At 42.6% G+C, this 140,971-nt stretch overlaps 7 protein-coding genes and 16 non-coding genes across 28 annotated transcripts; 4 read left to right on the forward strand and 19 right to left on the reverse strand.

Moving 5' to 3' along the window:
- The first annotated feature begins 21,649 nt into the window (after window positions 1-21,649).
- grm3 (glutamate receptor, metabotropic 3) lies at window positions 21,650-39,258 on the forward strand. The gene is made up of 11 exons (XM_061283292.1): window positions 21,650-21,961; window positions 22,481-22,624; window positions 26,799-27,068; window positions 27,304-27,895; window positions 36,210-36,452; window positions 36,549-36,738; window positions 37,087-37,396; window positions 37,476-37,669; window positions 37,775-37,907; window positions 38,678-38,858; window positions 39,182-39,258. The coding sequence occupies exons 1-11, from the start codon at window positions 21,650-21,652 to the stop codon at window positions 39,256-39,258; spliced, it is 2,646 nt and encodes an 881-aa protein (XP_061139276.1).
- A 4,073-nt stretch (window positions 39,259-43,331) lies between these two features.
- Window positions 43,332-53,957, reverse strand: elapor2a (endosome-lysosome associated apoptosis and autophagy regulator family member 2a). Its single transcript, XM_061283302.1, has 22 exons — window positions 53,679-53,957; window positions 51,521-51,641; window positions 50,539-50,728; window positions 50,207-50,354; window positions 49,599-49,688; window positions 49,401-49,506; window positions 49,160-49,312; window positions 48,844-48,932; window positions 48,588-48,768; window positions 48,371-48,499; window positions 48,160-48,250; window positions 47,978-48,080; window positions 47,757-47,894; window positions 47,081-47,344; window positions 46,817-46,990; window positions 46,169-46,355; window positions 45,993-46,089; window positions 45,645-45,746; window positions 45,442-45,568; window positions 44,561-44,739; window positions 44,112-44,283; window positions 43,332-43,821 (listed from the first exon to the last, which is right to left on the reverse strand). Exons 1-22 carry the CDS (start codon window positions 53,811-53,813, stop codon window positions 43,753-43,755), a joined length of 3,045 nt encoding a protein of 1,014 aa, XP_061139286.1. The 5' UTR covers window positions 53,814-53,957; the 3' UTR covers window positions 43,332-43,752.
- An 11,391-nt stretch (window positions 53,958-65,348) lies between these two features.
- On the forward strand, window positions 65,349-81,345 carry fam107b (family with sequence similarity 107 member B). Of its 4 annotated transcripts, none has more exons than XM_061283217.1 (4): window positions 65,349-65,526; window positions 75,900-76,038; window positions 80,141-80,297; window positions 80,528-81,345. In XM_061283217.1, the coding sequence occupies exons 2-4, from the start codon at window positions 75,911-75,913 to the stop codon at window positions 80,645-80,647; spliced, it is 405 nt and encodes a 134-aa protein (XP_061139201.1). In that variant the 5' UTR covers window positions 65,349-65,526; window positions 75,900-75,910; the 3' UTR covers window positions 80,648-81,345. The 4 variants fall into 4 exon arrangements, with proteins under 4 accessions (XP_061139201.1, XP_061139200.1, XP_061139199.1 ...); XM_061283216.1 differs by having other exon boundaries at window positions 65,350-65,526; window positions 75,867-76,038; XM_061283215.1 differs by lacking the exon at window positions 65,349-65,526 and adding an exon at window positions 74,808-74,992.
- Window positions 81,346-81,914: 569 nt separating this feature from the next.
- Window positions 81,915-83,737, forward strand: LOC133157015 (glycine cleavage system H protein, mitochondrial-like). 2 transcript variants are annotated; one of them, XR_009714930.1, is made up of 6 exons: window positions 81,915-82,102; window positions 82,232-82,314; window positions 82,401-82,464; window positions 82,536-82,667; window positions 83,012-83,207; window positions 83,253-83,737. XR_009714930.1 is itself a non-coding variant. In XM_061283213.1 (5 exons), exons 1-5 carry the CDS (start codon window positions 81,949-81,951, stop codon window positions 83,107-83,109), a joined length of 531 nt encoding a protein of 176 aa, XP_061139197.1. In that variant the 5' UTR covers window positions 81,915-81,948; the 3' UTR covers window positions 83,110-83,737. The 2 variants fall into 2 exon arrangements, 1 of the variants encoding a protein (XP_061139197.1); XM_061283213.1 differs by having other exon boundaries at window positions 83,012-83,737.
- Window positions 83,234-88,035, reverse strand: si:ch1073-390k14.1 (deoxyribodipyrimidine photo-lyase). 2 transcript variants are annotated; one of them, XM_061283211.1, is made up of 9 exons: window positions 87,682-88,035; window positions 86,861-87,335; window positions 86,125-86,427; window positions 85,645-85,820; window positions 85,486-85,570; window positions 85,119-85,351; window positions 84,836-85,030; window positions 84,534-84,759; window positions 83,234-84,375 (listed from the first exon to the last, which is right to left on the reverse strand). In XM_061283211.1, exons 1-9 carry the CDS (start codon window positions 87,907-87,909, stop codon window positions 83,840-83,842), a joined length of 2,457 nt encoding a protein of 818 aa, XP_061139195.1. In that variant the 5' UTR covers window positions 87,910-88,035; the 3' UTR covers window positions 83,234-83,839. The 2 variants fall into 2 exon arrangements, with proteins under 2 accessions (XP_061139195.1, XP_061139196.1); XM_061283212.1 differs by lacking the exons at window positions 86,861-87,335; window positions 87,682-88,035 and adding an exon at window positions 86,516-86,773 and having other exon boundaries at window positions 83,772-84,375.
- A 9,116-nt stretch (window positions 88,036-97,151) lies between these two features.
- On the reverse strand, window positions 97,152-115,178 carry LOC133157253 (zinc finger homeobox protein 3-like). The gene is made up of 11 exons (XM_061283646.1): window positions 114,746-115,178; window positions 110,139-111,879; window positions 109,524-110,062; window positions 109,244-109,457; window positions 107,725-107,826; window positions 107,499-107,626; window positions 107,304-107,414; window positions 105,665-105,818; window positions 100,978-105,566; window positions 100,234-100,890; window positions 97,152-100,126 (listed from the first exon to the last, which is right to left on the reverse strand). The coding sequence occupies exons 2-11, from the start codon at window positions 111,841-111,843 to the stop codon at window positions 100,010-100,012; spliced, it is 8,316 nt and encodes a 2,771-aa protein (XP_061139630.1). The 5' UTR covers window positions 111,844-111,879; window positions 114,746-115,178; the 3' UTR covers window positions 97,152-100,009.
- A 7,221-nt stretch (window positions 115,179-122,399) lies between these two features.
- trnav-cac (transfer RNA valine (anticodon CAC)) lies at window positions 122,400-122,472 on the reverse strand. The gene has a single exon. It is a non-coding gene; the product is annotated as a tRNA-Val (tRNA).
- Window positions 122,473-122,572: 100 nt separating this feature from the next.
- On the reverse strand, window positions 122,573-122,645 carry trnav-aac (transfer RNA valine (anticodon AAC)). The gene has a single exon. It is a non-coding gene; the product is annotated as a tRNA-Val (tRNA).
- Window positions 122,646-122,746: 101 nt separating this feature from the next.
- Window positions 122,747-122,819, reverse strand: trnav-cac (transfer RNA valine (anticodon CAC)). The gene has a single exon. It is a non-coding gene; the product is annotated as a tRNA-Val (tRNA).
- Window positions 122,820-122,919: 100 nt separating this feature from the next.
- Window positions 122,920-122,992, reverse strand: trnav-aac (transfer RNA valine (anticodon AAC)). Its single transcript has one exon. It is a non-coding gene; the product is annotated as a tRNA-Val (tRNA).
- A 101-nt stretch (window positions 122,993-123,093) lies between these two features.
- trnav-cac (transfer RNA valine (anticodon CAC)) lies at window positions 123,094-123,166 on the reverse strand. The gene has a single exon. It is a non-coding gene; the product is annotated as a tRNA-Val (tRNA).
- A 100-nt stretch (window positions 123,167-123,266) lies between these two features.
- Window positions 123,267-123,339, reverse strand: trnav-aac (transfer RNA valine (anticodon AAC)). The gene has a single exon. It is a non-coding gene; the product is annotated as a tRNA-Val (tRNA).
- A 277-nt stretch (window positions 123,340-123,616) lies between these two features.
- Window positions 123,617-123,689, reverse strand: trnav-uac (transfer RNA valine (anticodon UAC)). The gene has a single exon. It is a non-coding gene; the product is annotated as a tRNA-Val (tRNA).
- A 100-nt stretch (window positions 123,690-123,789) lies between these two features.
- Window positions 123,790-123,862, reverse strand: trnav-aac (transfer RNA valine (anticodon AAC)). The gene has a single exon. It is a non-coding gene; the product is annotated as a tRNA-Val (tRNA).
- Window positions 123,863-123,963: 101 nt separating this feature from the next.
- On the reverse strand, window positions 123,964-124,036 carry trnav-uac (transfer RNA valine (anticodon UAC)). Its single transcript has one exon. It is a non-coding gene; the product is annotated as a tRNA-Val (tRNA).
- Window positions 124,037-124,313: 277 nt separating this feature from the next.
- On the reverse strand, window positions 124,314-124,386 carry trnav-uac (transfer RNA valine (anticodon UAC)). The gene has a single exon. It is a non-coding gene; the product is annotated as a tRNA-Val (tRNA).
- A 100-nt stretch (window positions 124,387-124,486) lies between these two features.
- Window positions 124,487-124,559, reverse strand: trnai-aau (transfer RNA isoleucine (anticodon AAU)). Its single transcript has one exon. It is a non-coding gene; the product is annotated as a tRNA-Ile (tRNA).
- A 101-nt stretch (window positions 124,560-124,660) lies between these two features.
- Window positions 124,661-124,733, reverse strand: trnav-cac (transfer RNA valine (anticodon CAC)). The gene has a single exon. It is a non-coding gene; the product is annotated as a tRNA-Val (tRNA).
- Window positions 124,734-124,833: 100 nt separating this feature from the next.
- Window positions 124,834-124,906, reverse strand: trnav-aac (transfer RNA valine (anticodon AAC)). Its single transcript has one exon. It is a non-coding gene; the product is annotated as a tRNA-Val (tRNA).
- A 100-nt stretch (window positions 124,907-125,006) lies between these two features.
- trnav-cac (transfer RNA valine (anticodon CAC)) lies at window positions 125,007-125,079 on the reverse strand. Its single transcript has one exon. It is a non-coding gene; the product is annotated as a tRNA-Val (tRNA).
- Window positions 125,080-125,743: 664 nt separating this feature from the next.
- On the forward strand, window positions 125,744-125,815 carry trnad-guc (transfer RNA aspartic acid (anticodon GUC)). The gene has a single exon. It is a non-coding gene; the product is annotated as a tRNA-Asp (tRNA).
- A 503-nt stretch (window positions 125,816-126,318) lies between these two features.
- trnad-guc (transfer RNA aspartic acid (anticodon GUC)) lies at window positions 126,319-126,390 on the reverse strand. The gene has a single exon. It is a non-coding gene; the product is annotated as a tRNA-Asp (tRNA).
- Window positions 126,391-126,631: 241 nt separating this feature from the next.
- ankrd34c (ankyrin repeat domain 34C) lies at window positions 126,632-129,581 on the reverse strand. Its single transcript, XM_061283445.1, has 2 exons — window positions 129,284-129,581; window positions 126,632-128,746 (listed from the first exon to the last, which is right to left on the reverse strand). Exon 2 carries the CDS (start codon window positions 128,703-128,705, stop codon window positions 127,125-127,127), a length of 1,581 nt encoding a protein of 526 aa, XP_061139429.1. The 5' UTR covers window positions 128,706-128,746; window positions 129,284-129,581; the 3' UTR covers window positions 126,632-127,124.
- Window positions 129,582-140,971: the final 11,390 nt, after the last annotated feature.

The following is a 140,971-nucleotide window of genomic DNA, read 5'->3' on the forward strand; positions in this document are numbered from 1 at the left end:
ATGCAGTCAGTGGAGATAATCATCAAGCTCAAAGAAACTTTTGTCGCTCAGCTCGGTGGCCGATTCTTTTTGAGTGTGTGTCAGAAACAGTCCGGAACTCTCGGCGGTGAATCGGTCGCTGAATATTGATGAGACTCGAGCAGATCTAAAATATGAATTTGCTAATCAGAGCTAATAAATATTTGACTTGTGGAGACGACGGCGCAGATGAATAGACATTTGAGCGTTGAATTGTTAATGCCAGGAATGCGATACAATACGGGGCACATTAGGAGGTCCAGTCATCTCTGTCACATGATGTCATGTCGTTTTGGAACTGTCACATTTTGTCGAGATTTTGAAGCTATTTTTAGCATTCAGCCAATTATGTGTGAGAACTTATTCATTGGTGAAAAGTTTCGTTCCTCTTGTCGAATTTTAACCCAGCAGTTTTAAGGTTGAACAAGTAGAAACTCCAGTGGTATGTGCCTTGACTTTATAATTTGTTCCGTGACCAAGCTCACAACTCAATTTATTCATATTTTCACCGTTCACCTTTTGCAAATGTAATAATTTTTAATCACTCCTCCGTTATTTGCTGGATAATTCAAACCATTGAAAGAATTACTATGACGCTTTCTTTTGGCAAATTCTTTCTATGTATGCTTTTCTATTTCCATAATTTCCAATTTGAAATATTTCCAAAATTGTGATTCTAATGGAAACTTACTGCTTCCCCCACTTTGTGTCTTTGTCACATAGCAAACAAATGTTTAACACCATGACCTTGTAGTTACTGCTGAAGGGGGAGCTTGGGAGCAAATGAACACAGTCTGTCGAAAATGAGCACAAGAACAAAAATATTTAGGTGTTGACAAGAATATATACGGTAAAATTAGACGTGCAAGGCGTTTGTGCGACTCCCCGAGCTCTGGAACGCGAATCAGTCAAATCAGCCCTCAATGGAAGGGATCAAGGTTATGATAAAAGAGACCCGCTGCGCTTTTAAAAGAGTGCGCTGCTGTGAGCGATGTAAATCAGATGAATGGAACCAGCCCCCCTCCATACTCCCACATCCCAAAATCCAGCCTTCACTGTCAAACAAACGCAGACGTGACTCACCAGGCAAAAAAATGCTGTCAACACAACGTGTAGAAATTGAAACGGTTAAGTCTACTCACATGATTGGAGCTACGTTAAGCTCCTCAAGTACAAATTCATGTCCTAATATTCAATGCCTAAGAAGCAACAAACTGCAATGGGCTTCAATTCTGTGCCTGGCTTTCTTTCCTCTTGTGGATGGGATTCCGATTTAAAATCAACCGCCGAGGCAGGAGCATACGCAAAAAGCAGTATCCTGTGTATGATTGACCAAAGTGTAAACAAGTCAGAGAGATTTGATTTCCAGTCCAATAATCTGGGAGTTTTAATCCATCTTTTTTCAAAAAGTCGAACACGGTCTGATGAAGGTGTTACACGTGCATTTTAAAAGTTTGCTTTCCATTGCCACCGATTGTTTTTTTTGTTTTTTTTAGTATGTGCCTACTTATCTACCTACCTAAGTCAGATAAATGCTGCTTCACTTTGTTTGGTTCTGGTTTTTGATATAGCTCTTTCCAAGATGACTTGAGGGGTCTGTATGCTTTGTCAGGTACGAGTAAAGACCATTCAGATATTCTATAGACCAGCAGTAAGATTTTAAAATGTATTCTTGTAATTTGTTTTTCTGTGTCTTGTTGAGGTGGAGAATCTTTCGGATGCTGAACTGCCATTGGCTCATGTCTATGACAAAGGACTGCTTTAACACTGCATTGACATCATGTCGTTGTCTCCAACTCCTGCAAAGAGCCCCTCACTAAGTGTTCCTTGCAGGAGGAGGACAGGAGGCTGACCTTCAACAGGCGGTTGGTATAGGTCCATATCAAGGACCGAACACTTCAATGATGTGTTGGGAATGGGTGCCCTCGAATGGGCCCTCCTCCACCAGGCTTGTTGGAAATACATCCGCAGTGCTACAAAATTGAACTTTACTGGTATCGGCTAAATTTGACAAAATGATATGAAGTCTTCGAGTTGTTGCTACTAAAATGCATTTTTTTTTTATTATATATTCCATACAGATCGCGAATGTTGAATGGACAGTATGTGTCACACCCAGTTCTTTACTTGCATGAACATAAGATGAATGATTTTTTAATTGCTTCTGGGGTTGATAGTTATTAATTACTTCAAAGCTACAAAAATCCCTGGTCATACTTTACCTTCCTAATAGCTACCTCGCCTTCCAATTTGACTCACTAATGTGTTTACCTACCTAGTTGACTGAAGACTCAAATGACAGTTGCATGTCAAATGTTCCGACGGAGAAGTAGTGAGGAAAGTGACAATCAGAAAAAGTTCAACTTTAAGTTAAATCCAAAGCGTCAGAGGGTACTTGTGTTTGGCTGTGGCTTCTGCTCTGAATCTCCCCACCCCGCCAACCACCCGCTTCTTCCTTCACGATGTTTCATGTGGCAACAAAGCCATCCGCCGGCAGCATGCAACACTTGGGTTGGCGCTGCTGCCACTGCCGCCGCCGCAGCAGCCGCACTTCAAACACATCACATCACCTGTTCCCTGAACTAGTGCACTGGAGAAATACACAAGTGCACAGCTGAATACACACACTCACACACATGCGCTATAGCAGGGGTGCCCAAACTTTTGCAGCTCGTGAGCTTGCGCAAAGGTTTCAACCAGGTGCAGGCGCATGACATAGCCGCGAACAAGACTGATGCTAGTTGTATTAGTCTGTCGATGGTGTTTTCCATAATGCGTTAGCATCAAGCTAACCAACCTTTGCATTCATTACATTTTCTACACATACTGTGTCAAATCTGTATCAAATCTTAATTGTGATCATCATTCATCCATTTTTATTATTCAGGTATTTTCAAATCAACTTAATATTGCATTTATTAATTTGCATTAAAATGACAGTGCACACACTATCGCAATGTCAAAAGTGTTCATTTAAGAAAAAGCCGCACGTTTTGTGAGGAAATCTTTCATAACGAGAATGATTTGAGTGAATTGATTTGAATGAATGATTGAGAAGAGATTTCAGTTCTGAAGGCTCCTTTTGTCCCAAGCAAACTGACAGCTGGTGGGGAGGGGGGATAAAAATTGGAACAGGAACTCTATAGAAAAGTCAACCCGCGAGAATTTGTGTCCCCCTCCCATTTTGAGAACAGTGAGTCCTGGACTTCAACTGTCTTCTTTTCTGTCTTCCTCGGGGTCTGTTCAGGTAGTGTGGCAAATTTGAACAGGTTGCCTCATCCCTCGCCCAAATTACAGGGGGGAATAAATCCTCAACTTTAAACCTGAATGAATGTATTTAGAAAGTGTGTCGGTCACAAAGATGTTACCCAAATTGTAAAGAAACACAGTGTGACAGTGACACACAATTAAAACAAACCAATGTAAGCAGCCAACTCAAACAAAAGTGATTACCTTATACTATTTGAACCACTGAGGTGGGTGTCACCTGAGCTTTTTCAAAATGAACCCGCAGATGGCATTGCGCCATCCATCTTATTCACTCACTCATTTGCTGTCGCCAGCAGCTTCACCGAGGCTCAGCGTTTATGCCTATGTTCTCATCTTAGTCCGTGCATTCTTTACGGCGCGTGGTTTTGGATTCCTAAGCACTCCGTGTTTATGCAAATGCTGATATGAGTATCTGTCACTCTGTGCAAAAATCATTGTGATTAATGTATGCTGCTCCAAATACTCCACTGGGTGCTGCAAAATCAAGTCTCCTATTCTAGAAGAATAAGTTGTAGTCCCTAAATTCTCTTTTTTTTTCATTAAAGGGGAAAGTATCCAAACCTATCTGGCCCTATGTGAAAAAGTAATTTCTCTGCGGTCGATCAGTCTTTCACGTCATTGTGTAACCATTTTGGCTCACATTTGTTTGCAGGATTGTTCTCACTGTCATATTTGAGTGTAGTTTTGGTTTGGCTGACCATTCCTGGAAAGGTTCATCCTTCTTCCCAGTATTCTACATTAGTGGGTTATGTCCATTTTTTGCTTGAGTCATACATTTTTGGAAACGGCTTTGTGACCAATTCTGGGCTGCTAGGTTTTGCTCAATTGTGACATGTTTCTTTTTTAGATCTTCCAGTCTGGTTCCTCTTGTCTGATTAAGTGATTTTTTTTTTTTTGATTGTCCAAATATAGTGGTATCTGTGTCTTCGTGTGGCTAGTGAAATTGAAATCAGCTTTCCAAATATTTTGGTTGATCACAGTCATCTCAATTTTGCAGTTACTTTTGAGGTCAGATTGGTTTGAATGTTTTTCTGTCTCTCTTCCAAAAATCTGTTTTAATGTAATGCTTTTGTACAAGCGCTACATAATTGATAATGAATCCTGTAGTTATATGGAGAACTGATGATCTTCACCCCAAAAACTTTATGTTGATTTAAATAAGAATAACGTAATTGTTGGTTTCCTGTTGCAAGTAACTGGGTCTCTGGATTGAAGACGTCATCTTCTTAAGTACTACATGTAACAGAACCTTGACAGAAAAATAAATAAAACCGTTCTTGGCAGTCCTTTACAGATATAAATATTTTCTTCCAAATTACTGTGGGAAGTGGTGGCTCGGTGACGCACTGGGTAGCCCGTCTGCCTCACAGTTAGGAGGGTGTGGGTTCGATTCCGGCCCTCCCTGTGTGGAGTTTGCATGTTCTCCCCGGGCCCGCGTGGGTTTTCCCCGGGCACTCCGGTTTCCTCCCATATCGTAGGCCGATTGAGCACTCCAAATTGTCCCTAGGTGTGAGTGTGAGTGCAAATGGTTGTTTGTCTCTGTGTGCCTATTGCCCGTTGACGGCTGGGATAGGCTCCAGCTCACCCGCGACCCTCGTGGGGACTAAGCGGTTCAGAAAATGGATGGATGGATTACTGTAGGAAGCAGAAAATACAAGCTACATTTTATCAGTTTTGGACTATCAAGATGTTGATGAAGCAATGTTTGTATGCATGCAACCCCCCCCCCCCCCCCACACACACACACACACACTTTAAAACCACTTGATGCCGTTTATCATTCATTCTACAGTTATATTGACCCGGTGCGTGTTCCTGGAAAATGAACAGCTAAGTGTGATAAATATGCCAGAGAAGAAAAAAAGAATAAGAACAAACTGAAGTCAGGAAGAGGGCAAATACTTTTTCACGACTCCATACAGTACGCCCGAAGTATGCAATTATCTGTGTGCATGTGACTAACTGGCGGCGGTGTCACCTTTTAGGATGATATTAGCAGCAGCAGGAGCATTTGACATCCCACGGGGCTGTCTAACAGTGCAGAAAATAAAGGCCGTGCAGTGCGCTGGCTGCTGCTCGGTGGTGTATTTTGGAGCCGGCTCTACCAACTGTGAGCCAGCATGCAAAGTGAATTTACGCTCCGGCCCAGCTTGCGTTGAAAATAGTCTCCTTGCTACTCGTGGAAGAAAAAGAATAGGAGGTGTGTAGTAAGACAAGCACCGTTTGTAAACCAGCACAATGACCTTCATTACTTTTTATTCTTGAGAAGAGTACACAGGATCAGATTCATATCTTCAGTGCACATCGCATATATTTTTTTCCCCAAGGAGAGCCACAGTTACTTTTAAAGGAGAAGTCAACCCCAAAATCTTCTTTATATGTTGAATCCCCACTAGTCTAAATATGGCATTGCGATTTATACTGTGTTTATGGAATATGAGTTCCGCTGCAAAATTCACCCGTTTTTCTATCCATTTCATTTTTCCACTTGCTGTCGACTGAAAATGATATCACAGTTCCCAGTGTCAACTGTGATGTCATTTTTAGTTGACAGCAAGCGGCAAAATGGCCGCCCCCTGAAACAGACAAAACAGGTGGATTTTGCCTGTTTACTGAATATTCCACAAATAAAACATAAAACCGTGTTTCAACTAGTCAGACAGCACCGAAAATATTATTACTAAGAAGATTAGGTGGTTGACGTCCCTTTTTAACTTGGATCATGTATTGATCGGAACAAAACAAGCAAAACTATTCAGTTCTTTGCATCATATCACACAGTACAACATTATACCGTAGCACTCTTTTTAGAGAAACACATTACAATGAATGTGCTGTTTCTTGGGGGGCTGGAGTGGATTAATGGCAGTTCTTTTCAATTCAATGCGTAAAATGATTTTTAGAAGTTGGTCTAAAGGTTCAGTTTGGAAAATCCAAAAGTTAGATGGAGCAGGAAATGACTATGCTTAAGGGCTTCAGACCATCCAACGCTTAAAAAGTTTATTTTCCCAAAATGGCTCCATTGCCTCTGTTTAACGTCGGCATAAAATCGCACAGGTAATTAAACACAGACACAAGCGGGCACATATGGTCTCTTCTAGAGGTTTAAAATCAGCAAGATCAACGAGGATGACTCACAAAAGCAGGTGGATTTTTAAATTGTAGAAGGGCTTTCTTTGTAAACAGGTAGCTTGAATATACATGCCCTAAGGCCCATATTAGCGATTCAAGTCCAACTTAAAGGTAAAATAGTAAATAGTTTTTCTTACAGACATCTTAGAAATACTTTAAAAAAATAGGCAGCTTGGACATTCATACCAAAAAACAGTAATTGAATTGCGTTTAAAAAATAAAAATAAATTGAGGATGAGGTTGAAAGGCCCTGCACAATGTTTTTTTAAAAAGGCAGCTTAGAAATGCATGCTAAATTTCACGAGACCTATTGACCTATTCTTGCAGTTCATTCATGTTTATTAGGATTCATGCAAAATTTTGAACTAAGAGAAATCTAATTTCCAAATTGAAATGTTTTTCTCAATTTTGAGCAGTTAGATGATGCACACAGAATTCCTAGCTGAATCACTTGTTACTCACCGCTGTCATTATGATTTATCCCTTTTTTAATTAGAAGTATTTTAAAAGGGGCCCTTTGTAGTATCCGTGGTGTTGTTTGTCAACATTTTTCTTTTCTCTATATTTGAAGAATTTCTAAATATCTTTTTTTTTTCATTTTATTGTGAACAAAGCTTGAAAATGTGTGCCAAATTTTGAGCCAAAATAATTGTTAGTTAGCTTTCTTTATCATATAGTGTTTTCAAACAGGAAGGTTAAAAGTTCCCACGAAATTTCAACACCAAGAATTGGTTTTATGCTGACTTTTTTTAACACTTAAATTTTTGACACACTAAGATTGATTTTTAGGCAGGCCTTGAAAATTCCTGCCACATTTCAAGCCAAAATGCATTTATGCTGCTTTTTTGTTTCATCCATCATACTCCACGTAACCAGGACACACACCATTTGTCAACACTTTCCCTTTCTTTGAGTTTGACTACAATAACGTTTGGGATTCCAGAGAGCAACTCCTGTCATCCTATAATTAATTTGGGAAGTTGATAGTGCCGCATGGAGTGTAGATAGTAGAAAAGCTGTTTCCTTGCCAAGTTCCCACCTGGGCATTTCCTCTTGCAATAGCGGCCAGTGCAGTGAGGCCGGAAATAGCGATTCCATACCCAGGGACACATGGCCAGCATCCACTCCTAAAAGCGTCTTTTGGCTTCATCCCATTCTAACTTTGTTTTTGTGTGCCACCTTGAGCACGACGACACAGAAATGCTGGGAGGGTGGGTGTACCTGAGCTCAATGCTTTGCAAATAGCAACTGTGATAATGAAGCAGATGGCAGATTAATGGACGGGGGATGATTTGGGCGCTGTTCAAGCATGCATGTCGCCAGAGATAACAGGATCTCATAGCAGATAATGACCAGATATGCTAAAAATGGGAGGATTATAGCGGGGTATAAGTATCAATCACACAAAAATAAATAAATCAGGTCAACATTTCTAATGAAACCTAATGTAATACTTGGTGATTGCTTAGTCAACACTTTTGAAGACAAAGTAAATGTTGTTAGAAAGATTTTAAATTCAGGTAAAATTCCAGACAAAAATATAGTTCTCCATTGTATCCCATTTTATGTTCATTTGTGTGTGCACGCATTTGATTTAAACAGGGGCAAAAAAAAAAAAATCAAACAAGTGATTTTAAAATGTCTGTCTAATGTAAACACAGCTACTCTATTCCACTTTTGCCTCACTTATTTGACCTGAGATTCAAAATTTCTGACAAATGTCAAGCCAAAATTTAGTTCCTCAGAAGGGTTTAGAAAATTCATGTTTTTGGTGTTGATTTTCAATGAAACATTAATTTGATATTGTAATTTTTAACAATCCAAAAAGACAGAACACACAAGCAACCCCCGCCCAACCACCACCACCACCACACACACAGATCATTAGTTAATATAAAGAGGTGAGTCCGCCACCTGTAACTGGTCTCAGTCCGTTTGATCAGCCCTGACAGTGGAAATGTCATCTCACTTTTGGTCTCTCTGCGAATAGCTTGCTCGTCCCTCAGTCTGACATTCAGCTCTCATCTTCCCTGCCATTAACATCATCATCATCATCAATCTCATCATGGTCAGTGTCATTAGCACAATTTTCACTCCCAGGACCAGCATTAACGACATGTAAATGGTAATGCTTGCGTACGCAAATTTGACTGTGTGAAGTCTGTCTCACTGGCTGGACTTAAATAGGGTAAATATTGCAAATCAAATGAAAAGTCACTTGAACATTTCAAAGTGATACCGAAATAAAATTCTGAAATTTTTCTTTTAGTGTAAAAATCACTGGTCATGACTTGCCCCATATGATAAACACTTTAGCTAGTTCATCAAAAGTCCAAAGTTCTGCAACACCCTCATCTACAGGGATCCATGTGTCATTACAGCGGTTTACAAACATGTATTTCACTGATAAGCTGGCCAATATTGTCTTGCACGCCTATGCATTGAAAATTATAGTTTACGAATATTTTCATCGGTGTCTCTAAATGGTTGGATTTCAATTTGACGATTATAAACATCCATGGAAGTAAATGATTGCATAAAAGTTGAAACAAAATGTTATGTAGATGATTATGGGCATATTCAAGACCAAATTTAAGCCAGCACATACTTTGTGTGCATGTACTTGCGTGCGTGCGTGCGTGCGTGTGTGGCCGCTGCTTTCCACTGCTGCTTTTATTGTCAGAATGGTGGTGGGTGCAGACAGCCTCATATTATTAATCAATTATTCACCACAAGTCTGTTAATGTTTCATGAGCGAGGCTGCTGTGGTCAATTACTAATGAATTGTGCTCTTCCTCAAAAAGCGCTGAGGAGACCACAAATCGCACACTGTACACTAGATTTTGGGGTGTGTGTTGGGGGGGGGTGTAATATATCTGGTTTTATCTCCAGAAATAACATTGGCTTTGTGACACTTGTGCAGTTTTGTGTTTATTTCCTGGAGTGAAAATGAATAAAATGAGCAGATGAACAGTAGACAGGCCATTGCATTTCCTATGAAGTGTGTTAGCCATGCTGGTGTGCACAAGTTAATTATATGACTGTGTTTGGAGGCCCACACAGCCCAAAATAATATGACGCACAGTACCACCATATAATACAATCAACTGAAATACAACATAAAAATATAAGATAGGAAGTCGCCGATTATTTGTTCAGCTTGCTCAGTATAATTGTCCAGTTAAGTTGCATTTGTTCAGTCTTTTAATGACTATTGAGAGAACTTTAGTCCACTCGGCCACATCAGAAGGTCTTAAACTTTCAAGTGTGTGTAGTGAATGTGTTTGTGTGGTGACTGTGTGTGTGTGTGTGTGTGTGTGTGTGTGTGTGTGTGCGTGTGCGTGTGCGTGTGCGTGTGTGCACGCCCGCGCGACATCCATCACAGAGGATGGAGATGAGGGGCGTGTGAAATGAAGCGCTGCTAATGCTATTAGCGCACGGACGCTATCCATCTGCAGGGAATAGGAGAAGGAAGCGTATGGACCCGGTGGACCTACTCCCTTCTGCATGAACTGGCGATGAGGCGAAACACAACATTCCCATACACACAAAGTCACACACACACACACACACACACACACACATTCACTCAGAGGTGCCATGTGGTCTACAAATGGTTCATTTTTATTGACTATCATCTATACAGCTTGCTGCATTATTGTCTTTCTTTCTTTTCTTTCCTTTCCATCTTTTTATTTTTTGCCTGTCTGTCTGTGGGGAAGTATCGGGCACAAAGCCCCCTTGCTGAGGGACCCTTATTGGACAAAGCTGGCTTTCTGGGGCTCACTCCATATATGGATGCCATGCAGACAATGGGGCCCTTATTAGAGCGGCCAGCATCTCGCTTGCTTGCTCTGGGATGTGGTTGGGGAAAAGCTGTGACTGACACTGTGCGAGTGTGAGATTGTCTGTGCATATGTGCCTGCACACATCTGAGTCACAGAAGTGTGTAGTAAATGCACATAGTCCTCCCCAGTCACTTAAGTGATCAATCACTGTCCGATCACATGCACATTTTCCCTGCACAATGTGGTAGCACAAAAGAGGCAAAGACAAAAAAATGGCATCATAAATCAATACTATACACGTAGGTATACTTATCAATAACTCCTCTGAGGTACTGAGACCTAGATTAGGCGAACTCAATTTTGGTCTCTTGCAGGAGAGAGTTTAAAGTTTTATGCCTACAATAAAATCTGAGGGCTTTGTATTTTATTTTTGGATGGATGGATGGATGGATGGATGGATGGATGGATGGATGGATGGATGGATGGATGGATGGATGGATGGATGGATGGATGGATGGATGGATGGATGGATGGATGGATGGATGGATGGATGGATGGATGGATGGATGCATGGATGCATGGATGGATGCATGGATGCATGGATGCATGGATGGATGGATGGATGGATGGATGCATGGATGGATGGATGGATGGATGGATGGATGGATGGATGGATGCATGGATGGATGGATGCATGGATGGATGGATGCATGGATGGATGGCAAGTGAATTGATTCGGCAGATAGAGAACAAATCATTTTGCTCTTTAATGCCACTCCCACTCGATGTTTACTGTCAAACTAAACATCAAACAAAAATCAATACATCTTGCGTTGTCTTATCGAAAGTTTCTGAACTTAATGCAGAATGAACGCCAAACATCGTCGACATGATCCCTGTTCCAAGGGGCCGCTTTAAGCAATGGATATTTGAACAAAAACTGTGAAGCGACACATGTAGACAGATATTTTAACACCCCTCAAAGGCAAATATTTTTCCGGGCTTACAAATAAGTAACTTGTGCCCATCTTCATGTATGGTATCCGTATGTCTGTATTTACTGGATCCAGGTGGCAAAGGTACGCACACTAGAAGGAGCAGCACAAGGTCACAATGAGGCCGCAATGATTTCAATCTTTACATTTTATGTAATTGTCATTACTGTGTTTTTATGACGTGCATTATAATAGAGTGGAAGTATTTTTATTAGCAAAAACACTTTACAAAAAAAGTTATTAATGGAGGCTGTAAGCTTCATTTATTTATATCCGAGCCCGTAACTCAATATATTCATTCATACAATGGTACATCAATTTATACAACAAATTCAATTTTTCTTTTTGAAATGAATTTAAATGCGATTAATGCATTTCATCTGGCCCTAAAACTGCCATTACTATGAAGAAGTATGTGTTTTAAAAAATATAGCAATATAAATATACAAATGAAATTAAGTGTTTCAAGCAGAGCAGTGTAATGTTACAAGAAAAGTCATAATATTACAGGCGTGATCTCTGCGTGAAACAGGCTTACGTCTGGTGTGATGTGATGCAAATTGACAGCTCAATATCCAAAAGATGTCCATCCATCCATTTTCTGTACCGCTTAGTCCCCACTGGGGTCGCGGGCGTGCTGGAGCCTATCCCAGCCGTCATCGGGCAGTAGGCGGGGGACACCCTGAACCGGTTGCCAGCCAATCGCAGGGCACACAGAGACAAACAACCATTTGCACTCGCACTCACACCTAGGGACAATTTGGAGTGTTCAATCGGCCTACCAAGCATGTTTTTGGGATGTGGGAGGAAACCGGAGTGCCCGGAGAAAACCCACGCGGGCCCGGGGAGAACATGCAAACTCCACACAGGGAGGGCCGGAGGTGGAATCGAACCCGCACCCTCCTAACTGTGAGGCGGACGTGCTACCCAAGAGCGCCACCGAGCCGCCTATCCAAAAGATGTCCAAAACCTAATTCCTATTTTCCGCAAATTTGCCATGGACTCCAACCTGTCCATCCTGTCAGTACTTGTAATCAGACACGTAAGTGATAAAAATGTGCATCTTTGACCGTTGGCCGCAATCAAAAAACACTGAGACGGTGTATCTCTGTGCACTCCGCTAACTTTACAATGGAGAAATCAGGCCTCTCCACAGACCGTGTGTGTTTGAGCTGAGTGAGGGGGCTCTGTGACTCAATCATGCATGAAGAGGATTTTCTGTTCAATAGGCACTACAGACATGCATACTTGCATTCTAATGAGCACGGTGTCATCCAAACAAGCTCACAGGTTGTTCCGCGTGCGCGCTCCTCTCACTTTAGGCTTTGGACTTGTTTAAAAGATCGCTTTGCTTGGTCATCTGGAGAGATAATAGGTCTGAATGTTCACAAGTTCGCTGGCACCTTAAATAGGGGCCCTTTTGGGACCTCAACATGCCTGAAAAGTCACCGGGTTTTTTTTTCTCCAGCAGTCCTTACCGCAGCTCACTCAAAACAGATTCAACAAATAAGCCCATCAGAAGTGTTAGCAATCTGCACCTAAATTAGTGGCCATGTCCGATTGACAAGAAACTTGGTGGATATGTCTAACATGACATCATGCATAAAAAAAGTCTCTTGTATTCATCTTCCAAATCCAACAGGACGTTGCTTCAAAGCAACCATTTTGAGAGCAAAATTCATACTTTGTGCAACTACTACAAGGCAATTGGCAGATCAGAAGCAGGTCTCTTCGACAGCCCAATGTGGGAGGAGCATGGCATCATAGGTTGATGATGATTCTACGGATTTGCTGCATTGCTGCATATGAATACGTATATATATATATATATATATATATATTTTGTGTGAGTGTTTGTTTGTTTTTTCATTTTTCTGGACTCCCCAATGGACAGGTGGTTGAAATAGAAATGTCTTTACTCCTTCGCTCTGTCTCTGCTGGCAGTTGTTGATCCGAGTGGTAAGCGTGTGCATAGAAGGATGGCGGCGGTGGGGGTGTTGGAATGGCTAAGTTTTCTTTTTATCCAATAAAAATGTCTCCGCGCAAAGATCGATTGTTGTTGCTAGGAGACTGAAGCATCCTTTGGCAGTGGGCTTCAGCTCACCACGTCTGTTTTTTTCCCTCCCTCTTTCTCACTCTCTCTCTTTCTCGCCCTCTCTCTCATATACAAACACATTCTCCATCTCTCTCACGCACACACTTACATTCACGCACACACACGCGCACAGCGGCAGCATCCTCTCTCTCAGCGCGACTCCTCCTCTGAGGATCGGGAGTAAACCCAGTCAAACTTCCAGCAGAGAAGGGATTCACAACAAGACAACAGAAAGGTGGGTTAAAAAAAACAATAACCTTCTTCTCTCTCTTGATTTTACTGGATGAACGAGAAAAGAAATTGTCCGCCATCTATGTCTGCAATCGATGTTGAACTTTGACTTGTTTTACTTCCACGGATGACAAGAGGACACTTTTTGGTCGGTGGTCCTCTGCAGCATATGCGTGACAGACAAGCTAAAATGATGCAGTGGTGTTTGAACTTTGTGAGGAAAGGCACCCCGCCTTCTCGTGTGTACAGGTGGATTATATGATGACCCCACGCTTGCTGTCCTGCCTCAAAATCCTTTCAAAGTGCTCTGCCGCGTCAACAAATCGTCTGTTTTTTTCTGGCAAATGAAGGTGCAGAAGTAGCAAGCGCTTGCATCAAATCTGCATGAATTATGTCACGCCGCCTTTGCAATAGGCTTAACTTTCCCGTCTGTTCGAATGTGACACACTTTAAATCAAACGAAGGTTGAGAGCTGCATCTTACTGTGGAAATGTGACCTTGATTTCTCCTTTTTTTGAGGGATGAATGTGCGGCGATATTCATATTTGGGACTGACTGTAACATTAGGTAAACCTGCACGTCTCGAAAAAAAATCTGCTGTTACAAAATGGCATCAAAACGATCCATCGATGCTAAGATCATTTTAAAATTTATTCTAGACTCGTATACATGTATAAACACCTCATCATTGTGTTTTGTAACCCCCCTCCCGGTTCATATTTATTTTCACAAGAAGTATACTGTTCAGCCATTATTCAGTTTACATAAAAAAGGATTTGGTGGGATACTTGTTATATCCATCATTCCTGCTATTTTTTTTGGATCACTGTTTTGCTGGAGCTTATCTCAGCGGACGTTGGGCAAGAGGCGGGACATACCCTAGACCAGGGGTGCTCAATACGTCGATCGCCAAGCCACTATTGGTCGATTGCGTGATATTCTTTTTTTTTTTTTTTTCCCGCACTTGACGCGTGTACAAACAACGGCGCTCACAACACAACACAAACACACTAGCTCGCGTGTTTTTTCTCTTAAACTTAAGAAAGGGTATAAAAATGAGTGGGACAGCTGGCCATAGTAAGAAGTATCACTTTCATAGGGAATGGGAGTAGGACTTTTGTTTCACGATGACATATAAAGAATTTTAATGGGTAGATCTTTGTGACTTGGTCATTTCAAAAGTAGCTCGCGAGCTCAAAAAGTTTGCCGACCCCTAGACCCTAACCATGCCAATCGCGGGGCAAATATAAACAAACAAGATGATCATGCTCACATTCGCATCAATGGACGATTAAGAATCATCAATGAAGCTAACATGAACGTTTTTGGAATGTGGCTTGAGGTCGTACAGTGTGGGTTATTTGAACTTGTTCATGGTAATCAGTGTCACTAGTTCTGGTGCCTTAATTGGAATGGACACCCGCATCAAACTTTGATGCCCACATTAGACAACAAGGGCAAAAATAAAAGCTTGACCATTTAGTGTCGCCCATCTGTTAATGAGATACGCACTTGTGATTGGGCCTCAAATTGTCTGACTTAGCAAATCTCAAGCTTAGGTACTTTTTAAAGTGTAAACGCATTTACCTAATTTCACGTCGATCGGTGAAACTGATGTCGGGGTACTCCTACAATGTATACATTATCACCGGGATACTTTAAAGCAGCAACTTTTGGGGCATGTGTTTGTTGATTCATTTGCCATAAGAATGATAAGCATGTTATGGCAGATAGATAAACTCCCCAAGTTAACGAGCTCTCCGCGAGTTAGCTTGTTTACAAGACCAGTAGATTAGAAATGCATGCCGAACCATGACGATGTTGGGGTTCTCTGTATGTAAATTCCCGTTTTTATTCATACACACATTGTTAATGCTAACGTCACAAAAGTGATAATGCCGCTAAAATGTAAGTATTATTATATTTGTATAAACTGATCCAGTGCATTGTCTTATTATTATTATCTTAAGAGCCTATGTTGATCTTTTTACAATCTATATAGACTTAAAAAATAGTATAAATAACAATAATTGCCACTCTGACAGTAAATGAAAAATATCTAATGGGACTTTATTCTTGTTAGGAAGCTACATGCACACACATACAGATACACACATCCACACATGTATTTGTGTGTCTGTGATAAGGGCAGTAAAGGTGGACCCAAAAAAGTGTAGGAGTGGGCGTGAGTTTTTGATTCCGTGTGGTAAACCTTGATAATACGTGTGTGTGTGCGTGTGTGTGAGGTGGGAGTAGGGGGTGCTGGTGGGGTGCTTGCGCTCAGCACTGTATTTTTGTGTGTTCAAAAGCTGTGTGTTTTGTGAGAGGGGGCGAGTCTGCAACATAGCCCTGTGTTTCAGCACTTCTGTGCCCAGGAATATGCTTACATGAGCTCCTGTTGGAGCACCTTGATGATGCTGACATGTGCGTGCGTGTGTGTGTGTGTGTGTGTGCGTGCGTATGTGTGTGTGTGTGTGTGCGTAGCCTTGTAGCTTCCCCACAGCACCTCTCTCTGGACTGTGCAGCATACAAGCTCAGCAATGGGAAATTTGGAGTGATGCTAGTGTAAGTGTGTGCCATATACGTAGCTAATGTCATAAGAGAAGCCAAATAAAAAAAATCAACACTATACTGTGGTTTAGAAAAAGTCTCACGAGAATTTGCAAATGTCTCATAATTTCTCAATCTCCTTTTCAAATTTGAGGCATAAATTATGTTCCTGGTTATAGGATTGGCTTCACAACTTTTATCACTGCCATCACTGGTGTAAGCCAAGAAAGTAAGCCAAAAAAAAAAACTAAAATAGTAGTATTGTGACAAGATTAGCACTAAACATTGTTTTTCTGTCTTTTTCTGTTCTTTAGTAATCAGCAGTAGAACATGGCTTGTTTTCTTTCTTACCTAGTAGTAGAGAAAACATGTTTGAGAATAATTTATGCTTTTGTGAAACAAAAAACCAAGACCGTGAAAAGAAAATAATTTAGTTACAAATATGCAATTAATTAATGAATAATGCTGACTGACCACATGGCTCGCGTTGAACAACATTGTTTTTATAAAAATGACGTAAATTGTTAAATCCATTGATTGTGCTGTCTTTTCTCATAATTGAAGTACAATATAAAGTCATTTCTTGTTGCATTGCCTTTTTACCTCAAATTCAAGTTGAAGAGTAACCCACACAACTCCTAAAAAGTGTATCAATTTTTCAGATGCATTATGATTCTAAGACTAAACTAATTATCTTGGAGGCTTCCTGTAGTGCTCTCTGCTTTTCAGGCTTTTTGTGTGTGTGTGTCCGTGTGCGCGCGTGTGCGTGTGTGTGTGTTTAATACTTCTCGGTTTCTTCTGCTTTAATGATGAGTGCCTGAAGATCGCTGCTGCTTTTGTCACACACACGCACGCACGCACTCACACACACACACACACAGTCTCAATAACGGTTTGCAGTGCTCCTCCACACCCGCCCTCCTCTACATTCAGCACCATTCATAGGCAGACGTTCACTGAGCGAGGAGGAAAGTCCGGTGGGATGCACGCCTGCGATGTCTCTGCGAGAGAGATCAGACTCTTAAATAATTGATGAAAAGAAGGAGAGAAGAATGTGCAAGCATGTGTGTGTGTGTCGTCATTTGCAGGTAAATAAGTAGTGAGACATTTGTGGCCTGTCCACAGCTAAAGTGGCGAGGTTGTCTTCCTGTCCAAATGTTGGCACCGTCCTATAATCCCAATTTGACCAAAGGGTGTACAAGTGGGTCACTGTTTGGATTGGCCCGGGCAATTATGATAATAACCACAATTGACTTTGGTGCTTTCTCTGCTGCCCTTCAAATTAAAAGTTTTGATGGTAGTACTGATTTTTGCCATCTTCTGCTATTTTTTATATCCTCTGTATAAAATGTTAAATAATATTACTGTGGCTATGTTGTGACCATCTTCTGTTTTTTTGTAATCAAATCTACATTTGAGTTTGTAATCCCTGTAGCACCTCTTTGTGGCTCCACTTGGAAATATCCTGTGGCCACCCCTGGTGCTTCCACCGCCACTCTGGGTATGAATCAAACTGGAGCCGGGGGCAATGCATTTGAATGATGCTCCACCATTGTTCCCAGGGTTGCTATGTGACATTTAAGTTTGATAGATGTCACACACAGATGGCTAATTCTGCCTGTGACAAGCCAGCCGTCATCCGGCTGATGGAATGGTTGGCTGATGGATGGGACTGGCTCTTTTTAAGGGTCGCCAAAATGAGGGCAATTCATTCGGACTGGACCTCAAGTAGAATGTACGTTACTCCACGATGACCTAACGTTTGAGAGATTACGGAATATGAGCTCAAATCATCTTGCGTGGAGTTTCACCCTGGGTTTTGTCTGCGTAGTCCGACGCCCGAGACTCGAAGACTCTAAATTGTCCATGGATGTCAATTAGAATTCAAATCCATAGAGAATGATGTTTGTTGTTGTCTTTATGTGCCTTTATGTTGCCAGCTGGCAACTGGTTTGTTGATTTTCAGTGTACCCTGAAATTGATTGACAAAAAGTCTCTTGTTTGTCGATATCAGGGTTAGGCAATTCCGGTCCTCGGGGTCCGGTGTCGTGCGTGTTTTATATGTCACCCTACTACAACACACCTGAATCTATGTTTGTCTTCAATAGGTGTGGGAATGATGCTTTAGCTGCAAGCTGCCATCTGCTCCATTGCTTCTTCCTTCAGGTAAGGCACTTACTCGTAACTCAAGTCTCATCAAATAAATATTACCCCATTTTCTTCAGTTTTAGAAAATTCTACAATACAATAAAACACAATACAACTTTATTTACATAGCACATTTCACAACAGATGGAGATGGAACAAAATAATGACTACAAAGATAGTGAATACATTAAATTAACAAGTTATTTTAGACTCATATGACAAATTATAATTAAACTAACTAAGGAAGGAAATTGGAAGCATGTTCTTTTTGAGACTACAGTATGAGTGATGATGTCACATGCAAGAAGTGTATTTTGGTTCTGCAACTCTACCAACTTGGCCAGACCGTACAACACTTAACGCTGGACCGTTTCTATTGTTAGTTAGATGTGAAGAGTAATGTGTTGGCTCTGTTAACCCCGAGACAGCAACACAACAAAAGTTTCCTTTCACCAAGTAGAAGATACAATTTGGCCAATTTTGAGGAATGCACGTCGTTCAGAGACTCAGCTGCTTTTATATAACAACACCTCGACATCTCTTACGTAAAAGTTCAAAACAAAGCATATACTGGAGCTGTTGTTGAGTCTCAATGCTGCATGCATATCATCGCACAAGTCATCTCGCCTCCTGCGGGTTTATGAAGGCGAGAGCGGCTCGATCATACAAATCTCTCTTCAAATGTCTGATTAGCGCCTGGATCCTTTTTAAAATGGTCGTTTAATGTTGTTTGCTCAGCATTTCAGACGTCTGTAGCAAAGAGAGAGAAAGCGCAGAGGAAGAAGAAGAGAGAGATAGCGGCATAGAAATAGTCTGCTTTTAGGTCAACTCCTTAGTTAAAGGAGCCGCAGAGGTGTGTGTCTATGTGTGTGTGTGTGTGCGATTGCGTGTGTGTGTGTGCTTGCTTATGTGGGCGGCTGTTTGTCTTTACGTGAGTGTCATACTACAGAGTAGAGTGGTAAAGAAATGGCAGCCGCCTGAAGAAAAATCTCTGCTGCCTACATCCAAAAGGGAAGCTTTCATCCTCCTACCTGCCCCCACACACACACACACACACGCACAAACAGTCACATTCAAGCTTGCACTTATAGACCCAACCTTTATGATTTTTTGTGATCGTAAAAGAAGACATATTGTACATTTTTATCATAATTGAAAAACTTCCCAGGTGTCTGTGACATGTTATCATCAAAATACCCCAGAGAACAAGCATTATTGTCAATTATTGTTCTGGCAAAGCTGAAATTAACCCATCAAATGTGATTCTTAACTTTTGGCCCCGCCGTCTCTATTGCGTGGCCAACGGCAAATATGGCCTTTGTTAATGGGCGGGGCTTCTTGCTGCACCCCCATTTCTGGGAAAGTGAGTGTGAACCGCAAAAAGACACAATCCTCCATAAATACAGGAAAAACGCAAATGTTCTTTTCCCTCGTGGAGGCAGCACTTCATAATCATTGCTGCCCAATTGCGCTCCAGTTAATGTAACAGATCTGTATTAATGGTGCAAGCAATATTTTACTGTAACCCTTTGATGCTACTGTGGTATATTGATTACAAGAAAGCATAATGATTTGGGATTCATGTAGAAAAAACGAATACCTTACCGCACGCATATCTTGAGGCATTTTAGCGCAAAGTTAAACCCAGTCCCACTGTGCTACCTGCATTACCGCTAATAACGGAACCATTATTACTGGTAAATGACCCGTGCTGTGTGTATGATTCAGATCAAAACTATGATTCAGCTGAATGTTGGTATTTCTCGCAAGTAGGGGGAAGCAGTGTGACCTTTTCCATCGACTGATTGCGACCTTCATGTTTCACTTACACTTGAACGTCATTACAATGCGGGCCAGACCGCCGAGCTGTGCCAGGATCGATGTGATCAGTTTTCTGTGTAACACGTGAAGGTAGATACAATACAGGCAATTCCAGACCCTTATTGCATTGATTCTGACCTTTTATGCAACTCATTGATTCCATTAAAGAAGTTGTTGTCAAGCTTCCCAAGCATGATAAGACCTGCTTTCTGATAATACAAAAGCCGCCCCAAGAAAAACATTTTCTTTAAAGTGAGAGGCCGTAAATGACTTTTTAATTGCTTGTAAACAAAAAATTGGGTCACTGGAGTAACTGCCCACCTATCAAGTGTGAAATTAAATAACCAAGTAAATCTATTGTGAGCTGCCGAGTTCCAAAAAACATGTGGCTATAAGTAAACTGTGGATTGTGATGAATTTGCATAATACTGCACCCACAATATGTTCTGACCGGGGATTTGCCTATAGCCCCGTCTGAAATCTGTGTAGTCCCAGTTGAGTCCCTCCAGCATTTGAGTTGACGTTCTAAAATATATTTATCAATTACTTTCTCGATCCCCCTATGTATTGGTCAAACCCCCAAAGATTTACACATTTCAATGTCATACTGATTACACTGAAACATGACATGTCAGCTAAGCAGAGCTTCAGTGAACAAACCAGCAGACACTCAAATAACTGATTTTTTTGTTTGTTTTTGTTGCGGCAGTGGCGGCTGGTCAAAAGAGGATACGAGGGTTTCCTGGAGGACAAAATATTTTACTTAAAATATTTCAACAGAATCACATTCAGTTTACATATATGTGATGTGTCGAAGTTGTTTCTGTGGTGTTCCGCTCGATTATACCAATTTGTGCTGCTTTTTCTCAAGTTTTAGTATTTAAGGTGAAGGTCGGTTATTACTTTAGTCAACACAGCAGCCAAAACACAGCCTCTGATAACTTTGATTGAGTCGTGAACTTGCTAGTATCAGATGTCCTTGTTGTCACACACACACACACAATCGTTCATACACACATGCACACACTCGCCGGGGGAGAGTGGAAAAGTGTTGCAAGCGAAATCAGATTAGAGCATCTTTTCTGATTTGTGCTATGAGTAGTCTCATGTATCGAGCAGCCATCTAAGCTGTCTGATCCTGATACAATGGATATACACACATACACACACCCACGCACAGCTTGAAGAAGGAAAAGGTTGACCATGTGATCTAAAGGATAGCTGACTGGAGATCAGCAAGACACAATCTTCAAACAATTCCAAATCCGTGTTAGTCATGGCAGCAGATGCATCACTGCCTACTTTCTGATATTAAGATATAAAGTCCATCTTTGAAATGTGTGTGTGTGTGTGTATGTATATATAATATATATATATATATATATATTTCTTTTTAATTTAATAGAAGTATAATTGATCCAGATGACTTGTCTTCTATTTTGCAGGGCTGATGCCCTCATGGTGCATCCCTCAACACGCAATTCTCTGCCTGTCGTCCTCTAGCATTTCATGGACCTCCAAGTGACCCCCACCGTTCCACCCTTAGCCCCTCACCCCTAACCTTCCACCCCCTCACCCAGCCCCACTCCCAACCCCCAATCATGGTGGCCCGTGCTCTTGTGTTGGTGATGATGTGTCGAGGCGTGTTGCTGTCTGTCGGAGACCCGCCGCCGTCCCGTCGGGAGATCCGCATTGAAGGTGACCTGGTGCTGGGCGGCCTGTTCCCTGTGCATGAGAAAGGAGGCGGCATGGAGGAGTGCGGCCGTGTCAACGAGGACCGAGGAATCCAGAGATTGGAGGCCATGCTGTTTGCTATCGACGCCATCAACCGGGATCCTATTCTATTGCCCGGGGTCTCGCTTGGCGTCCATATCCTGGACACGTGCTCCCGAGATACCTACGCACTGGAGCAGGTTGGTCGCACGTGCAATGAAACTCTCTTAAATACTTAATTGGTAGCTAGCCAGTCGCGGGGCACACATAGACAAACAAGCATCCGCACTCACACCTAAGGACCATTTGGAAAGGTCAATGAGCCTACAATGCATGTCTTTGGAATATGGCAGAAAACCGGAGTACCCGGATGAAACCCACGCAGGCACGGGGAGACAATGCAAACTCCACACAGGAAGGCCGGAGCTAGAATTGAACCCTGCATATCTGAAATGTGAGGTGGATGTGCTAACCAGTGCCCTGCCGTGGCGCCCTATTATTATTATTATTATTATTATTATTATTATTATTATTATTATTATTATTATTATTATTATTATTATTATTATTATTATTATTATTATTATTATCAATAATAATATGCTGATTGTTCATTTGGTGTACAAGTACTGTATGAAACGTTCTGCCTTTACAAATCTAATAACGCTCACTATGGACTGATTCCCTAACATGCAGTTTTAATGAGTGCATTCTTGCAGGCGCTGGAGTTTGTGCGCGCGTCTCTCACCAAGGTGGACGACTCAGAGTTCATCTGTCCAGACGGCTCTTACGCTTTGCAGGATGACAACCCACTCGCCATCGCTGGCGTCATCGGCGGTTCCTTCAGCAGCGTCTCCATCCAGGTAACACAGGACGCTGCACACATGGCAGCCAAAACGGAATGTTGTTCAGATGAATGATTTTTTTTTTGCTTACTATGATTTATTTACTGCATTATTTAGTTATGATCACAGTTACTCAGTTATAGTTACTCAATTCATTACTTAATTACAGCGAGTTACATTCACCAACTTGTTTAGATATTTAAAAGCAAAAGCTTAAACGTCACATTAAATGCATCTGTTTGTTGTTAGCTCGAAATTTCACCGCAAGGCTGTGATGGGTGATTTATTTATCTCTCTGCCTGTCATCTTTATAGCCTTCGCTAGGATTGTTTGTCTGCTTGTGTTTGACCAGTTTGACAGCCAATAAATGACAGGAGACTCATTTTCTTCCTTCATGGGGAAAATTGCTTGTTATTGCGTTTGAATGCACGTGGTGTTATTGTTTCAGCGGAATTAATACAATTTCAAGGCTTGCCAAGGTATCTGCTGATAATGGAGTGTTACGGGGAAAACAAAATTCTGAATACAAAACTATAACTACAAGCATTCATTACAAGGAAGAAATAATGACTTTTTTCCTTGTGAAAGCATGCATTCATTCTCATATTCTCACTTCATTTCTAGAAAATTCTCTTCCTTGGAAAGATTACTATTTGTAAAATATTGCTACCATGCACGATTTGTACAATTTTTTCATTTAATGTGATGGCTGAAACTTAGCTTATCATTTTTCCAGATTATTTTATGAAAGGTGTGTATTCTTTTTCCATGTTCATATTTTGGTTTTGTTTTTCCTTAACATTTTTTCTAACCATCTTTATTTAACTTTTGTCATGTTCCGTGGAATCAAAACATTTTCTCAACTCAATCACCTAACTACGACCCCAACTTTATTGATTTTGAAATAATCTATTCTCACAAATCACAAGTTTACTACAACATCACAGCATTTTCTTTGTATTATTTGCTCAACTTAATTCTTATAAAATTATTAAACTTTTCTTCTTAAAGTTGTAGTAGGTACAACTTTATTTTTTCAAAACAAAACAACTTTTTGCTCTTTTGTACTCATAGGTGCCAATTTATTATCCCATCAAGACTTTTTTTTTTACGTGTATTAAGATTTTTTCCTCTTCAAATTTCTCTATTGTACTCATAAAATGTCTTCCCTTAAGGACCTTTATCCTCTTAAAATGTTCACTTGATTCCTTTAATATTATACTGCAAGCCGCTCTATTTTTGCAGAAGCACATTCTGCATTTCCTTAGAGGTTTTGCTTTGATAAACTCGAGAGAAAGAGAACGCGGAGGGCTGATTAAGCATTTGGCACCTGACAGCTGGCTTGTTTGTAGACCTGTTATGTGCATTGTGAAGCATCTCTGCCGGCTATTTGGAGACTCTGTGCTGACCTCAGCCTCCTCCTCCTCCTCTTCCTCTTCTTCTTCCCATCCTACTGCGTCCAGAGGCAGCTGATGAAAACACCCCAGAAGTGTGTGCTGCTAGGAATCCACTCTTTGTTGCGCATCACCCTTCTTGCTCGAGTTAATACGGCTATTGTAATCACGTGTCAGGGATTTGCCAAGAGTACACCAACATTAGGAACACTACAAAGAATATTTTATTAGAAAAAAAAATCCAAAACAAAAAATCTAATCAGAAAAAATGATAAATCATTAGGATGAAAATATTGGATGAAACATAAAAATTATATATATAACATCTTACCCAAAAATATTTGATGACAAAAAAAGTATAGTATGAAATAATAGGTAATAATAGATTAAATATCAAATATAAAAATAAATATTAGCTGCAGCTTTTCCTGTTTTGGGGCAATCGATCATCTTGTTTCTCGAGTCGGTGTGACTCCTCACATGTATTTCTCATTGAAGTGTTTACATTTTACCAATAATCACAGAGTTGGTATTCTTCCTAATGCACGCGAGTGTGGATGTGACTTGAATTTCAAACGGTCTCCACACTGCACCAATTTTTATTGAATGTTATTTTTGCGTATCAGCAGCACATTCCAATAGTATCCCGGCAGGCTCCTCAAGTCTGCTGCTTGTCCTGCTTGTTCAGGGGGCAACTAATGGAGCGATGTGCCTCTGACCTTCCGTGACATTTAAATCAACGCCCAGTTTGAAAGCTTAAAACCTGCCCACGCCGTCATAAGCAGCCATCAATATGTGTCTGACTCTGTGCGTGGGAGCGGGCGGGTGGTTCATATCACCATTTTACTGAACAAAATAATCATGAGAATGCCAAAATATAAAAATGATATTCCGGGATTTGCTACTGGGAAATGGGTGTGGCACGATTTTTTCTTTTGACGACTTACTCATATTCTTTTATTTTTGCCTTTTACCTTATTCTTTATCTCCTGCAAAGAATAGGTAATGTAACTTAGTGAGAATTGCTATTTACTGAGAAAACAGATGACAAAGGTTTTTGCTTTGCGGCTTGTTTTGAATTGCAAGCGTTGTCACTAAATTCATTGATTTCCCAATGCATTGTTGTCCTATGTATATTTATAAATATATACTGTAAAATTTTGGCAATAGTATTGACAAAAATTCAAGACAAAGAAATTAAAAAATAAATACATAAATACCAAATATTATGCACCATGATTAAAATCTATAATATATTTATAAAGTTTTGGAGGTAGTATTGACAAAAATTCAAGACAGAAAAGTTAAAAATAAATACATAAATACCAAATATTATGTACCATGATTACAATGAGCAAAAATATTACTACATCACAATATTGCAATTTTGGATTTCTTTTTTTTGTCCAGAACTGTGTCGCACTATTGCATCCATTTTCCCTATTCCTTTTATCGTCTACTTAGGCAGCAGACACATTTTCTTCTCATTTTGTTCTTCGTCCGTTGCTTCTTTTTTCATTGTGCCGGATCACAGCAGATGGGAGAATCCATCAAAGAATGGTTGTGTGTTTATTTGCCTCATTATATGCATGTTTGATTGTGCTGTTTACATGTCTTTGAGGGCATCTGTTCGTATGTGTGTGTGTGTGTGCGTGTGTGGTTATGATGTTTCCACTGCCTTAGATGCTCATATGATGCATGAGTCAGTCCTGCATGAACTTTTAGTGCGAGTGATCATTAACAATTCAAATTAGCTACTCGATGCATTTCAATTAGCTCAGTAACCCTTCTGTTAACTATGAGGTTCGCCCAGCAGCTCACGGGTCGCACTGCACCACACCACAGTGAACACAGTGAGAGATGACCAGAATATCATCATTCATAACTAGCGTGAAGTGATAGGTTGAATTAAAGAAAGCGAAACGTACAAGACAACCACATGACTGTTACATACTGTGTACATACAGTACATACAGTAGGTGTGTGTGTGCGTGCGTGTGTCATTCGTCGCTCTTTATTGGTATCTTCACCAAATCCCATTATTCACAATTGCCGTCAGCAGCAACCTTCCAAATATATTGACATTTTATCTTTGAAAGGGGGGGGGGAGAAATGAATTAATTAAATAATCTTTTTTATGGGTTTTACACTCCAAGCTTCTTTTTTTCTTTTTGATGAAGGCCCAGCAGTCATTTTTGATCAAACTTTCATTAACGCGCTTAATTAAAAACGCACACATACACAGGCCAATTCAAAGCAGTGAGAAGAGGAATGCAGAGTGTGTGCTTGTATGTGTCCATGACACTGAATAATTCCACATTTGATGTATTTTGACATTAGCGAAACACATCAATTAGCTCCTCTGTATACCCTTTTTTACTTGCCATCGAACTAGAAAGATTCCTTATAAACAGGCATTGGGGGATTTTCTGGTGACTGTTGTGCAGCAAAGGGGTTGTTTTCCATGTTTTGGAGGGTTTTTTTCTTTTGTTCTCACTGGACTGTATTAGAGATCTGTGAAGGGAGTGGAAGGTACACTAGTTTTATTTAGCTCAACTTCTTTATTGTGTGGACTTGCCAAGGGCCTCTGTTTGGACATTCATAAAGTGAAATCAACATTGTCAAACATCCAGGGTGATTTATCCGCTTTTTTTTCATCGCTTCACAAAACAATTTTTATGACCAAAATAATCCAATGGCTGAAATGAGACTCTTGACACAGAACATCAGTTCAGCATAACATTGATATCACCTATGACACAAAGACCTCAAGATTTTGTCAACTATCCTTTATCCAGGTTGCCAACCTTCTCAGGCTCTTCCAGATCCCCCAAATAAGCTACGCGTCCACCAGCGCCAAGCTCAGCGACAAAACCCGATACGACTACTTTGCCCGCACCGTGCCACCCGACTTCTACCAGGCCAAGGCCATGGCGGAGATCCTGCGCTTTTTCAATTGGACCTACGTCTCCACGGTGGCGTCGGAGGGTGACTATGGCGAAACGGGCATTGAAGCCTTTGAGCAGGAGGCCCGCATGAGGAATATCTGCATTGCCACGTCGGAGAAAGTAAGATATGATATGATTAGGATACAAATCATATCACAAGTCATTAATGTGCATTGTTGTATATTTCCCTGATACCAATAACCATAATCAGATAGCTTGTATCATTATTTCAGTGTTGATCTGTTCTAAACGAAGAAAAAGAAACAAAACATTTTAACAATTAGCTTGACCCGGTGTGTTTACTCTGTATTGGTGGACTTTTATTCATTCACCAGCTTGGATCCGTATACTGCAGGTGGGACGTTCCAACGCCAAGAAGTCATACGAAGCCGTAATCCGCCAGCTCCTCCAGAAGCCCAACGCCCGTGTGGCCGTCCTGTTCCTGCGTAGTGACGATGCCCGAGAATTGCTGGCCGCTGCCGCCGGGCTCAACGCCTCCTTCATCTGGGTGGCCAGCGATGGCTGGGGGGCGCAGGAAAGCATCGTTAAGGGCAATGAGGTGACCGCCGAAGGAGCCATCACATTGGAGCTATCCGCCAACCACGTGCCAGAGTTCAACCGCTACTTCCTCAGTCTGAACCCCTATAAAAACCTCCGCAACCCCTGGTTCAAGGAATTCTGGGAGCAGCGCTTCCAGTGCTCACTGGGCAACGGTGGAGGGGAAGCGCCTCTGAGCCCCTGCGACAAGGACCTATCCATGGACAAGGTCAACTTTGAGCCTGAGTCCAAGATCATGTTTGTGGTAAACGCGGTGTATGCCATGGCCTACGCCCTGAACAATATGCAGCGCAGCCTCTGCTTCAACACCAGCACGCTGTGCGACAACATGAAGGCCTTGGATGGCCGCAGACTCTACCGAGACTTCATCTTGAACGTCAGCTTCACAGGTAAGATTGCGTGGAAACTATTACTACTATTGAAAAACCGTCAAAGCCAGGGGCACTCCTGCGACATGGATGAATGAATAGACGGACGGACGGACAGATGTGCGGGCGGGCAGGCGGACGGATATGGATGAATGGATAGAAATCCATAGATATAAATGGATGGTTAGATGGAAAGTTATGTCCTTTGTTTTCTACATTCTAACATGAACATGAAACTAAACATGAACTTGTCAACATGCTAATGCTAATACAGCACATAGGAACATGGAGAGTGGCCGAGCGAAGGGTAGAGACAATAAGGAAATTGGGAAATGACACACATGCACAGACATGTCACAGACACACTCTGAGAGAGTCGCTCACAGGTTCGGAGGTGGAATTTGGATTGTAAGACGAGGCAAAACATTCTTGCGAGAGTCGCTCACGGAAATCGAATTTGGTTCGTAAGAAGAGGCAAAAAAATCTTGAAGCTCCAGTTCGTAGTATAGACGTTCGGAAGTAGAGGTTTTACGATAATTATCAGCGAGGTATTTTTTAACCTTTAATACTCCGGTACATTTCATCGTTCAGAGTCTGTGCTTCTTACTTACTGTAAGTCAAGGAGTTGAATCAGTACTCAGACTTTTACTTTTTACTTCCCTATCCGAACTTCTTCAGTGCAGACTGTAATTATATTTGCCAACTCTGATGTAATAACGCAAAAAGGCAAGAAAACCAAATGTTGTGTAGCCGTTATCCTTCTCAGCCTCATATCCAAGTCCTGAGACCAATCGGCTTAATTTCCATGTATTGTTAGGCAGCAGACAGTTGTTGACAACTATTACCGGCGACACGCCACTACAAAGTTGCTTTGAGGAATGAGAGTGGTGGCTAATCCGCAAGGTATATTATTCCCCTTTTGCACTAATGAGATTGGTTGTGCGTTATAGTGGACTGCCTGCCGCTGCATCTGCCACTGTCAGCGGAGAAGCCGGAGAGGGGTGGTGGTGCGGTATTGTGTTGACTGACAGATAGTGCTACAGAGGGAGTGGTATAAATAAACTGCAGCATCTCAGGGACTGACACAGGTACAGAGGTGCTTCTTTCCTGCACTGAGACATCAAAACAGCGCTAACAGGAGAACGAGGTAGCTTTTCTAACTCCAAAGCAGTCTGTTACACTCCCTTGTGCTGGGGAAGGACTCAAGTATTTATTGTCTTACACCATTCCTTTTGATTTAAAAACATCTAATACGTGTCCTTTCAAGTACTACTAGCATTTATTATTTCTAATGCTTCATATATTTTGGAGATAGCGTCATAACTATCCAGATACCAGCTGGTGCATGTTTTTGCAGAAACCATTGCAAATGTGGCGGAAACACTGACAGGTCTTGGGATTCTATTTATTTATTTATTTATTTATTTATTTATTTATTTATTTATTTATTTATTTATTTATTTATTTATTTATTTATTTATTTGTTTGTTTGTTTGTTTATTTATTTATTTATTTATTTATTTATTTATTTATTTATTTATTTATTTATTTATTTATTTATTTATTTATTTATTTATTTATTTATTACATTGGATTGGAAACTGTTGCCACTGAAAAACCATCCATCCATTCATTTTCTGAACCGCTTAGTCCCCATGGGGGTCGCGGGCGTGCTGGAGCCTATCCCAGCCGTCATCGGGCAGTAGGCGGGGGACACCCTGAACCGGTTGCCAGCCAATCGCAGGGCACACAGAGACAAACAACCATTTGCACTCGCACTCACACCTAGGGACAATCTGGAGTCTTCAATCGGCCTACCAAGCATGTTTATGGGATGTGGGAAGAAACCGGAGTGCCCGGAGAAAACCCACGCGGGCCCGGGGAGAACATGCAAACTCCACACAGGGAGGGCCGGAGGTGGAATCGAACCCGCACCCTCCTGTGAGGCGGACGTGCTACCCAGTGCGACACCGAGCCGCCCCTGAAAAATCATGTTTATTTTATTTTCTGTCTATCTCGATCTTATTTGTTGTCTATTTTCTTTTTTTAAGTACTCTGGTAAATCCAAAATCTATGTTAATAGAATTTTATCAGGAAACACCTAAAACATTCATAAACTTGCCCAAAGTCAGATGGCACAAGTTCCACCTTATCCGCAACCCTAATGAGGCCACGCAATGGCTGGATGAACACAGTAGATCATTGTTTAAATGCTACTTTTTTATTGCTGTTCACACACGTGTCAACAGAAGTAGTAAAAGTGTTGAGAGAAGGGCAAGCTATCCAAGCTGCCGCGGACAAAACAGTCCTCGAGTGTGTGTTGCTTTCAGCGCACTGCTGTTGCTGCTGTTGTTGTTGATGTTGTTGCTGCTGCTGCTGCTGTTGTTGTGGTTTTTGTTGTTGCAGCTGTTTCTGTGTTGTTGTCAACCCCATTGAGAATGTCAACTTTTTGGAGGAACGCCCAACACCTCGTGAAGGTGGTTCTCATAGTCGGGTTGCTACTGCTGTGTGTTCACATTCTGTTCATCTCGCTGGTTGCTATGGTAATCAAGCAGACACTGTTGACGATTGCAGACACACACACAAATAGTGATGATGCATAGGAGACATAGTTTGTTTTCCTGTCTTTGTGGGGGCTAAACAGAATGCCAAGTCAGTCAGAGTCATATCCTCTATTTCGTATTTCCGCCGATAGCTATTTTAGCCATCTTTGTCTTATCTTCAAAGAGGTCCAAGTACAGAACAATTGTTTAAGCTGTTTCAGTCTTCCGATCATTGTAAGGACAAACGATAACGATACATATGTGTTTTAGCCTTTCTTTTTGTCATGTATTCATTGCGATATGAGTGGTATTTCAGTCACATTCTTATTCTTATGTTAATTAATTGAGCTGCATGCCAATTAAGTTATGAGAAAAGTGATTCATGTACTGTGTCTGAGACCTGTCTGAGTTTTTATTCACCTAAAGCATGGGTCTCAAAGCCGCGTCCCGGGGGCCAATTGCAGCCCGTGGTACGACAGTTTGCGGACTTAAACATGGCTGTATTGTTCTTGAGAGACGAGGTTCGAGGAGGAGCTGTGCTTTAAGACACACACGCATTACATGGTGTAACACTGCTTTTATTCACCCCAAATGTTTTAGTTATACATGTCTGGAAAATGTAGGAGGACTAGTTAGTGGTTAGCGCGTGCGTGGGTGCATGACACCTGGGCCATAATGAGAGGCAAAGAGTTTACTGCGACGTTAAGATGCTCGAGAAAAACCTTTCTCATCTCCTCCTTCTCCATCACTGTCGCTGTCTCTCTCATCCGTCCCTCGCCATCTTTTTCCTCAGACTCCCTTCTCCTCCTCCTCTTTCGCACCTAGAAAGTGTTCTCTCGCCACATTCAAAAACAGCACATCCCACTCAGACTTCACAAGGTTGCTCTCCTGCCTTCGCCATTTCTCTGTGTCAGTCTGTCGCCTACTTCATCCCGCTCTCCATTTGTCCTTCAAGTATTTCTCAATCGAACGCCGGCACCTCTATTGCCATTCTCTTTCACCCACTGCCTTTCTTTATCCTTACCTCTCAGCTCCCCCTCACCCACGCTTTTGCATCTCCTCTTACAGTCTTCCTTTTGTCTTTTGTATCTCGGTTACCTTCCTAATACACCTTTCTGCCTATGCATCGCTCTGCTGAGTCTTCCCGCCCTTGTGTGCTGGCACTGCTGCTACCCCCCCCCTCCCCCCGGGGATAAATTCTGCGAGGAGAATAAATATAGTGACTGTGTGTTTCTGTGTGTGCACATTTGTGACATAGGAGTGCATCTCCATGTCCAGATCTGTAAGTGTGCTCCTTTTATGTGCCATGCACTGGCCACAGGTGTACTAAGTTCAGCAACTCTCTGGGGTGAATATAAAAGGAGGGTTTTGTCCATGAAATGCCATTCATAGCATCTGCAGTGCATTGATTGATTTTTATGTTCTATATGTGTCTATACATATAAATTAGAGGGGTTTTTTTTTTACCAGTGGTACACACAGTATTTTCAAAATCACCTGTATATAGTATTAAAATACAGGGTATAGACAGTTTTCTTTTTATAAAATTAATTACAGATACATTTAGTTCCATTATTTTTGAAAATAGATTTGGATTAAGTTAATATGTAGGAAGAATTGTGTGTATCCAAATAATTAGCAAAACAAGGTTTGGATTTTGCCTCCCTTTGACAAGATTTAAATATGTATTCATTTTGCTGGCGGGAGCAGTTATGACAATTACAGTTAGACTTCGAAATGATTTGAAAGGTGAGTATCAAGTCAAACGCAGTCATGTTCTTTAGTCTAGCTTGTTTAGGTCTAGCATCTCGGATGTAAACAAGTATTTATTGTGCTGGCCACTCTGAGAAGGAGCTGTGCACTAAGACGTGAAAGTTGTTTGTGTCAACTCTACCAGGGTTTCTATTCAATTCATGGATTCATTTTGCTAGCAAGCTTGGTATAATCACTTATTTTGTTTTACCATATTGCAATTCTACTGCAAATGGAATGAGTAGTTCACTATGAGGTATTCTAGTAATGTATTGTAATGTTGTCTATCCTCTCGCCTAATTACAATTTCAAATTTGCATCACACAAAAAAAGTGGAGTCAAACCGGCCACCTTAATCTCCTCACTTTTAGATGACTTTTTCCAGCCAGCAAGCTCCTTTGTCGTCGTCTCTCTTTATCTCGTGTTCTCTTTCGCTGCCCTCCTTTAATACCCACAATCCCCCTTGGGCAAGACTTAGCCCGACATGCTCGAGAACATAATTAATTACTCATTCGGAATGGAAAAGCCTCTTTTCACCATACCACTAATCTGGAATAATAAGCACTTTCTCATTTTGGATACTTGCTGTAGGACATTGTTCTCGCTCTCATGGTACTTGTTTTTTTTTACCATTTCGTCATCCTACATTATCCCTGCATGCACAGATATCACTATCACACCTCTGACCTTCATTTTTTTTTAGCCCGTTCTTTTATACCCAGCGGCTTTTCTTTTGAATTAAAGCGTGTTGTTCCCTTGTTACCTGCACACTAGAGAGCGCATGAAAGCTCGGATACACCTTTGAATCCTTACTGAGTTTTACATTGTTTGATTAGTTTTCTCTTAATGGAAGTAAGGACTATCACAGTAAAAAGTTACACAGCTTTGAGCGGCAAGGAGAACGATTAGTCATTGGGGGTAATACTGCTGTTGTTTGATTGTTAGCCGTCTAAACTTGTCCAACTTCCAACATGTTAGCATTTCTCAAGCTGCAATTCATCCCTAATCTTGATCTTCTACACACAATACCACCATCCACAATCTGTTGGTCACCATCATGGTTTACAAGCCTGAATTTCACAGACAAGCTTAGCGAGGCTGTCTTCCACTCCTATTCATTGAAATTTGCCAGTGGCATTAAGTTAAAAATAGAAAAATCACACTTGGTATAAAAACATACAATCATGCCAAAATAGAATAAACTGTGTTTTTAATTTCTACCCCTTTTTTTAATCTGTAGCATTTTTTGCCAATTAGGCTGCTTTTTCCTCTCTTTCAGCAGCTACTCCATCTTTTCATGGACAGAGGTCTGCAGCTAATAAATTATTTGATCACTGTTGGCTAGTGTTACAGCCTTTATCAATTCCTTCTGCTTCAGTGTATAATAAATCGTTGAAGTACTATGCTCTTACTGCTTTGCCAATACAAGCTGTTGAAAGACTACTCATTCATCTTTTCCATTGTGATTTATTGAAGAATGATGGCCGTAAATGCATCAGTATTTTATTACACAATAATTAGCCCCTTATTGAAGCATACAGTGCACCCTCACACAGTTGCAGTTCAGCAGTCATAAATGTGCCTTTTTGATTTAACAGTCATGTCCAGGAGAAAAAATATTGTTTTATTATTTGGGGGGGGAGGACCTTAATCTTGTCACGCCATAACTAATACAAAAAGTGCTTTGCTGACATCTTGCGTTATCTATAGTCAATAGCAAGCCTTTTTACATGGGTGTCAATTATTTGCATATTTTCCCTGCATGGGTTGGTTGCTGTACTTAGAAGCTAAGCCCTAATGTGGGCTGAAATTTAAAGCTGCTGAACATGATATTAGCTTGTCACTGTGATGTAGATTCAGGGTTAGCATGAATGTCAGCATTTGGCATCAGGCCATAGCCCGAAGCGCCGCTGCCCACTGTGACGAGTGGTCACATTGAACTCAGCTTGACATTCGTCACTCTCGAGGTTTTTTGTTAGCCCTCTCACAAGCTGTGCAAAAAAGGGACTCAAGCAAGGTCATTGGTGTAAGTTTTGGCTGATGCCCTTTGAAATGGGGCATCTCTAGTTTTCGTTGTACACACATCGCTAATCACGGTTCAGCATAGATTTTAATAAGGCACTGCCGTTATGATAATCAGTGGCCAACTGTTGTGCTGGTGTGTATAAATGTCCAATAAGAGGCCCAGCTTGTCTTATTGCTTTAGTGTTATTAACAGACTTTATTATCTGCCAACTTGGCAGTATAATGGATTCATATCTCCCTCTCCTCGTCTGCAGATATTATCAAGGCTTATTTAAATCATTTTCATTTAGCTGTCACCCCAACATTTATCGCCTCCCCCCCAAACTCCGAAATAGACTTGACAAGAAGAATTTCCTGTGACGGTAACGTAAGAGTTACGTTGTCTCTGTGATTTATGGATTTCATAAAAGTACCAAGTCTCGCCACCATTGGAGAAGCTTGTCAACGCCAGTTGAGATTTCAATTTAAATGCCACTCACAGCCCAGTCCCAGCTAGCCTGAGCCACTTAACACCCAAGCTGGAGCCAGCGGTCTGCCTTTTTTTCCTTTTACCAAATATCTCACTAATTATAGGACGTGGTTTTTATAATGCTTTCATTTTTTTTATAATGTAGCCAGCTTGAGCTCTTCGCAACGTAAAACCTCAGTGCTCTGCGCCTCTAAGCCGGTGACTGTGGAGGTGTGGATTCGGGCCCTGATAATCCTAGTTCAAAACCCTAGTTTGAAACCCTAACCTGAGTTTTAAACCCTAGTTTGAAACCCTAACTCTAGTTTAAAACCCTAGTTCGAAACCCTAACCCGAGTTTTAAAACCTAGTTTGAAACCCTAACTCTAGTTTAAAAACCTGGTTCGAAACCCTAACCTGAGGTGAAAACCCTAGTTTGAAACTCTAACCTGAGGTTAAAACCCTAGTTTGAAACCCTAACCCTAGTTTGAAACCCTAACCTGAGTTTTTAACCCTAGTTTGAAACCCTAACTCTAGTTTAAAACCCTAGTTTGGGTCCTTGAATGGGTCATAAATGGTCCAGTTACTTGTGCATCTAAGGGTTCAAGGGTTACTATTTAGCCCTCATCCATTGATATGGATGCTCTGCTGTGTCATCTGACATCATTTGTGTTAAATCGGTGGGTTGTTCCGGTGTCACGTTCGACATTACCTTGTCACCGTCCGGCAAATCTTAGGTTCTGCTTTTCCTGGCGGGCTTCTGTATTACCATTCCTGCTCGCCGCCAGTGTTCCAATCTAGCCCTATGTCCTCGGGGTCCACGCTAATCCTCTCCTAACAACTTGTGTACAAACCAATTTGGCGCTTTTCCTCAGCGTAGCGCCCTCACAGAGGAGCCCCCGAAGCCAATTCCATCAGCGAGTGGGCAGCAAGAGCGATGCCCAGGGATCTCACGCTCTGCCTCCACGCCTCCATGATTTTACGGGCCCTTTGTTAATGACGCATTTCGGTGTGAGGTGTTGTCAGATCTCATTGCAGAGCTGTGATTTTTGTGCCGATGTTGCCTCGGGGACAGATTGGAGGCCATTGATAGAGGCAGACATGGCCAAGCATAGCAGGCATTTATAGCCTCTTTGCAAATACTTGATGAAAACGTCTCAAGGTGAATTTTTCAGCCTCATCGACCACAGACGCAATTTTATTATGAGGGCCCGAGCACCAGGCCTTACCTGGTGGTTAGGATGAGAGATTCAACTCTCTCCCTCCTTGATTGTCATTTATGGCATTTCGGCTTCCTCTGTCCTCACTCTTCTGTTTACATGCTAGCATCTTCCAACAAAAATTCACCAAACAAACAAACCCCCAATCTGATTTAAGTATCCCAGACAGCTTGGTGATGCTAAATTGTAATCTTTTTTGGCCCATGCCACCTAATGTGGGCGGTGTATGCCGTTTTATGGTTATATTGAGGATTCAAAAAGATTCGAGAGCTCGTTCATCACTGCTCGCTGCTTTAATCATCTTGTGGCATTAGTGTAATTGTCCACTCATCACTTCATTTCTTCTTCAGCCCCGTTCTCCCCCGCCGGCAGCGAGACGGCCGTCAAATTCGACTCCCAGGGTGACGGCGTGGGCCGCTACAACATCTTCAGCTACCAGCGCTCAGGCGAGCGCTTCGCTTACGTGCCGGTCGGCGAATGGGCCGAGAGTCTGAGTCTTAATGGCGCTCTGATTCAGTGGCCCAAGGAGGCGGCACCCAGCTCGCAGTGCAGTGACCCTTGTGAGCGCAATGAGATGAAGAAAATGCAGGCAGGTGGGATAGCCGTTGCTTACATTTTTACCAACCCTTATCAGTCGGGGAGCAAAAGAAATCCCATCACCGTTATTTTTTTTGCTGTGTGCCTCTCAGGCGAGTACTGCTGCTGGATCTGCACCGCATGCGAGCCTCATGAATACTTGGCCGACGAGTTCACATGCTCGCCCTGCGCTCCGGGTCAGTGGCCCACCGACGACCTGACATCCTGCTACGAGCTCCCTGAGGATTACATCATGTGGGAAGACGCGTGGGCCATCGGGCCTATTACCATCGCCTGTGTGGGGTGAGTCGTGAAGCATCATGTCTGTGCTCCAAGAAATGATTGCAATGCTAATTTGGGTTTTGATGTAGGTATACTAGTTTGTATATAGAAGTCGGAACAAAACTACTCTAATGCAGCACTAAAGTCATGACTCCAGTTAATACAACGATATCCTGACTTGTCCCAACACATTTTTGCCGTTATGAGTCATCACTTGGTTATATCAGGCAGCCTAGAAGAATAAAACATTCGCCCTCCAAAAAGCGTGTGTCCCCTGTCTCCTGTGTGCTCTGTACATCTTTCAATTGCATCCACAAACTCTAGCTGATATTGATGCATGATATGCTAACTCTAAATCTGCCCCTTCAGCTTCATGTGCACGGGCTTGGTGCTGTGGGTGTTGGTCCGCCACAACGACACACCGCTGGTGAAGGCGTCAGGCCGCGAGCTGTGCTACATTCTCCTCCTGGGCGTCTTCATGTCGTACACCATGACCTTTCTTTTCTTGGCCAAGCCGTCTCCGGCCATCTGCGCTCTGCGCCGCCTCGGCCTGGGCACATCCTTCGCCGTCTGCTATGCGGCGCTGCTCACCAAGACCAACCGCATCGCCAGGATCTTCGGCGGTGTCAAGGACGGAGCGGGCGCGGCCAGGCCACGCTTCATCAGCCCGTCTTCTCAGGTCAGCAAAGGCCAAAATGTCCAAAACAACATCAGGTACGCAGTTCAACGAGATCCTAACCTCTCACCTTGCATCACAGGTCTTCATTTGCTTGAGCCTGATTTCGGTGCAGTTAGTGATGGTGTCCGTGTGGCTGTTGCTGGAAGTTCCAGGCACGCGACGCTTCACGTTACCCGAGCGCCGGCAGACGGTCATCCTCAAGTGCAATGTGCGCGACGCCAGCATGCTGCTGTCGCTCAGCTACGACGTACTCCTGGTCATCCTGTGTACTGTGTAAGTTTCGTCCTCCCTGTTGGTGTTCATTTGTCTTTAACAGCAGCATTTGCACTTGGTTATTTGTCACCGCTGCATAGTTTCTGATGATTGTCTCTTATGTAGATATGCCTTCAAGACCAGGAAGTGCCCCGAGAACTTCAACGAGGCCAAATTTATTGGCTTCACCATGTACACTACCTGCATCATCTGGCTGGCCTTTCTGCCCATCTTCTATGTCACATCCAGTGACTACAGAGTACTTACTACCGTTCACCAGACGCAAACATACCATTGATATTTCTCCTGCTCTAAAAATGTAGACCAATGGAATAATTCTGAGTGGTGACTAATCTTGTTTAAAAAATAATATGGAGAGGCTAAGTCTCTGTATTGTAATGCTTTTATGTGGACGAGTAGAGCCACAGTCAACAGGGATGTAACGATTCGTCAAAAATGGATTTAAAATTCATTTAAATTGCTTAGAATAGGCACGTTTGTAAAAAAAAATTTTTTTTAAAAAAGAATCGATTCGCAACGTCATGTCAAATATTCAAATAAAAACGTTTTTTGGTTGTAAAATGACTCATTTAAGATTTGAATTGATATCGGGAACTGAAAATTGAATCGATGTTTGAGTGAATTGTATCCCTAACAGTCACTGATACACTTTCAGTCGCTTATTGAATGATACGAAGAGTGAAACACTGTTTTTTTAGCGTAATGATCATTCAAGAGCATTTTCAGAAAACGAAAAGAAAAAAAATCCAAAAACAGGAGTCCAATTGCCTCAATTCAACGTTTGTGAATTCCCAAAGTATGACATGCATTATCACAAAACTATAAGGAAACATTATTTCTAGCAAACTAAAAAAGTTATGGTTAAGCAAACTGTAAAAGTTAACTGTTAAAGTTAGTCAGCCACCCAAAACAGACACAAAAAAAATCAGTCAACTCATAACTGGAGAACATCATTAGTTGTGTCAATTTGCTAAAGATTTGTTGACTTTATGATGGGTGTGCTTCCAGGTCCAGACGACCACCATGTGCATCTCGGTGAGCCTCAGCGGTTTTGTGGTGCTCGGCTGCATGTTTGCCCCCAAGGTTCACATCATCATGTTCCAGCCCCAGAAGAACGTTACCAGTCACAGGCTTAACCTCAACCGCTTCAGTGTTAGCGGGGCAGCCGCCGCATCCTACGCCTCTCACGGCAAGTGTCAAATTCGAGGCTCGGGGGCCACAGCTGGCCCACTGCCTCCTTTTTTTGTCGCCAAATAAAGTGTTCCCGGTTCATGTTTCTTGCCAGATGGGTTGTTCCTTTTATTCTCATCAAAATATTAAAGTCATTAAAGTCAAAAGCAGTAAATCACTATAAAGGTATATTGTTCAGAGTTTAGACATTTTTCCAGCTAAACGAATTCATTTCTCCCAATCAAACCATTCATATTAATTTGTCCACGGTCCCTTAAAAGGCTTTTTATACATAAATAACAAATGTGATTTTTGTCAATTTTTTTTTTTTTTTTTTTGCAGTTTCCGTCAGCGCCCATTACGTCCCAACCGTGTGCAACGGCAGAGAGATTGTCGATTCTACTACTTCATCTCTGTGACCATGTAACCCACCTGACCCTGACCCGACTGTTAGCCCCGCCCACTCAGGCCCTATGAGCCAATGAGGTTTTATTGGCGTACTTAGTGTTGCAGCCTCCGTAACTCTCCGGTCCGAGCATTGTAGAAAGTGTGTATCTGTAATTAAATTATTTTCTAAAAGGCTTGTAAATACATTGAAGGGACATTGTTTTGAGTAGACTATCAAAAAACCCAAAATAAAACAAAAACATTTTTAGGAGGTTCTTTTGGAGCCTTTAGTTTTTTTAATAGCTTTGTTATTAGGATGTAAATAGGTACATGATGCAGGTAAGGAAGCGGACCCTTGCAATACCCCACTGACTTTTTATTATTGTTATGATGATTATTCTCATGGTCTTTTTGTAGGTTCTCGTTGTAATAATAATAATAATACTCCAATGTTTGCATTTCTATTGTGTACCTTTTTGTGTTGTATGGCCCACGGTTGAAACAGCACAATGTGTGGGACACTATTTGGGCAGGACTGAATGTGAGTGCAATGTACAAAAAAGAAGGTGAAAAAAACGACATAATGTATGTTTTCATGTTGCTTTTGATACTTTTGTTTTTATATAAAACAAATAGTCTAATCATAGGAATCCCTTTATTCAAATGGCCATAGTTACATCGTGTGTTCACCCAAGCAATAGCAGAAATACAAAAGATGATGGATGCCGTGCTTGACTTTGCCGGAACAGAAATTAGACTCGCTGGAGATGACAAAATATTAATAATAATGAAATCATAATATTAAGAGGGGACAAAGCTGCAATGTTGCTGGAACAAAGTTAAAATTACAAAAATGTTGTTATCTTGCAAGAATAATAGAGAACAAAATGTTACAACATCAGAAAGTATTACCGTATTTTCCGGACTATAAGGCACACCTAAAAACCTAAAATGTTCTCAAAAGCCGATAGTGCGCCTTATAGTTCGGTGCGCCTTATATATAGACCAAATTCCTAAATTTAAACTGGCCCGAAGCATTGTGTCATGAAATCAATCATAAGCGGCCCGCTGAAGACTATGAATCATGAATCAATGGGATCATTATTTTGTGATTATAAAGTAATTTGTTGCGTCTGAAGTTAAAATAAAAAAGAGATCAAATGGAGAATGATTTGATTTGGATTAAAAATCTGACATGATGCATTAATGGTGCGCCTTATAGTCCGGTGCGCCTTATAGTCCGGAAAATACGGTACTATAATTTTTTTAACATAAATGTTATCAAAAGAAAGTTTGTGAAAATGGAATTTGTAACAAAAGAGAAACACTAATGGAAAGTACAAAGATTATATAAAGATAATATAAAAAAAAAAAACATTCTTCCAGATTTTTTAATCATTATGAGGTGAGAAAATGTACTCTTACGAGAAAACATTCCAAATATTGTGTAACTTACTACAAGACACAGTTTATAATACCAACCACTACCATCCAGGAATGCATTTAAATGTCAAGCAAAATAAGGAGATTGTGCCACTGAGAACCACATTGGGCTAACTCCATTTTCTGTTACCTTGCCAGGGAAGTTATTGAAAGTTTATGGCTGCTTAAATCCTGGGCGGTTTATATATCGGCCATTTATCAGGCAATAATTACTTCTTGTGGGTGATGGACAGAAATTGCGATGTTGGCATTTTGCAGGATTCAGTGTTTGCGAAAATGGAGTTAGCCCACTGTCGTTCTGAGTTCTCTACTGAAATGAAAGTTGTGCTTGGATGAACACATGTTGTGTTGGAGGAAAGAGACGAGTGATAGCTGCTTCTTCTGATCTGTCTTCTTTTGTGTCTGTGATGTTTTCAATATGGCAATGTGCCTTATTATGTAAGTGTGATAGAGCTCGGGTGGAGATTGTAAAAGGTCACTTTTTAAACATTTTAAAAACAAACAAAAAAGAGTGATCTACATTATGCCAGTTTAGAATTTTCCCCTCTTCTTTCCTTATCCATCTCGCAATTAAAAGCACATCAAGCGTTCACGTGCATTGAGATTATTGCGTGTAACGTGTTATCCGGATGCTGATTTGTGCAGCTGCATGGCAGAGGAGCGATCCCACACAACACACACATATTAGGAACAACACACAACACCATACTTAAACATATCTTACTTATTCAAATAAAAGAACAACACAACAAAACCACCAACAACATGAATACAATACAAATTGACACAAAACACAACAAAATGCAAACAATACAAAGAACAAAACAGAAATGAAGCACACAACACAGATAGATACAAGACCAAAACAATTGAAACACGAATATGACACAATAGAACAAAAACAAAACTCGAACAAATCCGCACAAACATAATCTAAAAATATAAAGCAATATAATATTATTATGAAAAGTACTCACACAACTCATGGTACGAACTCAAAGCAACACACACATGCACAAATACACACACGCACACACAAAGGCTTTGTTCGCACAAGACTCAGCCATTCCTACAAAGATGCACCCCGCATTGATGGTGAGGTTGCTATGGACGACCGCATCCAGCACGTCAACTTGCAGATGACTGAATTGAATTGGGGGGCTGGCAGTGGTGGTGGGGGGGGAAGTCTCGCCTGGTGATTGGCTGATGAGTTTTTGGCTCAGTAAGTTGGCATCTTAACTGCACACTTAACCCTAGTTATGCGCTCGCTAAGTGGACCAAATGGTCTCACACTCTTCCTGTGAGCCCCCACCCACCACCACCAACTCACCCATGTCCAACAGCTTACCTCTCGTTCCTCCATGTGAGAGAGAAGTTTGGATGATTACGGGGGTGGTGTCTATGTGATGTGTGGGATGTTATATGTGCTTTGTTGCAGCTGCAGCTGTTGTGAAATGCACTATATGAATAAAATTGTATTGTATGGTAAATGGGAAAGAGAGTTTTTTTTTAAAGCACGTCTGTAACTTATTGGATTCCATTCCAACGATTGCTAAAAAAGTGAGAATGAAAGTAACAAGTAAAAAAAATAGAAAATAAAGGTAAAAGAAAAAAAGTCATGTTATTGCAATACGCGCGTGCACACACATATAGTTGAATCTATTTTGTTTTTATCAACACGTTTATGATGGACATTCAACATACGTGGATTTTCCCTATTCGCAGGCCAGACGGGCCCTATCGCTTACGAATGACAGGGGTCCCACTTTTCACCTAATCGATTCCTGTGTTGCAGGGTTGAGCGAAGAGGCTGATTTTCTGTGTCCAGAGCGACCTCTGTTGGAAATTGAGGTAATTGCATAAATGTTTGTCTGAGAACAGGCCAAATATGGATTTGAAAATCAATTATAAGGATATAATTATATTATATTAATTATAATTTTCATTGTGGTATTTAGTGAATGACACAAACCTCATCAGGATTAGTCATTTATGTGCGTTTTTTTGTAAATTGTGTAATTGATTAGACTAAACAAATCCAAGTGTGTTTCGTATCATATAGTATACATCTGTATAATTTATTTTATTTGTTTCTATTTTTAATAAAGAAATTCAAGAAGTTGTATTCTGACAAAACCTAATCTGAGCATGCTTGAAGAAATGCAGCGCTCTTCATTTTGTGCCTAATTTTAATTTCATTTAAGTTATATTTTTAAATGGTTAATAAAATATTCAAGCACAGTTCAATATTTGAATATGTAAATCACTGGCTAAAAATATTTACATGCAGTATGTTACAATACATTTTAATTTCTAGCTATTAAAATGTATTTAAAAAACACATTTTGTTTCTCTTATAAATTTCTATTAATTTGATCATGTTTAATTCCACTAACTATTCTGTAGAAACGTTTGGAAAAATTATCTATTATCTGGTGTTTGTCCCCCTCGCCCCAATTATTTAAATGCAGTAGAATTCATAAATTCTACACAGTTTGGTAAAAAAATAATAGTTTTCATTTTTAAAATGTTTAACTGAACCCCATAAAACATTTACCACACCACATTTTCAAAATTAAAATCTTTATCACAAAAATTCACTTCTTTTTATTTATTGAATGGTCCAATCCTCCCCCAAAAAATAAAGAGAAACCAACAGGGGTCCATTTTACATAAATAAGTCATAATTTATTTGGAGTACGGGACCTCAGCGTCCACCTCGCTGTACAACAATTGGAGCAAAACAAAAATAATATACAGATGACAAGTGGCCACAGATGCTTTTGTGAGGAAAGTAGGAGGGGAAGGGGTAAACACAGAAAATCCCCACCTTGTAGCTAACATAACCAAAACAACGAAAATCATAGCTCCGTATAGCTCCCCAGTTTACCCTGAGCTCTTACCCACTTGTATCCACTTGAAGGCCACTGTGTGCGTATGTATGTGGTTATGTGTGTATGTATGCATGTGTGTGTGAGAATGTGCGTGCCCAAAAAAGCTTCTAGAGGTGGGTGATTGTTTTAAAGGGGTCTTCACCAGTGGACAATCTCCTGAGGGCCTCTCCCTTTTGGTTTCTCTTTGCTTTAACTCCACACCAAGCCTTTAGAATGAGATGAGTTTAGCTGCATGTTTTCATAGTTTTGCCCATTTTTCTGAGAGGAAAAAAAAAAAAAAGCAACAGTTTACTATAAAATAGTACGGTGTTCTCCTGCTATATTATGGATTTTGAAGTCCATCAGGTGGACTTTCTTGGAGTTTGCGATCCAGAGAGCCTTGTCAGAGTACAGAACATTTTGCAAAAAGTAGAATCATTCAACAGTTGGACATGAAAAGTTTAGAGAACGATAATCTTGTTCGCCTGCAAAGCTTATATTGCATTTAGACCCTAAAATTTCATCCAAAAACCTGAATAACACTATCTTCTTACAAGAATGTAACTCACCTTGGATGCTATGGCTTTGAGTTTTCCAAGCAGCGAGGGTTTGGAGTAGACCACCTCATCGTCCATGTCGCCCTCATTCTCGCCCTCCATGACGGCGCAGCTGTCAGCGCCTGGCATTTCGCACTCCTTGCTGTTAGCGGACATGACCAAGCGCGAGTACTTATACTCCAACCTGCAGCACAGATGACACATATATGAATCAATAGGCAAACAGGTACAGGTACAGTGCATCAACCAGTACGTTTATGTTAAATACCATTTTTTCATCATCATTAATACAAATGTTTCCATTTTAGTTAATTCATTAGTTTTCTTTAAATATATCAACATTCCACAATAAGAGCTTTACGTAGGTACTAAATGAGGGTTGCAGACTGACTGAGTATTTCAAGTACTTAGACACACAGACTGTAAGCTAGATAAAATAAACAGACAACCAGATAACGTACCGCTTGTTCTTTTTCCAGAAGTAGCAGGTGAGCGAGACGAGCAGCACGGTGAGGAAGGCGCCCAATCCGGCGCAGAGCTGTACCCAGAGGTCCATCCCTTCGCACGGCAGCGTCTCCTTGTCGGGCAAGCTCACGCCTCCCATGCAAACCTTAGGCTCCGTCCACACGTAGAGCAGATCCTGCAAACAAACGCATCAAGCTCATCAAGTTTGTCCCTTGATCTACAAACAGAATGAAAGCAAAAGGCCTCTTTGATTGATTTGCTTGTGTATAAAAAAACTCAAACCCAAATCAACTACTAGGGAATGTTATAAATCTGTTCCAGTCCCATGAAATAAATCAAAGTGTTAATGTTTTTAATAAGAAAAACACCACTGTCAAATCTCATTTGGCATGAAAAGATAACATGCATTAAATTACACAACCATGTGAAACATTTGTGAGCTGCCCATTTCCCAAGTTTTGTTTTTAAGTGAGTCTTTCTGAATTTTCTCAGTGTGTGATTTCGCAATTGGTCTAATTTACATCTCCTACCTGAATTTCATGTCAAAGCAAAAGACTAAGCTTGGTGGCTTGGTGATGCCTCCACGAGTGGAAATACAATTCACGGTTTTACTGTCTGGCCAGTCGTAGCTGCTTGCCTCATCAAAACCCTGAGCTGCGCCTCTGGATGCCTCCATAACAAAGGCCCGTACTCTGCATCAACACCGCAGGAGAGAGGAGCAGTGAGCCTTAAAATTAGTTTGTAAAGCGCGCTATCATTTTCTACACCTAGTGTTTTCTGACCAACATGTCACAATGAGGACAGGCGCTATAAAAATGGATGTATGTAGTGTAAAAATAATGGAAAGAAAATCTCAAACTTGAGAGACTCCACAAACCATTTGTCCCGCCTTGCAGGCTCCCTCTATGCGGTGGTAGTCGTTCTGGGTGCACGTGGGACATGCCCCGGAGCTCTCCCACAGGAAATGAAATGTGCAGCCGTCGCACGTTCCCGCGGGACATGTACTGCAAAAGATGTGAAGCGTGAGCGAGCGTAATAATAGGAACCTGGTTCATTGAACCATAATGGTGATGCGCTTACCTGGGCACAGAGAGTTCTCCTTTGGTGCTTTTTAAGGGATTGCAGCGCACTGACACCACTGTGCTGCGACCCGACTCGCAAGACGAGGTGGGCTCCAAAGACCTTGGCAACAAATACGGCAAGCACTTTTGATTTAAACGTTCCAGCCAGTGGACAAAAAACAAGAGCAATCCTTTCACCATGATTTAGCACATATTTCCAAAAGCAATCGAGAAAACAGGAAATTTCTGAAATGATTATTTTAAGCTTTCAAGATATTTGATGATTGGCTAACAAAAAACCCAAATTTATTATGTAGTGAAATTTGAAAAATGCATACATGTTAAAATGATCTTTTTAAAGGCTTACCGGAAATAAAAGTTGACATCTGGCACTTTCCCGGAGGAGTGGGGGAACAGCTCCGGTCGTGCCTTAATACCAGCATGTGTACTCTCGACCGTTGCGCCTGTTCAAAGTGACATCAAGTTTTAGCATGTTCATCACGGACAGCCACGGTTGCGTACATCGTGTACTCAGCTGCTCACCGAGGAAAGTGTCAGCCAGGTTAATGGACTGCGAGGTGAGTGCTGTGTTGAAGCCTCGTCCGCTGGCTGGTATTATGGTTGATTGGCAGATGAAGGTCTGAACAGCGTTGCTACCGTCGCTGTGCTCGCTCTGAGAATCGCTGACAGATAGGTCGCTCACGTTGTCTTTGCACAAGGCCAGATGATCCTTGAGAGGGGAGTGCATAGAGGATATTAAGGAGGCAAGTTCAAGTGCACTTTTTCCAGACAAGCAATACTAATACCACAAGTATGTTTAATTTTAAATTTCCCTCCTTGAAATTACACACATAATGACAATATTCTACTCATTTCTAATTTCTATTTCCTGATCATAAAACGGTCACAAAAGGGCAGCTTATCCTGGTAATGATACCATGAAACAAGGCTGCAAGATACAGTACTAGCACATCGCTAATATTAGCCCATTCACTGGCGTGAACGTTTTAAATTCTTGAAAACTGAAATCTTAGACAAATTGTTTACTGCCACCAATGTTGCACAGTCAAAAATACTTTTAGGGCCACATAAAGAGCTCTCTAAAAAAATATAATAAGCCATAAAGATTTTTTTTTGTCCTTGTTTTCTTTTTAATAAGAAGGGCATGTATCCGCTGTTGTGTGCTCTCACCTGTCCTCCACACAAGCTGACGTTGAACAGGTGGAAGTACTTGGTTCCCTTGGAGGTGAAGCTTGGCCCGTTCATCAGCGTTCCCACCGAGCCCAGCGGGCTGAAGTCAAAGGTCATGGTGACGTTGCCGTCCGTGTGTGTGAAGTGACAGTCGCTGTAGCATAAGCGGTGGTCCTGGAGCACAATGTGAAGCATAAAGTATGTACATATGTAAATGACAAGCATGGATGAATGCGTGACGCGACAACAATCTTCTGAACCGACCTTGCTGCTCTGGCTGCCTGGTCCGCAAGGTTTGCAGGCGTCCGGTCCCGGCGTGGCCTGGGGGAGCAGGTAGGTGTCGGGAGGGCACTCGTTGCAGTGGCTGCTCTGCGGATCGATGTAGTGACCGGGCGGGCACGGAACGCACGCCGAGCTGGACGGCTGCTCACTGAGGGCGCAAGCGCGACACTCGGACGACACCCCGTCCACCGCGTTGCTGACCACGATGGAGTAGATGCGTGCCACGTCGTTCACATAATGACGGACCTACGCAAGGAAGAACGCACACACGTGTACATGAGGGACTCAGGGTGCTAAAAAGCAAATTGACAGCAATTTCACAAGTAACTAAAATGACATCAGAATAAGGTTCCAAATAAATAAAAAATAAATACAGTAAATACAAAAATGAAATGAATGAAAATAGTATGGTAGTAGCAATGTCAACACTTTTAAATGAATTGCAAAAGACAATTCAACATTTACTTGATATGGTATTGTAGCCACATCAGAAGTTTTTTAAATACTATGATGACCAAGCATTTCAAATTGTCTCAGCTGGTTTACTGCCCAAACAGGTTGCCCCTGAAATCCCAAGTCAACAATGCAGGCAGATTTTTGAGCCAGATGCACAACCGTCAAGTTTAAGTGGACTTTTAAAAGTCATGTCACAACTTACACCCGTGGGCTGGTTGGTCCTCTGGAAGGCCCATGTGTAGGAGACCGAGGCATTTTTGGTCATGATGTGTGTATAAGACTGTCTTGTTTTGCTGCTCTCCCAAGACTCCACCACAGTGGTGCTCTTGCGGTTCACATCCTTCGAAAATATATACACAATAAACTAGTCAACACTGTATGAAAGGAAATGTTGGCACTATACTGACAGGAGTTCCCCCTCACCATCATAAAGTAGAATTCACAGTCAGCGGTGCACACAGTCTCAAACTCAAACGTAATCCGGCCAAACTCTGTGCCAGAGTGACTGGATAAGGACGTCGGAAGCCTGGGGGAAGTCGGACAAAGAAAAAGAGTCATGACGAGCAGAGACGCGACACAAGGAGTGACAAGAGAGACATGCTCACTTGAAGCCGGGAATATGAATGCTGAGGATGAGGTAGTCATTATCCGAGCTTCCCGCACCGCTCCGGATGTGATCGCGGGCCACCTCCCAACCTAGAAGATAGAAAGGCACAATGAGATTTTTTGACAAAATCCGTTTATACAACACCGTAAAATGAAGTAAAATTCCAGTCTCCCACAAAAACATCTGCTAGCATTTTCTATTGTTTTCACCGTTCATGCCGTCACACTTGGAGTTCCCCACGTTGAAGCAAGATGTCTTCATGTTAGCGGGAAGAACGTTCCACCACTTGTACTCAAAGCCCAGGGTGGGCTCGGTGCCCGCCGGGCACTGCTGACATGCTGGCGAGGGACACAAAAAAGAACAGATGAACAAAAAGTGAAGGAGGCCCAATGACCAAACAAAAGCAACAATGAGAAGGCTTGGTACGTTTCATTCCGTCCGAGTAGGACCCAGCGGGACAGGGCAAGCAGACCGACGTGTCGTTGTTATAAAAACCAGGGTTGCAAGGAGGGCAAGCTTCTCGCTCGCCACCAGGGGGCAGCCCCGCGGCTCCAGTCACGTTCTCCAAGCAGACCTTTGGCTCGATCCACTTATATAGCACCTGTGTCTGCAGTTACAAAGGAAATTTAATGTGCAAGCATTTCCAGAAGGTGATTGGTTAAGACTCAGCAGGTTTCCTTACCTTTCCGTCTTTGTCGCACGCAGTGTGAATGTTGAAGAAGTCTTTCTTGGAACATGGAGGTCTGTTCTTACATTGTCCAGATCCCTCATCTGCAAAATAAGACATTGAGTCAACATCAAAGCAAAATCAGCTATATGTCTCAGGTCTGCCCATCCCAGATTGAGCAAAACAGAACTGCACTGCGATTTAGTGCTATTTGACAGACTCAATCCCAAATGAGACAGATTGGTAGTTCAGCTTCTACACCTGTTTGCACACCAAAATCTACACCATAGTAAATCAGACCCTGTGTGCCCATGAGAGTGTATGTGTCTACCTGCATATTGAGTGGCCCTGTCGCAGGGGGAGCAGGAGCTCGCCCCGTGGCCCGAGAAAGTGTCCCGAGGGCAGGGTTCACACGTGGAGGAGCCTGGCACTCGGTTGAAAGTGCCCGGCTTACAGGGGAAACACTCAGATGTGTAGGCCACACCTGGAGAGAGGAGGAAAACGTGCCAAGGGAACAGATGAATATCTGCTGGAGTAACGATTCCAAGAGAAAAAATAGAGATAAAACAAACCTTCTATTTGGACGTTTTTCAGGAGGACAGGTTTTGCTGCTTTGGTGCTCACCGTGATGGCACCTGTCCTCCAGTACATGATGTTGGTGCCAGACTTGAGGTTCACCTGGTGAACATGGTGACCAAAAAAAAGTCACCATTAGGGCAAAATTTAAAAACTTCTATATCGGTGCAAGTTTAACGTGCTTTTGAATTTACCGTGTGGGTGGCCCATTCTCCTTGGCTGGTACTCTTAAGCCATTTAGTTTCTGAGTTCTGATCCATCTCTTGACACTGATCATTCTGGATCTGCAATCCATTCAACACAATTACACTCAATTAACTTTCACCTCAACTGATGACCGCACTGAATACTTCACTGCAAAGTTTATTTAAAGTTTATTAAAATGTTATTTGATAATAGGTTATTATAAATAAAATATAAATACTAACCATACGTACACATTTAACATTTTTAGAATTATTGTTTCAACTTGTTGCTTTATTATAAATACTGCAATAATATTATTAACATGTAGACATAAACAGCATATAGATTAAAAATTATGTTTTTTGATCATTTGTTGATCCATCCAGTAGTAGTATTGTAGAAAACAGAAAAAGATTTTAAAAAATCCTGTATACTGTGTAGATCTGATTATTTTTATTTTTTTATTTTTTTAATCGATCAAGTTATTTAATATTCATAATATAAAAAGAACAATTCAGTGTTGTTTGATTTGCAAATACAATAGCTGCTTAAATCAAAATTTTAAAAAATTTAAATTAAATAAAAACCCAACCAAGTGTGTGTCTTTTCTACGTACAAAGAACTCAAAGAGCAAGTTGTTGTCCGGGTACTGATACTCAAACGTGACGGATCCCTGCTTCTTCAAGTGGACCGAGTACACCAGTGAGACTGTGCACTCGTCCCGGTTGGACGCCAGATAACTTCCCTGAGGGACCCAAGACGAGCTGGAGAAGATGAAGAAATAGCAAAAGGGTCACATAAACAAACTCTCACTGGATTATAAATGGCACACATCAAATTACATGCATGAATAAAACATACAGGAAATGCATTTATACATGTGTGCAATTTTCAATACAGTTCATGAGTCATACAAGCGGAGGCGAATATAATGTGTGTTTGCGACACCTATTGCACATGAGGTCTCTGTCTTGGTGGGCGCCGGTTTCCAGGGGGGTAACTAGGCTACTGAATCCCGCCGGCATGGATTCCCACTCGTCAAAGCGGATGCCGCTGCCCAGAGAGTAGCTTCCTGCCGCGCAGCGGGTGCACTCTTGGGTTGACATCTCCAGAAACTCGCCAGCTTTGCACGAAAAGGCTACAAACACACAACATTGTTGGATGACAAATAGAACTTTTCACCACGGCACCATACGTAGTGCTGGGTGGCAAAAGGGCAAGAATGCTCGTCAAGGTTGATGCAATTTTTAACAACATTGTTATGTCTTTTTATATATATATATACATATATATATATATATGCACAGTGCAGCACAGGCCAAACCTGTTAGCAGGCCAAACCTGTTAGCAGGCATGTCTAACAACTTGTCTCACCACATAAGTGAGCTGTTTAGCAACCTTTATTTCCTGCTTACTGTTCCGCTTATCTGACCTACAAGACTTCATCATTTCCAACATCGCTCTAATCACTGTGTTAATTATCTAATGAAGTAATGGCGTTATTATGGGCCTCAAGTAGCCTGAAAGAGAGACTGATTAGGATAGCTAGCTAGCTACCTTGATAGATGGATGAATTGATAAGATAAACCTTGAAATTGAACTAATAATTTTCAGAGTTTAATGGACAACTAACTATTCTGTACTATTACAACTGACTAAAAAATAGACACGTTTCTTCTCCTAAATTTCGGACTTTAATTGCAAATGAATCTTCAATTAGTACACATGTTAATAATAAATTGACGCATTCCTTTTTGAAACCGCCTGTCTGAGCAGTGCAGCTCCTCTTTAGTTTTGCGTTCATTGGCCTTTGGATTGGAAGACACTCCAAACAGATTCGTTCAGGATGAGTTTTGAGAAATTCCAGGCTGACGATAAAGAGGTGTCAACACATATGATGGAAGCACACCAAAACATGCCAGCGACTTACTGCAATCAGTGCCGCGCACTGGATCAGGCAGGCCGACGCAGGCCCCGGGGTTGTGCGGGATGGCCGCCCGCCACCGAGAGCCCGAACTGTGGCACTCTGTGTACTCAAAATAGTAGTCCTCCTGCAAAAAAAAAATGAAAGCACCACAAATTGAAACAAAAACAGAGCCCAAATACTTAAAACCAGCATCAAATATCAATATTAGCGGTGTGAAGTCCCAATCAAAATATTTGGTTTTACACCTTTTCAAGGAATACAGGTACATAGGTGGACTTAAATTCAATTAAACGATGCATCGTAGGACCATTTAACCATTTAAGTTTCATCAACACAAATTTGTCATCTTGTTCTGAATGCACCGGTTTTCTATCACGTCGATGATTGGAAAATATTGTTCCAAAAGCACACGCACTTCAACTGAAATGATACAATAATGTGGTTGTGTTGCCAGTAGTATCTGTCATGCACTAAGGACACTCCTTCCTTCCTCCCCCCTTTATCAGAGTGAAACTGTTTGGTTTAATGGACAATGAAAGATGAAGCAACTGCGTTAACAAGCTCAAAGCGTTTCCACTTTGCTTCCACTGAGGCGAGCTCATGCGACAAGTAATTACCACTCCTTTTTTTTTTTTTTTTTTTGTCTGGAAGCACAACATTCCACCGTCTATGGCAACAACCGCTTTAGATGTTTTTGCAGTGTCATTGTTTTTCATCTGTATGAGAAAATTTTTGGTCACATTGAAAATGGGGGGAAATACCTTGTCATATATTGTTTAGGTAAAAAGTTGTATTTTCAAAATTAAGGTTGGATTTTTTTTAGAATGGAGCTGTATTTGTGTTTTCAAATAGAGTAATTTGTTTACTGTATTTGCATAATACTAATTTGACCTAACAAAAATAAATGAATAATCGAAGCATGTTTCCACTAACATGGACCATTTACGTTTATGACGAGGCAGCAAACAATAGGCGTAATTTACGGTAAGGTTTCCTCCATCTTTTGTAATTTGCTTTAATTTGCGATGTTTTGCAATGAGGAAAACATCCCCTGCCAAGTATGCTTGGAAGAACATTGCAACCAAAGAGAATTAAATTACCAAATTGTTCTGGAGACAGGGCCAAATGTGCATTTCTTAAAACACGGGAGAAAGCTCAAAAACTACCCTAACGATTACGTTTTGATTGGTCCTTTGCTTTTTATTGAAGTCCGGGGTAATATCTAATTCATTTAAGGTCATAATTGCCAAGCTCTAGTAGGCAGTGATTGCTTTCAGGAATGTTGCCCCTCTATCTCAGGGACCACTATGACACAAGTGTGCTTTTCTGAGGAGGTGTCGATCTGATCCAGAGCAGTTGGACGGGAAAAAAACAGTCCATGCAGGAAACTGATAAGCACACAGTGGCCCAAGTTCAACACACTGGAGCGAGGAAGCACTCATGAGTCATGTTCTGACAGGGGTGTCCATTTGCAGCCCTTGCTGTTTGTTTATTATCAGTCTGCGGCATATACCAAAACAATCCACATGGCCCTTGTTTGCCTGTTTAGTTTCTACACTCACTGGTTTTATATCAAGATTTTCTAGATTTTCAAAAATGCAATAGCAGAAAATTATTTTTGCACTACTTTCTTTACATTCCTCAGCACAGATTTTAGTTCTGAACATGGAGATGTGATTCTGTTGCTACAAAAATCCTGAGAAATTGTTGACTTCCTGCTTCATCACCTACTGTAGCGGTTTTAAAAATAAATATTTCTATCATCAACAATATAGCATTTCTTTTCGGATTAGTTTAATTGTGCTAAATATTGTCACTACAATTTATTATTATTATTTTGCCTCAACAGATATTGTTTGGGTTTGTTTGGGTTTTGGGGGGGTGATGGGATTTCTATGACTAACTTGAGATACAAGTAAGAATTTATGTTGTAAATCAGAATACCACAGTGTCAAAGTGACCCTTGACAGAAAGTCTTTAAACCTCTGATCGATTTGAAGACTTCCCAAGAAACCGGAAATATGCCCCCTTTTTCCATCAGGAGAAAATGAACGCCACACGCAGCCCAATCAGTGCCCAACCGGCAATGCATGGTGGGAATAGGTGAGGAATAAGCAAGAATGGAACGTAAATCGGCGTGAATTCGGTGCGGATCGCTCACCTCCGTGCAGGGCCGCTCGGCCCCGTCAATCACCGTCAGCGTGCAACAGAGGAAGAGGAGGACGACGGCGGGGAGATGTTGGATGTTGTAGATGGTGAGAGCCCAGCTGGCGACGAACCGAGCCGGCGAGCGCATTGTTGAGCATCCAAGGAGCGAGAGCGATGAATAACTGAGGTAAATGTAATTGTTATTTCGTTGTTAAACAGCAATCAAACGCATATTTCTGTCGTCGCCGATTTGTCAGGCTTGCCACCTGCGATTATCCTCTGACAGCGCTCTCCCGCGGAGCTCCACGTCTGTCAAGGTAAAGAATAGAAAATAGAACATCCGAGTATGGATTTCCAAAATAAAACAATTATTGCTTTCACACGTAGTTTTAGACCAATTGCACCCATTCTGTTTATTTTATTGTATTATTTAAATATAGGTTAGGCATTTTAAATTGCTAGAGTGCCTGAAAATCTCCAATTTGTCTTGTAATAAAACCATTGCGTATTATTTTGAAGGCAAATTACCTACGTACTTTCGCGTATTACCGGTTTTTCTGCAATATCTCGCTTCAATATGTGCAATTAACCACAGTGGAGTGACGCTTCAGTGACGTTTGCCAAGGAAAAAAACAATTATCCTACTGCGAACAATGACAAATAAAAAAAAAGGACAGTATGCCCTCTGAAAAACGACACTATTTTCGTTATAATTTAAACAAAAGTCAAAAGTCAACCCTGAATAAATATCGTGACAGACGATTAGTGTCCTCATTTAAGGGGCAGCGGGAATGATATTATCATTGCAATATTCATGTTGACCGCTAGATGTCAGACAATTCCTCAATTATCTGATGCTGATGAGGGTCAAATTGCGTTATTGTCAGCATGAGGACGAGGGGAGTTTTTGGTAAAATAATTAGTTAGAACTACGAGGAGTAATATTAGTCATAAAAGTAACATAAGTAATAGGTGAGGAGTTGTATTATATCAAAACTTGATTGCGGCAACACACAGATTTTAGTCCCTAGCACAACAAAAAGAACAAATAAAATCTGATTTCATTTCCACAAAGCACGCTTGTACATTTAACTTATGATTGCTTTGACATGCTTGATAGTATATTATAATATGCAGAATGGCAATCTTTTTTTTCTGTTTTGTATTTCAACTGAGTGTCATGCAGCATCTCCCAGCACAGTTGTCTCATCACATCAATATGAGTGTGTCGCCTTCATACAATACATGACCTCGTGTGTGTCTGTCATTGAAAGGCTACACTCAGTACTTGGGCCACCAAACGAGTGAAGCTCCATTGCTCTTCTCCTTTCTCTTTCTGCCTATCACTTACCTTGTCCTCCTGTAACCAGAGCGCCGTCATCTGCCTCCGTATTCAACCAGCCTTATGATAACCTCTACGCTTTTCTTTGCGCCACTCTGCGGTCAGATGAATCATTTATTAGCGCTGTCCAAGTGCAGGATAAGCATGTTATCAAATCGGACAGTAATCGGAGTGCTCCCCTCCATGTGTGGAACCACGTGGCCTTGCTGGTCTTTCAAAACAGACCAGGAACTACCTGATGGAGTAATAGGAAACTTGTGAAGGGAAACACACACACCAAGATCATAAGAGGACACAACAAGCTGTAGGACGAGGGATTCTTACTTGTGTGCTGGTGGTTGGGAATTTTCCTAACAGACTGAGAGGATGATACCTTAGTGATGGATGAGGTGGTATCTGGGTACTCCTACAAATGGCAAATCTGCTAAGGGACAAGTGGACAACTGCCTGGGAGAAATTTTTCATCGTCACTCGAGGACCATTCTGGATTAACAGACCAATATTTGGTGATTATCCTGTTACGGGTTGTGGGCAGCTGGATCCTGGTCAAGCCCTGAAGTCAGGCAAGTGAACCACTGCACGAATTATTTTGCATCTAACCACCAATCACACACCTGACATTGGGCGAAAGGCCGAGACAGACTCCCTGGACTGGTTGCCAATGTGTCTGCATTCAAGTCAGGCAAGTGAAACAATGCACCATTTACATTTGACATTTTATTTCATTTACAGATGAGCTAGTGGCTATATTAGAAACAACCTTGGTCCACTAGATCTAGCATCTGTCTCCCATCATGCACGGACTTCCTTGCCCGTCCCTAAGCCATTGTTTCGGCTACCCCTCCGACTCCAACAGCGAGCCAGCTCTTGCTCCAGAATCTGCAGCATGTCGAACACACGAGCTGGACCCGGTGACGTCTCAGCCAGATGCCAATTCACCTCAGCAGAAATCTCAAGGGACCATTGGCTCTTTCTCCACACGAGAAACTAACGGAACTAACTCAAAGTGTAACCCTCAGGACAAAGATGACCTTTGCCATTCCAGCACCTCAAAAGGCGATGATGACGAATTTTGTACTCATATCCCCAGACCCTCCATTATTGTGAGACACCCCAAGGTAAAAAGTAAACTGCCCTCTTTATGATTCCTTCTGTGGTGATGTCACAGTTTAGGTCATCTATTACGCGTGATTTCTCTTTTAAACATCGAAAATACTAACGTGCATGAATAATACAAGATATCGGAGTACACAGTCTACACATGCAAAGGGAAACAAAAAACGGGGAAGAATGGGGCTCAATGTTATATTCACAATGTAAACCGCAGTTTTTATAGTCCTTTAGTTCGAAGGCCTTGGGGTTCATAGAAAAACTGCAATAGCATTTTAATTTGAACAAACATATGTGTGCCTTGTGCGTCCACAAGGGGGCGTCATAAACCAAATTATGTCATGCATTAGCTGAGTTTCTTGTCCATCTCAACAGAGGGGGTAAAAGTACTCTGTATTCAAGAAGACTTGTGTAAAAGAAAAAAAAACTGGTTAAAGTACAAAAAACTATATAGACTCTGAAATGTGCTAAAGTACATACCTTATTTTGAGTAAGGAGTAGAAAGTGCAAATACAGTGTCTGTTTTCAAATGCAGGGCGTAAAATTATACCCACACATCCACTCACACTTCGGGGTCACTGTGTTCAGATGACGTTTCCTAATCAATGCACATGTCCCTACATGCAGGGAGGGATGTCACATGTACCATAAGCTTTGTCCACAAGGTACGATCAATAATGCTGAGCAACAGAGAGAAATGGCAAATGATGAGAGTGGACAAAGAGGTGTACGTTTTTGAGTGGGAATCCTGGAAATTATGCTGAATGATTTTTGGCTTATTCATCAGTGGATGTTCAGGCAATAAGGCGGGCAGTAGACACGGGAGCGTTCGCAAGCTTACTCTGAATAACTGCTATGGTCTACCAATTGTAAGCAGTGACTTCATAAAGAACAATCCTTTCCTCTCTTGATTGGCTGGAAGAGACAATTTCCTGATTTCCTGAACAAACACCATAATAATAACGCTTTGTCATCTAGCGACACGGTGAAATAAGCTCCACCATAGGGTGGAAACTGCAAACATGACAGAAAAGGTGATGTATGGTTGGCGTTTGCCATTCACTTCAATAATCTCATGTTATATTCCATATCTTGAACAATTGCAGCATTGATCTCAAAGGTTCAAAATTCCGTGTGTGTGTGTGTGTGTGTGCTAATAGCGTTGTGCAAACTGAGCATTTATCACTAACCAATGATAACCGTGCGCATGCAATGGCTAAAACTGTAATCTGAATTCTTTGTCTATGCAGTAGTTGCAAAGATAAGGTTCACACAAGAATGTCTGATATGATAACACCATTCTTTGGTGTGACTTACATGCGTGCGTGTGCACATATACACACAGACACAGGATAATAAACCATTACAAAGCACGGGTATTAAGCAAACAGCAGTGTTGTTTTCTGAGTGCATAGAAGAACATGATCCTCCCCCAGTAGAACATTTATATCAAAACATAGTGTTCTCATGCAAAACCACTTGAGGTGGGTTTATTGCCATACACCCCTAGCCGCTGTGTGTGTGTGTGTGTGCGTGTGTGTGTGCGCGTGTGCGTGCGTGCGTTTGTCATGATTTCAGCGCAATGTATTTGAAATAAATCATGTGACCGCCGGTAGTGTAATAGTTCCAATACCTCAGTGTGATCTGACTTATATGCCAAAAGTCAGCCAGGATGGACGGCCATATAGATGGACGGATCAATTGATGAATCCATGAATGGATGATGGATGGACGGATGGATGAATTGGTGGATGGATCAATGAATCCATGAATGGATGGATGGATGGATGGATGGATGGATGGATGGGTGGGTGGATGGATGGATGGATGGATGGATGGATGGATGTTGACAGACAGAGATGTGGGTGAATGGATGCATAAATGGAAGGATGGCTCAACCGATAGATGTGTTGTAGAGTATGTGAATAATCAATTTCCTTGCCTTCAGAAAGCCTTTTAACAGCACCACCTCAAGTGTGTTTGCCCCATGATGCAGTATGTTTTGGATCATTCACTTATTCATACTTATCTCTTTCCATCAAGAACAACTTTTACGCTAATGACTTGATTCCAATTATTCCCTAATGATGACACAGCTGTTGATTTGGTAAAAATGTTCAAATATTATTTTCATAAAAATAGAAATATGTCACTAATATGTCACTTCTGCTGCAATGCCTTTGTGGTGACTGACTTTGATCCCCTTTAACCTTTCTTCCCACACACACTCCATTCCAGGAAACGGCATCTGCCAGGACAGCCGACAAAGGAGCGACAGAGGATGGGCCGTTATCAGGTATGGAAAACAAAACCAGGTTCCTTCCATTTGCTTTTTTGCCTCCCTCGGCTCTGATACGAGCTGGAAAAAAAAGTCCCCGGCGTAATGTTCCTTTGCTGATGGAAAAACAACTTCGATTTGACGTGAAGGGGAAAGTATTCAAGAGGAAATAACAGGGTGACACACTGGTGACCTCTCTTGCATGCGAGTTGAGCTGGCAGTTTCCATGACAAGTGTGCGCTTAATCCAAGGAGTTAAGTGGCGTATTCATAATAATGTGATTGACAATGTGTGGCCATGCGTGCAAAATGGATATTAAAGCAAACCGACGGGATGGCGCCAAACAAAGACACGCTTGCCCCAGCTGCTGGCAGCCTCTTGTTGTTGTCTTTTGTTTCATGGCCTCTTTTGATAGCAATAAATGAGTTTGTCTGTTGGGGGTTAATAATTCCTGCAAAAACAACCTGCAGAAACAATAAAATGCAATACAATAAGCCGTTATTAGTTTTGTACTGGTTTTGTATGGGCCAATAGATATAGCACACAAGGATAAGAAAATGAAGAAAATAAAATCATCTAATTATGATATTCTGCCCAGCAATCAATTGAAATCAGCAGAGAGAGCATTATAAGATAATGTGAGTCCAAACAAATAGCAACAATAATTGTCCGCGACATTGTCTTTGCACAATAAACTACATGCACGATAAACAAAGCTTTAAATGTGAACAAATGGGAGGAAGGAAATGCAGAATGATTTTACTATCTGACCACTGTGCATGAGTAACTCTGTGAAAGTGGTTGTAAATAGGAATCAAAGACCCCAATAATGATCAGCAGCATTATATCTGATGGAAAAAAGGCGGAAAGAATTGGCAGCGGTATTTACCATCTGGATGTGAGTCGTAGAAACTCTGAATGAAATGCAGCAAGAATAGTCAGCATTTTATGCGTCAACTGCATGTGACTAATAAAAATGATATACGCAGATGTGATTGGAAGCTCTACATGGATTAATAAACTGTCAGTTGATTAGAATGTGATCAAAAGGTCGCACAAAAAGACAGCGCCATTGTTATCTTATGTTGTTTCTCTTCTATTTTATTGCCGTTAAAAGCAGCGAGGCCTCTGCTTTTTAGCAAGCGGGGAAATGCTCAACCACACTCCACTATCTGTGTGTAATGCGTTGCTGATTTGAGATGCTTTTAAAGGATTCATATTTTCCAAGTGTGCCACAGAGACGTCAACAAACAAAAACAAGTGACAGACTGATGGTTGAGTTGGATGGATCATATTATATGGTTTTCTTGAAAAACTAATGAATAATGAGAAAATAAATGGTTTGGTTTTCCGTCTTCCCAAAAAGTTGGTGCCTGAAATTGTCATCCAATTCTGGAAAAACCCATGAATGAATGTCACTCATCTTCTGTTGTGACCCACATTCTAAAAACATGCCCATTAGGTTCATTGAAGATATTAAATTATCCAAAGGCTCTTAATGTGGGCAAGTGCGATGGATGGATGGATGGATGGATGGATGGATGGATGGATGGATGGATGGATGGATGGATGGACGGACGGACGGACGGACGGACGGACTGACGGACGGACAAATACAGTGTTTAATACAATTCCAGCTAAAGTGTAATCAAGACATCAGACATCCCTAAATGGTGCAGCATTTGCTAATCATTTATGTGTGAAACTTAAAAATGATGAGCTTCAACCGGCACACTACGAAAAACCGGAGTCCAGCTCGGTGGATATTTTATCCTCTACTGTATGGCAACTGAGCCATCTGCTCGCACTCTTGATAGGAGTCATTAAGACTAAGTAGAAAGGCTCTCCACTGTAAAGCTCAATAAATCTGCGTGGCTTGACCAGTAATAAGAGCCTGCCCCAAGCGACAACATCCGAAGGTTCTGCGTACGCCAAGCTTTTGACGAACACTCGTGAACTCAACACACAGGCAAATATTGCTTGCAGACGTCGGAAAAAAACATACCAGCATATGGTCTGTAATTTACTCTTCTGTGCTGGGCAGCAGGGCGTAGTCATTTGAGTAGAAAACATCTGTGGCTTTTGTCACCTTTAGCACAGGGGTGGCAAACGTTGTCACACTTGAGTTGAAGTATAGATACTTGTGTGGATAGCAGAATGTGTGGACACATTATGTGATTAACAAGAATCTGGATGGCGTAACGCTGATGTAAACAAGAAGTATGAGTGTGCATGAATGGGTGAGAAAAAGGCACGGCCGTGCATGGTCCAGGCGTGAGTGCCTGTCAGTGGTTAATGGAGCCGGTGAACAAGCCATCAATTCACAAGGGTGCTGAGGGGATGACACTGCTCTGACTTCACGTACCTCAGCTCGCCTGGCACCGCCAAAAATCTGCTCTGTTATGTGTCACAACTTTGTGGTTGAATGCGGGAGATAAATAAATGCTGCACAATGTGTGTACGTAATCTGAATGAATTTCCCAAGTTGGAATGGATAGAAGTGTGAATCTGTTCTGTCGTCTGGATTGAACTGTAACTGTACAGAAAATGCTTGAAAGTGGCATGTTAAGAAGTGAGCTGTAATTGTTTGCATGCAAATTTGTGCTTCATGACATTGCCATTGCCTGAGTCACATGCAGCTTGATGATAAAGTAATATTGTGAAGTATTTTATTGTCTTTACGGGGATTATAATTTTCAGACACAAATACATATTTAGTTGACTTTTTTTTTTTTTAGAATCAACAAGTAGCTCAGCCTTTATCTGTCTGAGGGGCCACATTTGCATAAAATAAAGGCACGGCAATCGAAAAAACGTTAACATTGATGACAAGTAGAAAACCCAAATGTCCACTGGGTCATCTATTGCAAATGCAGTTTTGGAAAAGACTGTGAGAACAAGCAGTTGGTGCGAGCGTATCTGGGCCACGATATGCAAATGATGGTGTCTCGAGGCGTTTTTGTGGCTCCATGTGGATGGGCATGCCAAATAAAAGATGGTAAAAGACAACCAGAACCTTTCATCCTTTTTGGGCTAAGACTAATCACTATTTTAGTGGTAACAAACATGAAGTCCCCTGACAACAATTTGTACACTCGACGTGGCTGGACATTTCTAAACAAAACTGAAGCATCCATGGCAGAGTCAAACAAGAACTATTTTGATCCAACCAAATTGGGGAACTTCAGAGCTTCCATTGTATTCTTTTGGATGGGAACAAACTAACATCTGCATTCTACCAGCGGCCAGCTCGCAACACTCCAGCAGTGAATGCTTTTCTATAAGCCGCTTGTCTGACTCAAAGTTGGATCTTCTTCATTCACAGACTCCATTCTTAGCAGCCACCAAATGGGTGAAAAACATCCAAATGACAGACAAGGAAGACTTGCTTCATTTTACTTTTATTTTTTTCTTAATTACTGGGTTGATCAAGCCCATGCAGACAACGTATTGACGCTCTCGTTTTCATGTAGCAAACAAATGCTGTTCAATGGCCTCAGGATTAGTTTTACTGTATCTTGGATTTTCTCTGCTGTCTCTTACCAGTTATAAGATGTTAAGTTAAAAAAAAGATAAAAATGGGCTTGAGAAACCAGCCAACAATGCTTCTTACACATGCCAGAAGCATATGGTGGGAGTAAGCAGCAACACTCATCTCAAAGTAGGTCGGTCGTGGGGGGGACGGGTGGGCGTTGTTTATGTACACTGCAATTACATGCAATTATTGACATTACTCCTTTTCCTATGGTGGCACATGCCCGAGCAAGCTGCTCATTATTGCAGCTTAATGATAGAAAAACAAGTCCTCATCAGTCATTTCATTCACGATAGTATAATTAAAGCGATGAATATCGTATAGTATCATGAATGAAGGAACAGGCATTTCTTATCGGTTTGAGGACCTGGCCTTACCCACTGTAATTTTCTTTTCTAATCTCCTGAGACAACTGTCTTCTTTGCTTCCTCCTCCCATGACACACACCATTGCAACCATAACAATAACAGTTCACAAAAAATAAAAAGACTAAAAATATAAGACACAGATTTCAGTCAGAAACCGAGAGAGAACCACTAACAAAAGGTATTTTTAAAAAAATCATTAAAAAGAAAAACAAATCAGTTAACGTGTGTTAAAGGCCAGTAGATGTTAACAAGGATGTCAAGGAGGAATTGACGCATTACATCCGATCTATATTACAATTATACGTCTGATTCGTAGGACTGATTCTATTCCCAAATGTTTGCATCCCCTTTACGCTAGCTACCATGACATGTATTGCATCTGGGCCACTTGCAAGCAAAACACGGGAATTGTGTCACCATGCGGAGTAAATCTACCCAATGACTTGCAGATAACCACCATATCCTGTCTATAATGCAGAAAGGACAAGGGGCCCCCCACGTGCGGGAACCCCACATACGTATGAACATGTGCACACACGAGAACTGTGGGAAAACATTAAACGATAACGGAAACATCTGTCTGGAACAGTTGGAGCTCGGAGGGGTGAGGGGCTGCGAAAAAGTCCAATTTCAGGTCGTGACATCCAGTGGGGACACACACACTGCCCCCACATATACTGTATACACAGGAAGAGGCAGCAACACGGTCAAGTACAGTCAAGGCTCTCTTTGCCGGGAAGACTGTCTAAATCAATGTCAGGTAATTTGTGGATGAGGTAAAACAAAAAAGTAAGGGCTGATGCTGATTCCGATATTGGGCAGAATAAAATGAGTCAACTGATTAATTAGGAATATATATTAGGGATGCAATAACCTTTTGGGGTCACTTACAAGAAAGATATGAATTACAGATCGAACTTTTCATTACTTTGTTCTTCAGTATTTGTTTAACATTAGAACAGAGAGAGAACTATGAAAAAAATCTGTGATTATTTGGCAATTTGTTTGAGGGCAGGTGGGTGAAGAAAGTTTAAATATCATTATCCTTGTCTCATGTTGTAATGTGTAAAAAAATTGACTCAAATTTTCAATTCAATTGACCAATAAATTGGTTAACCAATTCTTTAAAAAATATAAATTTATTTTAATAATAATACAGACATTTTACTATTTTAAGAAAATGCTACAAATATTACTGAACTTTTGATATTGTAAACCCATGGTAGACCATACTTAGCTCGCTTTTCTTTTTTTAATCCTTTGTCAATAAAGGTCCGCCCTGTGTCAAGTTTTGAGTAATTATCACCTTCAGGCACAAGGAAAGTAGTATAGTTAAACCACGAAGGAAACTGTGTAAATAGCAGCGTGGTTCTGAGAGGAAGTTCAAATATTTTACACAACTACAAAAAGGTTGCTCAAACCAGAAATCCGGGTGTGTCTTGACACACTCGGCCTCGTATCACGAGTTTACATCACAGCTGCACACGAAAAGAAGTGCAGGATTTGTCTGTAACCAAGAGAAACGGAAACCGCAGTGGGCACCGTTAAAGGGCTTGCTTTACTAGAATAAGCGTACACTTCCCGTTACACCTTTAACACATTTTGGCAAGTGAAAGCTTTAGTCACCCAATTCTGTCTTCAACCATTTTTTGACCCAGGCTCTTTATTTTCACACACACATCTGTTTCCTGCGTAGTGAGAGGATGATTGTGTAAGGCAGGTCCTTGGTGGGGAGTGTTGCCTCTGTCAGAGATGACCCCTCTTGTGACTCATCCTATTGTTCAACCCGGGGCTCCTATTAGTCACACGCTCCTAAATTATGAGAAGGTCCTCAAGGACACTTCATTTAACAGCCCCCGCCTGTGTGTTATTTTAGTCATTTCCAGTAATTCTTGGAAGTTTTTTGCGGCAGTTTGAATGGAGACCCAGCGGGTTAGGCTTCCAGGAAATAAGCAGGGCAAGATACACCATGAAAATCAGGGTTGCTATAGAGCGGATTTAACAGAAGGATGGTGGGTAAGTCGAGCCACTGACCCTTCATTGCTAAGAAGATTACGCTTTATCACAAAGAATACTTGGGATATTTGGTCTGCGACAAGCAGCGGACCAGGCCCCTGTAATTAAAGGAGAAGTGATCATGCTGATCTACTGTAATCAAAGAAGTGAATGACAGATGAACACCGCTGGGTAGGAAGGAATCTTATGGCACACACGGATGGCAAGCACCAATTGTTTAAAAAATGGACCATTTATTTTGGATTTTGCATTTTGTGAGTGCAAAACAAGCACTTATTAAAAACAGGCTTCTTATGATGACCTTATCTCATGTTTCGTTGTGCTGAATGGTGTAGGGCGGATTGTACCTGTATGTTACGCATTTTCTTTTTTGTTTAACTGGAGAATTTGTTAGTGCCACAATCCTATCAGCTAATGTTTTTTTTGGCCAGAGCCAAGACATAACGCATTCGCCATGAGTCAGTGTTGTGACAACAGAAAAAAATAAAGCCAAACAGATAAACAAATAAACAAATAAATAAATAAATAAATAAATAAATAAATAAATAAATAAATAAATAAATAAATAAATAAATAAATAAATAAATAAATAAATAAATAAATAAATAAATAAATAAATCCAAACTTCTCCCAATCTTTTGTGTTAATGCTCAGTGGAACGTGTTTCTACACTTTGCTGCTGCAACTGTTTTTTATCCCCTCCCCGCCCCCAAGATCAAATGGAGAATTAGTATTTATATATGTTTTTAAAGAGTTGTGTGTAAACAACGGCCTCTCTTCCTCTATTGCTTGTTTACATCATTTTTTACATCATGTTGTCATCATGACGGGGTTATTTTAATAAAGGAGTAGAATGCACATGTAGCTGTTTAAAAGTAAAACGTCATTAAGAATCAAAACAAAGAAGTGAAGCAGAAAGCTGGCAAAAAAAAAACTACTTTACAGTAAAGAAGCATTTGTACTTGGGTTGAATGATGAGCGGAGGAGAGGAAGGGGAGTCGCTCTGCTGTGACGTCATTCAGCCACTCCCACTCTGAAATTTACATATCGAGTGTTTCCCGGCTGAGTGTGCGTATGGAGGAGTTGAGCAATTTCCAAAAGACGTAGACACACCTCGAAGCCGACCCGTGACCGTGAGATGCGCTCCTTTTGACCGTTTCACCACTTTTTGGTACACAACTGGAAGAAGTGCTGTCGCCGTTTGACTTTGCGGTGAGTGTGCATGCGTGCGTGCGTGCATGTCTGGGTCTCGTGCTGGCTTGAGGTTGCGTTCATGAGCGTCCTGTAACAAAAGCAGGGCTTGTGATTGACCGTCAAGGGTGGGTGTTGTAAGCCGCTTTTTTTGCAGGGGGACACGGGGGGGCTCAGCTATCGTAGCGAGAACTTACAAGAGAACAAGAAGGCGAATAATTGACGGCGAATTCCAAAATGCAAACTCTTTTGTTCTGCTTTTGTTGTGGCGCGACAGTCAACAAACGGGTCAGGAGATGCAACGTGTAGTTTACACATACACACAGGCTACGTTTGTATACATACTTTCGTCACTTCTCTCACAATCTACAGTCTACTGTTTGGGACAGTGAAATGTTCAGAAGTCGTTTACGTCACAAAGTATATCCTAGCGTACCTTTTTTTTTTTTTTTTTTTTTTTAGCCTTTAATGTTTCGTATATTAAAGAATTGCACGTGCAGCAGATGTTCCTATGATTTACGAAGATGTACTGTTTGAGGGAATTAATGAATAATCGTGAAGATTGCCTTTTAAGGTAAATCAGAATCAATCACTGGGTTTGAGTGCTTTGCGTGTTGTGCAAATTGTATGTCGCAAGACTGTTGTTTAAACATACATGTACACTCACTTTGTCAAAGTTTAACCAAGATTTCACAAACAGGGTCCAATTGGACCGTTTTTGAAAGGTAGCGTGGTGTCGGTGAAAGGGCAACTTTTGCAAACTTTCTCAACTCATCTTTCAGGGACGATCAGATGTGACAGCCGCAAGTGACAGCCGGTGTCCTGTCCTGGCCTGTCCTGTCCTGTGGTGTTGATCTGTCCTGTCAGTCTGCGAGTTGAAGGCGCCCTCACATATGTTAGTCATTTGCAGTGGCGTTTGCTAAAGGATTTACATCTGTTTTCTGATCTTTGAACCCCCTCCCCTCTCTTTTCTTTCCGTCTCTTGTTTCCCGTAAGGGTGGATGCTGTCACTGTGCTTTTTGTTGCGAGTGTTACAACTGGAATGCTTCTACAGTTATTGCGCTAGAAGGAATTTCAATTCGAATGAAAAACTCCGTTCGAGTTGCAATTCTCGACGTCCCTACATGTCCATTAGTGGTTATGGTTCATCTCTTGGGATCTGTATGGATTTGGGTGTGTGTCCACAAGGGGTGACCGTGCGTGTGTGTTTGTTGATGGTATTATCTGAAAACAGTCCTGACGGTCTGTCTGTGGGTTAAAAGTGGGTGAGTCAGCAGAATGCGCTGATCCTCGAGACGTGTACAACTTGAGTTTTTTCAGTTTAGCCCTCTGGCCTTCTTGTTGGTGCATTTTTATGAATTCCTTGTCATACTTTGAAAGTGGCGATGTTACTCCTAATTTCTTTCTGCATATTTGGCTTGTGATGACCTGTAGGTCATATGCATACGGATGAGCGTTCATAACATGAGCCATATTCAAAAGAGGCCCAGGACAAATGGGAAAAAATCATAATTGTACTGTTCACACTACAGGGGGAAAAAAATCAGATATATGTTGGATATGTGCAAAAAAAATCTGAATTGAGTTGCAATGTGATCATCGCTTTAGGTTGGATTTGACGTGACGTAATTCAGCTTTTTTGTGGTTGGGTTTTTTTGTTCATCCAAGTAGGAATGTATGAGCATTTTGTCAGTGTAAATAGAAAATACACGTGAAATTGCTCGAGGGTGGATGGATACATTTTTTTGATATTGTTAAGTTATGGCAGTTGATGCAAAAAAGAACAGAGATGAAATATGCTGTCAGGTTTTCAATTCTGCACAATGAAATTTTATGAAAATAATAAATAAAAAAAACTGATTGCTTTGTCATTTATTTTCATGAAGTAGACTTTATTGCTTGATGGCAAAAGTTTGACTATAACATTGATAGTAATGTGTGAATGCTGTCTTGCTGTTGAGGAAAACACTCATCAAACACTTTTGCGATCCTCAATTCAAAGACCGACGTCGCCTACGATGCAGTCTAAGAAATTAATGTTTTATTATGACACTAGTGATTAAGAGTAGATTTGTGACCTATTTTTTCATGCATTCGATGCCATAGAGGCGACATGATTGGATTAGCATGGAGCAGCCGTTTTATTGAAATCGTCAGTTGTTTTTGTGTTTTCGCCTGTTGCTGTTGTCTGTATAATCTGTTATGCCTTATGAATGAAGTATTAGGAGGCAAAGTAAACAAGCGTGACACAACAGGACACAAGCTTCGTTTACGTTTGCCCTGTGGCTTTCGATTATATATTGTCACTATTCAGGTATTAACTTTACCGTGCATGTGCGGGCATGTAAAAGTCAGTCACGCCGAGTCGGTATGTTTGGTGTATGTTGATTCACTCATAAATGAGATAAGATAAGCATTCACTATTAGTGAGACTAAAACACACACCTCGTGGCTTTCACAAAGAACCCCATTGATTGTGAGGTTTCAATCACGATATGGATCCATTAGTGTGCTAGGCCGCTTTGCAGCAACCCTTGAGGACGGATGACAACGTCCAAGCTCCTTTCCAACCCGAGAGGGTGAAGTATAATTTGAGTGTCTCGGCTGCTGAGGATTGGATTAAGACTTTTGTTAGCTGGTATCAATCTATATGATCTTATTTGAAGCACAAGTAGGGACAGAGGAGACAGAACTGTTACAGCCTGGAAAATAGTCACAATTGTCTGCCTTACTAACTCCAAATATGCAGTTGGGTGCCATATTTAGTACATGACTCAGAACAAAGACCGTGGATGTGGATGCCACTTTTGTGTGTTGGTGTGCGCGCGCGCGCTCTCGTGTGGATAACTGTGGATCGTCTGGTTGCCCGAGGTAACAGTTGTTATTGGGTTTTCCCAGCCAGCATGTAAACAAAGGAGAACCTCCCAAATCCTCCCCGGTGTGCGCCGGTGCAGCCAATGAGATTGGAGATCCCCTCCAGGCTCAGCCAGTGTAAAGCAAGGAGGGAGGCGTGATACCCCTCCGCCCCCGCCCGCCATGAGGGGCGGAAACACCGTAGTAGTGCACAAAGCTTTCAATGTGGAAGTGGAACAGACTTAACAAAAGACTTGTTTTTTTTCATCATACCCGACTTGACAGTGCACAGCGGATGCTACTTGCTTCATGTTTTTGGGGTACAGTGGAATTCCTGATAGGCAGCAATATTTGTTCAGACCTTTCCCCATGGACATGGAAATTTAAATACCCCCCTTGGAAAAGCTTTATGGGCTGTACTGTTTAAGCCTAAAGTAGGGCTGGGCCATGTGGCTTTTTGAAGTCTGCGCAGTAAAAATAAATGTCTTCTAAGATTGTCACAATACAGAGTTGTTCCAGCTTGTTGAATGTAAATGATGAAAAAATCTTCCTTGAAATGGCATCATCACAACTTTGTTGTCAAATTGCCTTACATTGCATCAGTATCTGCCGCATGTATTATGACTTCACAGTAGCGTGCTCAAAGTTCATGTGACAGTTTTGATTAGCTATGGTTCTGGGAAAGAAACTGCTTTTGAGTTTATTTTTTTAGGGGCGGGCTTTCGGAGCCTCGACAGCGGCTGGCAAAAGGGCAACAGGTGAAACAGAGTCAAAACAGAATGAGCGCCGTCTTGATGATGCTATTTGTTCGACTGGGGCAGCGGGAGGTGGAGAGGTCAAAGGGCAACTCCAAATATTTTCTACTGCTTTGATGACCCTCTGTAGCCTCTTCCTCTCTGCATCACTGCCGCTTAGTACCATACTGTGGTAGAGTACATCAGGGGACTCAATGCAGAGTAGGGTAAGTGTGTGTGACTGTGCACACGTGCGAGCCACCTGTTTCCACCGGGCCTTCATATGTATATAGACCATGTGTCACTCTCAGCTGTGAAGCAACAGAGGCGTGTGCTATATAGAGCCATTTTGTATTGACAGGTGTGACCTCTCATCAGCCAGCCCCCCTCCACGTCCACGCAAGGCACGTGTTAAAAATTTGCTTTGAGTAAGCATTTGGATTTGACCCTTTTGAAAGAAAAGTGCCTATCCCTTGCATGCACGTGCTCCTGTCGCTCAAAGCAGGCAAAGATGTGATTGGATAGCCATACAGTTGTGAGACAATTACATTGCAGGTTCATCGCATTCCTACAGCATGACTCGGCGCTGCGGCTCTGCCTTTTCAAACGCCGTCCCCTGTTCATTCGGTAAAGTGCCTTGAGCCCCCGGAGGGCTGTTCGGGGTTATGTAGGGAAAACAAAAAACTATGTCAGGGTTGGATCATGGCCGAACATGAGCAAATTGAATAATAGCAGTTCCAGTATTTCATGGACTTTTTTTTTGTGATGAATGATAAAATGCTTGATTTCGTGGCAACATTCTATAAAAAAATGTAGCAGAATTCAGTTTAGTTAGCATTTTTCAAATTTGGATGACTCGAGTAATCGGGAAGATGATCGGCGGAATACTTGATTCTAACAAGAAACAAATGGAACTTAAAACGTCAAATAGGTTTTGCTTCTTAATTCATTCCTTTAATTGAACACAACTATTGCATCCCGAAATTTCAAAAAGATTACACAAAAACTAGACGCACCCTGCATTCCAATTACAATTATTGACATACTATACTGGCAGACAGGACAAACGTTTTTGCTCCAATGTTACATTTATGTGGTGGTGTCATTTTTCAAAAAAGGACAAAAAGGAAAAACAATCTTGAGATTTGCAACTGCAGAGGTTTTCCACTTAAAATTCTTGCTAAATAAACAAGTAAAAAGGAATGTGCGACTCTTGGTAATTTTGGTTTCAGGATTTCCTTCTGCACATCTCTAATGTGATGATTGGCAAAAGTGGCATGGTGTGTCACACAGCAAACTGGAAGAATCTGGTATTTTTATCTGATTACTGTGCTGCATGGGAAACTCAGCAAACCACTACCATGATTCACTCTGCCCGTAATACCACCCCAAAAATAAAATCCTCATATCTGATGGCGAACAGATAAAAAGCCACTAGAGTAGGAAAAACAGTTCCTATGATATCGCACTCAAAGCTTACATGCCTCGCAATATCTGACGCTATACTGGCCGTGTGTGCTCACATGGTTGCACAGCTTATGTTTTTTGACCCTAGAACCCTGGTTGTAAATTCCCATAACCTAGCATCTCCCTTGTGACATCATCACACTGTGGGAGAAAAGGGGGAGCGGGGCGTCCCTTTGAGGTCTCAATGCACAGGAAGTACAACAGAATCGAAACAACCCGCTGTGATGTCTCATGTTATTCCTCACCCACGCAAGTAGTTGGTCAGGACGAGATACGATTTATAGCGATTTTAAATCTGCACACATACAGTTTAAAATGTAAAGATGGCAACCCCAAGTAGACAACAATGCAACCTGCACCTTTGTATGCATATTTTGTGTTGGTGTTGTTCAATGCCAAATGATCAATTCTTATCTAGCTCATCCGTACTTCACCATATATGTTCGTTTTTTTCCCTTGTCTAATTAGCGCCTTCTGTCTTTATACACATTAGCATAGCACCACTTTATTTCTGAAGCACCATTGTTCGTAAATTTGCACCACGTGACTTTGCTGTGGTTTATCTGCGTGGTCATGGTGTGGAGCGTGTACGTACTTGTGGCCTGCACAGGAAGTGAGCTGATTGTTACCACCGGCTTCCACTCTCCAAGCACTTCTTTCTGTCACACTTTCACCTCACTCACACACGCACTCAAGGCACCCCGGCCGGGGCCACACCCCCTACAGCTGTCATTTAAAAGCCCATCTATCTATCTGTGTGCTTTAATTAGGGCCTCTCCTGTTTATGGCTGAATGGTCGCTTCATTAACTGACAAGCTGCTGGGCGCGTACCCGGTTCCGTCCGGCTTGTAACACAAGGGTGTGTGTGCGTGCGCATGTGCATGCATGCGCGATGAGAGCCAGAGAGGAAAGTGGACAAGGGAGAGTTCGAGAGAAAAGGGGTGTGGGGGTTGCTGTAGGGCTAATGATGACGCCATTCTCCTGAGGGACGGACCTCCCATCTGTGAGTAGAATAGACAGTCTGTCCAAGATAATTTAAATGTGCAACATTTTGTATGTGCATGAGGGTATGTTCATATGAACTATGTCGTTAGGAAACATGCCTTTTAGCGTGACACCTAAAGCTGGTGAGAGTGAAAACAATAAAGCTTTGCTTTAGGCCTCAAGAAAGAACACAAACAGCAAGATGTCGACTGCTATGTTTTGCAAACATGACCTTTATATGCCTTCCTGTGGAAAACATATCATGGCGTGTTGATGACAGAATGGGCGTGGTCACCAGCACGCATCTGACAGAGATAACGGCGAGTTTTGAGAAGGAAGGGCCGTTCACGTCACCATTCAGGATAGGAAAAGAGGGGTCAGATGGTCAAGATGACCACCAGCTGCTTTGTCCTCCTTGCTGTCTGTGTCTGTTCCATGTCCAAGAGAGAAAATCAGTTCAATGGCTTTGGGATTTTTTCAAAATTTCAAAACAGATTTTCTCATAGGAAATGATACAAATAGATCTACAAAAGGCCCCCAAGGTAGGAACACAAAGCATTCCAAGTAAGGCCTTAGAGGAATCCTCAATTTTCTTGTCAAAATCCTCTTTTTTTTTTTTCTTTTAGGGGAAGTGAAACAGAGAAGTCAGTGATGGGAAATGGTTTGGTGTGATATCAGTTTGTGCGATCTCTGCTTCTGCCAACCCCACTTGCCCATTCATTCATTCATTTACTTCCTCTTTTGTTTCCTAAAACTATCACTTGGATTAAGTGGAATAGGGGGCTTTGTATCGGGCTTGATTTTCGGCATGGTCTTTAGTGTGATGATTTTGAGATTCAGTGCAGCCTATTCAAATAGCAGAGAAGGACTGAAATAAACAATGGAAATGTGTCTTGAGCCAACTCCCCTTTCCACTTCCCATTGACTGTCTGACCCAGTTTTCCTCTCTTTTCCCCCAACTTCACTCTCCTTTACTGCCTGAATGCTTTTCATTTAGAATACCTTATAAATGCTTCTCTTTTTTTCTTCTAGACACAGCTCTCAGACCCTTTTGGAAGGCCCATTGCGTTTTCTGTCCTACTGTGTGTGTTGCCTGGGGATGGGATTGTGTGTTGGTTCCCAAGACCAATAAACAAAAGTCTTGTAATGGGATTCCCGGAACAGCAGTGAGTGTTGTCCCAAAGCAGCACCCTGGGAGAACACAAAGGCACATCGAGGTGTTGAAAGAGAAAATACGTAGTCAGGACACGATCAGTCCAGGGTGAAAGTCCGGCTTGGCCCTGTGCTTTTGGTCCGAGCCGACATTAAATGATGAAAAGTGATAGTGTCTGTTCTCTGGAGAAGAAGGACTTCAAGTAATGGCTTGATAGCTTGGGAAATTAGCTCATCTTCTCCCAGTTCATACATAGTGGAGTATAGTTCATTGGTATAGAAGGAAGCCTACAGGGCTGTCGTCGTAGAGAGCTCACAGTGCTAGGATGGAGACGCTTCGGAATGAATCTCGCCACTGAAGCAAGCCCGTCTGTGATTTAAAAAAAAGGAAATAAGTGGACCCTTTCCAACAGAGTTTTATGCACAAAAATTGGCCGCCATCCCAGTGGTTGGAGGGTGCCGAGCTTTTAGTGTCACAATCCAAGACTCATTGCTGCTTTAATGTCTTAAAAAAGTGACTCAACTAAAAATGAGATCGTAGATGAATGCACGCTCAAACATGAGCGTCGTTTTGAGGTACGACCCCTTCCACCCCAAAACAAAAAAAACGAGACAGAGCCATCACTGTTTGGAGGCATTACCTTGTTTGAAGTGGGGGTGATTGAAATAAAAACACTTGCCTCAAGCTGTCAAGAGCATTTCAAAGTAACATGTGACACTATATAACCTGCAATGAATGGAAAATAATTACGTTACAACTAATCAGTAGCGTTTTCCATGTGGATGAAATTCCAATTGTATTGAAACTATTTCTAAAAACTCCAGTGTCCTGGCGGTTATTTTAACACTATGCTTATAAGGCATTCTCAAAAGTTGCAGAATGTCTCTCGTTGTAACGGAGTTTTGCTGAAATAAATGTTCAAGCCGTGCTGAATTTGTACTGTGCCGTAAAACTATTCCAGCACAGTGCTTATGTTAAATACAGTTCAGTTGCATTTAACATGTGCTTTTTAGGAATCCTAGCCTCCGTGTAATTTTTTGGTAAACAGCCTTCCTACTCTACTGCATTTTAGTCTCGGTCATGATAGTGGTACTTGGAGAACAGAAGTATATTTTGATACCTGGTGTTAAAAGTTTGAGAACCACTATCTTGCAATGTTATACCAGATAGCACATTTCTATAACTCTAAATGGATCCAGAAGTGACAGTAAATAGAATATTTAAAGGCAGCAGCGGTAAAGGCAGAAGTGAAGCAGGGCTCCGATTTGAGGTTGTGAGACCCCTTTGAACTCGCTATGTCACTTCCCCTCAGCCTGGGGCCACGCAGGAAGTAGGAGCACATGTGTTAAGCTAACGGACACTTTGACAACACTGCCAGCCTTTGAGAGCCTCCACCCCCTGCTAGTGGCATGAACAAAACCCACCTTTGATGTGCACAGCATGCGTGGGCTCGCGCACAGACCAAGACCCACCCCAGTCCCCAGCAAATCCTTTTCACAGCCCCAGGCTCGTCTACGCACTTTTCTTTTTTTCCGAAACAACCCAAAGTTGGGTCAAATTGATCCAACATCCTGGGTCAATCCAATTTGTGACCCGGGCGTTTTATGGGTGCAGAGTTAGTTCAGCTCCTATAAGGTATTATATATTTTGATTTGTCAACAATATAGTGAGTCCTTGCGGGTCAGGAACGAGTATTTGACAATTTGACTGTAAATGCACATCAGGCAGCAGCATCCTTTAGTGTGCAGCGTCTCGCCTTAGAATCAACCAATCACGTGCCATGTTTATCCTAGACAGGTTTGTTATGTAACGGCAATGACATTAGTGCCTGCCTCCTATTTAGGGATGTTGACCTCTAGTGGTGCTTTGGCTCTATTACAGCAACCCTCAAACGCGGTAGCGTGTTGGGATTTTGAGGAAGCAATCCCACTCCCCATGCTGAATGCTTGGAAAAGAGGCATTTAGAAAATTCGATGGAAAAGACAACGTCCTAACAAAGAGACAAAATGTTGCAATCTAAAATTTAGAGTGATGCATGTTGAACAGAAATGGGAGGGAGTAGAGAGGCAGGGTGGGTGTATGTGTGTAAGCACAGCTATAAAGCTGACATTCAATCCTGACTGTCCCCAGCTGTGGATGCAGGACAAAGCAGAAGCGCTCCGATTTATATAATTAAAAAAAAACCAGGACCGCTACTTCTGGATTGTGTTTTTTTTAGTTCTTTTCGTTGACAATCCAACCCAAAAAGAAGCCATGGCGACAATGTTCAGATACCCCGTCTTTCCTCATCTGCAGGGTGAGTTAAGTAGTAGTTTACTACGCATCTCGATTCATTTGTATTGTTGCTTTACTTGAGTAAAGGAACTTAAGCTATTTATATTGTCTTAGTCACTTTATTCAGCGGTTTGGAATCGCCGGGTCATGTTGAGAAAATGTTGATATATCTTGGCATCTGCTTGACTAAGTCTGGTGGATCTACAGAAAAGTTCATTGATGAAGTACATTGTAAAAATAAAAAAAAGTAGGTTTGATTAAATTCAGATTGATGAAGATGAACAAATTAAAATGAGGTGTGATTGAATGTTATGCGAGAGTCATTTCTGACTAATGGAAAGGTGAATTTAGAGTGAAATACCCTTTGCTTGTCATAATGGCAGTATGTCAAAGTAACTTTTGAAACGGAAAAAGGTTGGATGGTCTGTTGTTCATAATAAGGTGTCATAAGCATTGCTTACATTTGTTGTCGTTGGCTATACAAGTGCGTTGTGTAGTACTTGTAGTGTGCTTCTGGAACTGTGCTGTTTTTGGCTTCAATAAATATCAACTATTACCCAAATGACTTGTAAACCGTGTGGCCAGCAATGGAAATGTGCAGAAAATGAGATAAAGTGAGTGCGTGTGTCCATCTCGTTTGTCCATTTGCATGCGGCTCGTTCTCTTCATTCCTCTTATGTAATGAGTCCATCACTATTATTCAACATAATCGTGAGCATTACTTCATAAAAACAGCCCAAAGGAATAACCGTTTACTGAACACAATATTATGTAAACCCAATTATGATGTCATTCAAACTACAGTGTTATTGTTAGATTGGATAGGTTTCCATCTCCACCCATATTTAAATGTCCCATCTCATACTGGTGGCCTGTGGTCTTGTGTCTGCGTTCAGATTCGCGTGACCCTGGTCTGTCGCTGTCTCCAGGGAGGAGTGTCATGGCCGAGCCAGACTGTTTGGAGAGTGACTCCGATCAGCTCATCAAACCCAAGAAATTAATCAACCCGGTCAAGAACTCCCGCAACCATCAGGACCTCCACAGGGAGCTGCTTATGAACCAAAAGAGGTCTGTAAACACATCAGATGTTGAAACCTTCTCACCAACTGCAGGATGAGTCTCTTTACATGCCTTTTACTCAACGAAACATTATTTTGATAGCACTTTGAAACAAGCATCGCTGTATGCAAAGTGCTGAGTAAAATAGTAGTAATAGAGTAAAAATCAATCATATGATAACCATTAACACAAATAGAATACATTTTCATCAGTATTCATTTGGTTAATCGATCAATCAATTAATACCCTAAAACAGAACGATATCAAGGCTCATGTTGGGTCAAAAGCCAAAGAATACAAATTTGTCCATAGATGACTTTTAAAAGTGAACAAAAAGGGGAGCTTGCCTAACATCTAACACAGTCAAAGGGAAGGATCAGTAACTGAAAAGGTTTGATCCCCTTTGAGGATCCGCTTAGTCCCCTTGCAACCTCTAGTAGCCTCTGGTCTGCGTACTTGAGGCATCAGATAAACTCTTAATATGTTCAGGGAGCCAGTGAAGGGAGGCCAGAATTGGAGTTCTGTGCCCCCCCCCCTCTCACGCACATCACTCTATTCTAGCCTCCACTCATGGAGGCTGAGGTAATGTAATTCACATGGGACGTCCTTGGTGTGATGGTCCACCTGATGTCAGCTACTTGGGGGGGAGGTGTCTGTTAGGTGTCTTGAGCATAACATCCAACCTCCAGCGCCAGTATTATATAAAGTGCAGGCCACGAAGCCTTCATAACGTCTCTTACATAAAAGCTGGGGTGCATTTGTGTGTCACAGATGCGTTATGCAAAAAGCTCGCACGGGGCCAAGCAGGTCATGTGGTCAGTGTGGTGAGATCGCCCCATCCCCACTGGCGTGTTTCCCTCCTGGGATGGAGCGCTAGCATCTTTGTGGCAGATCTATAAATAGCGACAGATGTTACATCACGGGAGTGTGTAATAAAAAGACCGAGAGTGAGGCGACGCTACAGAGTGAGGTCGAGGTCATGCAATGAGTCTTTTATGCAGAATTTATCTTAGAGAGTTGGAATGATAGCATTAGCCATCTTTTCTACCCCCATAGATTATCCCAGCAGGCCAAAGCAGACTTGCAAGTATGTTCTGCGAAATTAAAATCTTCTCTGTATAATTATTTACAACATCCACTCGTCTTTTTTCCTCGCCTTCAGTAGAATTTTTTAAATTTTTTTTTTTTTATAAAGTGCAGTGAATCCTAGTTCTAGGGGTAGGGACCAACCTCTGCCAATGACTAACAAGGTGGCACCACGGCACTTAAAGTATCATAAAGCGACGCCATTCGTCTCAAATGCACACAGTCATGAACTTAGATACATAATGTTGTTGTTACAACATTACACAGGGCTAAACACGTGTTACCTTAATTTACAAACATTAGTATGACGCTACGGCATGCTGGGAATGTGTGAAGTGTGTGAGGAATGGAGCACTTTTTTCTTTTTCCAGCGGATTAGTCATGACCATGAGAGTGCTGATGGGGTGGCTAGAGCTGCTGTGGATGCATGAAAAGGGCATATGATGTAATCAAGATTACAAAACAGTCGCGGCCGAGGGCCGTTCTCCGCCGGTGTACACATACAAACGCGTGCACGCTGAGCAATTTTAAGAAAATTCCTGTGTTTTGGAGAAAACATTGGAGGGGCATTCACTGTGCATAGCGACCGAGCCAGAAGGGTTTATAATTATGAAAGCATTTGTCCACACGCTAGGGAGGAGAGTGGTAAGCATTTTTTAGCAGGCACTGTTATTACTCTCTCTGACCTCAATCTCCTCCACCATCATACAAAAAATAGAATGGAATCTTATTGACTTGGCAACAGTGGTTTTAGAGTTAAAAAGTGAAAACATTGAAAGTCAAAAGTGGGAGTTTAGTTTGTTTTGTTTTTTATCCACAATGGAGAGATTAGTGAATTATAATCTGAACTTTATATGCATAGATGGCTAATTTACATACTTTTACCCCCATGCTGAGTTTCTCCGTCCACGACTTCTACGAGGCTAAGCAAAATCCACTATTTTCAAGCCTTGGCTGCACTACACAGAAATACTATCGTGTCAAAGGCAAGAGACAAACTAGTCTTCATAGTGATACATTGCCAGACCCTGCAGTTGAGGGGCTTCGGTGAGTCGCGACTCCAAAGTAGTTAAGTGTTTTGATTGTTTATTTACTATATTGTTGTCACAGCAACTGACCATCACAGTCTGGTGGGTGTATTTAGTCATCGATTGCTAGTTTCCCAGCTATCATTCTGTTCCAAGCAACAAAAGAGTGGAAACATGAGTTCAGAACTGAGTAACCATTCAAATGAATGATTTTGGATGTTCAAATGGCCGTGCCTTTGTCAGACAACTCTTAAACTGCATGCTCACGCACACACGCACACAATTTCTTCTTCACTCAAGTAATCATGGTGGAGGTAGAGGGAGAGAACTCCCACAGCTTCTGGGAACATTGTGAGCACGATTATGTAACGTTCAAGACTTAGTAATACGTTTAATGAAAGTGACCAGATTCATGACGACGGCATGTTAGTACATCAAAGGAGGAGGGTGGTTGTTGTGTTAAAAAAATCTTAAAGTAATGGTGGCCTTTTTCTGCTCTTATGTAATCTTTTGTGTGATTGGGTGTTGGAGGGGCGTTGTGAGAGAACATGGGTGTGTGTGTGAGAGTATGTGGGGGGTATTGTATTAGTGTGACAGTCTATGTAGAATTGTGAGTGAGTGAGTGAGTGAGTGAGTGAGTGAGTGAGTGAGTGAGTGAGTGAGTGAGTGAGTGAGTGAGTGAGTGAGTGAGTGAGTGAGTGAGTGAGTGAGTGAGTGAGTGAATGAAAGGTATGAGTGAGTGAGTGAGTGAGTGAGTGAGTGAGTGAGTGAGTGAGTGAGTGAGTGAGTGAGTGAGTGAGTGAGTGAGTGAGTGAGTGAGTGAGTGAGTGAGTGAGTGAGTGAGTGAGTGAGTGAGTGAGTGAGTGAGTGAGTGAGTGAGTGAGTGAGTGAGTGAGTGAGTGAGTGAGTGAGTGAGTGAGTGAAAGGTATGGTAATGGGAATAGAAAAGTGTGTGTGCGTGTAAGTTTATGCAAATGCATTTTATCGAGCCTCTGCGGATCCTTTTCAAGCTTTTAGTGCTCATCCATTTCCATCTTAGCCTCTATCCGATCTTAATCAACCCACAACTTGTCTGAGTTTTTGGAGGATGACATCACAACATTTGGAATTGCTGCGTGATGTGCGCACACACACATGCACACGAACTGTCCCCAATGAGTCTTTTGACATCAGCAGCACATGCCCATGAGTTGTGATCCTCCCCAGGATGCGCTAACCGCAATGAGCAATACTTTCACAAACTTAGTCAACGTTGAACTTTTTATTACTAAATAGTAGGTTTTTAATAAATTATACCCAGATTAAATGGAATAATAAGGTTAAAATGAGAATGAATAGAGTTAATTAATTCTATTTTACCTACACTTTGTATGTCCTGGTCTATGGATATGTTTTAAAAATCCAATGGGGTCCTTGAGTGCAAAAGTTTGTCCATCCCTGCATTTGAAACCTTTTCCTAAAATACTGCCTGTACACTTTTATGAGGTTTTATGATGACAATTTGACCTTGCAACAGATTTTTTTTATAACGTTATTTCTTATAGAGATGAAATTGTTTCAAAATCCCGCCAAAATTAGTGATGGACTAACGTCTTGGAATGTAATGTAGCTTATTGCGGCTCGTGTACCATCAACTGTGTGTGAACAAACACATTTGTGCGAGTGTGGAATTCACAAACCCACTTGCTTCTGACTTGTGTCTCTGCAACATTTGGAAAAGTAATGAGAAGCAGGCTATGATTTCATCCCTTTTTCCCCTATGGTCAGTTCCAGTGCTGGTCCGCAGACTGGATAATTTGCTACAATTGGCTCTGGATCAAAACCAAAAGAGAGCACCACTGACATGTTTATAATCCAAAACACTGAGAAAGGGGAATACGTGTCACAAGGCGGAATGAGGTCATGCTCATCTGCAGCATATTTGATTTAATTGATACTTCTTGTTGTTAGTACGCGCTAGTAACGGGCTGTTTCTTGTTTGTTTGTTTTGCGCACAGGGGCCTGGCTCCTCAGAACAAACCCGAACTCCAGAAGGTTCTGGAGAAGAGGAAGAGAGACCAAGTCCTCAAAGCTCAGAAGGAAGAGCAGGAGGCGGACAAGAAGAGGAGCGACTTGGAGATTGAACTCATGAAAAGACAACAAAAATTGGAACAGGTAATGGCTGCAATATTTCCAGTCATTAAAAAAGAACAGCAATGTAATAAACGGAACAATCTTAATATACTGCACAACGGTGCCTTGAGATTTGAGTGACCAGAATTGTCAAGAGCTGTGTTTTGCTTTGCATAAGAGCGCTGTGGCAGAGGTCAACTCACCTCACAACAAGCAGCTGTTAGATTGTTGCTCTAGGCCCGCATTTAATCAAACCGCACGCATCTTTGCAGCTGGAGCTGGAGCAACAGAAGAACGAGGAGGAGCAGGAGAACACTCCTGAGTTTGTGAAAATGAAGAGCAATCTGCGCCGGACCAAGCAGGAGACAGACGGCGACGAGAGAACCACTTAGACGTCACCAGATAGTGTGCGCGCGCGCGTGAGGTGATCTTACCACAGTCCGAGATGAACTTCCTAGCTGCCCTCACAACCTCGCAGTTCCTAACCTGCAGTGAGGAGAGACTTTTACAGACTCAAGACCCCTCTCTTGCCTGCCCGCCAAGGACCCCTAACCCATCAATACACACACACACACACACCACGCATAGATACACACATAGTTTTCTTCCTTTGTTTTCACTCCTTTCTCCACACACCACGCTGTTGTGGCACGGTGGTTTGCATTTGTATTTTTTTGGATTTGTGTTCTCACCTACAGAATCACGAAAAAGAAAAGTGGACACTGGATGGACTCTCTACAAGCTGTGTAATTGTAAAAAGAAGGGGGGAAAAAAGCCAAGCAAAATGTGCTTTTCTTTATTTATGTTTGTAGCTTTTTAGCCTGCTTCTAGAAGAAAAGGTGGGCTGGGGAGGCAAGGTTGAGGAACACTTTTATTAGTCGTTTTGTGTCATTTTGTTTGTCTTACAAGTGTATTTAGTTTATGAAGCCAGAATGGGACAAAGGGAGTTTGTTTGATTTTGTCATTTAAATCATGCCACTTTCACAGATGATACATTTTGGAGCAATAGAATTCCCTCAAGGCATGAGTGAAATTTTCTTTATATATCCTGTTGTTTTGTATTAATAAAAGTGTTAAATACACCCTATAAGGTTTTTAGTGTAATTCAGAGATTTTGCTAGAATATTTTATTGCTACGTTTTCTCTGTCCAATACAATATGCAGAGTTTATATCGATATTAAGGTAAGATGGGATGTTGTTTGTTTGGGCCCAACTTGTAGAAACGCTGAAATGCCTTTTTGGAGGCGTGGAAGGGGGGGCGTTCATGTTTTTGAAGCAAGATACATTTATAGAGACCTCTAGTGGGAGTAGGAATGCTTGGAAATATCCAGCCATCATTTTTCTGCACCACTTATCCTCATCCAAATTGATTTGCCCGGTGATTATGGCGTAAGTATGCACATAGTGCAATTTAGGCATGCAAATTAGTTTAAAGAAATTAGCATTGTGTGTGACAATAATATTTAAAGCAAAACGAGAGCTTTGAACTACGACAAATGCTCCGTTTAAATTTTTACCTACAAAGGCCTGTCATGAACAAAAATTAAGAAATATTTTAAATTCTTGCATTAAGGATTTAATATTTACAAATTGCTACCCTGTCATTCGGTGATACTCCAGACCAGCAGGTGGCGCTAAACACATGCCTGCGAGTGTTTGCCCACTTACTTACATGTAGGTCAAAGAAGAAAGATGTCTGCCTGTAGTCTTGTCCGCTGCTGCATGTCTTCTAACTTTTCCCCACTTTTCCCTTTATTATCACGCCCGGTACAGCGTTCGTCTAATCGGTTTTGTCCTAAAGTCTGGCTCCTAAGAAGCATTTCGTCGTCGAGCCGGTTGTCTGCAGGTATTACCTCGCCAAGGTCTACTGTGTTGTTTGCGTGCTAACACAGTGGCTACCCACCAGCTAAAGTAAAGAAAGAACTCTTTACGTACTTTTTAAAAAAATATTCTGTGTTGAAAAAAATTCTTCCAGCACTCAAATTCACAGACAAGCACGAATGGATTCGTGTAGGAGACGACGGACTCGGGACTGTCGGTATCAGCAACTTTGCTCAGGTACATTTAGTCCTGTTGAGTGAATCAATCAAAACATCAACACTAAGCGATTAATTACTTGGGTCAACGCTAAATCTTGCTTTCAGGCGGCCCTGGGTGATGTGGTTTACTGTGGACTGCCGGAGGTGGGAACCCAACTTGCCCAACAAGGTAACCAACATCTTAAATGAACGTATTTAAATGTAATACATGTACTTATTTGTCCACTTCTGTTGTCTTAGACGAGTTTGGTGCTCTGGAGAGCGTTAAGGCTGCTAGTGAGCTTTTCTCTCCATTGACTGGGGAGGTGGTGGAGGTCAATGCGCTACTGGCTGACAAACCAGGCCTGGTCAACAAATCTTGCTACAAAGATGGTAAGCAAAAAACAAACAAACAAAAGTTTGTCACCAAAACAAACTTGGTGTGCCACCTGGTTCAAAAAAAGAAACCCCCATCCCTAAATGTTGACGCATAACCACTGTTCTTTTTTTTCCCTCAATTTTAAATGTATTTTTAATTAGATGCAAAAGTTTGGTCACATTTATTTCTTTGTGTTTTATATGGTTTATAATAACCAGGCAGTGCTAAGGTCTGACAAAAATATAATAATCTCTTGCACTAAATAAAACTTGCACTAAAAAATAAATTAACTGCAGAATTGTTAATAATGGTGCTGCAGCCAACAAGTTAACCATTTGACAATTGGTGTTTAACACAGGATGGTTAATGAAGATGACCATTGCCAAGCCTTCCGAGTTGGACTCCCTGATGGACGAGGCGGCTTACGAGCGATACATTCGCTCCATAGAGGACTAAAACCCGTTCACACTTACCTCCTCAAAACACCCGCTCGGCCACTCTGCCAGTGTTGTGCAAATGTGAATAGCTGCTTATAAAGGTTCACTTTAAGGAACCTCAAAAAAGCCCCAAAACAAAGAAGTGATGTTCGAGTAAGTCACGTTTATTTCCTTGATATTTCAGTTGAAGCAGGCATAAGTGTCCTGGACATGAAAAGCACTTTGAATTTGTATGTACACTGTGGACAACTGTACAATAAACCCATGATTAACAAAAAAAATATTTCTTAATATTTTCACGTTATTGTTCAGAACTCTTGCAAGAAATATTTTGTATTGTAAGCTTCAGGCATTCTGCCACTAGATGTCAGCAGTGAACAAACTAGCCACTATTGGTTCACAAAGTTTTGTATGTTTATTAATGCATCGTTTTTTGTCAATCAAATAGTGACTTTAAAATGTTAATTTGAAGATCGGGATGTCTTGTTTTATTGTTTAACTGGGACCTAATTACCGGTAGTTGAATGTTAGTATTTGCTTGTCTGATAACCCAAGTTAGCCGTTCAATAGGAAGAAAGTGCTTTTCCAAATTCTCAAATGTATTTTGTTTTTATTCTAAAACCATCTCATCATACTACCCATATAAATATTTTTTTTTCACTTTTTTTGTAAAGTACAAGAGTTAGAAATCACAAAAAATAAGATTGAAAAATCCTGGGGGGACTGAACCTGGGGGTTGTGGCTATGGATCACCTGTGTGTAGTAAGAACAGCCCCACCTGGTAGGCTCGAGAAGCGGTCCTTTGCGTTTGTGGTGCGTCTGGCTCTTCCCCGTGGTGGGAACTGTGTGGGCGGGAGCCCCTCCATGCGGCGATGGTCGCTCTCCAGCCTCTCCCTCCTCTGCGCTCCTTCGTGCAAGACACTGGCTGTGAAGTCTCGCTCGTTGAGGAATGCCACCGTCTCGTCCCTCTTGCGGCTGACGTAGCCCTTGAGGACGGCGTTGTAAGGATTGGCGGCGCCGTCCGCGTCTGGGTCATCCATCTGATGCTTGAATTCCATGCGTGTGATAACTGGAAGGAGGAACTGTTTTTCTGCAGTCGGGTGAGCTAAGCCCAGGGCCTCAGAGACCAGGCGAGGGGGAAGAGGCACCAAGTCGCAGCCCGAGCGTTTGTCCACGTATTCTTCGTGTTGTCTTCGTACTACAGCTACGTCTTGAAGAGAGCGACTACGCCTCTCTTCCAGGTTTGTAACTATTCTTTCAGGGTACGTTTGCCCCAGCACCACGCCTGAGTAAAGAGGAGCGATTTATGTACTGACATTGTGAGCAAGGAAAGCAATTATTACAGACATTATTGTTTGATCTGTCTCGATTGTAATATTAAAATGGTTTTGTGAGTGTAACATCAGTTACAAAAGTATAGTTTAGAGAAGCCGCATGGCTTACCTGCACGTCGTAGCATGGACGCCGGGCATTTCCATGGTTTGTGAATGAGCTCATCAGGCAGCTCTGCAATTTCAGGACACCATTTCCTAACATAGTTGCCATACGGGTCGCAGGTCATGGCGGCATCGACGGGATGCATGACAAAGTTCCAGTGATCCAGTCCGCACATGCCACCATTCTGCCACATCATGGCGTCGATGGCAACGTCGGCATCCACCAGTGTGTCCTACGCACATGCGCAGATGTTCATGACCGTTTAATACGTGCACTCTAAACGTTGAGTTAGTCTAACGTTGTCCTACCTGAAACCAGCGGTAACCTTCCTGCCAGGGCAGATGGAGGTACGCTATGAGGAAAGATGCCACTACGTGCCTGGCATAGTTGTTCATCCAGCCTGTCAGCCACAGCTGCCTCATGGCTGCGTCCACCAGCGGGTAGCCCGTACGGCCTCGCTGCCAAGCCTTCAGGTGATCGCCATTGCTGCTCCAGCGCAGTGCCTACAAACATCAAAAGAGCCATCTGTACATTTTCTATTGCTAATGTACAATAATGTTGAGAAACATGACACTGGAATGTATTGCCAACCTTGTACGGGGGTCTGAGAGATTCCCAGGGAAGGTCAGGAAACAATGTGAGCTGCCAGTATGCCAAATCCCTCCATGCCAGTTTGCGTTGGAATTTTGCAGGTCGACACCTTGCCCCTTTGGCGTCCCACAAGAGCCAGCGGGGGCTGAGCTGACCGAAGTGGAGGTACGGCGATAGAGTGCTGGTGTTGGGGGAATCAGCTCTGCCTGACTCTTTGTCATATCTGTACACACCTGAAACAGGAATGGAAGGAAACTAGTGAGACTCCTCATGGTGGATTTTAGTAAATGACGTGGTTTGTAGGTTAAGCAGTATGTGTGGGTATAAATTGGATTGGGGGTCTTCAGGCTGGTGCACGGTGTCTCACCATCGTGGAGAAAAGCTTCTAGCCTGGCATGAGCGCCCTCTTCTCTGAAATCCCAGGACTTGCGAATGGTCTCTGCCCAATCAATCTGAAAGCCGAGAATTAGAATTCATGACTGAATTCTGTAACGGTTTGCCATGTTGTTCTGCGGCGACTGCTAACCGTGGTGCCGTCCTTCCTGCGTGGCATCCGTGCAAGGTCTAGTGTGTCCAGAGCGATGCCTTGAGGCCAGCTGGAAGGTGCGGGCAGAGACGTGGGCGGATCCAACGGAGCACCGGATGTGGAGCCTGATGGATTTTGTCTGCAGCAGCTCATGAAGTGAGACACGGATCCAATTCCTAGTAAACAAATGAACACTTTTTTTTTTTTCTTCTCAATTGTTGTAACTACTCATGTTAAAGTTACGATGTCGGGATCTGGAAGCCGTGACCTGCTCAACTTATTTTGGAATGACTGGATGAGGAAGTGAGCATCCAGGAAATAAAATCAAATGATGAATGGCTGCATTATTTCCTAGTTACAGTGTTTATTTCAACTTAAGAAGTGAGATTTTATCACCTATATTCCCTGCGATTGTTGGCCATTTTTGAGGTAATGTAAAGACACGCAAAGCTTCAACTTTCTGGACAGTGTTTGACGCACCTCTGAGTCCCACGCCCTCCGTGCTGACAGAGTAAGGATCTCTAGTGCAGTAGGAGTGGAACATCTTGCACTGGAGCCCGTCTTTTTGCAGCGTCGATACCACCTTGTCATCCCGCTCCTTAAGCCAGGGCTCGTAGAGGGCATTGGCCAGCACTGTTCGGGCCCCGGTCTCCTTCACCAGCTCCTTCAGCATACGTAGAGAGCTGGCTCCGACACCGGTCGCCTCCAGGAAGACCAGATGACTGCCAATACCCTCCAAAGATGACCGAAAGGCGATCAGAGCTTGATGAAGCCAGTATTTACCTGTCACACAGGGGTGGACAGAATGAGTGGACAGTGAGACTAGTTGAAGACAATAGATCACCACTTTGTAATCCAATGCTGAGAATACATGTTGTCATGAAGGGGATGGAGCTGGGCGACCAAATGCAGCTTGGACCAGGGTTTATTGAGGGAACTCAAAGGACAGACTATAAGAAGCTCGACTCAAGACGAGAATAACGGAACAGAAAGACAAGACAAAGACAAGAAAGACGACGAGAGACGAGAACAATCCGAAAGGGAGTGACAAGCACGGGAGGGGAGGGGCGAGCACACAGACACGCGAACCTAAAGTATGACAACATTAAAACAAGGAAACGAACAGAGACGGATCGTGCCACATGTTAAAAGGTTCATTAGGTTGAATACATTGATTGACTCAAAATGAACTCAATGACACATATGTCCAACTTACAAGCTCCTCCCATAGCCACAGTCATTCCTGGCCCCTCTTCCTCTTCAGGGCTCCAGATGAACACAGGTATGACGGGGGCACCGCACTCCAGGGAGCCAACAAGAGCCGGGTTGTCACACAGCCTCAAGTCCCTGCGAACCCAAACCAGTACCGGCGCCGTCCCCGATGGAGATCGGGGCAAACCAACAACGTTCTGGGCTGCCGCTTTCCGACGCTGTCGTCTGCTTTTGGAGTGTTTTATTTTCTCCGACTGGTCCATGTCATCTCTTCTGCCCATGCCTTGCTGGGCAATAACAGTCTGACTTGTACCAGACATGTTCGGGCATGTATCTTTCTCGAGGGTTCTACTTCCTCCATCCTTTGACTGGCCGTTTAGATTAGATGCCCCATCAAATGTCTGTGGTCGGGTTCTTGGGTGATCTTGTGCATCAAGAAGAGACAAGGTCACTGCTAGTTCCAACTCATCATCTTCAGCCTGCCATGGGAAAGTAGTATCATTTTTTCGACTATTTTGTTCAATGTGTTCAGCACTAGTATTAAATAATTGTTCACAAACAACATATAACAGTTGCCAGAGAAAGGTCCAACTTCAGGTATGTGATCAACAAAAACAATTGGCTTTGGCTGCGATGAAATGTAAATTTACAGATGAACTTGGGACAATTCTTTAGAAAGGACACAACAATTTTATGGAAGAACAAAAGGGAAACTATGGCTTTAGCAGTATAGAAAAAAATGATAGTTGGATATTTATTGTTTAAAACTGACACTCCCTCAACGTCATAACGATTAGGTAAATAGCCAACGACAACATTACAAACCTTGGCGAAATATTCCTCATGGATGGAGACGAGTGTGGCGTGCAAGGAGCGGTTGGCCGACGACAGAGGCTGGACGACGTGCAGAAACCGGGCGCGAGTCTCCTGGTGACCCAGGATGGACAGAAACATCGCGAAGAACCCCTCCGGATCCTCCCGACCCAGCAGCACTTCTTTAAGGAGTTTTCGGACCACGACCAGCTCGCCGTCATCTTCTCCAGTTTGATGCATCTTCAACTGGAAAGTGATTGTAAAGTTTTTCTACGTATTTTTCTTACGTCCAACCCCAGAAAGCGTGCACCACACGTGAGGCATAGACACGCAACTGCTGTTACCGAACAGCTGATTCAAGTTACACAAGAAGCGAGTTTTGTAACAGCAGTCACTTTTGTAATGAACAAACATTACCACTAAGGGGCGCTAAAGTCTAAAAGAAACTAGACAAGCGTCGACGTTTGTTATCACCATTCGACATTTCTTGTTCATTATGTGTAAGACTCACCGAATTCACATTTGATGAATTACCCACTCTGTTCTCCTCGTTCATTAACATAACAGAGTCATTGGATTACTTGGGCCATCCCTTAACCACTTTATTTCTGTGTGGAAAAAAAATGATTAATGACATGGGTCCCTACTAGCTAAATGTGATCAAACCAGCACCCGTGTTTTTTCATTTGAAACACCCCCCCCCCCCCTTCATCTTGCTTTTTCAAGTGCACCCCTGTGATGTGAGGCTGCAAAAGACAAAAGGCAACAGACGCAGTAACAAGCGGTGAATTTTTAATCATTCACTCTGCACAGGGATTGATTTTAATGAGACTGTGCATACGCTTTTGAGTATGCACAGCAGGGAGCGTGGGGTTGAGACTCCTGTGTTGCAAACTCTGGCATTCCTGATAAAGGGATCACTCATTGTCTTTGTTTGTTGACAGTGAACTATGCCCAAGTGTTGCAGGAGTGTGACTCATGTGGTCCATATCGTTCGTCGGAGTGCGTTGAAAGCGGCGGTATGTGCAGCGAAAGAGAGGGAGAGCGAATGAGATTGAGAGAGAGGGGGAATCAATAGTGTTTAGACAGAGATGTGGAGTCTAAGTGTGTGATCAATAGAGAGCAGAGAGGAGAGATTAGCTGCTTTTCTCTCTCAAACTAACACTGACAAATTGGTGAATTGGTGTATCGGCCCTTGGGCTAAACGGATTGACCCGCTGTTTCCATGTTCTGCCGTGTACTGTCAATAAAGATCTCTGTTCTGTTCATTGAGGCACTCGGCGAGGGACGGGACAAAGCATCGGAAGAAGGGGGACTCGGGAAAGACTGTGGAGGACCTGTAAAAGACGAATGGAAGGGAACTGGAGGTACACATCTAAGAGGCCTTTTTTGATCGAGCAAGACAGACAAGTTGCCTTCGGTTCAACTTTGGTTATTAGCTAGGTCATATTTGTAAACAGGCTACCATGAGCAAGTTTATTGCCAACATGAATTATTTAGTCAGTCTGGAAAATATGTTAACAATGCCTGGATTTCTGCCAAGTATTTTTTTTTAATCAGCTTACCCATTGAAATGTGGACCGTTCCTGACAAAATGTTTTATTCAACTATAACAATAGAGAAGGTAAGTCAATCAAGGGAACATTCCATTATGAATATAAGACTTCTCAGACTTCAGTTCAAGAAGAAAATGATTCATTCACATCATTTACCTGGTGTGGCGTTCTCAATGGCTTTCTAGGGTTTGCTTACTCGTGTTGTCCGTGGGGCTCCTCCAACACACCTGATCGAAATGATCAGCTCAGCAGCAAGCTTTACCAAAGCTTGATAACAATCTTGATCGCTTTAATCTGGTGTGTCGGAGGAAGTGAAACCTCTGGATGGGGACTCTTAGCTATTTAGCTGTGGTGCACTTTAAATGCTACAAGCTACCATGAAATCTCAATATTTTTGCACATTAGCTTAACCAACATGATCGACATACCCACCATATGTTGGGGGTACTATACTACATCCCTAGCGCCCTAACAAAAGTCCAGGTACTCTCAAAGGGTCGTTCTCATTAAAACAACAGCACACTCACATGTGCATCCTCGTGAGCGCCGCCGCTCCAGCACCATAATGACATCTCAGGGAAAATTAATGGAAAGACAGATTAAAAAGTAAGTGAGAAGAAACGGGCCACTGGTGTAGCTATTTGCTACTCATAAATCATTGTGGCACACCTACGTGCATGTAGCCATACGCATGGACACACACCCACACACGCACACACACACACCAACACACACATGCTCATGTACTGTAATTAACCACAGGCTATTTACTCTCGCCTGCTGTAAATTAGACATGCAGACACAGTTATTACATTAGGGGGATCTGCCATGCAGAATACTAACAGGAGCAGGAGGATAGGGTTGTCGTACACACAACAAGCAGCTTGTATACACACAAACATAAACACACGGCTGCCCACAAGAACGAGCGCGTGGAAGAATCATAGACTTGACGGGAGCGAAAATGAAGCCGCAGCTCAGAGAATGGGGGCCCCCAGCTCTTTGTTCCCTGCTGCATTTCATTATCTGAAACGCCAGCCAACACATAGGATGCACCTCCCCCTTCCCTAAAGCTGTCTGCTTCCACTCCACGCGCACGCACGCACACGCGCACACACACACACACACACACGCACACAAAAGGCAAAGTACAGATACTGCGTCAGAGCTCTTCTCTGGTATCCGAGTACTGCGTGGTCAACCTGAGCACATTGCTTTAACCTCCGAGGCCATTTGCCCATTCCAAGCAGTACAACAGTAGATGAGAACTTGATTAAAGCAAGTGTCGATACTCCCTTCTCCAATTAGTTCATGAAGTTCCTTTTTTTTTTCCACCCCTCCACTCCTCCTTCTATTGGTGTGTGTCCTCCGGTTCCCCTCACCCCACTCCGTCCCTCCATTTTCCCACGGTGATCGATAGCTCATTACAATCATTGACTGCGGCTCATCAGCACCTGTTAAGACAATCCGAGACGGAAAAAGACGCGCATGTGAGATTGCGCGTCGTTCGATAAACATAAGGGATCGGCCCGGAGTGCGTCAGAGGTGTGCCGTGACATTTGAGCGGCTATTTTTCCTCACACCTGCCTTGTGGACGCTGTACAGTCTACTGCGGGCTGGGGGAACATCTTAATATGCGGCTCACGTGGGTGCCGTGGTTTGTTGCTATGGTGATTGCCAAGGGAGCCTGAGTTTTAGAGGTGTTTATTGAAGACGAGGGTAAGGCTTCTCGTCGTCTAACAGGACACGCTTACCGTGCTGTGTTAGACCACACATTAACGCAGCCGCAGAGGGACAAAGGGAAAACATGAAAACCCACCGCAGTCAAGTGCGGCATGTGACGTTGAATAGATTAGTCGCTTTTCATTTTCCTGGAAGACGGACCTTGTTCAAACACTCGGGCTGTTTGTCTAAAGCGTCTCTGCGGGCTTTGTTATGGACGAGAGCGCATTGTGCTTGACGAAAGCAAACACGGGGAAAAAAAAGACACTAGGAAGCAAAAGATTTGTGCAAAAAGACCAAACTAAACACGCAACCCCCAGATCCCAAGAGGTCCACCGTGGATTCATTCACCGGGCGTGGCCGGAGAAAAAGTGGACATTTGGTGTGTGAATGTGAAAGAAAAAGGGTCGCATTAATAGGGTGAAGACAAACAAGGGCTGCAAAGCAAACTCCTCTCTCTAAACCCCATTCATAAATTACACACACCATTTACATATTCATTATATTTTGTGTACTAATGAGAGTATTTGCTTAATGGCTTCACCACTACTGACAGCTTTTGTCTATCACAAGAGGAAGGGTGGAGGGGTGAAGAAAGGAGCAAGGGTCATTTGAAGCAAAGTGGGCACGATCAATTGTACGCGATGGGTTTTATTGATAATCAGATCAATTGCGTGACTCTCTTTATGTTTGCGACCTGCGCGTCACATGAAGTGGAGCACGTATGACGATGGGGGTTGGTTGGTAAGAGTTAATTAAAGCAACTGCAGCTAAACTACAAACTTGGGACTGGCTCCATTCCTCTCCTGTTGTCTCAGTGGGATAAGTAAGTGCTGCAGTAATTACACACAGCCGAGGCGAGCCGGGTATTCCTTCAGGTGCCAAAAAGTCTCCCGAGCCACAAGTGGACCGCCACTGGCGTCGTCACTAAGGAATCCGTAAAGAATGAAAAGTTGCACGTGCGCCATGCCACGTTTTAAAACACACCACTAACGATCGGAAAGTGGATGAGGAAGAGAGAGGGATGGAAACGAGTGACGGGGGAAGGGCGACGAATAGATGAGCTACAAATGAGAGCGATGGCGGCGGCAGGTTGGCACAGTGCCATCCAGTCAGGGCTTGAGCGGGGGCGGGCATGGGCAAGGAGAATAAGAAAGGCAAAGAGAAGCAGACCTTTGTATCCTGCCACCCTGATGCCAGTCTGGCACAGGCGCAACGGGGCGATGCCGACCGACCGGTGCGGCTGGCAAAGAAAGGAAAATCTGCCAATAACCGGAGCGCAGATGTGAGCGAGATGCCAGCGGGCGACGGAGCTATCCACGGATGAAGGACGTTGACAATCCAAATAGAAGAACATTTTTGAAATTTCAGGAGCTACGGCGATGAATAATCTTACAAGAAAGAGAATGCCAGCGGAAACGGAATCGATCCGTCTATGCCAGCAAATGGTTGCCACCCGGCGGGCGCCGCGCCAGCTTCCTTGGCGCGGCCAGAAGCTAAGGCGACCCACGGACATCTGTTTGCTTCGAATACAAGCCGATTCACCTCAGAGGATTTCTCCGTTAGTCACAGTTTATTTGGACAAAGACGACAAGCGGCGCCAAAGCAAGGCGTGCCAGGGCTTTCATGTTTGCATCTTCTCTGGGGCGGCAAGGGCACAGGGATAAACGTGGCATGCTGCCAAGCCAAGCTAGCACAAACATTTGTAAACAGGAGCGCCCCGTATGGCGAGACGGACACCATCAGCGTTTGCGGAGAAGGAATGCCCCCGAGAAAGGCGCTCACAACGGAGATGGCAGTGTGCCAAACATGAACTGTGTGCCATTTACGAGTGCCAAGAGACGCTGAGAAGTCGTAAAAGCGGAGACCGGATAGTTGGGCCGGAGACAATTGCATCGAAGCTGTATTGATCTGTCAACATCAAGGTCCCTGATGCCAACTCTGCTGAATGCCAACACCAGAAAGAAGCATCTGCCCGTTCCAGGGACAACGGGCGTACTATTCCGCTGCAGAGAAGCGCCAACAGCAAAACCCACATTAAGGACGGTTCACAGTGGACCTGCAAAGACTGGATCCTTTTGAGCTTAATGAAGAACACTGGGAACGTTGGATGAGTATGATGAAGCATCTCTTTCTTGCTCACCTGGGATGTTCTTAAAGGGATAGCCAATGTCGGCATTAAACTGGAGGGGGGTTGGCATCATCTTCGGGGTGTGAAGGTTTCGTTGGTGATGGCGGGAGGGAGGTGCCGCCCTTGGGGGGCGAGCAACTGTCTGGGCATGAGATCTGCAACTAATTAACAGCCGTGCACTAATTCCAACAGCCGATCATAATTAGCGATTTAATCGCTCGTCAAGGATTTTCGCCCCCCACGTATTTAAATTGCACCTGCTATTTGGCAATGTGCGGATAAGCTGAGGAATGCCGGAACTCACCTCTCTCCTCCTCCCCCCTTCAGCTTTCCTTCATCCTTGGCTCCAGACTCCAGTGGGATCTTAATTAAGCCCTGGCTTCATTATGCAAATGGAGTACAATAAGCGACAGCAGATCTGGAACTGGAATCCGGACTGAAATGGAACAGTGGGAGGGGGGAAATGTGGAAGATTACCAAATCTGTGATCTGACTGCCTGATTCCGAATGTTGTAATTTATACACTGTCTCGAACAAATCTGCGAATGAACATTTTGCAAGGAAAAAATGTTTCCAAAAATGTCCTTGCTCCTGTCTCATTAACAACCAGTTGGCCATGCATTGTTGTTGATAAGCAGCAAAATGGTAGCGATAGGAGCAGAGAAAGGAGACAGACGGAAACACTGTCATTGGCAGCTAATGTCATCTCAGTTTAATCATCGCATGGGATCATGGGGTTCATGAAAACTCATTTGCATATCATTAAATGGAGAGAGGTTATTTGGCGCGGGCAGGCAAAATGGGATTGGATGTAGGACGAGGGGGGAAAAATGGCAAATGGAGGCGCTCCTTATTAAACAGCAATGTTTTATAGTCTGCCAGCCGATTCATTTAATTCAGAGGTAATTAAAATGTGTCAGACTCAATCAATCATTCCAACAGGGATGCTATCAATGTTTCTGTCTGGAAAAGAAAAAGTCAAGACTTTTCCCAGTTTGACTTTGACCCAACGCGCTTGATCAGAAACAACCAAACATTCAGACTACCGTTAAGAATAATGAGTGTGGCCTTGTTGTGACGTCATCACTCGTTCATCAAAATACACCGATGGCTCTCGATGTCTTTTTGACCTGAGCAGTAAACTAGTGCCAGTCTTTATGTTTGCCCGCATGCGCATTTGCATAAGTGCTATAATTAGACCGCCTTTTCACATGCAGAGCAGTTTGACAACATGGCAATCACCCACACACACACACACACACACACACACACACACACACACACACACACACACACACACACACGCGCATATGCCGCCATGACCACCCCGTATCATGGTGAGTCTGTTGTCTGTGAGCAGGGAGTGTAAAGATTAACATAATCCAGCTAATAAGTGTGAGTAATATTCACACAGTGACGCGTGGCGCAGGACATTGTCCTGCTGATGCGTATTTGTATCTCATTATAGATGTAAAGTACTACGAGGGGGGTGGCATGTGCCGCTGGGGAATGGTTTGGCGTCACCCCAAAAAAAATAAAAAAAAACAGTAAATGGAAAAATATCCCCCACCCCCCAAAAAATGAAAAGCAGTTTCAATATTTTTATGACTTTATATCAGTTTGAAATGGCAAAATTGCAATAAGGGATCCTTGGGACATAACACAGCAGTAGTTACATACTCGTAAGAGTATGGGTCAGGCACTCTCTGACCATCAAGGAGAAAATAATATTCGCCACTGCATTAGTGAATGTAAATGATAGACTGCAGCGTGCTCTCACTACAAATTGTGTTGTCGCCGTATGGATGTTTTTCCTATACTGGATGAAATAAAGACTACTTGGAAAAAAAGATAGCATGAGCAGGAGAAACGACAATCAAACTAGACACGAAGCAATCATAAAATGAAAATTCCAACTGTGTGCTATGAATTAGTTTCCTGGGCGGCATGTGACTATGTTGCCATGTGGCATCAAATATCTCAAATGGCTTCACATGCCCACAGTTGACAACTATTAATGATATCCCCTAATCATAACCTACAGGAGGACACGGAAGAACACACAAAAAAAAAAACCTGGGGAAAGATGAGAAACCTTGACAAGGGACCACAGATTGGAGGACCCAGGACCGGCAGTCTACAGGTCGCGCGAGAGCTTTGCAGAGTGGACGGCAATATCAAATGCCTAATATAGCAACAAATGTTCGCTACATCATTCCCAACCATCACCAGATATCTGCCAAAATCATCTGACCTTTCTGTGTTCATTAAATGATCAATCTTTTTTTAAATTATTTTAATATACTGAACATAATTGTGGAGTGTTTTAGCATTCAAATGAGCCATTCTAAAAACCAATAGATTAATTAAAAGTCAGGTTATAAGGTGTGTTTTTTTTCCTGCTAAATGGATAAGTAACTATTTTTATCAAGAAGTTGACATTTTAATTCAGCTAGTTTTTGATTTGATGTACACATTTTATGCCACTATATACAAGTCTCGAGCAAAGTTAATTCAATCCAGAAAAACAGTCGCGCCTATTGTTCCACTCATTAGCAGGAATCACAGAGCGGAGAGCGTTTGCAGCAGAATGTAGGATATATAAATAGTGTATTTGCGTGTGCAGGCCGGCTGCCATATGATTGATTAGGATGGTGTGGCTACCATTAAAAAGTCATTTAAAAGATGGATAGGGAGCACATTTCCAAATAAAAACCACTTTATACCTGATGAAGTGCTGAACAAACTCTCCTTCTGAGACATTTACTGATGACTCCAGGTTGCATGACTGAGTGCTATGCAGTAACAACAGTGGGAGATACTGCAATCATCTTGACTAGCCAGACAAATTTTCTTTTTTAAATATTTTTTTTGTCAAGGTGTAATCAATCTGCACCTAAATATTCACAAACAGGCCTTCTTATATGTTTTCCACAAACATGAATGCAACTTTACACTGCAGTCTCCCCCCCCCCCCCCAAAAGCCAAACCACGGCTACAATAAGTCTGAATGTATTGCAGCTCTGTCTCTTTAATTCTGGCTCCCACCGCAGCAGTATGCTTTGGGCTTCATACATAAACATGAGCTGGCCTTTCAGCTCCCTCCTCACATAACCAATCTAAATCTAAATGAGCCCCCGCTAGAGATTCACCAGCAGGCAATGACATTACAGCCCCCACCCCACCACACACACAGACGCACAACACACCACCCACGCTCCCCCCAGCGACACACATATACACCAGCAGGCAATAATTTCACACCATCCCTCAAAGCCCCCACCCTCATACCCCTTTTTGCTGCAACCCCACCAGCTGCACAGTGCTCATTTGATTAAGGGGGGGGTTGGGATACAGAGAAGGAAAAATGGTGGGGGATCACTTTATCAGGATGACTTTCTAAGATGGCTATCATCAGCCGCAAAGCAATCTTAAGCCCCCTTCTGTGTTTGCTTTACCATTGTTCTCGCTGCAGTGCCATTTTGAGTGCTCGCAGTTGTACCTTCGGCTCGACGCGCTGCAATTAGTTATGTTTTCACCACTATTGCCAGTTTTTGGTTCAAACAGTTTCCCACATCATCTGCCATTCCAGCCCGCCCCCCCCCCAAAAAAAACCCCACCAACAATCAAATAAAAGCTGTACCCTTCTAGTCTTTGAAATCTTTCAAATGAAAATCTGTGCACCCTAAACGTGCTGTAGTGAGCAATTTTGCCTCCCCTCTCTCCCAGAGTCATAAAACACATTATCATCATCAGCAGGAGCGGCGGTGTAATTCATCCAAAGTCGTTAATATTCCTCATATCATTTAGTCACAAAGGAAACTCATCTGGCTGAATGTCACAGATGTAATTAATGAAGTGACCCCAGAGGTCAGGTCTCCATTCACCAAAGAGCTTCGTTTCCAACAATTTGCCACGTTACGCACACACCATTGCACACCAAAAGCCTTCTAGCCATGCACACAGCACCACAGAAATACCACCTGGAATATGAAGATTATTTCTAAATAAAGAAAAACAAAGAACAGCATGCGTAGTGTGGATCTTCACTCCAAAGGGATGAGACCAGAGCATGCACCAAAGCAGACTTTATTTAGCTCAGTGGAATACGGGAGCGGTAAGGTAAAGAGAAATACACCAGCTGGGGGGGGAAAAGTGGGGGAAGGGAAATAGAGACACACAAAACCACTGGAGCAAGACATAAGGACAGGTGCACATCACAGGTATCTTTTTGGTCATCACTATGGCAACAACATATTTAGGGAAAGAAAAACAAACAAAAAATAAGTCAGTTTTACCTACAATAAGGAGTCCCCTTCACAGCAGTTGACCCCAATATGTACATTTTATGGTCATCAGAGATCAATGAAATAAAAGTCAGAAAATAATTAAGTGTAGAAAAACAGTTTTTGGAATGCACATTTCTGTACAGAAGAAAGCTCATTGGTATTGTCGTAAACATTGGTTAGTTTGAGAACAAAACAAGACAGCGTTGGTCAGCCTGCATCCTTTGGAAAGCTGTTTTTTTTTTTGCAGGGAAAATGGAGTACAGACATCGGAGCACAGAAAAATAAAAAAGATACCTTGACAATACTGGTGGGGCTGAACTCCTTCAAATATGCCAAATTTCGTTCTCGTTTTTAGCAAGTAAACACACTAACAAATTTAGTCGGTAACTTGCGGTTTCTAGCTAGTATAAAAAAAAAAGTTCTGCTGTTTTCCTCTCTAAATCGATGACGGGGGGAAAAAAACTTGATGGAATTTAGCCCCATGTACCAATTTGTTTCCAACATAACAGAAGCATTCCATCAACAGCATCACGGGTATTCATTATTACAGTTTGTCGTCATTAAAGCCTAGTGGTAAAGCGAGCCAAGCATGCATCTTTCTACAGTAACATTAGAAACTACGGTACATTAGCAGCAAACTGGACATCCTTAAGGGCTGGAGTTGAACATTATGCTAAAAAAAAAAGAAAAAGAAAAAAAAAATGCAAAATTTCTCAGAAAAAGTAAAACTCTTCAACCGCTATATTACAGACTGCCATGGCTCTAGGTTGGGGTTTTGGTTACAGAGTATTCCAGTGTGCTTATGAAAGGCAGAAAACAGTAGCTTAGCTATTGGGACTCCTTCGTTTAAAAACAGCAAAACATCATCAAGTACACAGTAGCGCTTACTTTTGTAGGTCTTATGGTAAAGTATTTTCACGTCTTTGGATTTTTGTCTTAAAGCATTAATTATTGTTCAGCTATTATTGTTATATTATTATTACAGTTAGATAAGGACTGGTTGCAAAAAAAAAAATCTGGAAAAAAAACATTTCAAAGAAAGAGGGAAGGGAGAAAAGCAAGAATAAATTAAGTGTACAAAAATAACATCGGTAACATACATTAGGTTTTTTTCCTCTGCTTAGCGCAGAAGCTCCGTGTTGGTGTGTACAAACAGGAGCTGCGTCTCAAACATCCAATGAAGTCTTGAGTCAACCATACAAAAGCTAAATACTGTACATTTACCCCTCAAGCTATTAAACACTTTAGTTTCAATAAGGTTTTTTTTTTTTTTTGTAACAATCTATTTGAGGTGAAAAGCTCAGATCTTTGATATACACAGATGTTTTTGTCGATGTAATAATACTTAATGTGGTTCTAACCTAAAATGTGCCCCTCCCGCCTTAAAAGACGGAAAGTATTGGGTTCACATTGAAGGTGGAGCCATATTGAGCTGCTGACCTGAGCGTAGAAAGCTTCATATTCATCACACAACATGGGTAAGCCATTGGTATATTCAAAGAACAGAAAGGCAGTTAATCCTTACCTGAACATATCAAAGCTGTCATAATCTTCTTAGAATCATGACACTGTTATACCGAAGCAAGACAGTTGATCTCAATTCTTAAGATTTATATTAAGAAACTACGACTAGACACACACACACACGCACACGATGTCAATTTGAGTTTGGTTAAAGTCATCACATACAGTTTTATGGTTGAGTGCTATAAAAATAGTTTGTCCCTTCCGGGGCAAACTTGCCTTTCTGCTCTGTGCTATTTGGGCTATTATCCACCAAAGGAAAGTAGGAGCACGTAGGAACGTGTCCATGTACAACAGAAGACTCATCATTGGCTTGTGGTGGGTGGACCTGCACTCTGGCACTACTTCAGTCCATCGCTTCCCTCTTGTCCTGTGCCAGGTGCAGGTCTCACCCTTCACTGTACAGACGTCAGCTCTGCAGTTTGTTGCTGGAAACAAACACGATGAAACAACAGACATGGAAAATTTTGGTTACGAGCTTTGGAATCTGAGTCAGTCGTTACAAAAGCTCAATGGAAATACCACCGCCTAGAATCGGGGTATTAACTTGGTTTCCTTCTTTACCCTCGTTAACTTCTTTGTTTTTTTTTCCTCCTTCTTCAAGTTTATCTTTTGGAGCACTCTACTTTGTATTTACACAAAAATCTCTTTGAAAGTTCCTGTTCCAGCCTCTTGAAGACCCACACCACATGCTACGCTGCTAGTCCTCAAGCACTGTCTGGTTGAAAGGTCCCACATCGAGTCTTTTGTGGAGATCGGGAGGTAGACTGCAGGTCTAGCCAGACAGTGAGGGCACATACTTTGAGAATGCTCTTTGGCCTATGTGGCGTTGTTGTTATTCCGAGGATGGGTTTGGTTGTAGAAAGGTGTCTGACGCAACAAGGAAAGAAGGAGGACCGCGTACGAGACAGCAATCCAAAAAGACAAAAGTTGTTGCGACGAGGCCATGGTTTGGGTCTGCTTTCAGTTGAAAACGGTTCTCTTTGGGCCACGGTGGTTCGGCATCTTTGGGGTGCTCAGGAAACAGGTTTGGCAGCAAAGTGAAGTTTTGTTTTAAGAGGTTGACAGTAGGAAAAAGAGTTTTAAGAGCATAGTAGAAGAACGTAAAGGGACCCTCATTAAGCCCGGTCTCTCTCCCCTGCGCCGGGTGTCAGCTCCGCCTGCTCTCTGTCTGCAGAGTCGGAGCTCAAAGTTCTTGCCCTCTTCTCCTTGGCTCTGGCATTCTGGAACCATACCTGGAAATATATTTGAAAGTATACATCTTGGGTATCTTTTGTTTTCCACCAATGTAAAATTCGGATCAACTGTATCACGTCTCATCATTTTATTTGAAGACAGCTACCTGCACAACACGGTGGGGCAGTCCCAATTCCCGCCCGAGTGCCTCGCACTCATGTCGATTTGGTGTACGGTGGCTCTTGTAGAAGTCTTTAAGTTGGAGTATTTGAAAGTGGCTCATCTGTGTCCTTTGGCGTTGCTGCTGATGTTGGTGTGGCTGCAGAGTCTCCCCCCAGTCTGAACTTTGACCCCCTGAGCCATCAGGACTCGGCAGCCCTTGGTTAGCCATACTTGAACCCTCTTCACATTGGAACTCCTCATCGTCTTCGTCAAAGTCATCATACTCCCCTGGGTTGTTCGGATCAATGGTTGAAGACAGAAATGTAACAGGTTTGACTGTTTGCTCTTTGTTGCTTATAGCAATGCCAGTGTTTGGGATGATGTGACAGGAGAGAGATGGGCCTGCTTTGTCCATGACCGAAGACATAGCCATCCCATTGGGCTCACTAGAACAGTTATTCATTGACAAGTTGTAGCCTGCTCTTTCAGCCTCTGCCCAGTGCCGCGACCTTATATGGGCATCCAGAGCACTCTTCACCTTAAAGAGAGCCCTGCAAAATGGACAGCGGAGATGGTTTAAGGCCATGCTGAAACCAGATCCTGGGCCCATTGACCTGAACTGCCCTTTTCGTTCTCTCGCCCGTGTGTTTTGAAACCAGACCTGTGTGATGCAAGAACAGAATGTTTAGGATTAAGGGAAAAACAACAACCAAACGATTTCCCCCCCACAAACTTTTTTTAACGGTACCTGAACCACTCTTCTTGTGAGGCCCACATCCTGGGCAATACCCTCTAGGACTCCTCTGGTGGGATTGGAGTCCAAGCTGTAACGTTGATACAACACTTCAAGCTGTTCTGGGGTGATGGTGGTTCTCTGACGCTTATCCCTTCTATGTTCTTCCTCAGCCTCTCTGCTATATCTTTGAATATCAAAACTGCTCTCTGACATTAGCTTTGAGTTCTGCTTCAAGGAACTTTGAGACAGGTCAGCAAGTGAATTCTTAACTTGCGTGCTATTCAAGTGTGAAATCATGGGACTTGTGGCATTAGGGTGCAACTGCGTCATAGCACCTGAAAGCATTTGGCTGGCCATGAGGGAGTGGTTGGAGTGGAGCATCATATATGGCAATGTTCTGTCGGTGAAGCCAGAATGAAGGAGTTGGACCTGCGACTGAGCCGCGAGCAGGTGCCTTGTCTGATGTTCCTGCCACATTTGGAAAGATGGCAGGGACAGTGGGCATAGATTGCACTGAAATGAGTTTGGTATTTGGAGGTGGCTTAGTGACTGGGTCTCGGTAGGTGGACGGGAGGAAGCTTCATGCTGTAGAGTGTGTGTTTTTTCCGACTCTAAAGACAAAGGTAGGCTTTGTGACATAAGTGCGGGTTTTTCAACGCCTTTAGTTGGGGATAAACTCTCTATGTGATCCTGGTTCTCATCAGATGATGGGCTGTTCTGTACTGTGCTTTGTGAGGGGTCAGTAGAGTGAGCCTGGGGTCTTTCTGCTGATCTTCCTTGTCGAGGTGGGACCAGATTCTCAGCTTTGAACACATTTTGCAATGCCTGCACTATTTCTGTGCTGTCAGTGTTTAGCTCTGCCATTTCTTTTTTAACAGTTTTGCTCGTACGAGTGGCCGTTGTATTTTCTTGTTTCTTGATAGCGGGTGTTAATTCTTCATTGTCCAACTGATGCTCACTTTCTGTGGAAAGATTTGGTGAATCAAGAAAAGGAGAGTCTGGATGGGTATAATACTCATAGGTCAAATCCATAGAATTTTCATTGTGAGAGTCACTTTGCCCTTCGTCCCCATTGCTGTTATCCTCAGTGTCATCGTTTTTGTAGTATCCGTCTCTCTTCCGAAGAATGCCAAGCTGGCTCGTTCCCTCTATTCCGTCATCTGCCCCTCTGTCCTGGCTCTTGCGGGCTCTTTGCCTCGCATTTTGGAACCATACCACAATGACTCTGTTCGGGAGAGACAACTGGGATGACAACATGTCATATTCTTCTTCTCTAGGATAGGGAGTTGCTTCAAACACCCCCTGCAGCATCTCCAGCTGTTTCTCTGTAAAGCGAGTTCGAGAAGAACGCCTCCCCCTGTGCGGATTGCCTCTTTGGCTGTCTGTCAGCGGGGTTTGATGGGACATGTCGGTCGGTGCTGGAGATGGGGATGACGGGGACAACTTCAGAGATAGGTTCTGTATGACTTCCTCTCTGGACTCCTCAAGTGCTGTGGTTGGGGGGTTATTGAAATTGTATGGTGAGTCCTTATCACGTTGGCGCTCTTTAAAAAGAGTGTTGCGAAACCAGTGCTTGATGACTTTGTGAGGTAGACCAGACAGACTAGATATCTTGTTGAGCTCCTCATCACTTGGGAGACTGTTGATATCAAAGTGTTTTCTCAGAATATTCAGTTGATCCTCAGAGATTCGAGTGCGAGTTCTCTTGCCTTGCTGTTGGTCCAGTATTGTTGGGCTTATTGGAGGCTGTTCCCTCTGAGCTGGTTGACTTAGCAACGAGGAATTGACGTGAGGAGGCTGGCCGAGCAACGCCGGGCTAAGCTGAGATGGTTGGGAAATGCCCGCTGGACTAATAGGTGCCTGTTGCCCAAGCAGTTGAGATTGGTAGAGTTTTGCCAAATCTGGGTTTACACTCGAGTCTAACCACTTTGGGGGCTGCAGACCCACGGGCTGCATTACAACTGGAGGAATAAGCGGTAGCTCCATCGGAAAAGGGATTGGCGGTAGGGGGAGCTTGGGTAAAGTCAATGGGGGAATAGGAAGCTGCGACAGAGGAAGCATAGGTATTTTTGGTAAGGGAATAGGTATGGCCTTGGCTGGCGATGCGTTTTGAGAAATAACAGTAGATGTGCTTGTAAGAGGCGCCTCTTGAGACGGAGAAGAAAGAGGAGAGGGTACAGAGGCAAGGGATAGGTCTTCAGCTGTCTCGCACGTTTTCGTTTCAGGATCTGAAATTGAGGATGGAGGTGATGCTTTAACTTGAGGCTCATCTGCTTCAGACACAAGTTCTGATTCTGAAGCTGGAATCGAAACTGGTGTACTCTGAGATGGATCTTCTCCAGATTTGTTCTCTTTCAAGGGGTACAATTGATCATACTGTAGTCGGTATTCTCTGGAAAACCTCTCGAGCGCAGCAGTGGGAAGCACTTGTCTGTGAATGTATTCCTGGTGACTCTTTAAAATCATGGCATCTGAAAAGAACTTCCCGCAATCTCTACACTTTTGTCCTCTTCCACAGCAGCCTTTTTCTTTGATGACAATTTCATTTGCGTCATCACATTTGCCCGGATTATTTTCCCCTGGGAAACTTTGTACGTCTTGAACATCATTTTTGACATCCTTATTGTAGCTTTGTGGCATTCCATCCTCTGTTCCAATTGACCCTTTTTGTTCCCCTGAATACAATTCCATCTTGCGAATATCAGAGCACTCGTTTCTCATATTTATCATTTGGGTTGCAATCTGCTGCTGGTGCCTATGTCTGCTTTGTATATACTGTAATGCCAACTCGTAGCCATAACTCTGCAACAAGGTCCTAAGAGCTTCCCCGTTTACAGCAGCATATGGCACTCTTGGTGGAGGGCACAGTAATTTTGGCACATTAACTGTGGATGAATCATTTTCCTGCGTCGGACTCTCATTTTTAACAATAGGCGCAGACATTTCTTCCTTTTCACCAACAAGGTCTCTGATGCATTCTTTTTCTTTTGGGCTGCTGGAGGATCTAGTGCCGCATTCAACTCTGGTGTCATAAGGCATAACATCTTTTGTTTGAATATTATCCGAGGACGACAATTCACGAGGAGTATGTTTTTCATCTGTTCCCTTAATCTGTTCATTCATTGTAGACTTGGCTGTCTCGGATTGGGTATGTTCCAAGCTCTTTATTGCCAACTCTGTGTGAAGTTTCATGTCTCCGGGAAAATAAAAGGGCAGAAGGAGTTGCTGCTGCAGAGACAGCAAGTTTTCTGGTGCCAAAGAGAAATGCTGAAAGAGACTCTCTGGTCCAATAGGAAGATGCTGCATTACTTGGGCCTGGAGCAACGCTGTGTGCTGTAACTGCGCTTGGGCCTGTGCCTGAGCCAACTGCTGTTGTTGCATCAATAGCAGCTGGTTTCTTGACGCTATCAGTTCTGCCACTCTCTTTTTAGCCTGTTGACCTTCAGTTGATACAGTCGCTTGGAGTTCGGCGACTAATCCCGATGAAGAACTAGCTACATCTGGCTTCTTGGTGAAAGGCAAACTCTTTGATGTCTCCTTACCGGTCGTAGCAGACGTAGTAGTAGTCATGGTGGTGGCGGATAATGGTGTAGCTACAGTAGACACCGGTGTTTGTGCACCTGGATTCTGTGCAGCACGAGCTCTTGTTTGGTGAAGAACTGAGCGTAGATGTATGTCCAATGTGGAGCTCTGGCTGTAGCCCACACCACATAGTTTGCATCGGTAGGGTCGAGGATCTTGGCCACGGGGAGCCTCTGGGGCGGAGACACCCGTGCTTGATTCCTGCAAGGCTCTCCTGGCCCGGTGGAGATGGGACACTGAATTGTAGTGAACCAGAAGAATTGTCTTCTGGGTAAAAGATTCAGAACATATGGTACACTTGTACGGCCTTGATGGATCTAAGTACCGGTCCATTGTTGGGTTCAGGCTCTTTTTGGTAAGAGAAATAGAGCTAGGTTCTGATGGAAGTTCCTCATTTGGCACTTTTTCTTGCTCAGTTAACTGCTCATCACCTCCGCCAGTTTCAGCGACAAAATCTTTGTCTTTAGTTCTCCATTCCTCATTTTGTTCCTTTCCTTCAATGTCTTCTTCTTCTTCTTCCTGCACTTCTTCCTCCAGTTCTTCATCCTCACAGGCCTCTTGGCCAGCTTGGGGTGACAAACTCGAAACTTGCTTAACTGAGCTCTTACTGTGTTCTGTGTATTGTGCCGTATGAGGCAGCGAGGCTGTATTTTGTGTGTTGTCTGGCTGCGAGTGTATATTCTGCATGTGTCTCTGAAGCGCTTCCTGACTGCGACACTGTCTGGAGCAGAGGGGGCATTCTGTCGCCGCCCTCATGGCGTGGTACTGCCAGTGAAGCTGGAGCTTTTCCTGAGTGGGAAACGCTAGGCTGCACCTGCTGCAACGAAACCGGTAACCATGGCGATCAGAAAGAGGAGGGGGGTCGGCGGTTGGGGAGGAGGGAGGTGTGTGAGTCAGAGACTGAGGAGCCAGTTTTCCATTGGAAGGGTGAGTTGCGTTGTCTTCTAGGGGTGGGGTAAGTAGAGCTGTGACATCTTTGGGTGCGGCTTCATTTCCCTCAGTGTTCTCTCCTGAAATGCCTGCCCCCAATACGCAATGATTAGGAATGTATTTTTTTCTAAACACATATCAACACAAATACTATACGTTAAAAGTCTCTTCTAATTCTTAAACCTACTTTTGTTTTTTGGTGAATCATCTGATGTAAGGGAATCGGTTGCATGCGAAAGACCTGTCTGGCTAATTGTCACGTTCTGATCTTTGATCGTGTCATCCATGCACAGATCAGAGGGTAGTTCATTTTCCAGCGCTTGTTCCAAGGATGGTGTGACCTGAAAGACAGAATTATGTGTCGGATATTTTACTCTAAATATTTGTTTTGTTTTGTTTTCTTAAAAGCATGGCTTTAGCAATTCAAAGAAAAAAAGAGGGTACATCATTTTTCTTTAGCTAACGTTATGAATAAAACATTTAATTGTGCAGCTTAATAGCAGACAAATTGCAAGATGTATAAATACAACGAGGCTACACTCCCTTTCCTAATATCATGAAACATTCAAGAGTGAATCTTTAAGTGTATTGTTTTATCTTCTCCCTCTCTGCATGATGCTATACGCAGGAAGGCACATCAACTTGGTAATAAGTGTACAAGGTTGAGATATGTGACTCTGCCCTTCAGCACAAATGACGCCCTCCTATATGTCCCGGGGGTTTAATAAAACTTTACTGAGCTGAATAATGAATTTTATTTCAAATCATTCTTCATATAGAATAGCTCCATCTCCACAGCTTCAAAAGCCAATTCGCCATCTATGCGAAGCAGCAAGCTACTCTAAGGAAAGGGTGGTAGGCTAAAGATGAGATTTACATGACAAGAATTTTCTCCACCTAACAGCTTCATAAGAAGAGAGATGAGACCACCGCATACACACGCTGCAGAGAAAACTGAAGGTCAAGCTTAATCTAGAGAGCATAATTGGAAAGCAAGGTACATAATGGCCATCATCACCTCAGTCTGAATTAATGAACCTCAATTACTATCAGAGTGAGGGAGGGAAGTGTACGAGCAGGATGGAGGATGGTGGTCGGTGTGGGTGTGTTTGGGGTGGGTGGGTGGCCGCTAAGGGGTAAAGAATATGAAAAAGAGAGGCCAGGGAGAAAGCGAGGGAGGGAGTGGGGATGTAAGGGGCAGTGGGGAAAAAAAAACTGCCTCGGCGAAAGCTAGTGCAGGAGGGGTAACGCGTCAGAAAATGAGGGACAGAAAGGGAGGGAGCAGTGACAGAGATTGCAGAATACGAATGATAGCAGCAGCCATGTAGGCTGTTGGCGGGGGGGTACAGAAGAGGAGAGAAAAGGGTGAAAAGCAGTATGTGAAGTGGAGGCAAAGCGAACAGGAGACAAAGGCCACTTAGCATACGGGGCCAGGAAGATGGAGGATGGTGATGTGGATAGATGACCAGCTTTTGTTAGCTGGAGAGTCACAGTAAAAAGCACACATAATTTTGTTTTTAGGTTGACTGCACTTCTGGTAATAGGACTCTTTAAAGATGCATTATAGAAACACTGGCTTTTCCCTCATTCCGTCAGTCAGAAACACACACACACACACAAATTGCATGACCGCGTCAAACGATGTGTGGGGAGCTCCTTAAACATGCATTAAAAAGCCACCCTCTTGCTCTCTGGTGCCTTCTTAATAGAATTGTCTCACTACATTTCATTCTTCCCCATCCCCCCCCATCTCTTTGTCGGTTCATTTTCTCGTGCTAACTCAGACAATCGCAAATACAACCAATGCACACTTTGCATTCACTTACTGTGCTGATGAGCTTATCGACACAGTCCTGTGCCACACTGTGCACATGCGTGAGATGCGGTCGAAGGTGTTCGTATGAGATTTGAACTTGGCACAAAGGACACAGGACGGTCTAAAGGGGACAGAACAGTAAGAACGTCAAGTGAGGAAAAAGTTCACGTTTAATTTCTCACGCGAGTGGGTGTCAAGTGCTTACCTGCTGGTTCTCGCTCAGCTGGTGTGTTCGGGGTCGTTTGGTTGTGATGGAGTTTTCTATTTCCCCACATCCAGACGCTTGACGTTTAAAAGACTCCCTCCTGTCTGCCTCTCCTGCCGCTTTTTCACCTTCAGATGAACGCAACGTAAGAACATGTCAATGTTCCTCAGTATGGCTATTATTCAGTGATGCAATGAAATATTTGATTTTCCATACACGACCGTACCTGTTTCTTTATCACTTGGCTTTACCCCTAAGTTGTCTTTGGTTTGGTCCAGAGGACCAGTGGTGACCTCGCCAGAATTTTCCACGTCCTCACTAAGTTCTCCTGAAATATAGTAATCATGCTAGGGCTGGGAAATAATTCAATATCAATATATATTGCGATAGGTACCCGATCAATACCAATAGAAATTGCTTTCAACATAATACAATTACAAAATAAATACATCAAGAAGCAAACCCTGACCCTGGTTTTCTGTCTTCCGTCTTTTGAGTGCACAAGAACTATTTTTGAAAACCTTGTCTGCCGAACCATTGAAGAATTGGAGGAGTATGAATGCAAACAACACTGTACATGACAATGTAGACAATGGTGTACATTGCTTAAAAAAAGACTTTACTGCCAAATAATAAAAAATGTTCCCCTCTAATTAATCAAGTCAAATTTATCTATTATACATTAGCCGTACACATGCCCACTGTTGACAAACACCATTCCTGATCTAAACCCGTAGTTGCAAATACACCTACTTGTGCTTTATTTAATTGAATTTTTAGTTTTATCTTAGTTTAATTATTTTTTTCCCCTCATTTTAAATGGTAAATGAAAATCTGTAATCATCACTATTGAGTGAAATGCAACACTTATGTGGTGAAACATTTTTCAGTCATATCGCCCAGCCCAACTTAGTACTTTATGTTTGAAAAGGTGTTTAATTATCCTTTTTATTGACCGGTCTATTCGACTTCTTCCGTTGTTGTGTTAACAGCCTATTAAAGGTTACGTATTATATGTTAAAATAAAATGCCTCAAATTCAGCCTTTTGTTTTCTCTGGGTCCTTATTTCAAATAGTTAAAATATATATATATATATATATATATATATATATATATATATATATATATATATATATATATATATATTGAGCAATATGAAATACTTGTGTGAGGATATAATTGTCAGCCGTATCGCCAACCCCTACATATGCATACTAAGAGATTTGTGATCAGGCTAATCATATAATACTGTGACTTGTAAGGAGCACAATTTATTCTTATTGGCTGCCTCGAATCCCAAGTGATCACCTATTGATTCCCCATCAGATTCTCTTCAAAGGTCTGGAAGAGCTAGTTTGGATTTGGAACATAGGTATCAGCATGCCTTGATAAATCTTAATACGAACAAATTACAGAATAGAATGTATTACAAGAGTGTGTGATTAATGTAAGGACTTCAGGGGCCTGCCACGTAATACCAGCGCTCTATCCAGCAGATTTCACACTCATTACTAACCTCGGCCTCCCAAATCTTTGTCCGGGGGCTTTGTATGGGTTTATTGATTAGCAGGTTCTAGTTAGCTGTCAACAGAAGCGAACGGGGATACAACAAGGATGTGTATTGACTGATCAATTTACTCGATCAATAGCTCAGCAACAGCTATTACTCATTTTCATCTTAATCCCCAGGCCTTGTTTGCGTGTCAGCGAGCAGATGCAGCTGCATGTCAAATACACTTCTCACCTGTGACCCCATCGGTGCTTTTTCTGATGGTAAAAATTGCTGCCAGCTCCTCTCCGCCCATTGGCTGCAACTGTAGCAGCCCCTCTCTTTGCTGATGGGTCGGGGTTTGACTATGTTTTAAAACTTGAAGCTTGGAGGAAGAGGAGTTGTTGCATAGGAGACAATGGAACAGGAATGAACCGCCGTCGACCTCACCGTCATACTGCTGCAGGAACTAGGAGCGGAAAACCACAAAGTGTTAGTTTCAAACGCTGTAGCTTTACGAAGAATCATCGCTTACTTTGTAAACCCGGACGCTGGACTCGTGGTGGGAACTCCGGGAATGTCCTTGCAGCTTCTCCAAACTGCTCGTTGCATACTCACACAGGTTGCACCTCAGCTGGATAGGGTTGCCCTTAGCTATTAAGGCGGCACCTTCCTCGTCCCGGTCGCCCCCTTCTTGAACGTGAGCCGCGAGCTGGTAACGGGTTCTGTGCCTGTCAGTCTGGCAGTGCAAGGAGAAGTTAGCCCTCAGCGGGGTGGTGTAGCCGCACAGTCTGCAGTGGCAGCCGCCAGCGACAAGGGAGCACCATTCGGACTGGGGCAGGGAGCGAGGGGCGCTCAGGTGCTGCTGCACAGACTCTAAGCTGTCAGAAGAAAAGCAGGAGCAGATGAGGCATTGGAAGACACCCTGGGAGAGCGGTCCGGTGGGAGACAAAGACAGGACTGGCGGGGGAGAGGGTGAAGGCGACGGGGAAGGAGTCAGCGTCGAGCCAAGAGTGACAGGCTGTTCGGTGACTTGTTGCGGCGTCAGTCTCATGTTCAAGGATAGTTCCCCACCTGACATAGAGGAAAGATTCTGAGTCTTTCACTCGGGTACTGAACCAACAGCTCGAGGGTTGAAGATATTTCTTACCTGTGTTCTGTAGATGTTTCAAATGGGGAGCAAGGCTCCTGCAGTGGGACAGGTAGTAACCCCTCTGCAGCCTCAGCATGTTATGCGTGTGTTTCTCACTGGTGGTGTGTATGCGCAGGTTGCGGGCGATGCTCGTCTCGTAGTCGCAGACGTCACACCGCCAACGCTTGCCGTGCGAAGGAGAGTGCGCAGGTGCCGTGAGCTTGGCGAGCTGGCCGGCGGATGTTGGAATCGGAAGCGGCTGCTTATACGTCTGCTCGTCTATTGCGGCCCCGTTTGAGGAGCCGCCGTTGGTGTTACCGACATGCAAACTATGTGTCTGGCTATTGGCGTGTCCCCCATTTTGCACATTATTAAGGTGTTTATCTGACTGCATGTGTATGCTGAGGTTGCCTTTGGAAGAGGTAGCGTAGTCACACACCTCGCAGCGGTAGGGCTTGTAGCCGCAGGCATAGGTTTCTCCCCGGGCCAAGCGGGGATGGGCTTTCCCTGAAGTGCAGTAACCACACACACCCCGCGTCGAGCTGCCGCAGACGCACGTCCCATCAGAGGTGGCGCACACACACTGGCTTCCCGTCTCTGGATGTTTCTCTCTCATGTGGAGTTGCAGTGTGTGCTGAGACTTGTAGTGCCAGTTACACTTGGGGCATTTCAGCGTCTTGCAGGAATTGCGCGAGTGCATCAAAGTCATGTGATTCGTCAGGGAATTTGGAGAGAGCTCTTGCGTGAGGTTTTGGGGGACAGCATCTTTCGGTTCTCTTTCTGTGTCTAGCTCGTCGTCCATGTCCGTCTCAAGCTGGCTGTCATTTGGTTCTGGAACTTTGGCACCATCTCCATTGGAAATGGAAGTGAGAGGAACCCCTGCCGGCCCGTTGTTCTCAGCAGGCGCACTGGCCCCCTCCACACCTGCCAGTGGGAAAGCCAGAGTCGACTGCTGGGATTTAAAGCTCTGAGGAAACCCAGAAATCCAGCCCTGATCTCCTGGTATGTCTTTTGCCTCTGTGTCACTCAGCAGGGCAGAAGAGTAGGATGAACTAGTGAGGTGCTTTGGAGAAGTGGAGAGAAAAGGGGAGGCTTTTGGAGAGGTGGGGGAAGTCTGGGAGGACTTTGGAGATGCGGCGGTTTTGCTGTCGAGCGTGCCACTGGCCTTTACCGTGCTGGAAGAAGCGCTTTGCTGGCTCTGTTGAGGTAATAAAGAACATTTGGATTTAGTTTGGCTTTGGTTTGAGATGGCCTCCTCCTTCTCCTCCTCCTCCTCCTCCTCCTCCTTTCCTTCCTCCTTATCTCCTCTTCTGCTGCTGCTGCCGAGGGTTTTTGGGAGACCCCCTGTTGCCGACTTCACTCCCGTGCCGGAGTAACCCTCCCCGTTTTGCCCTGACAGATATTCTTCCCGGAAGATGGTTTTCATCTGCTCCTTTTGACACGCTCCATCCTCTTGACGTGTGTGATGGCATCTGTCCTTCTGCCCCCCTACCTGGGTCTCTCCTCCAGACCGGGACCCCTCGGCGCTCGCCTCGCCCTGCTTCTCGCGCAGGGTCGAGGGCTCTTTGGCAGGGACCCCGGCTGAGGTACGAGAGGCCATCCCCTGCTCGGCAATGAACGCCGAGGTCAGGAAAGTGCCGGATAAAGCCTGGGGACCGAGGTCCGCGTCTCTGTCCTCTCCTCCCCCTCCATCCCCTCCTCCTCCTCCCTCACCAATGTCCATGGCGGAGGCTACAGCTGCCGTGCATCACCACCCCACCTGCACACGAGAGAGAAAGCAAGATGGAGACACAAGAAGAGAGTGGAGGAAATGAAATAAATGAGTCATGTAAATCATATTGCATAACAGTGGAGGCCATTGATTAAAGGCCTTGGATTGCATCTGTTCAATAGAGCTTTCAGGGTATGCAACACACGGGCCGGTTACTCAGGGGTTAGCGTTAGCCCTTAATGGAAAAATCAATAGCGTAAGCGCCAAACTAGGTGGAGGAATGCGGGTAAGGGCTATGCAGGAGGTCTATAATATTCCTCTGGGTATCGGATTAAATAAAGAACTGAACGATTTGGTGCTAAAGGGCTTTGGCTAAATTGCCACACTGAGATAAAAAGTGGATAAAAGCGCAGCTTTAAAAGCATTGTATCGTCCTCCATCTTTGGCCACACACATTTGAAGGTGGGATGAGGGAGCTCTAATTAGCCAAACAAAACAAAAGGGGGAGGGAGGGGTGCGCTGTAGACTCTACTAAACACATTTGTGTTCGGATTTGTTAAAAAAAATAATAATCATCCTGCAGAAGACAAATGTCCATTTACTAACGACTTTTATGAATGGCATACGACTTGGTGTCCACAACACTAATCTAGAGGAATGACATACAGTGAAATAATATAATAATTAAAAAAAAAAGACATAAAATAAATAAAATCCAAAATACATAAAATAAAAACATTTCAAAAATCATTTGACAAGAGACTCTTCTTTAGGTTATACACATCTTCAAAGACACACATTGACTTTGGAGAAAAAAAAAGGCAGCATTCTGCAAAACAATGATGACGAAAAAAAGAAGCGAGTCCTCCTTTGGATGCCAGAGGAGATAAATGCATCTGTCTCTCACAGTTTAATTGGTGACCTTTATTAGAAATCAAGGAGCAACCCTAATTCACCTTCCACCTTCTGGCCCCGACCAACCAACCCCCCTCCTGCAACACCCAGAGTGGGTGTCCCTCAGCCACCCCTCCTCCCTGTCTCTCTGCAGCTTCAAGATATATGGCCCACATCCACGTTCTGATAGCGCTTTAATGCACTGCGTTTGTGTCACAGGCCGTAGACCCCTGCCCACTGCAGTGGTCTTCAACTTTTCTGTGGTACATTGCCATGGGGCCTTTGAGGCCCGCCGGCAACCCACAACAGCTGAGAATAGTCTCTAATCTGATAAAGATTTTCATTTACACCTCGGTCGATAGCCTCGAACCATCAGAGATGCAACTATTTATACGAGCATTCCTGGCCGGCTATTGATCACAAATACGGGAAACCAACATTTAACGTGTACACGTGCGCGTGCATGTAGAAGGCTAGTGCGTGCATATCCTGCTTCAGATGTCAAACTCACATTTACCAACATCTAAAATGCATCTTTATTGTATGATTTTATTGGTGAATTTTGAAACAACTGATTCTCCCCCAAATTTTTGCATGTTGATTGTGTGTACAAACCAATCGAAGGACCTGAAATTCACCATTGCATTAATTTTCTGCGATGATAGCATTGCTTTGTTTTTTAAGCATTGTGTATATGTATCATAGACCGCCATAACAGTGCAGTGTGTGTGGGTGTCTGTGTGGGTGTTTTCTTGTGTGTGTGTGTTTTCGTGTGTGTGTGTGTGCGAATGTGTGTGTGCGCGCGCTCATCTGTAATGTGTAAAACCTAATCAAATTCTGATTAAAACCTGAAATTCAACATTTTATTCAGTTTCTCTGATGCCAGGGTTTTTTGGGTTTTTAACAGTACACACCATTTAAAAAAACATTTGGGGGGGAAAAAATGAAATAAATATTAATAAACACTTGGGATTTAATGTCTTGACTTTTAAGAATAAACATTAAAATATGTCTTTGGGATTGAAGGAGTGTTAAAAATGTCCTTGTGTGTGTATATGTAACAGACACAAGTGGTGTGTTTGTGTTTGTATCACACAAGAAATGATTGTGTGCGAGTACGCGTCTTGTTTTGTATACACACAAAACAGTTCTAATTTAAAGAACTCAATTCTGGAGTGGGATTATGCGCAACTTTTACTGTACACAAACTGATCAGCGTCTTGTTCTTAGGAACTGAAATTTATGGATATTTAAAATGATTGTGCAATGTGTGTGTATGACTGAGACACAATGCTAGATATTGTGTGCAAATTATGTTGTGTGTACAAACCAATTAGAATCTAATTGAAAGACCTAAAATTCTTCATTACATTCGGTTTGTTATGCCAGGCAATGTTTTGGATTTTGAAAACACAATTGTGTGTATACAAAACAGACTTAAAGCTGCAACGTTGATGAGCGTGCAAACTAACTCAATCCTCAAATTTACTATTACACTAAATTCATGTGATGAAAGAATATGATTTGGATTTTCAAAACATAATTGTGCGTTTATATGACAGCCATAATGCACGTAAAAGTCCAGTGTGTGCATGTGTGTGTGGGGAGGGGGGTCGAGTGTGTGTGAGTCATGAAAGAAAGCAAGCAGCACAGCATTTTGCCCCGACATGGGGTGTATATGTATTCTATCCTTTACTTCCACAGTAAACATTACAACTGGATTTGATTTTGGACAGCCTATATATGTCGCTGGACTCAGTGGAGCGCTGCCGGTAAGAAAAACACATGCATAAGCACAAAATAACGAGTTTTGCGTGTGGCAACATTACTTGCTTCTTGAAGAGTTCTCTCCCCGCGTTTGTGTGTTGTCAAGCGACTCACCCCACTCACCCCGGTACTCTTGTGGCTTTTGTTGACACCACGATCACACGCATAACAGGTGACAACTACAGCTTTATTCCTTGAGCATTTGGTACCCCTCCAACCTCGTCCGTCCACTCTAAACAATCGGAACACTCACATTTCTGTAGCGGCTCCGGCACCAGTCTCCGCGGGCTTGAGGGTGTCGTCGTAGTACTAGTCCGAAAAAGCAAGCACGCATTCCCGGTTTTTGTTGTTGTTTTTGCACGATCCTGTGCAGGCGAAGGAAGCGGACGAGTTAGGGAGGGAGGAAGGAAGGAAGGAAGGATGAGGGGGAAAGAGCAGGCGAGCACAGTCGCCTTCCAAGTTGTTTAGCAAACAGTGTAATTAAAGCTACATGCGGGCAAGAAGGCAAGGCAGGCTGGAGTAAACACACAAGTCGGGGTGCAGGCTGGGTGGGCGTGGGGTCGGCTGGGGGGGCCAGGACGGAGGGGTTCTGGGCGCAGCTCCAGAGGTAGAATGAGTTCTGATCATGGTGTGGGGGAAAAACACTTGGCTCTTCATTCCTGCTAATTAGTTTCCTTCAAAAAATGGCTGAGATGGCGCCTGCTGCGCATGCGCGTAATTGCGCAGACGCCGCTAATTAGACGGTTTCGATCAATAGGATTCCGAGAGAGGGGGGAGAGAGAGAGAAAGAGAGAGAGAGTCGGGGGGGTCTGTAAGACAAGGAGGGGGAAATGTTAGGGGTAAGTCCCGACATTTTACATTGTAGGCAGTGTTAAGACGTTCAATTTTGTCTCGGACGAGTCATAAATATACAGCTAAAATAAATTGAAAATACTTATAAAATAATACTCCATATCGCTACATGCGACCCTTTTTTTTATTTCAATTCAATGAAATGGATCCTTTGGGGGACAACAGTGATGCGACATTCTCAACCCCAGCTGTAATATTTTATTCCTTTTGTATTAATATTTTGTGACATTTCCTTCCATTAAACTGCAGCTTGAACGACAAGAACAGTACTATTTTTGTTTTGTTTTGGGAAATATTCTAATGTTTTTGTTCATAAGTCTATCCATATGTCTGTCATCACAAATGACCTTTTTTGTCTTCTCTGGCCATCCTTGCACGTCGTCTCCATTGTTATGATAATACTATTGTGATTTTAAACACTGGCTGTGCAATATGGCCTTCGTGCATGTGCAGAAAATTCATTCATGATTGTCATTTATATATTTTCCTTCTTTTAATCAAGCCTTGTATTTTTTTCCAAAAGATGACATCATTCTTAACAATTGTACATTTAGGGGAAAAAAATCAAACCAAACAAAACCCAAAGCGTAAACAAATAAGGTTACGGTCATCTCACACAATGGATACATGAATATTAATATTTTCCTCTACTCTCTCAGATTGCTGGGGTTTTTTCTTCCATTTATTATGAAGCCATTAAGTATTTAGGGAATTGATCCGTTGGCCAATTAAAGCTGTTCTCTGTGAGAGTTGACCCACGTTTATTGTTCATCCAATAATTGTTTTATGATTTGAGTAAGCTTCAAAGTGATTGTGTGCTTGGCACGTGCCGGCAGGTATCATAATCATAAATCAGATGACTTGTTTTTATGTCTATGCGTTTTTTCACCTCTTGTTGTTGTTCTTGTTCTCATTGATTTCTCTTAAATAAAAAGGCACATTCGTGTGCGTGTGTGTGCGTGTGTATGAGTGTGAGTGCGTTTGAGTGTGTGTGCATGTATGTGTCCATAATCCTTATATTTATATTCATGTATTTCTTTTATCGTCTTTCAGTGATGTGTTGTGCCGTGTTCATCCTTTCTGTGGCACCCAACCATACTTGGTAACTTTGAGTCAAAAGCTTCAAGGGCTATTGCTTGTATTAAATAAAGCATGTAATTCGACCTTAGCAATCAAGGAATACAGGTAATGGTGAGTTTAATATCAAAATATTAATAAACATACTGAACATTATTAGAATATATATAAGAAAATCGAGTATTCCGACGAAAGGTGAGTTATGTTTAGCCTGTCTATCATTTGATGCAAACCCACTTTTACGCAAAACCAAAACAAATTTAATCATTTAATCCAATTATTTGAAAACGTCAAAATCATTACAGGTTGACATTATGCCTGTGTGAGTGATGTTTAAAAAATGATTGCATCCTAGTTATTAAATTTTCATTTCCATTTGAAAAATTGACGTCATTTTTTTGTACTGCATACACTCACAGTTCATGTATTTGTATTTTTTATGCTTTAAAAAAGGTGAGCACACTGTGATGCCATGTAAATGTGTTTTATTGAGAATGTCTACATTTACTGTTGCATGACGACCACTTTTTCTGTACCCCCACTTTTTCTGTACCCCCAGGTGAATGAATGCCAGGGGTTGTTGTTGCTTTCAATTTTAGACCTTCCACCAATTTACCCTGGCAGCGCTAATGGGGCAATTAAGCATTGCCCCCCCCCCCCCCACCCACCCACACACCTCAGGCATAATTCCAAACTTGACTCAGTGACATTTATATGACAAAGCGTTGGGCCCATCTGATGCGCTTTATTGTCACCTGCCCCCTTTTTAGCTCGCGGGCATGACCCCCAATGTGTACCAGGAAGGTTGTGGTCTTCCGTGCAGGAGTAGGAAGTCTAAATACAAAAAGTGTCTTCACAGTTGACCTCTTACTCCATTCAAGCATATCTTTGTCTTGCCTCACACTCGCACGTACGCACACACACATGCACATGCATATATTTCTATATTTTCAAAGACAGAGGTCCACAGCTTGGAAATTGTTGTAATGCCTTTTCACTTAATATAGGACATATTAACCTAATAATATAGTTGCCTAAATAATGGCTGAATGTTTTGGGAAAAAAAAGAAAAAACACTACAAAAAATACAATTGACACCATAAAACCTTTTTAAATTCCCATTACCTGGATGATAGACAATCTGTGCAGAAATAATATATAATATATAATATCAGTTCAATCAATTATGTTATTATGTTAACAATATCGTCCAAGTTACTCTTGAACTGCTTTGCATATTATACACACAATATATATGTTTATATACGTGTGTGTGTGCATGTGTGTGTGTGTGTGTGTGCTCCAATGTCCTTCCTCCATCCCCAAGGAGGGAATAACCTCCCCAGCAAGTGCTTCCTGGTAAGCTGTTGTCATAGTAACTTGGGTACCGGTCGACATGACAACCCCACCATCGTCCAGAGATAGATGATAGGCCATGCAGCCAAGGGGGGGGGGGGGGGGGGGGGGGGGTTAGAGAAAGAAGGGGGAAGGGGGTAAAGACATACACCCCATTAATTTGCTTTGCCTGATTCTGTTTCAAAATGTCACCCATCCACCCAACCCCCACCAAGGGCGACGGTCATTCAGCATCAGCCTGCTTTACATTTATACAAGTATTTCTTAAACGTCAGCCTCTGGGCTTATCTGTACCTTCGTACGTGGACACTGTTGAAAGATAAGAGCATTTCCAAACATCTTGTAGTGATATGTTGAGAGTCTGCAATCCAATTTCTTTATGTAATCCCTTCTAATTTTTTTTAAATATTACATTAGTCTCATTAACATTTATTCAAACTTTTATTTTTGTATGTACAATTAAAGTGAGACAATCTCCAGTAATTTTCCATCAGGTTTCTTGGACATTAATGAGATGGGGACATTTTAGAAAATAATTCATGGAAAAGTATTAGGTATCATACCTACATGTACACAGTTAGTTTTGTTACAAGCAGACATCCATAAAAACTAATATGATTACATGACATGACATTTTAGCAGATTTATGTCCAAGTAGAGTTTCATCAAATTTTAAATATTTAATTGTGCACTCAATAATTTCATTGGAGAACAGTGATGTTGATTTTGACTTACTCATCCCAACCCCAAAAGTCACATTCAAAGTATTGCATGAGCCCCCCAAACACACACACACACACACACGCACACACACACACAGGAAAATCTAGTCAGGATTACACAAAAATATATTTCCCATTGCTATATTTAGATCCCCTGTGAAGAGCAAACTTTCAGCTCGTAAATTTACCATTCATTCCCATGGAAAGCTATACCCTCCGTGAATTTATGTGACCGTCATTTATTATAGTATTTATAACAAACACCGTAGCTTGCAGGAAATCCACCACTGTTGTATGCCTACCAACACCAAAACAAATTCCACACACATTTGACTGTATGTAAAATTCTTCTTCTTTTTTTTCCCTCAACACCAAGTAATTTATTACAGCCGCCTCATTTTTCATCCCACACTTTGGGGGCATCGAGATGATGAATGCAAACCAGATCCAAAGGTGAGGGAGGTGGGTTCAACCTGAACTGACCTAACCTTTGAATGGGAATATTAGAGAATACATATATATCAGACCGATATGCTCCTCTTTAGAATTAATGAGTAAATCTATTAAGATCTGTTGCACATAAACAGTATAATTTTGTCTACAGTAACGAATGCTTTACATCCAGCCAAGAAAACACTTAGTTGTTCCATGAATCATCATCAACAATCATCAACATGACTATCTATGTCCCAATTTACATTATGTCTATTTTTTTAATCAACTTACAGGCTGGAATATAAATTACAGCCAGCTTTCTGCCTTATCTTTTAAGCACTTCACCTGGTATGACATTTTTTTTTTTGCATTCAAACTGCAGCAGGAGACAAAAAAAAAAAAAAAATTCAGCCATTTAGCCTGTTTTCTCAGTCACACGCTTTCAAATGTATCTGAGATTGATGCAATATCCAGCCAGCGATCAGAGGAAAGACATGAATAAATTTATCCAGAAAGACAAACATTCAAATGCTTATTTGATTTACTTGCAGTAATAATTTGGAACGCTGTGTGTGGTGTGTATAATATGGCAAGTGGTACAGCAGTCCATATATAGCGACGTGGTACAATATACAACAGTTGAACATATTCAATATTCTAAAGGTAGCGCTCAGGGTGATGCAATACACTCAACAGCCAACTACAGCTCAGCTACAATAATAAAAATATATTGTTATCTCGATACCTTTCTGACAGGGCCAATCAAAACTGAACATTATTACCAATATTTGATGGGGGTCTTGCATTGGATTACATTGTATTGTGCTGGCGGGCATAAAGCTGCGGATGGACAGTCAATACGCATTTATATTCTTTGACAAACAAACATTATAAAAAAATACATAAACACGTATGCTAGTATATGGTAGCGTGTGATGATGATGGCGATGTCATACAAAAAGGAAGCAAGGTTTGTGTCAGGCGTGTCATTACATACATAAAATAAATATATGATACATTACATTTTTGGGGGATGGGATTCATGTTTGGAATGGCTAAATGTTATAGTTGTGGGTTTTTTTTGCCTTCTTTCATTCAAATGCGCATAAAAATAATACACCCAAACCGGACGCTTTCTTAAATATATGCAGAATTCAACATGAGAGCTGCATATAGTAAAGCTTAGTGATGACTGAGGCAATCATTATTGTAATGCATGTATTTGTGGTTTTAGCTTGCAAAAGTGCATCATACTGAGAGGGTTATTTTTAAATATGTTGCCATTTGTATTGAAATCAGGCAAACGTACAGCTGTAAACACATTAAAGACACTTTTAAATATTTATAAATGATTATTAGCATATTCTGCTTTTGTATACTGATATTATAATGTCCTTATGCAGGTGTAGCTAACATAACTCTTCATGTGGCCTCTCAGTTTGTGAGGACCTTTCCTGTTTGGTTTTGGTTATGCCACAACAATGTGTCTGCTTCATTTCATTTTTGTTGCCTCCCGCCTCTGACAGATGTATTCCCCCCTTGGGGATCAATAAAGTGTATCGTCTCATTTCATCTCATCTCATCTCATCAGCTCAGCTATGGCCTTCTTCGGGGGGACATTAATAATATCAGGGCGGATGTAGATGAGTGTGCCCCAATATAATGTTTGGATCCAATCACAAGGGCCATAAATAGAGTGAATTATAGATAGTGATAGATTGATGGATGGATGGATGATGGATGGATGGATGGATGGATGGATGGATGGATGGGTGGATGGATGGATGGATGGATGGATGGATGGATGGATGGATGGATGGATGGATGGATGGATGGATGGATGGATGGATGGATGGATGGATGGATGGATGGATGGATGGATGGATGGATGGATGGATGGATAGTTGATCCGTAGATAGAGTACATATGTGTATGCATATAGATATGAAATGTACAGCACATGGCTCAATAGATGGACAGACGGACAGACAGACAGGCCGGCAGACAGACAACTTGGCGATTTGCAAATTGAATGGAGCTCTTGACCTACTATGAGCGCCGCGCGCCAACATGAGTTTTTCAAGTTCCAAGACACTGCTGAATTGATTTTTTTTTCTCATTGTTTTGCCAGTAAAATATTTTACAACTGATCTTTGGGTGCAGCAGACAACACAAAATTACTTTGCATTGGTTACGTTACCGTGAAAGTACTCAAATGTTGTTTTCTGCTTGTATTTTCCTTTTTTGTGCCATAAGATAAGTGAGAAGAAGCCAACAACTCCCCATCAGTGATTACAAAATAGACCAAGTGTGGTGAAAAGGTTAAAAAAAAGAAGAAAACAATTTCGTGACCATGAGAGTAATAATAAATGTTGCAAACACTTTTGTACATTCTAATTTATGAATAATATTTTCTTTGTTTGTCCATTTTGTGAATTTGGGGGACACTTCAAGAGAAGCGGACTTTTGTTTCTCCTCCCCCTGCTGGCATTAAAGGCTAGTTCATCATTTTCAATTAAGTATGTCTTTGCTTTGACAGATAGATTTTTTCACATGAAAACCGGGTCATACTGCAGTGTGATTTAAAAAAATCAAAAAACGCTTTAACTTACCAATTTCTTAGCATTGGCTTCCACTTTTGATGGATAAACGTAGAGGTGTTTTGTCTGGCACATTTCATTACTTTGTTCTGTGGTTAATACTTCCACCTAGTGGGCAAAATAAATTACCGCAGCCAATATATGTAGCTTTGGTCGTCCTGAAGTGAGAACACACCAAATGAGTCATTATGAGTTTTGTTTACGCAACCATAGTAGCTCATAGTAAAGTGAATAGAAGAAAAGTATGAGTGAAAAAAAAATGGGTTGTGAAATGTGTGCTATCGGATCTCGTCTTTGGTAGCGTGTCAACAAAAACAAACGATTTAGCAGTGGGCGGTACAAATGCCTATTAGGGATTGTCTGATTGGCTGAGAAAAGGTAGTTTGGTTGCGACGCGTTCTGAAATCTTACGACTACTGTAATATGTCACGTTTTTAAGTTTGTAGACAATAATAAATGTAAGATTTTTCACAACATCGTTATTTATTTGAATTTAAATTACCCCAAAGCCCCACGCAAACATATCAAACATGCAAAGCATACGATGCGAAATGAAAGTTAATCCATTTGTGTCATAATAGGACAAAAAGGATGTAGGTTTTGCCACTCCACTTCTCATTTATTACCGTTCAGAGCTCTGTTAACTAAAATAAAATAGCTACACAAGGCCCAATATAAGCAGATCAACAGTGTTATTCAGGCTAGTTTCCACCCGGGGACCTTTCGCGTGTGAGGGGAACGTGATAACCACTACACTATGGACAGTGTCCTGACTGTCTCACGAGTGCCGTCTTCCAAAAAGTGGCATCACGGACTGGCGCCAGACGACTTTTTCATAAGGCCTGACAAAACCACGCACATGGCTTGTTTCCACCCGGTTTCGAACCGGGGACCTTTCGCGTGTGAGGCGAATGTGATAACCACTACACTATGGAAACTTGTCTGACCGTGTAGAGGGTGCCGTTTTGCAAAAAGTCGCATCACGGACTGGCGCCAGACGACTTTTTCATAAGGCCTGACAAAACCACGCACATGGCTTGTTTCCACCCGGTTTCGAGCCGGGGACCTTTCGCGCGTTAGGCGAACGTGATAACCACTACACTATGGAAACTTCCCTGACTGTTCCATGAGAGCCGTCTTGCAAAAAGTGGCATCACGGACTGGCGCCAGACGAATCTTTCAAATGTGCTGACAAAAAGGTTCACAATAGCTTGTTTCCACCCGGTTTCGAACCGGGGACCTTTCGCGTGTGAGGCAAACGTGATAACCACTACACTATGGAAACTTGTCTGACCGTGTAGAGGGTGCCGTCTTCCAAAAAGTCGCATCACGGACTGGCGCCAGCCGAATTTTTCAAAAGGCCTGACAAAACCATGCACATGGCTTGTTTCCACCCGGTTTCGAGCCGGGGACCTTTCGCGTGTTAAGCTAACGTGATAACCACTACACTATGGAAACTTCCCTGACTGTTGAATGAGAGCCGTCTTGCAAAAAGTGGCATCACGGACTGGCGCCAGACGAATTTTTCAAATGTGCTGACAAAAAGGTTCAAAATAGCTTGTTTCCACCCGGTTTCGAGCCAGGGACCTTTCGCGTGTGAGGCGAACGTGATAACCACTACACTATGGAAACTTGTCTGACCGTGTAGATGGTGCCGTCTTGCAAAAAGTCGCATCACGGACTGGCGCCAGACGAATTTTTCAAAAGGCCTGACAAAACCATGCACATGGCTTGTTTCCACCCGGTTTTGAGCCGGGGACCTTTCGCGCGTTAGGCGAACGTGATAACCACTACACTATGGAAACTTCCCTGACTGTTGCATGAGAGCCGTCTTGCAAAAAGTGGCATCATGGACTGGCGCCAGACAAATTTTCCAAATGTGCTAACTAAAAGGTTCAAAATAACTTGTTTCCACTCGGTTTCGAACCGGAGTCCTTTCGCGTGTGAAGCTATCATGATAACCACTACACTATGGAAACTCACCTAACTGCGTATTGGGAGCCGTCTTGCAAAAAGTCGTATCACGGACTGGCACCGGAGACAAATTTTTCAAATGTGCTGACAAAAAGGTTCAAAATAGCTTGTTTCCACCCGGTTTCGAACCGGGGACCTTTCGCGTGTAAGGCGAACGTGATAACCACTACACTATGGAAACTTGTCTGACCGTGAAGAGGGTGCCGTCTTGCAAAAAGTCGCATCACGGACTGGCGCCAGACGAATTTTTCAAAAGGCCTGACAAAACCATGCACATGGCTTGTTTCCACCCGGTTTCGAGCCGGGGACCTTTCGCGCGTTAGGCGAACGTGATAACCACTACACTATGGAAACTTCCCTGACTGTTGCATGAGAGCCGTCTTGCAAAAAGTGGCATCACGGACTGGCGCCAGACGAATCTTTCAAATGTGCTGACAAAAAGGTTCAAAATAGCTTGTCTCCACACGGTTTCGAACCGGGGACCTTTCGCGCGTAAGGCGAACGTGATAACCACTACACTATGGAAACTTGTCTGACCGTGTGGAGGGTGCCGTCTTGCAAAAAGTGGCATCACGGACTGGCGCCAGCCGAATTTTTCAAATGTGCTAACTAAAAGGTTCAAAATAGCTTGTTTCCACTCGGTTTCGAACCGGAGTCCTTTCGCGTGTGAAGCTATCGTGATAACCACTACACTATGGAAGCTCACCTAACTGCATATTGGGAGCGGTCTTGCAAAAAGTCGTATCACGGACTGGCACCGGAGACAAATTTTTCAAATGTGCTGACAAAAAGGTTCAAAATAGCTTGTTTCCACACGGTTTCGAACCGGGGACCTTCCGCGTGTAAGGCGAATGTGATAACCACTACACTATGGAAACTTGTCTGACTGTGAAGAGGGTGCCGTCTTGCAAAAAGTCGCATCACGGACTGGCGCCAGACGAATTTTTCAAAAGGCCTGACAAAACCATGCACATGGCTTGTTTCCACCCGGTTTCGAGCCGGGGACCTTTCGCGCATTAGGCGAACGTGATAACCACTACACTATGGAAACTTCCCTGACTGTTGCATGAGAGCCGTCTTGCAATAAGTGGCATCACGGACTGGCGCCAGACTAATTTTTCAAATGTGCTGACAAAAAGGTTCAAAATAGCTTGTTTCCACCCGGTTTCGAACCGGGGACCTTTCGCGTGTGAGGCAAACGTGATAACCACTATACTATGAAAACTTGTCTGACCGTGTAGAGGGTGCCGTCTTGCAAAAAGTCGCATCACGGACTGGCGCCAGACGAATTTTTCAAAAGGCCTGACAAAACCATGCACATGGCTTGTTTCCACCCGGTTTCGAGCCGGGGACCTTTCGCGCGTTAGGCGAACGTGATAACCACTACACTATGGAAACGTCCCTGACTGTTGCATAGAGCCGTCTTGCAAAAAGTGGCATCACGGACTGGCGCCAGACGAATTTTTCAAATGTGCTGACAAAAAGGTTCAAAATAGCTTGTTTCCACCCGGTTTCGAACCAGGGACCTTTCGCGTGTGAGGCGAACGTGATAACCACTACACTATGGAAACTTGTCTGACCATGTAGATGGTGCCGTCTTGCAAAAAGTCGCATCACGGACTGGCGCCAGACGAATTTTTCAAAAGGCCTGACAAAACCATGCACATGGCCACTACACTACACTATGGAAACTTCCCTGACTGTTGCATGAGAGCCGTCTTGCAAAAAGTGGCATCACGGACTGGCGCCAGACGAATTTTTCAAATGTGCTAACTAAAAGGTTCAAAATAGCTTGTTTCCACTCGGTTTCGAACCGGAGTCCTTTCGCGTGCGAAGCTAATATGATTACCACTACACTACGGAAACTCACCTAACTGCGTATTGGGAGCCGTCTTGCAAAAAGTCGTATCACGGACTGGCACCGGAGACAAATTTTTCAATTGTGCTGACAAAAAGGTTCAAAATAGCTTGTTTCCACCCGGGGACCTTTCGCGTGTGAGGCGAACGTGATAACCACTACGCTACGAAAACTTGTCTGACTGCGTAGTGGGAGCCATCTTGCAAAGAGTGGCATCACGGACTGGCGCCGGGCCATTTTCACATGTGCGTGTTAGGCGAATGTGATAACTACACTGGAGAACTCTTTGGTATGACAGTGTCATTGTGTACCTTTACCTGCAGGGTAGCTGCCACTTCCACTGCGCACTGACACTAGGCCTTACAACAAAGAAGTACTCCTCGTTAGTATAGTGGACAGTATCTCCGCCTGTCACGCGGAAGACCGGGGTTCGATTCCCCGACGGGGAGAGAGATATTTTGGGAATAACTTAGTGTGTGCGTGTGTCTCGAAGTGTTCACTACTTTATCGTGGTGAGGCACTTGGCGCGTCTCCATAACCCCAAGACTATGTCCGCCGGAGTTGCTAAAATAGAGAGGACCTGTAAACATAGTTATTCAGATTTTTATATGAAAAGCCCACACAATTGTGTTAGTTGCAGATATATTTGTGAAGTGAAGTCTCAACCAGCTCTGTGCAGTGTGCTCTCCAAACTCCAAATCCTACCAACATCATAGTTCACTTCAATTCCGATGAGGCACCATTTCTGTTGCGAATATGTAGCAATAAATGAGCAAACTAATTAAATAATTAATTTATAATTCAGTTAATGGAGTGGAATTCCACTGCCTGCAGTTAACACAAACTGTCACACAAAAACCACTGCAGTTACGTAATAACTCTCCTGCAAACACAGGTTAACACACACTTTGGTAGACAGCATACCCAACGCTAGTTCACATAAAGAAAAGTACTCCCCGTCGGGGAATCGAACCCCGGTCTTCCGCGTGACAGGCGGAGATACTGTCCACTATACTAACGAGGAAGTCGAGATATCGGGTCGTCACTTGTTACTAGAATTGGCCGCGCAGTGGCCGCGCAGTGGCCGCGCAGTGGAGTAAGATTCAGAGAAATCTCAAAGTGCTAATTTAATACCACACCACCTGCTTTTTTTAAAGACACATTATTCACTCCGTGTGAGGCCAACGGTATTGATGAAATGAAACACATTTTGGTTAAGCCTTTTTTGTTACAAATTGTTTTTAATACATCAAATGTATAGCGATTCTTTCCACCCCAATCTTCAATCAATCTTGAAGGCACTTTGCACAATTTTGCTACAAAATCAAACTTGTAACCCAACGCTACATCTCGACTCCAGAGTAAAGCCCGTCGTTAATGCTAATTACATATGGACAAAGTGCACTCTAGCGGCCCGCTGGCTACAAAGGGATCAAGAATTGTCCCTGCATGTTACGTCACGAGATCTCTTGTGTGTGTGTGTGTGTGTGTGTGTGTGTGTGTGTGTGTGTGTCATCATTTGTCATTGTCATTTACATTCAAAACGGTAATACATTTAAAGCAGACATGATGTCAAAAGAGAATCCTCAAGGTGGGAAGCGGCACAAGGAGGAAATCTATCTATATTGCTCAATTGGAACTTTTTCCAGTTTGTTATTCAACATCTATACGCCTGTGAGTCTACACCACTGAACTCATGGATGCACTTGCTGACAATGTAGGCAGTAAACACTAAAAATGCTGCATAAACACCCTTAGTCACTGATGAGCAAGCTCCTCAAAGTCAGACAGCTGCTTCATCTGCTCCACTTGCATAGAATGTCTTCTCACAAGCTTCTTCTTGCACTTGGGTCCACCTCTCTTTGGTGTGCTAGGTGCTACTGGAGCTAAGGATCGAGTCCCGCTGGCCAAAGTCTTGCTACTGGCGCCAATGTCAGGAATGGGAGGGTTGGGGTTGACATTGAGAGGGGGCAGGTGGCCCGGCCTTGTGTGGGAGATGTAATCGAGAAGCAGGGTGCCAGAGCCTCTCCTCTCCAAGAGGCCTGGCGGACGCCGGCGGACGGTGCTGGGTGAGGACGTGCTGGTGTTGCTGTCCAGGGACTCTCTGGAGCTGGTCAGTATGGCCAGAGGTGAGGTGTTCATTTTCCGTCGCTCCACTGGCACCTTGGGGGAGTCCAGCATGACGGAGTCGGAGTAGAGCTGGGAGTCGGAGTCGTAGTGGTCGTTCCCGAGTCGCCGTTTGTGCATAGTGTCTCGCAGACTGGGATGTCCGACGTTGGCGCACTCCTGCTCGGTGGGCACGGTGCTGCGTCGTGCCAGAGGCTGGTGCTGGCCCAATGATCTTTCGTAGGCTGCTTTTGAGGTTGGGGGAACCGACAGCGAGGTTGTTATTTTGCAGCCTTGCTCGCCCACCAGTGGTAAAGCGATCTCCTTGCCATCCACGCTGCTCTGCCGAGATAAAGTGGCCCTTTTGCTCAGGGTCAGGCCGTTCAAGCCTGCCACCATTTCCTCGTTCGAGCTGGCCTTCTTGCTTTCGTCGTGGCTACTCGCCCGTTCGGCCAACACGGAGGGCGCTATCAGTCCCCACGGCTCCGACTGCAGACGCTTCAGCTGAGGTAAACGCGCTCGCTTGTGGCTCGTGGGCCGCCGTGTGGGCGATGCGGGCCCGTTTGCCAGTTTGTTGGCCGAGCAGGACGTTTTCAACTTTGTTTGGAAGCTGAAGACGGTATTTTGTTGCTCTTGCTCAATTGTAGGAGATGCAGTGACGATGATATCAGAAGGTGAGGTGCAATATGCCGGCGAGGACTTATCAACCAGCTCTGGAGACGGCGGGACATTTAGGTACTGTTTGGTGGTTTTGGTGCCAGATGGCGACTTATCAGTGGTGATTATAATAACCTCTTTGCCTTTGGCTTTGCAAGTATCCAGAAGCAGCTTCAGCGTTTGCTTTTCATCTGCATTGATGGCGTAAACCAGCGCCGAGGCGCCACCTCTGTCCTCCAGGCTGGGATCCGCCCCGTTGCTTAGCAGATGGTCCACCACCTCGTGTCCCGCCTTGTGGATGCAGGCGTGCATCAGGGCGGTCCGACCTCCTTTGTCTTGTATGTTGGGGTCAGCCTGGTTGTCCAACAAATATTTGACCAGCTTAGACTTACTCACACTCTGCTGGTCACTGTGCGTCGACATGCAGGCCACCATGAGAGGCGTCTCGCCGCGTTCATTGCTCTCATTGATATACGCGCCGCCTTCCAGGAGGAGTCTGGTGAGCCTCAAGCGTCGGAGCCACACCGCTTTCAGGAGCGAGTTCCCGTCTGTACGTAGCTCTAGAATGTCAGCCATCACCCTGACAGTCACAGCTATTCTCTGTGTGGACTTTACAGCTTTGGGGGAAAGAAAGAAACACGATAAATATGAAATGTAAACACAATATAGAACACAACAAAAATATGCCCTCCTGATGAATCACCAGCAGGTGGCAGTCTGTCACAACATTACTCTGATAAATGGCACAGATGATACGACCATAACTGCACATTATTTCAAAGTGTGAACTCGAGTCTTGTTTTCATTGAAGGGCGGTATCGATGAGAGCCATAAACGGAGTGATGATGCCAACTCAACCGATTCGATCACAACAGTAACGAGAATACATGAAATCTGCAGCTAAAATCATTAAGTGAAGAAGAAAAAAAGCACTGAGCAGTAAATTCTAGTTGGGCATATTACCCACGCATTCCATCTTTTTATACATATATTTATAGAGCTAATTTATTTAACCAAGACGTGGTTATTGCCTAGTGGAATATTAAGTAGGCTACGGTATTCATTTAAATGCTGAGAGGGTTGGTTACTCGTACGTCCAATGGCATATTGCATTGCATGTGTTATGTCTTATTATAATAGTAAATTTGTCTTACCTGGTTAGAAAACAGGCTTCCCATGCATGCTCACATGCTGCGTCTGAGCAGGATAGAAAAACGAGGAGATAATGTCTCGATTCAAAACACAAAGTTCACGCGGGATTTTTGAGGAGGATGCTTTGGATTGCTCTTGGTGCGCACTCAAGGAGAGCAACCTGGAGACGCTGCGGGTTATAAATAACTTACTTTCTTAGCCTGTTGAATGAAACGTGTGCGCTCTTGACGTCAGAGCGCACCCAAAATAAACGTGCGTCTGACGAGAACCTCTGTGCATGAGCCGCGCATCCACAGCGCACACGCGTGCGCGCACAAAACACCCGCGCACACACTGAGGAGGCACTGTTGACATGGAAATGCTCACTGCGTGCATATTAGATTCTAAAAGAGGGAGGAGATTTGTAAATGAAAGGAGTAGTTTCAAATGATAAATGATATGACAAATCATTAAGTGGTATCTTGTTCTTTTGAGTGTGTGTGAGAGTGCGCGTGCGCGCGAACACGTTTAGATATAGGTAGCAGCATTCTGGCTTCATACACAGTAAAACTTCAACAACACTTGATGGCTCTTTATTATCATTAGTACCATGGAATAATTAAACGCTTCAATAACTATAGTGCAGTGTAATGGCGCCCTTAGCTGGTAGCATTTTAGTAACCTAAGTTGAGAGATAGACTCACCATGACTGTAAGCAGTCATTTATTTGTTGATAATAATCAAACAGCTCAAAAATGAAAATATGTTTTTCCTACTTCTTGTTTAAAATAAAAATTGCTTTCCTTCAAATGAATGGTTGCATGCTTTTTAACATGCATCGTCAAATATGTCATCCAAGTTAAATTATAAGATACAATTTAATCTAAAAAAATGAAAAACCAAAAGTTAAATGTCCACTATGATTGAATATACTGAGTATTTTTTTTCATTATTTTAATGTTGATGCAACTTTTTAGTCATTACAGTGAAACGTAAAGAAACTGTAAACTGCAGTTTAACATGGCACGTGAGAAGGCTAAGTTATGAAGCATTATAATTATAGTATTGTGCACGACAGCAATATAAAGCTCAAAACGATTAACATGCTTGTGACAATTTGAACTGTAACACGATACACAATAAAAGTAAAAATCTAATAGTATGTAAATGGGTAGAAATTAATACAAAATTGACTGAATACCAAAGGAAGAAAAACATTAATGAGTCAAATGTAAATACAACAAATAATGAAACACCAAACTGAATATAGGTTTAATCCCGACAAACGTTCTATAAATTTGTTATCATGTAAATTCTTAAAATTGGGACGGCTCTAAATAAGCAGAATTGCTTCAACCCGTTTCCCTTTTCGACAAGTCATGTGAAAACATAACATGAAATGAATTTGTAATGAATGTTGATTATCTACTTACTGAAATAAACAAATGAAATCAGTTAAGATCCATCCATGTGGTGAAGATACAGAAATAAAACATTCACGGGTTCACTAAAGTTCATTTAGTGATTAGCTTACCATGTTGAAGCTAATTACTCAGAAACAATCACTTCATCAACACAATAAACGGCTGAGATTTCGACATTTGAATCTATGCTATATATTTCCCATTCTAATACAGTTACTAGTTTACGTTTAATTACAGCCAGGATTCTTTCCCAATTTTGCGGCACCTCCTGTGGCGCCTTCAGCAGTTGCATATTACCTAATGAGCAAGCCAGCTCTGCTGCTATGACAACCCTTTCCACCATCTACCGTATGTAAGTCACAAAAAGGAGAACGTAAGTAAGCAATGTACAGTCGACCCCTTCCATGCAGTTCAACACCCTACTCACCTACTTACAGATTCCTTTTCAATATTGTAAAAAAAAAATGTTTTTCAATTTATATGCAGTATTTTTCAGCTACGAAACAAATAAAGTTCACATCAGTCAACTTATACCATCCACTGAAAGCAAGGAGAAATATTTTACCTGTTTACTGCACAATTAAAGAGGTTGAAACTTGTAGCAGCCATCACAGCCATGGAGCCTAATAAGGACATCTCTATTTTTAGGTTGCTATGAGACAGCACAGAAGCTGTTTCTAATGAGAACAGTGATGTTCTCAGCTCCTGCAAGGAACAGGTAAATCAGACAGATTCTTCCAGGATGTCAAGGCTTTCATGGCATTTGCTTTTTTTTTTTTTTCATGGTGAGTTTCCCTCCAACCAGCACATCTCCCTCCTGGTGAAAAGTAACCACCACCATCCACCCACGTTTAATAATTAATCCGCTGACCGCTGGTCTTTTCCCACGAGACTGGAACTGATCACTTTACTCGCCATCCAAACACTTGATGTCTAAGGCGGTGCAATTGTTAATGACAACAGTGATTTCTCACCTGTGATTGCCGTCTTAGTCCTAGAGGACAAGATGTTTCTTGGAAAAAAAAACTACTAGTTGGATCTTTCCATTGACATCAATGGTAGGAAACACAATTGGAATTTATTAGTGGGAATTTGCTCGTTTTAAAAAACGAGTGGAAAATTTTGTTTCTCTGATTTTGTCAACTACAATCATATTTTTTTGTTTTGTTTTATTCTACAAACAGCTGACAACATAATTGACAAATTCCATTTACAAATATTGTCATTTAGAGGATTCATTTGCAAAAAAAGAAAAATGAAAGGAAAGGAAACAACCAAATTTTCACCTCTTCTGTGGATTTTCGGCATGAATAAGCATCATACAGACCAAAAATGTGCAGTTTGACCTAGCTACCAATCACAAAGTCTTTCTCATATCAATGACAAAATGAACATGACGACAGTGGAAATCAAACAATCAACCCTTAACCTGCCCCTCCAAAAAACTACTGCAGGAATATTTCCCCTTGGTCCTGAAACGCGACATCTTGAAGTTAGGAGTGGTGCTCCATGTCAAGTTTGTGGAGTGATGTGAGAAAACATTGTCACAAGAATGAATGTTCACTTCTCACTGTTTTGTATTGATGAAAATGTCATGCTATGGTAATTGAAGATTAGCTAGCAGATCTCACTGCATCAGACACACTGATGAACACGGGAGTCGTGAGTGACGTCGGCAGTCGTCATCCAATGCATGATTTTTGGCCCACATATGCTTTCGTCTGCAGTAAACTAAAAGTGGGAAATAAATAATGAAAACCACAAAAATAACCAGCGACAACCCCCAGGGAGCAGTTTCCATTTTCAGATATCTTGCATCGCAGCTGCTGCTCATCTCCCCATCATTTGTAAATAGAACTTTTGTCTCCAGTTGGAATTGAGACATTCTCAACAGACTGCAGTTCTCATTCGAGACTATTTATGAAGGGAATTTAGAAAAAGTTACAAGCAGATTCACAACAACAATCTCTCTTGATCAGTAACACGATGAATTTTTTGACACCAATCCAGCAGAAGATCAGTGTTGAGAATAAGCACATAGCCGCAGTGGCCACCTTTGCCCAATTCTTGCTTTCACAGATTCAGTGGAAGACAGAGAGGAGCGACTACAACCTTTTCAGAAAGGGTGACTATTTTTAGATTGTAACCCTTACGTTGCCACTTCACTTCCTCAAATACTTTCCCTGGAAACACATTAAAATGTTTTACATAGCTGCAAAAGGATACTCTAAAGAACATAAACATTGGGATTTAGAATTTGGGCACGTTACCAAGGTAGTAGCTTTTCAAATAAAACACAATCTTCATAAATAAATCTTATAATATAAATAAATATGAATGAAATATTTACTTGATGCATTTTCAGTGATCTCTTGATTTATTTTCAACTCTTTTTTTTTTTTTTTTTTTTTTTTTTCCAGCAAGGTCATGTCCACAAATGTCACACCACGCGGCGCATTAGGATGACAATAAATGGGGCAAGATGTTACCACGTGCTCTGAGGTCTGCTGTTCTGCGCAACACTCTTGAAATGTCATAATAAAAGTAAATATTTGTATGACAAACTCATCAGAAAAAACTCAAACAATACACCAACTATAAATCAATTTCTTGTGCTGCATGATGTCGCATTTTTATGCCACGCATCTTTTGTAAAGGTCATGTGTCAGAACCATCGGCAAACTGAGACCCCCCCTGTGATTGCTTGAAGGAAGGAAAGTATGGAAATGAAAGAAAACTATTTATAGGAATCTGAACACCAGACACATGTCGCTCACTATTTTACAGAAATGGAACCGGTGTCTTAATACAGAAGAGGGAGAGGACCTATTTATATCCCATTTACACCAATGGGGGAAAAACAAAATTTGCATTTCCACACAGAGAAGGTGGGTGTTCCAGAGCTTTCGGAGCTATTAGTGTGCTTCTTCCTCTACGTATCTTGCCTCTTTAAAGAGTGTCTTTCACATCCTCATGACATTTGGTGTGATTGTATGAAGTCAACACGTAGGCTGCTGCAGCGTTGAACTGGCACAAACGTTTGCTGCAGCTACGCCATGCCTTTTTCCTTTCTATACGTTAAAGAGCTTCTTTGAAATCTTGCTGCCTGCCTCATTCTGAGACAGTTTAGTTCCTCCTCATCCGCTCATTAGAAACATGTGATCACACAAATCCTGATCTATTTCTCATACTTGTCAAATGGTTGGTTGCTCTTCGTTTTTTTTGTGTGTTTTTTTTTTGTCATTCTGCAAAGAAGCACCTGCCAAAAAGTGAGCGTTGTTCAAAGCAATATTATATCCAATCAAGCATTTTTCCCGGTGATCAATGTACGTATCAGCTGTATCCAACCATTTTTAAAATAACTAGGGACGCACTAATACCTTTACCGAGTACATTTGAATACTTGCTGGTACAGAGAAGCGATGATCATGACGTTTTGATGAAAATGTGTCCGGTACTGTTCTGTAACACAAACTTTTATTAAACATGAAGAAGGTGGCGAAAGTCAAGGCATTGTTTACTGCGTAATGATGTGAGCCTCCCTGAAGCAATGTGTCCCAATGGGGGTGCCGCATCTGCTGTGTTGTATGAGTGAGAAGTGCAGGCCTGCTGTCAGAGTATGTGGGTACACGGTGCTGCCAATGAGTGGATGTTCTGACAGTGAGTGAGAGAACTTTGCCGTGCGCACGGTTCACACTCCTGCGACTGTGACGTCTTTGACACCAGGAGACAAGCTGACCAAAATACTCTTCCTCTGCAGTACAAGGTGGAGAAGCAAGCGGGGGTTGGGTGGGGGCAAGCTATTTCTGTGTGTCTGTTTTGTCGGCGGCGCCAGCTGACGTCAAATCGCTCGTGTCCGTCCACGAGGATGTCAGTGCTCATCTGGAGAATCGAACGTGATGAGACCAAAAGGGATGAGTCCTCGACAATGCAAGTGAGCGTTCACATCCGTGGGAAACGGACACTTTTACAATCAGGACTGTGTAATGATGACACAAGACAGAAATTTGGGGAAATTTGTGTGAAGGAAAATACGACATTTTTAGATATTGACACAAAACCCAATGTACGGCCTGAAGTTTTGTTAGACAAACAAAACAACGCAAAAAATACAGTGCTCCATTTATCTAATGTTAAAGTCATTAGGCTTAAAAATGTTACGCCCCCCTCATCCTCTGTGTACCTGACATTTCACATCACAGCATGACTTGAATAGCCGTTTCGTGACTGGCCTAGCAGTAAAGGCCACACTTTATAATCTACTCCCAGAGTACAAACTGCGGCAAGCAATCATCATCTTCAACTTCAGTTGCAGTCTCCAGCCATTACCAAACATCACCAGAACCACTTCCACTGTCACAGTCATTTGCATCCAGCTCACTTGAATGTGGGTCGTCCTCACTAATGGAGCCCTCCCAGGTAAATCCATCCATCCATCCATCCATCCATCCATCCATCCATCCATCCATCCATCCATCCATCCATCCATCCATCCATCCATCCATCCATCCATCCGTCCAACTCAACCATAAATATAATTTAAGAGACACAGATCAAATTTAAATTGGAACAGCCTCTGTGTACAAATCCTGTGTCGAACTTGTACAACAGAATGATTCTCATATGTTCAAATTTTGAAGTGATTTGGTTTATTTGAAGAAAAGTTGTCATCTTTCAAGGTGGTAGTGACAATTAAGGTTTATTTGTTTTTTGCTGTTTAATGTCAAACTACATGTCATACCTCTTGGCACAATTAGTATATGTATTTGTAGTATTACTACATAAAGTTTATGAGGTCCCACATTTCTTGGGACCAAATGCTTATTTTACATCAAGGTGGCATGCAGTACACTCCTTCATCTTCGGAGCGATGTAACGAACACGAGATTGATGACACGTCAACGTGACTGAAGCCAGTCATTCTCATGTCACTGACTCCCAGTCTACATTTATTTAAAGGTGTTTACATTACATTTACAGATAGAAGAGCTGTCAAGGAAATAACTCAAGCAATTGGCATAGTAACACTCATGATGACTCTCTCCCTACTCTTGTATCTCCTCCATAATGATGAGGTACTAGTGACTACACTGTGAGTGTGTAGACTGGAATTCCAGACTCAACACTGTACCAGTGATTGAGTCTGGTCACAGTCTCAGAGCAGAGGTGACAGAAGCTAAAAAAAAAAAAAGTCCTCTTGTTAGCAATGCTTCCAGGGCTGTCAGCTTCTGGGGTTTTAACGACTCTACTGTATGTGTTTCTGGTTATTTACTACTGATGTAATGTTGAATGATGTTCACAAACTATCATAATTTTGAATGCGGATGGACTTTTGTTGATGATTTGTGATGTTGCTCATGAAGAATACGTACGTCACAGCAAATACACAAATTTGATTCCGCGAGTTGTTTTGAGCCGGGCTGAGCCGCGGAACCGTTTCTTTTGTGCAGAAAAGATCATGTTTGGCTCTCCAGGCTAGTGAGCGAGTGTACACCCTGCTGTTAGCACAGGAAGTCCATCACCGTTGGCAGATCTCTTAATTGCATCTTGCATTGTAATTCTGATTTTAATTCAGAATTTAATTCTTAGCGCGCCAACTCCAAAATTTAGCCGCTAGCCTATTGGCTGGCGTGAGGGAGATAAAGACATAATTAAAGCATACAATTTTCATCTACAGCGATGGAAATGTCATCAGAGGGGCTCAGTGGGCCTCCAGCTCTGAGAGAGAACTGTGTGTGCCGTTCCCCTGGGCCAGATAGATGCTCTCTTACCTGACTGAGCACATGGTGATGAGAAGCTGAGTTATCTTTGCCTCGCAGCACTCTACATCCCACTGGGAGGACACCTCTCTGAGAAGACGAGACAGCCTGGGATTCAAACAAACCAGAATAGTGCATTTAACTCCAACTTCCATCTCGACTGACTAGATTAAAATAGCGTAACTGCACCCAAATAGCGACAACTGACATAAACCTTGCAGTTTTTACAGCACTAATTGCAGTTTTTGTAGAAGCGATGTGAACCCGATAGAACGGGACAATCATAAACAGTACTGGCCAGAAATAATGAATTCCCAGAGGCAGAGGAGCAAATTGAAAAGCATCTCCCGAGAGAGACTGAAACATAAAGGGCAAAACATGGACTTGTATACAAATAAAATGAAACCTCCTTTGCTGATTAGCCAAACCTGGATGGTCTGATTTCGAATTTTCATAACGCTTACCATATTTTGCAAATCATTTGGCTCATTGTTAGGCAATGGATGTACCACTTGGGTTGCCATGTGCGTAAAAAAATAGACTAACACGCAAATAGGAGACTTTGAGCTGTATGAAAAAATACAACAGTGTTCTGTCGCATAGTGCTGAAGTTGCACCATCCCCTTCTATATAATTAATTATGTTCCACAAATACAATATCCCAAGATAGCACTATTCTCTTGACAAATTATGCGCTGAAATGATGCTGCCAATTACAGTATGCGTAATAAAGCAGCACACTGAAGTGTTTCCAAAACATTCATCATGTCTTACTACAGCGCACCTAGCACCTTCTTTTGCTTATAAGTGAAGCGTTGCCCAGTGAGATGCAGCAGATTTTGAACGTACCATTTCCCTACCATAGAAGCTCCTTACACTGCAATTGACAACAAACACAACCTTTTACTTCTCTCGAGAGCGAGTGGGCACACCTCGATGTGTATTTTTAGGGATGATTAATGTGACTCCCAATCCAGGACAGTCATCCAGAGATCTTGATCCACAGGGGAATGTGACTAGAAACAAATGGGGTCAACCTAGTGTTAAATAAATAAAGAAATAAAAAAATAAAGACATTTGTCCAATTAATTATGTATGCACATTTTTTATATTTCATTATATTTTTTGAAAAGAAAACTGAATTAAAATTCTGACATCATGGAAATTAGTGGCAACTTGAGAGAATATGATTATTTTAGTATATAACTACTGTATTGTACTTTATTGTTCAATTAAATTTATGTTATGAGGAAGATGTTTGGTGAAAAGATATAAATACAAGAAGTGGTTTAATAGAGAAGGCAAAACATTAGTACACGTTTTAGTAATCTGACAGGAGTCTGGCAGTTATTTGTGACTTATAGAAGAACCCCAGTGACATTTTATTTCTTTGCATTTTTTCTCGTTTTTATAGTAGTAGTTTTACAATGCAGTGTTGTACGTGCTTCTTTATTAAATGACATTTCAGGTCTTTCTAATGCGGGGAAAACTACCAGTAAACTGAGTCATGAGCTTGTTCACTGACAAGCCTAGTGAGAGTTGACTGTAATAAATACGATGGAATGCTACGAAATAGCACATCAACCTGAGTACTGTAGTAATTCTGTCTGATTTTATTCTTCTATTTTTTCCATATGAAAAAAATGCTAATGCTACACAGCAAGATCTCAACATCACTCTGCAGATATTTTAACAAAGAAACGGTTTGGAAGAAATTGGATCCTAGGCGTTGAAGGCACGCCACTCTTTCGTTGAGTGTTCATTGTGAGAGGAGGTTCGGCTCGATCAATGCGAAGCACGGTGGTGTGTGCACAGATGTGTGCAGAAAGCTTGGCTAGGCACAGGGATGCTGGTTTATAAATAAACCAAATAAAAGATGGTGCCGTCCAGTGACCCTTGAGATGTGGCTTTGGGAGGGCTGGAATGGCGGGCGTTTATCCTGAAGAAACTAATAAAGCACTGTCTATCGGCTGGGAGGTGAGTCAGCCCCAAGCAGAATCATTAGAGAGAGGCGGCGCAGTGATCATGTCTCTGAGGGAAGATGACACCACGTTGCATCGCGCATGCAACAAAGACCACCGATTTGGAGAGTCAAACTTGGCTAGAAATGGGCATCGGCATGCACTTTCACCATGGCATCACAAGTGAGTAAAGGTGACCTTCTCATAGTAAACATTCTGCAGATTCTGATGTGATACAAGTGGCACAAACATGCTGTTTTGATACCTACAAGTTAATATCTGGTGTATTGTCAGATCTCATGGACTGATATTCGCTAGTACTTGGAATATCAATATACTGCATGCAGCATTTACATGGACGCAAATTCTTACACAAATCACATGAAATTGAAATGCAATTAACCTGTTTCAATAACAAAACGACATTTTTATTTGTAATGTGTTGCTTGTTAGGAAAAATCTCGATCTTAATTAGAAGACACAACTTCTAATTAACTTTTTGTTTTGATCAAGGCTGGGTTGGTCATTTGGAATGGATGGCGGATAACCCCCACCAGATAATACGTACAATTACAAAAGTGTTGTTTAATATTACAGAGGCTCCCAGTGTTTACATTTGACAAGAAGCTGGCCGCACACGCCTTATTATGTCTTTTCCAGACTTGCTGTCATGGTTGAGGCCTAATGACATGAATATGTTGCCAACAGATGGCTCACCTTCCCAGCATGTGTCAGCGGAAGGCAGGGGAAAATGCAAAGCAAGTGTCACAAAGGCAGCCAGGGGAGCACTTGGGGGATGACGCTCTCCAAAAACTCAATTTGTTACACAGAAGCAAACAGAGTGAGGTACAGATGATTCGACACATTCTGGCACCGTGATATCCACGTGCGTCTTTCGTGCTAATTGCAAGAGTTGGTCTCATCCTCCTTTTGTTGTTGCCTCACAGCCGCAACGCTTCACCTTGCAATTGGATGTCACACATTTCTCCTGTGGATAAGATTGTGACGCAAGAGCTTGTGGCAATTAGTGTCACCAGTCATTTTTCTGCACGTCAAGCCATAGTAACTGCTAAGCTCCATACCAAGCACGTGGAAACAAACCAGACTCAACAAGTACTGTGCTGCACGTCCAAAATTAATTGTCCTGAGCCGACCGCTAGATGCGTTCAGATGCCATTAAGAATAGACAATATGGAAAAGCTCTCACACACACTGCCATGACTGTTCTTATTGCTCTTTGAGTATATGGCCTAGGTGAGAAAAAGTCCCATGGAGAGATATCAAAAGTATACACACCCCTGTTCAAATTCCAGGATTTTTTATACATATAGTACATAAAATGACAAACATTTATTAATGTTATCCCCTAATAATGTAAAGTAGAATTTGTACAAGTCAATTGAAAACAAAAAAAAAACATAGAGAAGTAAAAATACACAACCGCGATATGGTTGTAAAAGTGTGCCCAAAGTCTTAACTGGGGATGTGGCTGTGTTCGGTATTAACCAATAACATTCTAATTCATGTTAAATGGGAATAAATACGTGCTAACCTACATTTAAAGTGGCTCTCATTAGATTAAGTAAACACTTTCTTTTTGACGTATTTTTAGTCAGATCTTACCGCGCAAACTGCAAAAAGCTTTCATTGCATCAAAGGTAATATCCTTGTTCAAATGAAAGGGCCAGAGAGCGAGAGTGAGAGAGCTGTTATGCTGCATGCAAGTGAAATAATCTGCTAACAGAAGTGAAGTCAAAGCTACGTTTTTTTCCCATGGTTTTCTAAACATTTAAAGGATCAGCCTGTCAAGTGTTCAGACCCTACACTGCATCGAATTGGTCTTTAAGGCCGTTGTCCCAGAAGGAAACCTGTTCTCCACAATCCATGTTTTGAAATGTGAAGAAATAGATTTTCACTTAATGCGTGTCTCCACAGAAGGTGCTAAAGATTGTTTTATGGCAAAGCATGGGCGGCATGGTAAACACTTGGCACGTAGCAACAGACAGGTGGGAGGGAGCCCCTTGTGCCAGTGGGTGGTCAGCTGATGCTGAGCAATGGCGGCGATGTGTTGCCCTTCTCCCATCTCATTCCTCCTTAACAAATCACGAGCAGGCCTTATTTCTCAGCTCACGTACAATCCAGGCAATCTTTTATTTACTTCCGGAGGAGCCAATCGTGCGTCGTGACGAGTGACAAAATAAATTAGCAGAAGCTATTAATAGCAGGCGGGGTGAGATGCTATCTCCAAAATGTATGCCGACACACAGTGCCCTTTCTGCTTCCAGAGATGCTCAGCAATCCGCCTTCCTTCGGCTCTGTCTTTATATTTTGTCGTCATGGTGATGGGCTTTAGTCTTTCTGTCTAATTAAAGAGGGAGGCTTTAGATGTATTGACTATTTGAGATCACAGACTAACCCTCCGCCGATAGCTTTCTCCGTGTCGTCATCAAACAGCCCATCTTTAATTAGACACATGTATTTATAAACAAATACGTGTTTTCCCTTCAAACTTTGCGGGGAGCATTTTGTCCAAGAGCTCACAAATGTGACCTCTGCTGTGACAGTAA

Source organism: Syngnathus typhle, linkage group LG7, assembly GCF_033458585.1.
Source record: "Syngnathus typhle isolate RoL2023-S1 ecotype Sweden linkage group LG7, RoL_Styp_1.0, whole genome shotgun sequence".
In the NCBI taxonomy this organism is placed as follows: domain Eukaryota; kingdom Metazoa; phylum Chordata; class Actinopteri; order Syngnathiformes; family Syngnathidae; genus Syngnathus; species Syngnathus typhle.

Bases quoted from the DNA above. Each gene is read 5' to 3' on its own strand.
- grm3 (XM_061283292.1), top strand. From the start codon at position 21,650: ATGGTGGCCCGTGCTCTTGTGTTGGTGATGATGTGTCGAGGCGTGTTG. The intron at 21,962-22,480 runs GTTGGTCGCACG...GCATTCTTGCAG, and splicing joins ATACCTACGCACTGGAGCAG to GCGCTGGAGTTTGTGCGCGC. The intron at 38,859-39,181 runs GCAAGTGTCAAA...TTTTTTTTGCAG, and splicing joins CGCATCCTACGCCTCTCACG to TTTCCGTCAGCGCCCATTAC.
- elapor2a (XM_061283302.1), bottom strand. From the start codon at position 53,813: ATGCGCTCGCCGGCTCGGTTCGTCGCCAGCTGGGCTCTCACCATCTAC. The intron at 46,356-46,816 runs GTGAGAGCACAC...TCCCCTCTCAAG, and splicing joins TCAGCTTGTGTGGAGGACAG to GATCATCTGGCCTTGTGCAA. The intron at 44,284-44,560 runs GTACGTTATCTG...TCTGTGCTGCAG, and splicing joins TTCTGGAAAAAGAACAAGCG to GTTGGAGTATAAGTACTCGC.
- fam107b (XM_061283214.1), top strand. From the start codon at position 74,950: ATGGCGACAATGTTCAGATACCCCGTCTTTCCTCATCTGCAGG. The intron at 74,993-75,866 runs GTGAGTTAAGTA...GTCTGCGTTCAG, and splicing joins CGTCTTTCCTCATCTGCAGG to ATTCGCGTGACCCTGGTCTG. The intron at 80,298-80,527 runs GTAATGGCTGCA...GCATCTTTGCAG, and splicing joins GACAACAAAAATTGGAACAG to CTGGAGCTGGAGCAACAGAA.
- LOC133157015 (XM_061283213.1), top strand. From the start codon at position 81,949: ATGTCTGCCTGTAGTCTTGTCCGCTGCTGCATGTCTTCTAACTTTTCC. The intron at 82,103-82,231 runs GTATTACCTCGC...AAATTCTTCCAG, and splicing joins GTCGAGCCGGTTGTCTGCAG to CACTCAAATTCACAGACAAG. The intron at 82,668-83,011 runs GTAAGCAAAAAA...TGTTTAACACAG, and splicing joins CAAATCTTGCTACAAAGATG to GATGGTTAATGAAGATGACC.
- si:ch1073-390k14.1 (XM_061283211.1), bottom strand. From the start codon at position 87,909: ATGCATCAAACTGGAGAAGATGACGGCGAGCTGGTCGTGGTCCGAAAA. The intron at 85,821-86,124 runs GTGCGTCAAACA...TTTGTTTACTAG, and splicing joins GGAGGGCGTGGGACTCAGAG to GAATTGGATCCGTGTCTCAC. The intron at 85,571-85,644 runs GTTAGCAGTCGC...CTCGGCTTTCAG, and splicing joins GCAGGAAGGACGGCACCACG to ATTGATTGGGCAGAGACCAT.
- LOC133157253 (XM_061283646.1), bottom strand. From the start codon at position 111,843: ATGGACATTGGTGAGGGAGGAGGAGGAGGGGATGGAGGGGGAGGAGAG. The intron at 105,567-105,664 runs GTAGGTTTAAGA...TATTGGGGGCAG, and splicing joins TGATTCACCAAAAAACAAAA to GCATTTCAGGAGAGAACACT. The intron at 100,127-100,233 runs GTAGCTGTCTTC...ATATATTTCCAG, and splicing joins TGCCCCACCGTGTTGTGCAG to GTATGGTTCCAGAATGCCAG.
- ankrd34c (XM_061283445.1), bottom strand. From the start codon at position 128,705: ATGGCTGACATTCTAGAGCTACGTACAGACGGGAACTCGCTCCTGAAA.